This window comes from Homarus americanus, unplaced genomic scaffold (genome assembly GCF_018991925.1).
Source record: "Homarus americanus isolate GMGI-L3 unplaced genomic scaffold, GMGI_Hamer_2.0 scaffold47725, whole genome shotgun sequence".
NCBI lineage: Eukaryota > Metazoa > Arthropoda > Malacostraca > Decapoda > Nephropidae > Homarus > Homarus americanus.
Genome location: NW_024728745.1, coordinates 15,256 through 159,434, shown reverse-complemented (window position 1 = coordinate 159,434; position 144,179 = coordinate 15,256). Strand labels below are relative to the sequence as shown.

General features: G+C 42.2%; 1 protein-coding gene across 1 annotated transcript; it reads left to right on the top strand.

The window, feature by feature from the left end:
• Positions 1-62,234: 62,234 nt before the first annotated feature.
• On the top strand, positions 62,235-128,447 carry LOC121866215. The gene is made up of 8 exons (XM_042365822.1): positions 62,235-62,292; positions 67,087-67,192; positions 89,288-90,172; positions 90,433-90,485; positions 118,318-118,427; positions 127,547-127,645; positions 127,841-127,994; positions 128,326-128,447. The coding sequence occupies exons 1-7, from the start codon at positions 62,275-62,277 to the stop codon at positions 127,953-127,955; spliced, it is 1,386 nt and encodes a 461-aa protein (XP_042221756.1). The 5' UTR covers positions 62,235-62,274; the 3' UTR covers positions 127,956-127,994; positions 128,326-128,447.
• The last annotated feature ends 15,732 nt before the right edge of the window (positions 128,448-144,179 follow it).

Genomic DNA, 144,179 nt, shown 5'->3' with positions numbered 1-144,179 from the left:
AAATGTAATCTGGCAGACTGGTGTACAGCTGTTCAGAAGAGTTGTAAGAATCCACCCTGGGAAGAACTAGAAGTAGAGTTAGACATAGTGCCTCTCACAATGAAGAAATTATTACATTAACCAGGACAGTTAAGGGCTTTATATGGGAATAAGATTAGTAATTTGCCTAAAATAAACACATTGCATGTATATTGTGACGGTTCAGTTACAGTATGTCAAATGGGAGGGCAGGGTGTGGGATCCTTATAAGACAGTACACAGAACAAGGAAATGATGACATCAAAATTGGACTTCGGTTGAGCAGTTTTATATCATCAACACAAGCTGAGTTATATGCAATGTTAGTAGGATTGGAAAATGTTGTAAATATGTATAAAGATGCATATTTTGTTGTTGATAGTAGGGCAGCTTTGGATTCTTTGAACAGTGGGAGTCCAGTCTTTGAACACAATATTGGTTCATTTAGAAAATTAGTAAATACAATAAGGAAAAATGGCCATAATGTTCAATTTGTATGGGTCCCTTAACATGCAGGCATTTGTCTTAATGAAGCAGTAGATATAATAGCAAAAAGAGCCACGGAAAAGGCCGAGATCAACATAATATGTACTAAAACCTTGAAACAATTAAGGAGCAAATTACGGAAAATATAATCAATAGAAGATAATTTCGAAAGGAATGAAAAAATGAGAAAAGTGAAACAATGAAACATTACCATCATGTTCTCATGAACACAAAATTTACATATGGGAAAGATTGGAGTAGGTGGAAAGATTCAGTGTGTATGAGGTTAAGATTAGGATATAAATATTATTGGGAACTTGGAGCTGAGAGAAGTGAATAGGATAAAGAATGTAGAGTTTGTAGAATATCCAGATCCCATACCCTGCCACATTATATACTGGAATGCCCATTGCTTAATGTATATAGAAATGCCCAGATAAATAATGTCCCCAAGCAAATAGAGTGGATGTTTAAAAATAGGAAAATAGATGAAATATTAAAGAAATATAGAAATTTTGCATCTAGAATATAACTATGTACTATAACTGATTATATATGAAATATTAGGGACTTATGTGAGTCCTGAGAGGGACATTCCTGGACTGGGGTGGGGATGACTTTTGTCACTTCATCCTTTTGAGATGTATTAATGTTTTTTTGTATCTCAATAAACGTATCAATCAATCAATCAGGGGCCTGGCCCGCCTGGGTGAACGTTAAGCCAATTCAACATATACACGCCTTGTTCCTCATTATGACACGAACTGACTCACCATCGTCTCCTCGCGTAGTACACAACAACATTAATTCTTATCACTCCCCATAATTACTTTCACTACTCTTAGCACTCCTATGATTACCGCTGTTCAGCGGTAAAACTGCTCATATAGGTAGATGCTGCCTTTACAGTTAGATGCTGCCTTTACATGTAGATACTGCACGTACATGTAGATGCTGCACGTACAGGTAAGCGCTGCCCGTAAGGGAAGATATTGGAAGCATAATGTGTTGTCTAATGGTAGACCCTGCTGCTATATGGCATCACGAAAATTGTGACCAAGTCCCAGGTTGCTGATCTAAATTTCTGCCTCATTTACACACAATTGCAGTGTCTCAACTGTCTCTCTTACTATTGACAACACCACAAATAAACCGAACTCATTCGTGATCTGTTTTATTCATTCTATTTTATTCTCCTATGTCAGTTGATATTAATACTGAAGCGGGGCCTTCTCGGATGGGTCCCACTGGTCGGGAAGGTTGTGGACCCCAGGGCCGACCTGATCATCATCAAGCTACTGGGGCCTCAACTGACGCCACCGCGGTTACTGGAGGATCGGCTTTTTTCACAATTCAATTTTCCAACATTCGCGGCCTGAGATCCACCTTTCTTTCTGTGGAGCACCATCTATTAACCTCTTCCCCCGACCTCTTACTATTTTCCGAACTTCAACTGACCAAACAGCTTCACCCAAACCTTTTCAAGTCTCTAACTACAACCTTTATATCTACTTCCGTTCTAAGGGAGGTATATGCGCCTACTGCAACACACGTACACCTATAGCCCGACTCACGGATCTTGAATCTCCTCTTTATGATGTCATTTGGCTCAAAATATCTCTAACTACTGTGACTATTTTTCTTTGTTCCCTATACTGTTCTCCCAACTCTACCAACTATTTCAAACTCTTTCACTATCTCACTTCTTGCCATGAGTCGTTGCAATCCACACACCCCAACACCGAGATCCTCTACCTAGGGGATTTCAATGTACATCACAGAGAGTGGCTTGGCTCTGCGAGGGATGACCCAGGTGGAGCTGAGGCACTCTCTTTTTCCTTACTTAATGATTTGGAACAAATAATCAAACGCCCTACACGCGTTCCTCATCGACACGATCAACTTGCTAACATTCTTGCTCTTTCTTTTACCTCTAACCCCTTACACTATTCATACTTAATTTTTGCCCCTTTAGGGTCTTCTGATCACAACCTTATTTATATTAAATCAAACTGGGCACGACCACCTCCCCCACCCCCCTCTAAACGTCAACTATGGCACTATCGGAGGGCAAGCTGGCAATCCTTGCGAGAATTCTTCACCGACTTTCCTTGGGATGAATGTTGCTTTTCCACTCGGGATGCCTCGGTATGTGCTGACAGCATTGCTTGGGTTATACATGGCGGTATGAGTGCATTTATCCCATCTTCTACCATCACTTTCACATTACAATCATGGTTTGATCGCTCCTGCTCTCTTGCTTGCAGGGTGAGAGATAGGGCATATCGAGCTATGAAACTATCTCCTTCTCCTATTATCCACACCTCTTTCATTACTTCTAGGAATCGTTGTGAGGCTATTCTTCGTAGAGCCAAGCGGAATTTTATTAAAAGAGAGACCGCTCTCCTGACTAATTCTTCCTCTAGTAAATCTTTCTGGTTCTTAACTAAAAACATCTGTAACAACTTCTGCACGCCTTCTTTTCCTCCCCTCTTCCGTCCCAATAACTTTATAGCCAACTCTCCCCCTGACAAAGCCAACCTCTTTGGCACCTTATTCTCCTCTAATTCCACCTTAGGCGATTCTCACTCAATCCCTCCTACCCCTGCACCTCCTACTGAACCTATGCACTTTCCTATAATCTCCACTCGCAGGGTTGCTGGTGTGTTATCCAGGTTGGATGTGAGTAAGGCGCATGGACCGGACGGAATACCCCCTCGTGTTCTGGGGGAGTGTGCTGAAGCCCTGGCCCCTGTGCTTGCTCGCCTCTTTCGCCTTTGCCTCAAAACCTAAACTTTCCCTTCTTCTTGGAAGCATGCCTTGGTTCAGCCCATCCCGAAGAAGGGTGACCATTCTAATCCCTCTAACTATCGCCCCATAGCCCTAACTTCATCCCTCTCTAAGATTTTCGAAACTATCTTGAACTCCCATTTTCTCCGTCACCTTGAACGCCTTTCTCTTTTGTCGGATCTCCAGTATGGCTTTCGCCAGGCAAGATCTACAGGTGATCTGCTCTCCTATTGCACCCATCTTTGGTCATCCTCTCTTTGGGATTATGGGGAAACTTGTGTCGTGGCCCTCGACATCTCCAATGCATTTGACAGGGTATGGCACAAGTCTTTGCTATCTAAACTTCCCTCTTTTAGTTTCTCTCCCCACTTTGTTTTCTCATCTCTAGCTTCCTTGAGAACCGATCCATGGCAGTTGTTGTCGAGGGTTCGTTTTCTCACTCTTTCTCTACCAGTAGTGGCGTCCCACAGGGTTCTGTTCTTTCACCAACTCTCTTCCTTCTTTTTATCCATGAATTACTTCACACTACAACTAATTCTATCTATTCTTACGCTGATGATTCTACTCTTCACTCTTCCTCACATTTTCCCCTTCCTCCTAACTCTCAAACTAGATCTGTTTCTAGAACTGATATCATTACTTCTATCAACGCGGATCTGTGCAGCATCTCTGAATGGGGAGGTACAAACTTGGTTAAGTTCAATAGAAATAAAACTCAATATTCACCAATTACACTTTATAAATTAGACGATCTCCCACCAATTACATTTCAGGACGCTATCATCCTCCCAAATTCTGAAATAAATATGTTAGGCCTCACCATTTCCTCCAATATGTCCTTGAAATCACACATCCTTTGTATAACTAAAGCTGCCTCCCGAAAGTTGGGAATGCTGTACAGATGCCGCAGCTACTTCACTCCTGAGCAGTTGCTCCAAGTATATAATGGATTCATTCGTCCTAACTTGGAGTACTGCTCTCATATCTGGGGTGGCTCTTCTTCTGTCCAACTATTAGATAGGGTGGAATCAAAGGCATTTCGTCTATTAACTCTCCTCCTTTAGTCGACAATCTCTCTTCCCTTTCTCTTTGCCGCAATGTTGCTTCACTCTCTCTCTTTTACAGATACTTTAACGGGCAGTGTTCGGTGGATTTGGCATCCTGTGTACCGCCGGCAAGGCCGTGGGTTCGTAACACACGTCTTGCCCGCGGTGCCCACCGTTTCTCTGTGGATGTTGGTCACACGAGAATTACCCGTTATAGTACCTCCTTCTTTCCTCACACAGCCAAACTGTGGAACGCTCTGCCTTCTTCTGTGTTTCCATGCTCTTACAATCTGTCTCACTTTAAAATGCTGGTTTTCCGGCATCTTCGTGGCGTAGATTAATACAGTATAACCTTTTTTTCTATATTTATAATTTCTTTCCGTTCTTTTTTTTTCGCCCCCCAGGCTCCGTTGTGAGTCGTTTGACATGTGCCCGGGTGGGCTAATTCCCGTAAAAAAAAAATGCTACCAGTACAGGTAGATGCTTTTGGTATCTCCAGCAGTGATCAGCACCACATTCCGGCCACATCACCAAACAAGGCCACCGGACACACACCACACAAGCTGCCCACCTCACTCTTGTATGATCACATATAGTCAGTCCTGCCTTGGCTTAATACCATGTCCAAACGCAGGTTAGTGATGTGTGTGGGAAGGTCCAGAAGCAGCCTGATGGTGGTGTGTGTGTAGGAAGGATGTGGGTAGGTTCTGCTGCAGGTTGGTGTCGGTGGTGGTGTGTTTAGGTAGGTCCAGGAACAGGCTGATGATGGTGATATGTATGAGTAGGTCGAGGCGGAGGTTGGTGGTGGTATGTGTTGGTAGGTCAAAAACAGGCTGATGATTATGTGGTAGTGGGTTTGGGCAGGTTAACCTACCCCCATGACCCCACCACACACACATGACCACCCTGCCTCTGTCAATACTAATTAATTATAATAGTATCACGACTTAGGACGGTGGAACAGCCATTGCTAATTGGAAAGATAGGAGTTCTGGCATTGTTACAGTATTATATAGACGATGTTCCAACGTTGTTACACTGTTATACTGTATAGAATGTGTGTGTGTGTGATGAATGTTTTATACCCATTTAGTCTCCGCAACAGCACGGACTCTTGTAAAATTAACTTACAAGGCAATTTTGAACGGAATTACAAGATACTCGGCACACGTATCGGGCAGGGGTGGGTGATGTCTGTGTCACCATGATTCCCCCCCAACTGGTTTTGGTCCTAAATGTTGTGTCAAGTTCAGGTGCCTCCTAACCATGGCCCGAATACAGATGTAAGATGCATCTTCACATCTCCAATTAAAGAGAGAGAATTTATCTTACGATCCTATGTGAATCCTTTCCTTCAGCGCCCCGCGGCTCTCACCCAACATTCCACTCTATCAACCATTATAATTGCCCATAATTTTCATATTAGCTTCACTGTATATAATGAAATTTAAAGGTTTAATGACGGTAGAGCGATTATATAGAAGGTGTGTAATGACGTAATGACAGACGGTGCGGGGTCGTGTTGACAGCCCAGGTATTGTTGCTAGTCTCCTGCTAGGGCTGGTCTTGGCTGCCTTGATGGCTCTTTGACCCCGGGCTTCGTGGCCACCTGACGTATTGGTCGACCCTTGTGCCTGCTACACCCACTGCCTGGGTGTACGAGGGAGTGAGTGCGTTTGTGTGTGTGTGTGTGTGTGTGTGTGTGGGCATTTGCGTGTAGTTATAAGTGTTAGGTGTTTTCTTGAAGGGAAGGAGAATCATTGTGTAACGGCCGAGAACATTAATGTAGAGATCCGAGCTACAAGCCTGACAGGCGTCCGTAAAGGCTTGGACATTGGGATATAAATCTCTTGCCAGCCTAATCAGGATCTTATAAAAAGGAAAGTCAAGAACCATGGGTTTCCAAGGGGTAACAAACAACCGTTAGAGATTGACATCTCTTTACTACGAAAATAATCACAATAATTGACACCACTCACACAAATATAAAATAAAACAAAAACAATTACAGGAGTCAAACAATTACGAGTGTCAAACAATGCACATTTTTAAGTCTCAAGTCATTCTCCTCTTCAGTCACAACATACCCATGCCAGGTGGATTTTATTTATACACATATAGGTATCATAGGTATTCTGTTCATGTAAGGAGAAGGGAAACTTTATAAGTATTTTATTCAATATTTATAAATAGTCTTACAGACTGCAAAACACTTTATTTAAATTTAAATGTGCTACCTGTTCTGCAGTAATTAATTACATTAAATTGAATAGCTATGCTACCTTTATTGTCTAACAGTCATATTTACTTTTTACATATTTTTTGTCATTTCAAAGCAGCATATGTAAGAACCATTTAGAGATAACATGAATATCATTAAATTAATAAGGCATACTGTACATGCAAAATGTAAGCATACTCATGACAACCAGAAGCAGCCACAATCAAAGCATAACATGAACAACTGCACAACAATTACTAATACACATTCTTAAATACCCCAAATAAAAAAAAGACATTCATGTAGCTACCAAACAGGGAGGTACAGTCACTCATAAAAGAAACGGGCCCCCCTGGGTGACAGGTCTTGTAACTGGATGCAGTTCAGTTCTGGTAACAGTGTACCTGATGTTGGGATGCGGGTGGGGTGATGTGTTGGGGGAGGGGTGGATCACTGCCTTCTGCAGGAATCACTACCTCGGGTAATGTCTCGTTTCATGAACAACTAAACAAGGTGAATACAATACCATAATTATGTTACCTTTACGTTTTCTGATAATTTCGGGCCTATCAACACCTCCCTTAGCCCCATGTGCTCTCTGTTGGAGTCTTCCTCTAGGTTTGTTCATTCTGCAATAAATATCGAACAAATATTTAGCTATTTTCCGACATTTTTGTCTGTATACGACCACGCAGGTTTATAATGTGACCGAACTTATATGAATAACATACAGGGTATCCTTACCTCGCGATGTTTGAGACCACATTGCCCCTATGGACAATTCTGCCTTCCCTTACGACAAAAAGAGGCCCTTCCTCGACACGCCCACTCAAACCATGGTCGAATAAATATATGGAAGGCCTTTTTTTTTGCAGAATAAGTTTTGTTTGGATATAAAGTGTAGGAATAACGCGATGAATAAGGTTAATTTAGCGATGATAGTAGGATCTTAGAATATAATACCCAAAGGTAACATAATTATGGTGTTGTATTCACCTCGTATTAGTTGTTCATGAAACGAGACATGACCCGAGGCAGTGATTCGTGCAAAAGGCAGTGATCCACCTCCCCCCCACACCCCTACGTCAGGTAAACTGTTACCAGAACTGAACTGCTTCCAGTTACAAGACCTCTTACCCAAGGGGGCCCGTTTCTCTTATGAGTGACTGTACTATCGCCTGGGAAGATATTGGAAGCATAATGTGTTGTCTAATGGTAGACCCTCCTGCCATATGGCATCACGAAAATTGTGACCAAGTCCCAGGTTGCTGATCTATCTTTCTGCCACATCTACGCACAATTGCAGGTCTCAATTGTCTCTCTTACTATTGACAACACAACATATATAACCGTAGTCAGTCTTGACTTGTTCTATTATTTCTATTCTTTTATTCTCTTATGATACCAGTTGACAATAATATTGAAGCGGGGCCTTCTCGGATGGGTCCCACTGATCGGGACGGTTGTGGACCCCAGGGCCGACCTGATCACCATCAAGCTACTGAGGCCTCAACTGACGTGACCGCGGTTGCTGGAGGATCGGCTTATTTTACACTTCATTTTTCCAACATTCGCGGCCCGAGATCCAATTTTCCTTCTGTGGAGGACTATCTATTAACCTCTTCCTCCGACCTCTTACTACTATCTGAACTTCAACTGACCAAAGCAGCTTCACGCAAACCTTTTCAAGTCTCCAACTACAACCTTTATACCTCTTTCCGTTCTAAGGGAGGTGTCTGTGCCTACTGCAACACACGTACACCTATAGCTCGACTCACGGATCTTGAATCTTCGCTTTGTGATGTCATCGGGCTCAAAATATGTTTACCAACTTTGACTATTTTCCTTTGTTTCCTATACTGTTGTCCAACTCTACCAAGTATTTAGAATTCTCTTAGCATCTCACTTCTTGCCATGAGTCGTTGCTATCCACACAAACCACCACCGAGATCCTCTACCCAGGGGATTTCAATGTATATCACAGAGAGTGGCTTGGCTCTGCAAGGGATGACCCAGGTGGAGCTGAGGCACTCTCTTTTTCCTTATTTAATTATCTGGAACAAATATTTAAACACCCTACACGTGTTCCTGATCGACACGACCAACTTACTAACATTCTTGATCTTTGTTTTACCTCTAACCCCTCACACTATTCATATTCAATTTCTGGCTCCTTGGGGTCTTCTGATCACAATCTTATTTTTATTAAATCAAACTGGGCACGACCACTCCCCCACCCCCCTCTAAAGGCCAACTATGGCACTATCGGAGGGCAAACTGGCAATCCTTGCGAGAATTCCTCTCCGACTTTCCCTGGGATGAATGTTGCTTTTCCACCGGGACAACTCGATATGTGCTGACAGATTTTCTGGCGTTATACAGGGTGGTATGAGTGAATTTATCCCATCTTGTACCCAAACTTTTACTTTACAATCATGGTTTGATCGCTCCTGTTTTCTTGCAAGTAGGGAGAGAGATAGGGCATATCAAGCTATGAAACTATCTCCTTCTCTTATTTCCCACTCCTCTTTCATTACTTCTAGGAATCGCTGTAAGGCTATTCTTCGTAGAGCCAAGCGGAATTTTATAAAAAGAAAGACCACTGTCCTGACTAATTCTTCTTCTAGTAAATCCTACTGGTCCTTAACCAAAATCATCTGTAATAACTTCTGCACCCCCTCTTTTCCTCCTCTTTTCCAATCTGATAACTCTATAGCCAACTCTTTCCTGAAAAAGCCAATCTCTTTGGCACCTTATTCTCCTCTAACTCCACCTTAGACGATTCCAACTCTATCCCTACTACTCCTGCTCCTCCCACTGAACCTATGCACTTTCCTATAATCTCCACTCGTAGGGTTGCTGGTGTGTTATCCAGGTTGGATGTGAGTAAGGCGCGTGGACCGGTCGGAATACCCCCTCGTGTTCTGAGGGAGTCTGCTGAAGTTATGGCCCCTGTGCTTGCTCTCCTCTTTCACCTTTGCCTCAATCCAAATTTTACCTTCTTCTTGGAAGCCCATCCCGAAGAAGGGTGACCATTCCAATCCCTCTAGCTATCGCCCAATTGCTCTAACTTCATCCCTCTCTATGATTTTCGAAACTATCTGGAACTCTCATTTTCTCCGTCACTTTTAACGTCATTCTTTTTTTGTCGGATCACCAGTATGGCTTTCGCCAGGCGAGATTTACTGGTGATCTGTTCTCCTACTGCACCCATCTTTGGTCATCCTCTCTTAGGGATTATGGGGAAATTTTCGTCGTGACCCTTGACATCTCCATTTTTTTTTTAGTTTTACAACTATATTGACAAAGCTTGGAGTACAGTTTGCCTATTCTGAGTATTTCAGTCAGGTCTTGATACTGAGGGTGGTATCACTACTCACTGCCACGCAGGACAGAGGTTCATACACGAAGAAATACATCATATTCATTAACAGTATATATATACTGTATGTAATATTCAGAAATTTCAGAGTAATTTCAAACACCGCGCAATTGGCGATACTGAGCTTTCAAGGTCGTCGGAGGGAAGAGAGCGCTCCCTGCACATAGCGAGAGGTTGTGGAACTAGGCCTAAGTGATATTAAATGTAATTTGCCGAATTAATAATGATGCCATTCATGAAGTTAAGGGACTATTATTGAATTTGAAATTATTATAGATCGTTTATCAGTCTGAATAATGTCACGGGTGTCCCAAGGAGTTATTCGTTAGGCGGAAAATATGTCACGTAGGCCTAAGCTAGCGCCTTGGAGAGACGCGACGCTGGCTGGTCCTCAGTCACGTGAAAGCCATTGGACCTACAGGACATCCCTGCGCGTCCGTCCACAGAAATAGTCACGTGGCCTAGTCACCTGTGTTGCACTATTGCAGTATAACAAGTAAGTCTCATTCGATCTCAGACAGGGTTAGATAGGGCAGTGGTAAAGTTAACAAGAGCTAACAGTGAGTTCATTTCAGGGTTTCCGTCAGAACCCACTTGACTGCGAGAAATTGACTGCGAGAGTGATGACCGCGAGAGATTGACTGCCGTTTGAGACTGCCGTTGATGATTTAGGGTGGCGATTGTCGCCATTGGACCGATCAGTGTAGGCCTGTCACTGTTTAGCGGGGTATCAAAGGATCTCTTGAGGGAATCTAGCAGTCTGGGTGCCCAGCTGACGACGGGACAATCGTTGGGGTCATCAGCTCTCCTCTACCTCGGCTCACAACACCACATGTCTCGAGCAGCTTAGTGAAACCCTCTTGCTAACGGGAAGCTAAAGCTTCTCTCAACTGTACAAGGTCTGATTGGCTCACTCCCTTCTGCTTTATGGATGTACCTGGGGGTAAAGTGAAGCTAGCTGAGTGATACAGGGCCGCACACTGGGGCCAAGAGTCAGTGGAGTTAGAGGTACACTTTCCAAGGTTTAGAAAGGCTGATTTGGGCCTTAAACTACGGGTGCCTGTTGGTTGTGCCTTAAACGACTACGGAGTGCAGGTGGAATCTGTGTGTGTGTCAGGTTAGGAAGCATGGTTCACGGGTATTGGTGGACCCAGTAACAAACCAATAATAGTGACAATATATTTGGGTGTAGTTAATACTATTTTTTCAGTTACTAATGTATGCTGTGTGCATTTAAAATTTCTTTATAGTTTCAATCTCAGATATATAACCTTTGTTCCCCAGAGTAGTGGTTAAGTTTTTTTTAGGAGGTGTGCATCTGTTGGTGTAACATTATTATATTGAGTGCCCTTAAGGCCTATTCATTGTAGAGTATTTAATTTCTTATTTTTTAATACCATTTCCTCAGTGACTGATATTATTTTGTTGAAAACCCTTAAGGCCTGCATCTGTTGGTGTAACATAATTATATTGAGTGCCCTTTAGGCCTATTCATGGTGGAATTAATAATTTCTTATTTTTATACCACTTCCGCAGTGGTGGATATTATTCTGTGAAAACCCTTAAGGCCTGTTTCATGTGTGCAAGCAACATTTCTTAATACTTTAAATTTATTGTTGCCTGAGTTTCTAATAATTTCAATATCATGTATAACTTTTATTCCTCAGAGTAGTGTTTTAAGTTCAAGTTAAGAGGTGCGCATATTGGTGCACCATTATTTGATTGTGTTTGTAGTTGGAGGGAATATAAGTGTCTAAAATTTACAGTGTGCCTCATTCATCCCAGTCACAGACGCTATTGTAGTGGATGTCTCCCCTACAAACTAACTGCACAGCAGCCCACCACCTGCTATCACATTCCAATGTGCCGCCTTCCCTAGCAACCAACCAGATGTTACCGTATCTTAGCAACGAAACTATTCACCGGCTACTTCTCGGGTTTTCCCACCATGACTCATAGCGGCTGCTGCGGGGTATATAAGCTCTGTCTCTCCCTTGAGATTCAGTCAGACCATTCTTCTTGAACTAGCAACACCTCCTCCTCCGCCGCTGCCTGGCTGCCCCTCGCATCTCGCCTGCCTGGCGGTCCTCGCTCCCGCCAGCGAGCATGTCCTTCTCTGAGCTTCCTCACCAACCAACTCTCATTCTGACCATATTTCTTGAACAAGCAACATCTCCTCCAGCAAGCTCCACGCTGTTAACAATTCATTCAACCAGGAGGCCAGCAACAGGCAACACCTTCTCTAACGAAGCTCCTGCACATCTACCTCCTTCAACACGATACTCCCGAACGTCTGCTACTGAGCTGCTCCCCACCACACGGCATCTCCAGCACCAGACTGTCTATCATATAACTTATATATATATATATATTATACAAGAAAACCACATTAGAGTTTCCTTCCATCCTGAGTGCTAGACAACTTTAATATCTCGATACCCCTACAATGGTGACTCCCGGAGTTTAGCACTCACACAGGATGGAGGAGACACTGATCACGCTCCCACTCTTCAAGCAGACACCGGCTCCTCTTCCTGCCTCACGCACCACATTCTGACGACCCCAGCACACCCGTCCTGCCTCACGCCGACCCAGCAGTACCTGCCGTGAGGGAAGCACACAACATCCATCGCCTCCACACCCCCTCTTTTCTCCCTCAGGTACTCCCTGCTAATGTCCTGCACCCTGCTGCTGTCGTGGACCCAGCTGCTGTCACGAGCCCTAATCCGCTTCTGCTGACCCAGCCCCTGCTCCTGATCCAGGCCCACACACACCCCAGCAGGCGCATCTGACGACCCTGTACCTGTCGTGAGGGAAGAACATTCATCGCCTCCACACACCCTTTTTCTCCCTTCTCCCACAGATCGTGTGTATCTAGACAGTTGTATTTCAGCGATCGGCTCATCACGCCATCGCCGTTGTCTCACATGAGGCATGCACCGCCCGGTCTTCCTCACATGTGCTAAGCAACTCTACAAACAACAAGTCTCCTACACCGCCTGGAGGGGAGGGGGAGTATTGTAGTGGATGTCTCCCCTACAAACTAACTGCGCAGCAGCCCACCACCTGCTATCACATTCCAATGTGCCGCCTTCCCTAGCAACCAACCAGATGTTACCGTATCTTAGCAACGAAACTATTCACCGGCTACTTCTCGGGTTTTCCCACCATGACTCATAGCGGCTGCTGCGGGGTATATAAGCTCTGTCTCTCCCTTGAGATTCAGTCAGACCATTCTTCTTGAACTAGCAACACCTCCTCCTCCGCCGCTGCCTGGCTGCCCCTCGCATCTCCTCGCCTGCCTGGCGGTCCTCGCTCCCGCCAGCGAGCATGTCCTTCTCTGAGCTTCCTCACCAACCAACTCTCATTCTGACCATATTTCTTGAACAAGCAACATCTCCTCCAGCAAGCTCCACGCTGTTAACAATTCATTCAACCAGGAGGCCAGCAACAGGCAACACCTTCTCTAACGAAGCTCCTGCACATCTACCTCCTTCAACACGATACTCCCGAACGTCTTCTACTGAGCTGCTCCCCACCACACGGCATCTCCAGCACCAGACTGTCTATCATATAACTTATATATATATATATATTATACAAGAAAACCACATTAGAGTTTCCTTCCATCCTGAGTGCTAGACAACATTAATATCTCGATACCCCTACACTATCCTTCCACAGGTCACGGACAAGTCATTTTGTTTAGTTGATTTAGGTGTTCTTGTGCTGGTTCGGGATTTTTCTCACTAAGGGGCGCTTCCACTGCAAATTACCATCTAACAATCTTTAATAAACCCCAAGTCAAGTGAGGAAAATAAAGTCCAGTAAATTCCGACCGGTTATATATATATATATATATATATATATATATATATATATATATATATATATATATATATATATATATATATATATATATATATATAATCATATAATCAACGACCTCACCAGCCAGGACTCGAACCCTGGACCTAATGCATGGGACCAGGGAACGCTACCGACCATACCACAAGAGCACTAAAAGCAGTTCTGGACTATGTGATATTTCACACAAAGGCTGTTCATCGAGCTGATGGCGCCGTGAACCTCTCATTGGGAACTGCTTATATTGACTGGGACAACATTGTAGGTGACTATGAATCTGAAGCCTTCCTAGATGCAGTACTGGACAATTTTTTGAAACAACTAAATACAGAACCTACTAGAGGTGACAATATATTAGACCTAGTATTAACAAATAAAGAAAATATTATCAGAGATATCACAGTAGGGGAAGAACCAGGTAACAGTGATCACAGAGAAATCAGGTTCACCCTAAATTGGGAAACAAAAAACAATGACAATATGGTCAAAGTCCCAAACTTTCGGTTGGCGGATTATCAGGGGTTAAGAAGGTACCTAGGTGAGGTCACCTGGGAACAGTCACGTCAGTCCCCAGTAAGAAGGGGTGAGGTCATAGATGACACAACAATTGATCATGACTATAATATATTCACTAGTATACTACATAAAGCACAAGAACAAGATATATCATACAGAAAAAATCGGTCAAATAAGAATCAGCCAAGGTGGATGACCAGAAAATTTAAACATGACATAGGAATAAAGAAGGGAATTTATAAGAAATTAAAGGGAGGGGAGAAGCAGCTCAGAAATAGGTATAATGAACTATCTAGGAATGTTAAGAAAAATGCAAGGAAAGCAAAGAGAGACTATGAAATCAAAATGGCAAGAGAATCCAAGGCGAATCCCAAGGGATATTTCCAGGTATATAGAACAAAAGTCAAGGACAAAGTTGGGCCTTTAAAGTCAGGGAGGGGAGAATTGATAAATGGCAGTGAAGAAATAAGCAAAGCATTGAACAGCTACTTCTTATCAGTTTTCACAGAAGAAATTTGCGAGGAAATTCCAGAGGTGGAACTGATATTTAGGGGAAAGGAAGAAGAGAAATTAAAGAATAGCACTATCAGAAAAGAGTATGTTCTTAAGAGGATAAATATACTAAAGAAGACAAAATCCCCAGGGCCGGATGAAATTTTCCCTCGAGTCTTGAAAGAGTGTAGGGAACAGATTAGTGGACCCCTCGTAAATTTATTGACAAAATCATTAGACACCCGAGTTGTGCCAGACTTGTGGAAACAGGCAAATGTAGTACCCATATTCAAAAAGGGAGACAGAGCATCAGCGTCAAATTTCTGGCCAATCAGTTTGATGTCAGTAGTGGGGAAATTTCTTGAATCAATTATAGCAGATAGCATCCGATCGCATCTAGAGAAAAACAAATTAATCTACGACTCTCAACATGGGTTTACAAAGGGAAAATCTTGTCTAACAAATCTGCTGACGTTTTTTTTGGAAAGTCTTCGAGGTAGTAGATAATGACGAAAATTACGATGTTATTTACTTAGACTTTAGCAAAGCATTTGGCAGAGTACCGCATCAGAGGCTTCTGAGAAAAATTAAGGCTCATGGTATCGAGGGGAAAGTTTTAAATTGGATAAAACCATGGCTCACTGATAGAACGCTGAGGGTCAGCGTAGATGGTGTTAAATCTGAGTGGGGCCGTGTAACCAGTGGGGTTCCCCAGGGGTCAGTACTAGGCCCACTCTTGTTCATAATCTACATAAACGATCTAGATACTGGGATCAGCAGTGACATAAGCAAGTTTGCGGATGACACCAAAATAGGGCGGCATATTAATTCAGGGCAGGATGCAAATGCATTACAGGAGGATCTAAATAAACTGCAGGGGTGGTCTGAAAAATGGCAAATGAAATTCAACACCAGCAAGTGCAGCGTACTTAATATTGAAAGAACAAATACTGACAATGTATACAGCCTTAACAACATCAACCTAGAGAAGTCGACTTGTGAAAGAGACCTAGGCGTACTTGTAAGCCCGGACCTACGGCCTAGAAAACAGTGCGGTAATGTTCGAAATAAGGCAAACAGAGTATTGGGTTTTATATCTAGAAGTGTAAGTAATAAGAGTGGAGAGGTCTTCTTGCAACTATATCTTGCGCTAGTCAGGCCGCACCTCGATTATGCGGTTCAGTTCAGGTGCCCTTATTATAGAATGGATATCAATTCACTAGAGTCGGTGCAGCGAAGAATGACGAAAATGATTCCGGGACTTAGAAACATTCCATATCAGGATAGGTTAAAGAAACTTAACTTGCATTCCCTAGAAAGACGAAGAGTGCGGGGAGATATGATAGAAGTATTTAAGTGGGTGAAAGGAATCAATAAAGGGGATATTGTTAAAGTTCTTATAATATCCGAGCAGGATAGAACTCGGAGCAACGGATTTAAGTCGGATAAGTTTAGGTTTAGGAGGGAGATAGGAAGGAAATGGTTCACAAATAGGGTGGTGGACGAGTGGAACAAGCTTAGCAACTTTGTAGTAAGTGCTGGAACGCTGGAAAGTTTCAAAAGGAGGGTAATGTAATGTTTGGTTAGATTGGTGAGGTCTCCTAACAATGCTTCTGCTGCTTGCTTTCATATTAACTAAGGTTAGGTTAGGTTTAAGTTAGAAATAACCACTTTTCAACACATTTGCACAAAGTAGGACAGTGTCCACTATAAAACACAGTTAAATTGCGGCTTTTTTATAATCGTTTTCTATGAAAAAAGGTCCGCGGGTCAGTCGTCAATAATTACCAAGGTTAGGTAGGTTAGATAAGGTTATACAAGGTTAGGTAAGGTTAGGTCAGGCTTTAATAGGTTCTGTGTATTGTCATAACATTTTCTTACTTAATATCATCCAAACAAGTTATCCTGAAAATTTGGTGCAATTCCATAAAGTCCTTCCTGTGCTAACTGTCTCCTGTAACGTTACCATATTGTGTACTTTTGAAAATGAGCTTTGATTCATGAGTTTTACTCACATCTTCTCTGCTTGCTTTTCAAAATATGCTTTAAACTTGTGGAACGCCTACTAAATATATCTACTTACCTTTTCTTGTCCTTTGAGAAGTAATGAAACCTCAGTTCTTTATTGTTGTTTTTATTTGTGCTGCACACAACACACCGGTGAAGCCCTTTCATTCTCACCATGTTTGTGTCACTGACATGTCAGTCGTCATGTCCAGTGGTCAAGTCAAAACAAACAGCCGACGCAACTTTTCCCACCATTTAATCAGTGCCATCTAGCTGATACCCTGAGCAAGAAGAAAACAGCAGCCCAGCACGAACTTTGCAATCTAAAGAACGACTGGTTTAAAAATAAAGCATGTAAAACACAAAAACTTGCAGATTAGCACAAAATGCGCGAATTTTTCAATTCCACTAAAACATCTTATGGGCCAAACACTCATGTCACAGCCCCCCCTCCTCTCATCCGACGGTAACTACTAAATTAAAGATGAAAAAGGCATCCTTCAATGCTGGAAAGAGCACGACCATTCACTGTTCAACCAAAACACCGATGTGGATGTCCTGACTACCCAGCAGGTCCCTCAGCATCCAGAGCTGACCCACCTTGGCTATCCTCCATCCCTGGATGAGGTAGCCGAGCTGTATAAAGCAGGAGGACCTCTGCTTACCAGCCGTCTCCATTCTCGCCTGGAGAATATATGGGAAAAGGAGGTATTCCTCCAAGATCTTAAAGATGCCTCAATCTTCAATATTTTAAAAACAAGGGAGACCTGTCAAACTGTGGCAACTACTGTGGGATTTCGCTGCTGTCCGTAGCTGGCAAGATTATCGCCCCTGGCAAGATTATCGCTTGAGTCCTCCTATGCAGACATCTTCCTGAGGAGGAAAACTTCCTCCAAGATTCTCAATGTGGCTTTAAACCATCACGTGGCACACTGAAATGATCTTTGTTGCCTGCCAGATACAGGTCAAGAGGGAAGCCCTCTGGCGGACCCTTAGCCGTTTTGGCTGCCCACCAAAATTCATCGCCATTATGAAGAACTCCACGATGGCATGAACGGCAGTGTCCTGCACAATGGCACCCAGTCTGAGTTTTCCCCATCGAAACGGGGTTAAAACATGGATGTGTACTGGCACCAACTCTCTTTTCCATTTTCTTGGCTGCCTTCCTTACTCGTGCCAGTGCCAATTTAGCCGGCGGGGTGGACATCTAGTACCGGATGAAGGTTCTTTTCAACATAAGACTGAAGGAGACTTACAGGAGATCCTGAGCACCGATGCAGATGGGTATGAATGTACGTAAGACTCAGATTCTCTTTCAGCCTGCCCCTGGTTCAGCCACACCTCCACCATCCATCCAGCTCAACGGTATTGCCCTCTCTAATGTTATCCACTTGCGGTATCTCGGCTCACACCTGTCCACCACTGCGGACATCGATGAAGAGATTCAACGTCGGATAAGATGTGCATCTCAAGCCTTTGGCAGACTCCATACCCGTGTCTTCAGCTGTAGGGAGCTGAAATTATCTACAAAGTTGCATGTATATCGAGCAGTGGTCCTCCCCACCCTGTTTTTTGGCAGCGAGACATGGGTCACATACTGGAAGCACCTCAAGGCACTTGAAAACTTTTACCAACGTAGTCTACGTTCCATCCTCCGAGTTCGCTGGGAAGACAAGAGAACAAATGCCAGTATTCTCGCTGACACCAACTGTAGAACCATCGAGGCTACCATTATCCATGAACAACTATGCTGGATTGGCCATGTTACCAACATGGACGACAGTAGACTGCCAAAGCAGCTACTTTACAGTCACCTAACGAATATGAAACGTAACACTGGCGTACAACTGAAAAGGTGTAAGGATAGTCTTAAGAGAAACCAGAAAAAGTGCCAAATCGACTCTCTCATGTGGGAGACAATTATTCCACACCGTCACACTTGAAGGAGCACTACACAAGGTGTCAGTACTTTCGAGTTGGCTCTACTGCAGCAAAGTAGTAGTAGCAGTAGCCATCTAGTGACCAGGCTCACACACTAAGGGGACCTACATTAATTAGCTTTGAGACGTACTTCCTCCTATGTATTTTCCTTGATCTCTGTGTTTGTGTTGACGTGTGTTTGTGTGACATATTTCTGTACACATCTACACACAGTCACACATGCGCCTCTGATCTCAAATATCACGTGTCCATCCCGACCACCTGGAGTCACCCTATACCCTGCTAGCCAATGTTAAAACGCAACATAGTACTCTCTTGCCCTGTGGTATGAGAGTGCAGGAATGCAATGTTTTTGATATGGTTATTGTTTTCGTTGTGTTGTTATTGCTTTACTATATCTTTGTGTTCCATCAGTTGAGGTTTTAAGCACGTTCTTTATGCTATCTTGAACACCGAAGATAATAACTAAGGAAAGAAAAAAATATCCTTTCACTTTCATGATGTGGAAGTTGTTTTGCGTAAGTGTATATTTCAACACTTAAAGTGTTAACCCGTGTTGTTAGGTCAGGAGATACACCAGAGGACGCGTGCTAGAAGATATGAGAGATAAAAGTTCACTGGGTTGATAAGGTATGTTGATGTTGATTTATTATTTATCACTGCTCCTCACTAAGATCCTGTATAACAGAAACTCGCGTGAGCGTTTCTACGTTACAGTATCTTACACACTTCCCCTAACATTCCCATTACCCTTTAAGTTAACGAAAAGGTGGTGTAGTTAAAGAAGTCAACAGACAATAAATAAACAGAAATATCGACCAAAAGGGAATTCTTTGTCGAAAATTGCCAGAAGTGACAGACCATGTCGAGCCGATAACAGCTATCTACAGAGACCAAAGACAATAACAGCACTGACCTTCATTTTGGACTGGTTTTCACCTGAAACAAGAGACCATTTCCAGAGGAAATAACATGTTTATTGTTGGCATTGTTGTGTGTCATAAGGGATGAAGATAAGGGTGGATATATCAATGGGTAAAATTAAGGATGGAAAAGCCAGAAGGCAAAGACTGAGAAGGATGAATTATGTTAAAATTTGTCCTCCTGTAAAACATCTGTAAGGATAAGTAGAAGGCCTTAGAGCATGTCATGTATCTCTTTTCTTGTTTGTCTTGTCAATTGTGACAAAATAATATAAACTCCTTCACTTCCCGAGAGGAACAGAATAATCTGTTGTTGTTGTGTTATGTTATTCGTGTATATAAAAGTTCACTGTCATTCGTAAGAACATGACTGGTGTTCTGCCCAATGCACTACCCACTACGTACCCAACACAGGCCAGGTAAATGATACCTTGTATGTAAATTAGATCGTTTCAACATACTTATTTTTAAACAACACTAAACCGGACTTTCTTTTTTCTTATTTTTAGTTGTTTGTTCTGATTCGTATTATGAGGATTTCAGTGCATGTTTTAATTGAGATTATTTTATTGATACAGGAACTAATGTAATTGTTAGTAGGTGATGCTTGGAAGTGATGCGAAGCGACGAAAGTAAACCAGATACTGTAAATACTGTACTTGGGGGTTTCATGGAAGGGAACACCATAGCAGAAGACACATCTATACAACAGTAACAATGAATGAATAACAGTAAATGAAGAGGAAGAGATAGAAAGAGGGTTCGAGTTTTAAGAGAGATTTAAGGCAAGATATTTGGATCCTAACAAGATGAAGAACCTCAGCTCATTTCACCTGCTGATTAAACACTCTTACCCCTAGCCTAACCTAACCAGTTCTACCCAACTTAACCTAAACCAATTTAACGTAACCTAATCTAAACTAATCCAGCCTAACGTAGTGATATCGGCGGGGAGGGGGCAGCACCATAAGTCAGGTGGACGTCAGGTGCGTGTCAGGTTGGGCAATGGTTTCTCGGTTCTTGGTCGGCTTGATTGGGTGTGGTGTTTTCTTGGTGTTGTTTGCTTGTTGTGGGGGCCTTGTTAGCTTGAAGTTGACGATCTTCTTTTCCTCCTCTTTTTGCTATCTTGGACCGTCCATTCGCTAGTGTCTAGGTCCTGTTCTTCTTCGTGTCCTGGTTGCTCGTAGATGTGGAGGAAGCCGGAGGAGGTGATGGTGATGAGGTGTCCTGCCCCTGGGGTCTCGCGGTCTTCTTGTCTCTTGGTAAGTTTGTCTTTTCTTGGGCCTTCTTTTCTTGATTTTTCTTTTCTTCTTGTTTCTTGGTTTCTTGTTTTTTTCTTGTCTTGGGCGTGTATTGCAAGGAGGGCCTCCTTGTAACTCAGTTTCTTGTCGAGTCGAACCTTGGCTATCCTGCATTCCTCCTTCCATTTGGGGCAGGTCCAATCGGCAGAGGAGTGTGGGCCGCCGCAGGCAGCGCAATTTTTCTCGGCGTTGGGACAGGAGGTGTAGCCGGAGGTACCACACAGGGAGCATACATCCTCCTGCGCCTTGCACTTGTTGACGGTGTGTCCGTAGTTCTGGCATTTGAAGCAACGCTTGGGTCGGCAGTAGGGCGTGACTTGGACGGTTTCCCAGGCCAGCTGGACTTCCTGGGGCAGAGTTTCGCGGTGTCCGACCAGAGCCGTCGATTTGGACAGCTTCTTGACACAGTGGAGCTGATCCAGGAGTAGTTTGTCAATCTCGTCTCGGTTCAGGTGTTCAATTTCGGCGTGGGAGATCACCCCCAGCTTCAAGTTGTTATACTGGTGGAATGTCGGTTTAACTGGGATGCCGCTGATGGCGGTGTACTCCGACAGCTGTGCGGGTTGGCCATAGTCGGCGAAAAGATCTTTAGGTCTCCATACAACTTCAGGCGTATTACTTGTCTCACCCCCTTGATTCCTTCAGAGTTAAAAAACTCTTTGAGAACTAGGAAGTTGAATTTTTTCGGGCAGGTTTCTCAGCCGGGCGCAGCCGGATCACCTTGGAGTCATCTATGTACATGACCATGGTCTTGTGAGGAGGAGTGTATCGAAAAAAGTGAAAAAAACTATCGACCCTTAATATCAAACCGAACTTTTATCACCCTCATTACGGTACGTACCGTAATTTCGCACCTTACCGTACCGTACTGCATGCTTTGCCTTGAAGAATCCGAATTTCTTAAGCATATTATTCGCAAGCGTTTTAAAGATTATTCTAGATTTTTAATTTATTGATGTTTTCTTCTTTTTTGTGGGGGAATTTAAAATAATTTCGAGGGATATTTCTCTCTCTAATATTCGTGGATTCCCTTTATTTTAGGGGGAGTATTTTTCAGGGTCTTTACGCTCACTTATTACCTTCACCTCTCCTCTCACTCAGTGCTCTCATTTCTCTCCTCACTCACTACTCTCACCTGTCTCCTCACCCACTACCTTTACCTCTCCCCTCACTCACTGCTCTCTCTTCTCCCCTCTCTCACTACTCCCACCTGTCTCCTCGCCCACTACCTTGATAATAATAATGGTTGCCCCTCGTATAACAAGGATGGCAGGCCCAAGGACCACGTAGGCGTGAATTTATTTGCCGTATAGAAGCTGTCACCATCACAACAACCACACCCTGAGTTAACGAGTTGCATGACCCAGTGTAAAGGAATAGTCCGAGAGGACCGAACAACTCGCCAACTGCACTGGCTAACATTTACCCTGGAACACGATCCGCAAATCGATTAACACCCAGGTTCACAATTACTGCTGGGTAATCAAAGGCAAATCACCAATATGGCTTTCGCCAGGCGAGATCTACTGGTGATCTGCTCTCCTACTGCACCCATCTTTGGTCATTCTCTCTTAGGAATTATGGGGAAACTTTCGTCGTGGGCCCTCGACTTCTCCAAACCATTTGACAGGGTATGGCAAAAATCTTTCCTTTCTAAAATTCCCTCATATGGTTTCTCTCCCTCACTTTGTTCTCTAATTTCTAGCTTCCTTGAGAACCGATTCATGGCAGTTGTTGTCGAGAGATCGATCTCTCGCTCATTCTCTGCCAAATAGTGGTGTCCCACAGGGTTCTCTTCTTTCACCCACTCTCTTCCTACTTTATATCAATGATTTACTTCACACTACGACTAATTCTATCCATTCTTATGCCGATTATTCTACTCTTCACTCTTCCTCAGATTTTCCCCTTCCCCATAATTCTCAAACTAGATCTATTTCTAGAGCTGATATCATTACATCAATTAATGCGGATATGTGCAGCATCTCCGAATAGGGAGGTAGAAACTTGGTTAAATTCAATGGTAATAAAACACAGAATTTATCAATTACACTTTCCAAATTAGATGATCTCCCACCAATCACATTTCAGGACGCAATCATTCTGCCAAATTCTAAAATATATATGCGAGGCCTCACCATTTCCTCTAATATGTCATGGAAACCACACACCCTCAACATTGTTAAACCTGCCTCCCGAAAGCTGGGAATGCTGTACAGATGCCATAGCTACTTCACTCCTGAACAGTTGCTTCAAGTTTATAAGGAATTCATTCGTCCTAACTTGGAGTACTGCTCTCATATCTGGGGTGGCTCTTCTTCCATCCAATTGTTAGATAGGGTGGAATCAAAGACATTTCGTGTTATCAACTCAACTCATTTAGTTGATAATCTTTCTTCCCTTTCTCTTCGCCGCAATGTTGCTTCACTCTCTCTCTCTTTTACAGGTACTTTAACGGGCAATGTTCGGTGAATTTGGCATCCTGTGTACCGCTGGCAAAGACCGTGGGCTCGTAACACTCGCCTTGCCCGCGATGCCCACCGTTCCTATGTGGATGTCGGTCACACTAGAATAACCCGTTATAGTACATCCTTCTTTCCTCACACAGCCAAACTGTGGAATACTCTGCCTTCTTCTGTGTTTCCATACTTAAACAATCTGTCTCACTTCAAAAAGCTGGTAGTCCGGCATCTTCTTGGTGTAGATTGATAGTCTTTTTCTCTTCAATTTTTATTTTCTTTTTACTCTTATATTTTCACCCGCTAGGCTCCGTTGTGGGTCGATGACCTGTGCCTGGGTGGGCTATTCCTCGTAAAAAAAAAAAAGGCGTAAAGAAATTTGCTCATAGTTTCACCCTGCCCGAGAATCAAACCCGGGTCCGCTCGCTTGCGAGGCGAGCATGCTGACCATTACACCACAGGTCGCCACTACCGTCAGCTCTCCCCTCACTCATTACTCTAACTTCTCCCCTCACTCACTACCCTCACCTGTCTTCCCACCCACTACCTTCATCTCACCCCTCATTCACAACTCTCACTTCTCCCCTCACCCACTACTCTCACCTGTCTCCTCACCTACTACCCTTAACTCTTTCCTCACTCTCTACTTTCACCTGTCCCCTCACCCACTATCACCCACTACCTTCAACTCTCCCCTCACTCACTACTCTCACCTTTCCCTTCACTCACTACTCTCACCTATCCCTGTACTCACTACCTTCATCTCTCCCCTCACTCACTCCTCTCACCTATCTCCTCGCCCACTACCTTAATAATAATAATGGTTGCCCCTCGTGTAACAAGGATGGCCGGCCCAAGGGCCATATAGGCGTGAATTTGTTTAAGGTGTAGAAGCTGTCGGCAACGCAACAACCACACCCTAAGTTAACGAGTTGCATGACCCAGTGTCAAGGAATAGTCCGAGAGGACCGAACAACTCGCCAACTGCACTGGCTAACATTTACCCTGGAACACGATCCGCAAATCTATTAACACCCAGGTTCCCAAATACTGCTGGATAGACAGAGGCAAATCACCAGTATGGCTTTCGCCAGGCGAGATCTACTGGTGATCTTCTCTCCTACTGCACCCATCTTTGGTAATCCTCTTTTGGGGATTATGAGGAAACTTTCACCGTGGCCCTCGACATCCCCAAAGCATTTGACATGGTATTACACAAGTCCTTGCTTTCTAAACTTCCCTCTTTTGGTTTCTCTCCCCCACTTTGTTCTTTAATTTCTAGCTTCCTTGATAACCGATCCATGGCAGTTGTTATCGAGGGATCGATCTCTCGCTCTTTTTCTATCAATTGTGGTGTCCCACAGGGTTCAGTTCTTTCACCCACTCTCTTCCTACTTTTTATCAATGATTTACTTCACACTACGACTAATTCCATCCATTCTTATGCTGATGATTCTACTCTTCACTTGTCTTCACAGTCTTCTCTTCCCCCTAATCCTCAAACTACAGTAGATCTGTTTCTAGAGCTGATATCATTTCATCTATCAATGCGGATCTGTGCAGCTTCTCCGGAGGGGGAGGTAGAAACTTGGTTAAATTCAATAGTAATAAAACACAGTGTTTACCAATTGCACTTTCTAAATTAGATGATCTCCCACCAATCACATTTCAGGACGCAATCATTCTGCCAAATTCTAAAATATATATGATGGGCCTCACCATTTTTCTCTAATGTGTCATGGAAGCCACACATCCTCAACATTGCTAAAGCTGCCTCCCGAAAACTGGGAATGCTGTACAGATGCCGCAGCTACTTCACTCCTGAGCAGTTGCTTCAAGTTTATAAGGGATTCATTCGTTCTAACTTAGAGTGCTGTTCTCATATCTGGGATGGCTCTTCTTCCATCCAACTGTTAGATAGGGTGGAATCAAAGGCATTTAGTCTTATTAACTCTCCTCCTTTAGTCGACAATCTCTCTTCCCTTTCTCTTCGCCGCAATGTTGCTTCACTCTCTCTTTTACAGGAACTTTAACGGGCAATGTTCGGTGGATTTGGCATCCAGTGTACCGCCGGCAAGACCGTGGGCTCGTAACACTCGTCTTGCCCACAGTGCCCACCGTTTCTGTGTGTCGGTCACACTAGAATAACCCTTTATAATGCATCCTTCTTTCCTCACACAGCCAAACTGTGGATATGCTCTGCCTTCTTCTATGTTTCCATACTCATAGAATCTGTCTCACTTCAAAAAGCTGGTAGTCCGGCATCTTCTTGGTGTAGATTGATAGTCTTTTTCTCTTCAATTTTTATTTTCTTTTTACTCTTATATTTTCACCCGCTAGGCTCCGTTGTGGGTCGATGACCTGTGCCTGGGTGGGCTATTGCTCGTCAAAAAAAAAAATGGGGTAAAGAAACTTGCCCATAATTTCACCCTGCCCGAGAATCAAACCCGGGTTCGCTCACTTGCGAGGCGAACAAGCTAACCATTACACCACAGGTCGCCACTACCTTCAGCTCTCCCCCCACTCACTACTCTAACTTCCTCCCTTACTCCCTACCCTCACCTGTCTCCTCACCCACTACTTTCACCTCTCCCCTCACTCACTACTCTCACTTCTCCCCTCACTCACTACTCTCACCTGTCTCGCCACCTTTCCCTTCACTCACTACTCTGATCTCTCCTCTCACTCACTACTCTCACTTGTCTCCTCTCTCACTACTCTCACCTCTCCCCTCACTCACTACTCTCACTTGTCTCCTCTCCCACTAGCCTCAACTCTCCCCTCACTCACTACTCTCACCTCTCCCCTCACCCCAGCCTCAACTCTCCCTCCTCACTACTCTCACTTGTCTCCTCTCCCCAACTCTCACCTCTCCCCTCACTCACTACTCTCACTTCTCCCCTCCTCCTTACTCTCACCTGTCTCGCCACCTTTCCCTTCCTCACTACTCTGATCTCCTCACCTCACCACCTCACTGTCCTCTCTCACCACTCACCTCACCACTACCTCACTTGTCTCACCCACCACTCCTCACCTCCTCACTCACCACCTCACCCTCCTCCTCACTCACCAGCCCCCAACCTCCCCTCCTCACTACCTCACTTGTCTCCTCTCCCACTAGCCTCAACCTCCCCCACTCACCACCTCACCTCTCCCCCCCACTCACCACACCTCACCTCTCCCTCATCACTACTCTCACCTCTCCTCCTCACTCACTCACTCACTTGTCTCCCATCCCACTACTCTCACTCTCCCCTCACTCACCACTCTCACTTGTCTCCCTCCCACCACTCTCACCCTCTCCTCTCACTCACCACTCTACTTCTGTCTCTTCTCCCACCACTCACCTCACCACTACTCTCACCTCTCCCTTCACCCACTAGCCCTCAATCCTCACTCACTACTCTCACCTCTCCCTTCACCCACTAGCCTCAACTCTCCCCTCACTCACTACTCTCACCTCTCCCTTCACCCACTAGCCTCAACTCTCCCCTCACTCACTACTCTCACCTCTCCCTTCACCCACTAGCCTCAACTCTCCCCTCACTCACTACTCTCACCTCTCCCCTCACTCGCTACTTTCACCTCTCTCACTACCCTCAACTTGTGTTGGTAATTTTTTATAGATATACTGTATAGCATACACAAATATATATATATATATATATATATATATATATATATATATATATATATATATATATATATATATATATATATATATATATATATATATATATATATATATATATATATTTGTTCTGGAACTAATAAGTGGCTGGGCTGAAGTAAACACTTTGCTGGTTTTGCTTTATTGTAGAAAAATATGGTTTCACAGGTAGTGAGTTCAGTTGAGAGTATATCGTACCTTCTCTGCTAAGGTAAGTGTCTTAGTGCACTTATAGTAAAACACTTAAGTGAGGTGTTCACTGGGTAACAAGTGAGATGCAAGGAGGAGCGGGAGAGCTATTTTCAAAATCAGCTTGACCTCGCTCAACCTCTGATGAAGTTGCAGACCTCAGCATGTATGACATGAACACCTACTGAGTCATGGTTGAATAATTTAGTGAATAACTAATGATTCATTATTGAATAACTTTGTGAATAATTGGGTATTATACATTTAAGTATTATACATTTGGGTGAATACTTATAGAATACAAATGGTGCTGATACACGGTTGAAATCCTAGGTGTACATAACCTTGTTACAAGAGAGTGTGCTTTAGCTACACTCTTTCTTCGTGTATATGCCTTTGCAATTCCTTCCGAAAAGCCTTCTTAGAAACTATTGTGTTCCTAGAAGAAATCTTCCTATAACAAATTATCATAACAATCAAGGAACTGATAAATATGATGGTAGGTATAATGAAATCAGGTAGGATTATACCGGAAGATAAATATAAAGGAAGAGAATCCTGTAAGTCAGGAAACTGTGTCTTATTAATATAAGATAGAAGTTTAAGCTTATCAAAAACAATATGAAAATTACTTAAACTTATATGTAGGGGAAATGGTATGTGAACCAGATCAGAAGTAATGTTTGTGATAAATGCATGATGATGGCGAGTAGGCAAGGTTGTGATTGCATTACTGCTAATTTCATAATAGTCCGGTGCTATATGATAACCTTCTACCACTAAATGTTTGCCTACATCCTGACATATAAGTATCACACTGGTTTGATTTGGGAAAAAAAATATTGCACATTATTGACATTTGTGTGAAACACTAACCTATGTGGTATTGGAGTGTATACACATTGTTGTAAGTCTGTAGAGGCATTAGTTTGTACTATAACTAATTCACATGTAGCCTCTGCAGCCCGTGTGAAAGCGAAAGCCTATGCAGGACAAACATGCAAGTGTAAATATGTTGACTTACAATGATTTATGGCTTAATGCTTAGTCACAGCAAATAATGAAAAATCATCTGATACTACTATAAGTTCAGTTTGTTTGTACAGAATTAATAGTCCCTCACTCACTTTCAATGGAAATGGTTCCAAATACCAAGCATAAATGTTTTGGGGTGATTTTAGTGGAATGTGTATTAGTGTTTCCCTGTGTGTTAATGATGCTTCTAATAAGGGGAAATTTTTAAGGCCTGGCCTGTAGGATATAAATCCCTTGCCAGCCTAATCAGGATCTTATAAAAAGGAAAGTCAAGAACCATGGGTTTCCAAGGGGTAACAAACAACCGTTAGAGATCGACATCTCTTTACTTAGAAAATAATCACAAAAAGTTAACTCGGACACCACTCACACAAATATTAAATAAACAGCACTGGAGTCAAACATTTACTTTAAACAAAACGATTAATAAAACAGAGAACAGGTATTTCCTACTGCTGCAGATGAATCTTCCTTCTAGCCAGCCCTGTAGAATGTTCTGGTAACGCGGTGATCCGCTCTCAGGGGAAAGGTCCAGGGCAGCTTCCTCACTTGTCACCGGCGTTGGTGGGCGATGTCTTGCCACACAAGAGAGACGCCAGGGCACGGACGGTGGATAGGGCGTGGAGGAAGTTGCGATCACGTGGCAGCTGTGGCAGTAGCTGGAGTAGGTGTCCGAAGATGACAGCCGAATAGTGAAAGACTGGGGAATCAGCCCACGACCCCAGGAACCTCAGATGAGTACATAACCAGAGTTGGAATCGAACAGCTTGGTGAAGTAACAGTTGTGGTGACGGCTGGATCGTGTCTGGCGAACGACAAGGCAGCAGCGACCTTCTCACTTCCGTCTCCCCCCCCCCCCCTTAGTGGGGCCGCTAACAAGCAAACGAGCGGCGGACAACCTACCCGCTCGTTGCAGCCGTTACAGTAATAATATTCCACTTCATGCTCCTGAAAGAGAGGAGTTAGATGATATTTGGTTTTAGCTATATGTAAAGCGGCAATTAGTTAACCAACTGACAACAACTGTGCATCACCACGACCTAACCCTGCATTTACTAGATCAGCTATGAGCCTATTGTTGGATTCTTTGAAAACCCTACAAAATTTAACAGACCACGTTTTTTACGCTGCTGAGAATGTACATTTTTCCGGATGTCTTCAGCAGATATAGGAAGCTTTCCCTCGAAGTGATTTACTCTCTTGAGTAGACTATCCATACGGTCGTGTTGAAGAGAGGTGTTCTTACAGAGTGTTGTAGATATTGTAGATTTTTGTTCGAGATCTTGCAAAGTTTACATAGCTGTTTCAATGTGGACAGCTTTTGACCTCAGAAGCACTGGCATGTACATTATGTCATGGAGCCTGTACTTGATAGTTACAACGTCTTGTACTGCCAGTATTTTGCCTAGTGGGGCAACTAAAGCTCCGTGTTTGACAACGTCTGCTGGGGATGCGGCTATTGCTACCGCGTTCCAGACCAACAGGATAATTAACGATTTTTGTTTGCTGATCGATATGTTTTTGACGATATGTTTTGTCTATCAGTATATTTTGTTGAGCAACTGTTGTAATTGAAGTAGGATGTACTTGACTGACATTAGGAATCCCTTGTAAGTCTCTACTGACTTTTTTCATTCTATCTACTTGTATTATATGTGACATTTGTCGTTGGCTCTAATCACGTACGGACCTGTGAATTTAGGCGAGAGTTTTGATGTGCGTGTCGGCGCCTTTATCATTACTTTGTCTCCTATTTCTAGTGTTATAGGCTTAGCTTTTTTATGTTGCTTGCAGATCATTTCAGCACCCGAGGCTGCTAAGTGTTTTCGTACTTTTCCATGGATGCTTGTGAAAACATTGTTTTGCTTCTTGGCATAGTCATCCATGTTGTACACAGGTTCTGGGGTTCCTGCTAGTAGATCATATGGCAAGCGTTTATCGGTACCGTAAATTATGTAGTATGGCGATTTGTCTGTAAAGCTAGTTATAGATCCATTGATGGACGCTGCAACCTTTGGAAGCCAGTCCTCCCACGAACTATTCATTGGAAACACCACATGTCAGAGAATCTCAAGAATTTTTCTATTTGAACGCTCGACCAACCCATTTGAAGATGGATGGTAGGCGGTTGTGAAGGTTTGTGTAATGTCATATTGTTGACATATTGCAGTTAAAAGTTGATTCTTAAATTCTGCCCCGTTATCCGAGAGTATCACTCTAGGTGTAAAAAAGGACAGATTCGATGAGTGACTAATGCATGAGCCACTGACTCGGCCGACTTGTTCTGCAATGGTGCTAGTACCACAAATCTAGAGAAGTGGTTAATGCAGACAAGTACGTAACTAGAGCCTTGCTGGCTTTTTGGTAGTTGCAATAAATCGATGTCAACTGTATCCCATGGACGTTCCGACGTTGGGTATTCTAAGATTGGAGCGGGATCCATCGTTGTTCCCTTGTGTTTTGCACAAGATAAATATTTAGCAATGTGATGTTCGATGTCGGTCCTCATAGTTTTCCAATAATATTTTTGCCTAACTTCTGTTAGACATCTGTCTCGCCTGGATGCCCAGCTTGGGGTGCATCATGGAAGAGGGTGAGAATGTATTCCTTTAATGATGTAGGAATAACAATTTGAGAGAATGACTCTTGTTGTGTTTATTCTGAGCGATATCGTACGTCGTGCAGCAGCTCAAACTGTGAGAGGGGTAGAGGTAATTTGGGCAAATTTACCCCATCCTCCGATTCTAAGGAATATATAACCTTGGACCATAGTGGATCCTGTAACTGTTCTGCCTTTAACTGTGACAGGGTGAACGTAGGTAGTGGCGTGACAGGAGCTATGTATCTAGATAGCGAATCAACCACCACGTTCGCATGGCCAGGCAAATACTTGAAGTCGGGTGCGAACTCCTGTATGGTTAGATACCAGCGCACTAAATGCCCTGATAAGTTCTTCCCAGTAAATAGTTCTGTCACGGCTACATGATCTGTGTGGACTGTGATCGGATATCCCAAAATGAGATCCCGAAAATGCTTGAGAGCCCATACTACAGCTAATGCTTCTAAGTGAGGAGCTGAATAGCGTGTTTCTGCATCGTTGAGGGTGCGACTGGCGTTTGCCATTACCCGCCATTTTCCTTGATGATCAGTTTGTATGAGCACTGCCCCTAAACCTAGGCCTGAGGCATCAGTACACATGGTAATTGGTTTTGTGTAGACCGGAAAGGCTAACACTGGAGCGTTCGTTAAGGCGCTCTTGAGGACATTAAAACTGTCCTCTTGTTCGTTATTCCATGTAAACTCCACATCCTTTTTGATGAGTTTAGTGAGTGGTGATGCTAATTTGGCATAAACTTCAATGAAAGAACGGTAGTATCCTAATACTCCTAGGAAACTACAAAGTTGATCTACATTTTTGGGACACGGGAATTGCTTCACCACGTTTACCTTGCAATCTACTGTGTGTACACCATTGCCATCTACTACGTGTCTTGAAAATTGGATTTTGGATTTGAGAAATTCACATTTGGAAAGTTTCACTTTCAATCCAGCTAGATGTAGCTTTGTGAAGAATTCTCATAGTTTCTTTAAATGGCTTTGTAAATCTTTGCTTACTATGATAAGATCATCTATATAGGCATTGACTGTGTTACCTATAATTCCAGCAAACAAGGTGTTTATCATTCTTTGGAATGTTATCGGCGCATTTCTTAGGCCAAATGGCATTCTTAAGAATTCGAAATGTCCCATAGGTGTACTGAATGCAGTTATTTCGCGGGAATCCTCAGGTATGGGAATCTGCCAGTACCCGCTAAGTAAATCCAAGTTACTGAAGACTGAGTTGTCTTTTCCTAGTGACTGTAATAAGTCAGTTAGGACAGGCATTGGGAACCTGTCTGGTACAGTTACCTGGTTGACTCGTCGAAAATCTATGACTGGTCTCCATCCTCCATCTTTCTTGCGAACTGAAAATAAAGGTGAGTTCCATGGTGATGAGGAAGGTTGGATTACTTTTTGGTCCACCGTGTCTTGTGCTGTCCGCTGGACTACCGCCCTTCTGCTGTGGGGTAGCCTATATTCTGGGTTAGTGTCCAGCTTGAGTGGAATATGATGGTTTGTCAACGTTGAACTTGGCAAGTAATTCTAAAAGATCACTTTTGCCTTGAGGATGTTCGACTACTTTCACGTGTGGTGCTATTAACGCTACTTTATCTACAATATGTGATTTTTTGTTCGATTCCCCTTGTGTTATACTACCTATTGGTAATTCTATTGGCTCTTCGGCAACCGCTTTGTCGTAAACAAGGAAATTACCTAAACAACGTCCCTTTCTTAAGGTTATGGGTCCCCCAGTTCTATTGAGAACGAGGACATATGTGAGACTATCTAATCTAACAGTGCTTAGGGTAGACTCAAGTGATAAACATTCACTCAGACACACAACATCTGTTCCTTCACTCACATTTGGCAAACGTACTCTGACTCTAGTTAGTTCCTGGCTATGAAACCGTTGTACACCAGTTAACACAGCAGGCGTTAGAGTCCAGTTCTGGCCGTTTTCATCAGAAATATCCTTTGAGCTTCTAGTTGGAGTTTCAGAGAGTGACTCCATAACTAATTGCTGCTGTGCTAAAGACTCCCCCCACGCCTGTCAAGACAGTTATTACACGAACACCTGAAGTAAGCAATGGATGTGAAGTTTGCATTGCGTGATATGTTTTACAATTATGAATGATTGTTTGATCCCGTGGCTGAACGTTAATGTTGTCCTGCCTTAGAGTGGTCAGACCAAGTAACCCATCCGCTGGCAAAGAAAATACCTTGACTATGTAGAAATCCGCCAGAAACGCTTTACTGGACCTAGAAAAACGGATTGATAGTGTTATTACCCCCGCTATGTCTAATTGGATTCCTGACACACCGGACAGAGGAATGTCTGTAGGTCTTATTGGCCACTTATTTGGAGGATATAGCCGCTGGAGTTCATTGAACGACTTTAATGAGATAACATTGGCACAGGCCCCCGTATCTTTATCTAGGGATAACTGATTGTTACCTATCCTCGCTGGTCCAGTCAACACTTCCACTTTGTTTAATGCGGCGATTAATGAGCCTGTGATAGAAGCGTTGTTTTCTTGAACTGTTGACGCTATCCTAGATCGTGTTGCTGGACGCGCTCCTCTTTCCCCGAAGGCTGTGTACTTGTCTCCCGTCGATTTTCAATTTCTTGCCTCATACGCTTTACATTTCTACAATCTTCTGTGTTGTGGTATGGAATATTTTCCTTGGGTTCCGCAATTTCGTCTACGTATTCTACAAGTTGAATTTTTTTTTTAAATCTTTCTTTTGGGCTTTCGTGCGGAAGGGTTAATTTGAAGACAAGATAAACTGAAGGAATTCAATAATCCTGTAGAAATTTACTTTAGACAAGTTGTCATTGTTATCGAACCAATCTCAGGAATCCATGTAAGGTTTGAGATCTATCTTAGTGAGTCCTGCACAAATCTGGGCGTCTCGTGCGTCATGTGCGAGCAGAGTGTCACCTGTCTGCTCTGTCATCTTAAAAATCCAAGTAAGCAGACCTCCTTTGGAGCCTGACTCAAAAAAGGAAATGAACTGTTTCCTTAACGTTTGATAATCATCCGTTTCTTCGTCAGTGGCTGAAGCATAGATACCTTTAGCTGCCCGACTAACGGTTTTGATTAGGCTTCGAACGAATGAAATTTTATCTCTGTCATTAGTGATATCGTTATTTTTCATTACATCTTCGCATTTACGCCAAAGTGCTAAACTAGTATAATCTGGATCCTCGGCAGTAAACTCTTGTACCTTAATGTTATTTGGAAGGATCTTTACCGTTTGACAGACCGATGCAGTCTGGGGGTTAGTTGAACCACCTGTTGCCATCTTTGTTGTGTTAGATAAAGCACTACCGTTAGTAACAGGTGAAGGTAATGGGTAAATGTTACCTGACCTTTTGTCTACTGTGTAAATCCTCAAACTGAGGATACCCAAAATTTTTGGAAGAGGGTCCAGATATAGGAATATTTATCACTTCACTCACTGTATAAAACGCAATGCGTTGCCCACTCACGGAGTAATGCAAAAATATTTATAATGAGTTATGGAAATGAAAAGAAAAACAAATATTAGTTATTGAAAAGTACTAAAATGGCCGCTTTGGATCGTTGTGTCGTGGGGGAAGAGGAAGGGAGTGTGGGGAAAGACGACCTCCTTGCCACTCTGTTAAGGCAGCTGGGGCAGTTGAGGAGTGAGATTGACACTCTAAAGGGGGAAAATGAAGCCCTCAGGACGGTGAATCGGCTGCTTGTCCAATTAACCAGTCCGTTCACACATATTTATATTTGGGTTTTAAGTAACGAAACCCAAACGGTAGTTCCTTTGTTTTATTATAAAAGGTTGTATATATAATTCCTGAGTGTATATCAACCGTAAGTCTCACTGTCTAGGAGTGAATGAGAAAGGGACGGCTTATGTATGATAAACGTTAAGTCACGTCCTTACGATATGAGTTGAGGTGAGCTACTGAAGCTTAGGGGCATCGCAGTGCGTGCTTACAGAAATGCTGAGCTATGGGTCTCGCCCTCTTGGGTGAGTTGCCCGCTCACGTGTCCATCTCATGTCTTACTCATAGACAGTGGAAAGTTACAGGGTGGTGAATCTGAATATAATATCAGATGTATTGACCCATTTATATAATACGTTCTGTTGATGAGACAGGGGCCTATTACATCGCTCGGTCACCTACCAGCCGAGCTCCGTGAGGCCTAAATAACTCACAGAGTACAGTACATCCTAGACAACCCTAACCATGTTATAAACAGATATGTAGACACTAAGCTGGGGAAATTACTGTAGGGGTATTCTCTACTACAGGGGACCTAGACTTTTGTGTCGTACGGGTTAGTATATTATGAACAATGTTGAATTTGGATGATACTGCTCGGTAATAACAGAACAGGAACATAATTGCCAGAATTAACAGAATAGAGGGAATCGTAAGACTTGGTAGTGCAAATTCCCGTGACAGGTAAAATGGCAAGTTATTATTCAAATCAGCAAAATGTGTCTCGTTCAAGAAAGCTAACACTTTTAATTTCTCTGATACTATTTGAATATCCTTGATAGTGAAATTCATTATAGGAAGTGGAATTAAAGCAGACTTGAGTTTTCGATTTAACGCAAAATGCTGATGAGTAGGCAAGGTCCGTAATGTACTACAAGTGATTTCACAGTAATCAGGAGCCTTGTAATGCCCTTTCACAACTAGCTGCTTAACACCATTTTGGCATTTTAAAAATACAGTAGTGAGATTTGGAAAGAACAAATACTGCACATTGTGAAGGTGAGCGTGGAACACAGTCTTTAGACTAACTGGCCTATAACTGCATTGCGCTAACGCTGTGCGTACATTTGGTTGTATGACTGCCAATTCACATATTCCCTCTGCAGCAGGAATAAATGCAAACGTGTAGGCTGGACATACGTGTAGGGGTAGATAAGACGACTTACACCGTGACAGTACCTCAGAATCCTCTATTGATAACAATGAATATTCTTCATCTACTAAGAAAAGTTCTTTAGGCCTATCTAGGGTATACAGTGTGTCGTTCACAAACCAGGGGAAGGGTTCTGAATGCCATGCATTAAACTCATGTTGCCCTCGCATAGTAGGGTGTGTCATACGGAGGCGAATTTTTTTTTTTTGAGTTTGAAAAATCGGCCCATGGTATTAATGATGTAGTTCTATGTGCAGAATCGTGTGATATCTTCAGATTTGAAAAGTTTTCATTTTTTGCTAGGTAAATTTTAACTTGAAATCTTATGAAAATTCAGTATTCCCACCCTTTTACCAACACCACTAAATAGCATTTATACAGAAAACCAGAATAGTTTCTTGACTACTCGACCCGGTGTTGCTGCACACCATAGAGAACATGTCTTTCTTGCTTCTGTTTCTACTCATCACCTCCCTGCTGACCACCTGAGCTCGGATGTAGCCTTCCCTCCTCTCCTGGCTGTACACCTGACTGCTGGCCTCGCTCACTTGCTGTACACAACGCTCTATACTCTGGGTGTGCGAGGGCCAGGCAGGGACATGCATGGGGTTGTCCAGGAAAGCTCTGACTTGAACATTGGTGAGGCTGCAGGTAAGAGGGGGCTCACTGCCAACCTGGATGTTATCCAGATCTATGAGATCAGTGAGGGTCTTGGCACCTAGATTGACTTCAGGAGTCTTCCTGACCCTGAAGGAATCGTCACCAACTGATTCGTCATGCCCAGATCCTCTCATAAGTCTCATATCCAAGATCTTTTTGACTGCCACTCTTCTCTCCTCCTCATCCTTACTTCAGAGCATTGTCTGCAGAACTGCCTCGGGATGAGCATACCAGGAAGATCTCCTCACAGTCTGCCCCACAATCTGAACAACCTTCCTTGGCTGACTCCTCAGGAGCTCAAGCTGGAAGAGAACATGCCTCGGACCTTCGGAGAACGATGACTTGACCTTGGTGTTGAACCAATTTGGCAAGTAGACACTCACGATGAATTGGACAATAAGTCTCAGGTTGTGAAGCTGGTTCCCTTTCAGTTTATGATGAGCGACCCAAATTCTGCAGAACCTGAGAGCCGTTGTGAGCCACTTAGAATGTGAGACTGGACCTATCTGCAGGTAAGCAAGTCTATCAGGCATGACCCCAGTTTTGATGGCACTGCAAATCATGTAACCATAGTACTGGTCAGTACTCAGGTCGTCAATGACAGTATGTGCAAGCTCAACGAGTGGAGGGCCAACTGTGATTTTTTCAAAGCTCGGATTTATTTCTAACTCAGTGGCAGAGTCCAGCATCTTGCCAAGAGGACCAGACCATCTGTTGTTTGAAAGAGTCTTGCCATCCAGCTCCTGGATCAGATGTCTGAGTGGCAACTCGTTGGTGTGGAGGTCACAAACAATCCAGACCAGCTTCCTCCCAATCTTCCGCTCTATCCACTGTATGACCCCCCCTTGCCACCCTGTGTTCGTGTTGGTGCTGTCCCCTCCAATGGCCTGCAGGGTCTGGTCTACGTTCCTTTCTCTGAGCCAGTTCACAATGTTATCTGCCATTATCTCAGCTGGTTTCCTGATGTCATCTTTCTCTGGAGTGAAATGCCACAAATACTTCCCTCCTGGTTCACTGCAGCAGTAGTGTTCCTCCTTCACCATGGCAGGGAACAACTTGTCAGAATCTCCAACTTTCATGAACACTTTAGTGTCATCCCTTCTCCCATCAAAGAACAAACAATTGATTCCATTTTCTCTTATCCCCTTATCAAACTCCTCTTCTAGGTTACTGACAAGTTTCTCCTGAGCTCTCCTTACTTTGTTATGATCTATCACCAGGTGAACATCATCAGGTGTTATCAAACCACCGTCAATCCAGGCAGCTGTTGCTATCTCTGCAGTTTCTCTGAGACCAGTGTGGTGTCGCATGCTGGCCAGAGCTATGCTCGGGATATCTTTCCTATTTCGAATCTTATGCCTGGAAGGTTTGGGATCATTATTTTCTGGGTTAGGGACAAAGTCACCATTCTCCTGGTCAGCACTCGGATCAGCCATGGGGAAGTCATTAAACTCTGAATCAGCTTGACTCCAATCATCGGCCTTTTTTACCTCACCCTGGGCCTTCTCAAGTCTCTTTTCCTCGGCAACTCTTCTCCTCTTCTGTCTCTCTGTGGCAGCCTCCTGTCTCTTGGACTCCGGAATATCTTGGCTAGAAATCATGAGAGCCCCTATACTGCAAGTCTTCTCTCTCTGTGCTTTGACAAATGCCAGTTCGATCACAGGAATCTTCAGTTCACGCTTGCAAATACAGGAGATGTGGGCCTCGGATTTACAGTCACGATCGCATCCAAACTCAGGACAGAGAACAATTGGGCACTTGCAAGTAATTATGTCAAATAACTGGTCCAGTTGCTTGGCAAAGCTGTCCTTAACTGCAAGTTTTCCTCTCCCAAGAGAGATATCTCTTGCCTTTTCCCAACTGGCTCGCAGTCTCTCACTAATCTTCTTCTGACTTGTTATGACTGGAGGCTTGAACTGAGCGTTAGCCAGAGTGTACTGTGCCAAGACAGCTTTGGTCATATCACTGGCAATGCCTTTGTTTGTGTAAGTTCTTTGGTTCTTTTCACTGATTTGCCTGATTAAAACACCGTATCTCAAAGCATCTCTCAATGTAGGCAACTCCGACTTCAGGAGCTCTCTCCCAGACCCAAGATAGTGACTGAGATGGCTGTATTTTTGGTTCCTCGTCCTGACACAAGCAGCCATCGCAAATATTATCAACTTATAAATGCATCAGAATCTGAAACAGAAAAAAATATTGTTAGTTGGGTTGTTAAAGAATGAAGTCAGAAAGCAATGTAATGCACTAATGCAGCTGTACGTTAGATTTTCGATAAATTTCACGCTAAAATTTACCTAGCAAAAGGTTGCAAAATATTGAAACTGAAATTATTTTCTGTTTATATACACTAAAATCTACCAAAAAAGTGATGGGCCATTAGTTTTAGCTGATCTTCCCTCCTATGACACACCCTACTCGCATAGGAATGTGGATCAGAATTGCGTTGTGCGTGAGGGTTGACTCCAACAGTGGGTAATAATATTGAACCTCATTGTCATTGAAAATCGGAGTTAAATGATACTGCAACTTGGCTATTTTTAAAGCTTCAAGAAGCGTCTGCACAGGCACAAGCTTCGCGTCCACACGTCCTATCCCGGCATCTACAATGCTGTCTATTAGTTCATTTTTAGAGGTTACAATTTTATGAACTGAAATTTCAGCAGCATGCAAATATTCTGTGAAGTAAAGGAGCCATTCTAACGTCGGGATTGCTTTCTGTAACCTAGTAACAATCCTCGAAAATTGGTTAGACTCCATTATGATTGCGTTAACCTTTGATTCTAGAGCAGTAATCGCGTGAAAGGTTTGAGAAATAACACGATTCTGTTGAGATACAGCTTGAACGACAACGTCCATGAAACTATTGTCGAATTCATCGAAGCTGTGCTGAGACCATGAAGAATGTCCAATGCTGATTGTAGTTGGCCGTCGACGTTTTCCATCTGACGCGAAAGTACGAGTTAACTTCTACTCGCAGAACGTAGTTTCATACAATAGTCATTTGGGACATTTTGCTTCTGAACAGTCTGTAAGGATGCATCAATCACATTATCATCAACTGGAGGTAAGACATTTATCTGGGTCTTCTTCAGACGATCCGCGTGCACGACATCTGCGATCTGTGCATTAGGCTTCCATATTTTGAATTTGTTGCCTGCTTCTTTTGAGATTATGCGGAATGGACCAGAAAATTTCGCCGAAAGTTTGGAGTTCCTTTCAGGTTCCTGTAACATAACAGCGTCCCCAACGTTCAGTGCGATAAGTTTAGCATGTTTATGTTGTTTGATGATCATTTCGGCGCGTGACGCCGCTAGCTGTGATCGTACTTGGTTATGAATTTCTGTAAAGACATGAATTTGTTTTGCCGCAAAATCATCCGCATTATATACCGGGTATGGCGCCTCTGTAAGGATGTCGTAAGGCAGACGTTTATCTGTACCATAGACAATATAGTAGGGTGTTTTGCCCGTAGAGCTATTAACTGACCCATTTATCGACGCTGCAACCTGCGGTAACCAATCCTCCCATGCGTATTGAAACCCACTAACAATTGGACGCAGTATTTCTAGGATTTTACGATTGGTTCTTTCAACAAGGCCATTAGCCTGTGGATGATAAGCTGTCACAAAAGTTTGTTTAATTCCATATTGTGCACATATATGCTCTATTAGCTCATTCTTGAACCCTGTTCTATTGTCAGAGAGTAGAACTTTAGGCGTAGTATATGGACATATGAGATTCATCACTAATGCATAGGCTACTGCTTCGGCCGTTTTGCTTTTTAGTGGGACCAAGACCACGAACCTGGAAAAATGATCCACACACACTAGACGTATCCTGATCCCTGATGACTCATTGGGAGTTGTAACACATCAACAGCGACTGTGTCAAACGGACGGTCTGGTGTAGGATATTGTAGAATCGGGGCTGGTGATCCTGTTGATCCTTTATGTTGAGCACATGCCAAACAATTAGCTATGTGTAATTCTATGTCTTTCTTCATAGTGTTCCAGAAATACTTTTTTCGTAAATCCGCTAAGCATTTATCACGACCTTGGTGACCTGCTTGTGGGACATCGTGGAACAATGTCATTACTGCTTTGCGCAACGTGTCATGTACGACTATTTGAGACACATTACCCTCAGGAGATTTTCTCGTCCTATGGAGTATGTTATGTCGTAATTCAAACTGACTTAAGGGAAGAAATAACTTGGGGAGTTTAACATCCGCGCCCGATTCGAGAGCAAAAATAACAGCTGACCAATATGGGTCGCGTCGTTGCTCATCTTCCAGCTGCGAAAGAGTGAATGCTAATACAGGCATAACTGGTGCTATATTTCTTGATAGAGCGTCGGCGACAACATTCGCCCTCCCAGGTAAATACCTAAATTCGGGGTCAAACTCTTGAATTGTCAGATACCCGCGTGCTAATCTGCCTGATAAGTTTCTGCCATGGAACAGTTCGGTGACTGCCGCATGATCAGTAAAAACAGTTATCTTGTAGCCAAAGATAATGTCCTTGAACTTCTTAAGTGCCCACACAACGGCTAACGTTTCTAAATGCGTCGCCGAATAACGTGTTTCAGCATCGATTAGTTTGCGACTTGCAAATGCTATCACTCTAAACTTCCCACGCGTGTCCTCTTGCATGAGCACTGCTCCGACCCCAATTCCGGGAGCGTCAGTACAGAGAGTGAAAGGTTGAGTGTAGTCTGGGAATGCTAGAACCGGGGCATTGGTTAGCGCTGTCTTCAATGCCGTAAAACTTTCCTCGTGTTCAGCATCCCATATAAACACTGCATCTTTTTTGAGCAACCTCGTTAGGGGCGATGCTAATGTTGCATAGTCCTTGATAAAGGAACGATAATAACCAGATAATCCGAGAAGGCTACGCACATGATCATTTGAGGTAGGACGCGGGAACTGAGATACAGCTTTTACGTTATCATTAACTGTGTGTATGCCCTCACCGTCGACTACATGACCAAGGAAATGGATTCTGGATTTTAAAAACTCGCACTTTGAGAGTTTTATTTTGAGGCCTGCTGTGGAAAGTTTGGCCAAAACTTCACGCAGTTTTATCAGATGGGAATCGACGTCCTTACTGACTACTATTAGATCATCCAAATAAGCGCAGACTGTGTTACCAATTAGTCCGGCAAACAGGGTGTTGATCATTCTTTGAAATGTTAGTGGGGCATTTCTGAGACCAAATGGCATTCGTAGAAACTCAAAGTGGCCTAGAGGCGTGCTAAATGCCGTGATTTCTCGTGATTTTTCATCGAGTGGTATTTGCCAATACCCACTAAGCAAATCTAAGTTGCTAAATACCGCATTATCCTTGCCTAAGGATTGCAATATGTCACTCAAGATAGGCATTGGGTACCTATCAGGGATTGTTTGATCATTTACGCGCCTGAAATCTATGACAGGGCGCCATCCACCATCCTTTTTCGGGACGAGGAATAATGGGCTATTAAAGGGGGATTTTGAGTGTCTAATGACATTCTCATCTAACATACCCTGTACCATATCTTGCACTACAGCGCGCTGGCTATGAGGTAGTCTATAAGCTGGTACGTAAATAGGGTTGGTTCCTTCCTTTAACGCTATATGATGGGATGTTAAATCTGTCTGACCTAGCGTTTCCCCTGGCAAGGCTACTATATTTCTGTAGTCGGCAAGCAGCTCTAAAAGGCGTGTCTTGCCCTGTGGATGATCGATCACCTTAACATGTGGCGCTATTTGATCTATCCTGGCCAGTCGAGTCTGTTGGCAATTCGCAACAATACCTCGAATTGGGAATTTATTTGGTTGCACTTCGACATTGTTGTGATATCTGGAAAATCACACAAATAACATCCTTTCTTTAATTTCTTGATTATGTGAAATTGCTGCCGCAATCCCGTAGACTTGTGTGTGTGTGTGTCTCACAGCAGACACAGCTGATTCCAAGGTCCGGTGACTGGGTCAATGTTCACAAAAAATCCTGAGTACAGCAAACCGCCGCTAATGGTCACACAACGTCATCCACAACACCATACCTCAGAATGCAGAGACCATCTCTCAGACCGGATGTGTCATCATCATCACTAGGGTGGGTGCTGGGTGCTGGTAACTGGGGGTTGTTCACGCCATACGAAAGAATTTTGTTGACAGGATGTTGATTGATGAGTAGTCTCAACAACTGCAGTCACGTCCTGTCACACCCTGGGCAGTGAACGAATCATTTGCAGAAACTAATGTTCACTTCAGCTCACAGGATTGTTGCGTTGGTGAATTCCTCATTCTGGTAATGGAGAGTACTCTTCAAAATTGCAGGTACTATCTTCCAACTCTTGCTGCTGTAATCACGCTGGGAAGGTGTGTGGTTGAGGTCGAGATGTATCTCTGACGCATGATCCGCCTTCCTCTTAATAGGATTGGTAGACAACACTTTCGTCCTAGCGGTGAGCATAGGTTCAGAATGACTCATTGCTGTGTAGGAAACACCTTTAAACGTAACACTATTATTACGTGGATGAACATCTATCATGTTCTTTCGAAGAGTTGGTAGACCAAGTAACCCGTCAGCTGGCAAATTGAACTGCTGAACTATATAAAAGTCCGCGTAGAAGGGAGAACCAAGTCTTGAGAATCTGAGTGGTAACGTCACCATTCCTTTGATGCTCAGCTGAGTACCTGAAACTCCTTCGAGCTCAGCGTTACTAGGCCTCCATTTGAATTTGCGGTGAGGGAATTTACGTTGTAACTCGTGATATGATGTCAAGGCCAATACATTAGCGCAAGCACCTGTGTCTATATCAAGAGCCGATCTGGTATTATCCACTCTCACCGGCACTGACAACACTTCCACTTTGCTAAGCGCCGCTATTAATGAGGCCGCTATAGAAGTGCTGTGAGGAGGGGTGGGAATTACCCTATCTATCCCTCTCCATGCTGTAGTGTGCGCTGATCTTCCCCAGATGACTTGTCCTGGGGACGTTTCTGCTTGCGCCTATACGACACCTCCGTTTCACTTAGGTCCACTCCCCTAGCCTTTATTAGTATATCGCACTCATGTGAACTACGAGTTAGATGTAAGATAGATGATTAGTGGGTCCCATATTTTTTACCTGAATTAACATGACTAGTTACGTCGCCCTTTCTTTTAAGCTCCTTTGTGTGTGTGGTGGTGTTGGTGTGCGGATTAGTGGATGTCATGTTTATGACATGACCTCATGCTTAGTAAGGTCACCCCGTGTACTTAAGCCTCTCTCAGTCCATGTAATGCAGTTACCTCTGAAGATGTCTTGAATAAAGACGAAAGCTAAGATGCTCCATTGTTTCCCTTTTACCTGTGTGATTTTATCAATATATATATATATATATATATATATATATATATATATATATATATATATATATATATATATATATATATATATATATATATATATATATATACTTGCTTGTAAGTAGAGAACGTGCTTTCTAAATGTGTATATTTAATTTTACCTCTTCTCATTTGTGCACGTAGTTTATATTTTATATTGACTACATGTGAAGACCTTTTGATGTTCACTTGTGTTTGTGTAGATTAAAAAATTATGATTGTTTGTGATCTACCTGAGTGGAGAGTCCGTAGAGCTTCGCACTGGCTTTGACGTCAGCACTTGATGACGTCCTTCTCAGGGAGGGGTGACGTCACGTCTTACGGCGATCCATAAGACCGTAAGAACATAAGAAAATAAGGAGTCCGCCATAGGCCGGTTGGCCTATTGATGGCAGCTCCTGTCGAGAGTTACTACCACTCTCTATCATCCATGAATCTATCTACCCTCCTTTTGAAACTTTCCAGCGTTCCAGCACTTACTACAAAGTTGCTAAGCTTGTTCCACTCGTTCACCACCCTATTTGTGAACCATTTCCTTCCTATCTCCCTCCTAAACCTAAACTTATCCGACTTAAATCCGTTGCTCCGAGTCCTATCCTGCTCGGATATTATAAGAACTTTATCTATATCCCGTTTATTGATTCCTTTCACCCACTTAAATACTTCTATCATATCTCCCCGCACTCTTCGTCTTTCTAGGGAATGCAAGTTTAGTTTCTTTAACCTATCTTGGTATGGAAGGTTTCTAAGCCCCGGAATCATTTTCGTCATTCTTCGCTGCACCGACTCCAGTGAATTGATACCCATTCTATAATAAGGGCACCAGAACTGAACCGCATAATCGAGGTGCGGCCTGACTAGCGCAAGATATAGTTGCAAGAAGACCTCTCCACTCTTATTACTTACACTTCTAGATATAAAACCCAATACTCTGTTTGCCTTATTTCGAACATTAACGCACTGTTTTCTAGGTCGTAGGTCCGGGCTTACAAGTACCCCTAGGTCTCTTTCACAAGTCGACTTCTCTAGGTTGATGTTGTTAAGGCTGTATACATTGACAGTATTTGTTCTTCCAATATTAAGTACGCTGCACTTGCTGGTGTTGAATTTCATTTGCCATTTTTCAGACCACCCCTGCAGTTTATTTAAATCCTCCTGTAGTGCATTTGCATCCTGCCCTGAATTAATCTGCCGCCCTATTTTGGTGTCATCCGCAAACTTGCTTATGTCACTGCTGATCCCAGTATCTTGATCGTTTATGTAGATTATGAACAAGAGTGGGCCGAGTACTGACCCCTAGGGAACCCCACTGGTTACACAGCCCCACTCAGATTTAACACCATCTACACTGACCCTTTGCGTTCTATCGGTGAGCCATGATATTATCCAATTTAAGACTTTCCCCTCGATACCATGAGCCTTAACTTTTTTCAGAAGCCTCTGGTGCGGTACTCTGTCAAATGCTTTGCTAAAGTCTAGGTATATAACATCGTAATTTTCGTCATTATCTACTACCTCGAAGACTTTCCTAAAAACCGTCAGCAGATTTGTTAGACAAGATTTTCCCTTTGTAAACCCATGTTGAGAGTCGTAGATTAATTTGCTTTTCTCTAAATGCGATCGGATGCTATCTGCTATAATTGATTCAAGAAATTTCCCCACTATGACGTCAAACTGATCGGCCGGTAATTTGCGCTGATGCTCTGTCTCCCTTTTTGAATATGGGTACTACATTTGCCTGTTTCCACAAGTCTGGCACAACTCCCGTGTCTAATGATGGGGCTGACCTTCTTGCGGCGATCAGCTGGGGGCTGACTTGGATCTTGCAGCGATCAGCTGGGGGCTGACTTGGATCTTGCAGCGATCAACTGGGGTGCTGATCTCTGTGTTGGTGCGATCAGCCTGGGGCTGTTCACTGTGTTGGTGCGATCAGTCTGGGGGCTGTCCACTGTGTTGGTGCGATCAGCCTGGGGGCTGACCTGGGCTGTCCTCTGTTGCACACAGACGAGTCTTGATTGCTTAAACAAGAGATTGTTTGATTGTCTGGAACCACTCTGACAACCTTCCTAAACTCCGGTGATGTAGTGTTAGCTGGTAGTCATCTCTGCCCACACTCGGGTCGGCTCGGCTGCTCTCGGCTCCGGTCGGGGTAACCTTCAGTAGTATGTGTCACTGAGGGTTTGACTGCTAAGTTGGCAATCTTTTATAATGTTTTTTGTTACCACTGTGTCTCTATGTATACGTTCTGCAAGTGTTTATAGCCTGTAACCGCCATCCGGGCGGCTAAAGGATTAATGAGACTTGTCATGTTAAACTCGGACATTATAATTTGGTCAAACTTGTTGAATACAATTCATTTTAGTATTTCAAATAAATCATACATAGGCACTCCTACATAAATGTTTACTCCAATATATATTTACATAACAATCATGGCTATGTAATTAGTCTAATCTTAACACTTACAATGAGTACTTAATTTGCATATTTCTATATTGACACAATGATAAATGATGCAATGGACAGAGTCTACCTGTGTACACAATAAGTACTAGTTAAACTTACGTGTTGAAAGTCTAGAGAGAAACCAGGTTAGGTGTTGCTTCTAAGATATGGGTGGCTACACTGAAATGCCAGCCCGATCGCCTGGCCCACCCTGGCTGGTTGGCGAGGGCTGAGTCAGGTGATTATAATTATACCTAAACAAACTCCCTTCACACACTCCAACCTCCTTCTGGGCCTCTCATCTCCACCATCTCCGTACTCTACATACTGTATACTGGCAGGCACACCCAATAAACATGACATGACTAACCGCCTAACATAATGTTTGTTTATGTGTCATCCAACTCATTGCTGCTTGTTGTAACATAGCCAGTCCACTTAATTTTCTTGTAATTGCTTGTTTGTTGGTGATTCACTTAAAGTGCCACTTAAGTCAGTGGAATCGCTTGTTTCCTTTGTTTCTGAGTGTCTGACCGATTCTTTTTTATAGTTTTAATCTGTCTCACTGCTCGCCACCAGTGTTGGTCCTTTTTTTTATATAGATATATATAGCACACAATTATATATATATATATATATATATATATATATATATATATATATATATATATATATATATATATATATATATATATATATATATATATTAGTTCTGGAACTAATAAGTGGCTGGGCTGAAGTAAACACTTTGCTGGTTTTGCTTTATTGTAGAAAAATATAGTTTCACAGGTACTGAGTTCAGTTGAGAGTATATTGTACCTTCTTTGCTATGGGAAGTGTATTAGTGCACTCATAGTAAAACACTTAAGTGAGGTGTTCACTGGGTAACAAGTGATATAAGTCTGCCCGCTCTCTCCTGCTCAGGCTTGAGAGTCAAGGAGCGGGCGAGGTATTTGCTAAATCAGCTTGACCTTGCTCAACCTCTGATGAAGTTACAGACCTCAGCATGTACCTGTTGTAAATCGAAAGTTGCGAATTCGTATTCAGGGAAAGTTGTTGGAGCTTCCAATAACTTGATGACAAAAACCATTGACTCTTCAGGCTTCTACGCCCTTGACTAAAAAAACCTATGACCCTTCAGGCTTTTACGCCCTTAACTCATGAGACATAAGGCAAGCATGAACTTAGCATGCTTCCCTGTTGGGCACTGTAAACGCTTCTGCACTTCACCTTACACAGGATGTAGGGGGTGCCCCCCCCCCCCAAAAAAAAAAAACATGAGCAACTACTGAGTCATGGTTGAATAACTTAGTGAATAACTACTGAGCCATTGTTGAATAACTTAGTGAATAATTTGGTATTATACATTTGGGTGAATATTTATATAATACAAATGGTGCTGTTACAAACTCTCCCCTCACTCATTATTCTCACCTTTCCCTTCACTCAGTACCTTCACCTCTCTCCTCACTTATTACTCTCACCTCTTCCCTTACCTCTCCCTTCACCCACTACTCTCACCTCTCCGAGGAGAGTCCGGTGTAGGTGCTTTAATTTTGGTCGATTGTTAAGATATTCCTGTCATCAATTAAGGATCATACGTACATCGATTCTAGCCCCATAACCCCTTTTTACCCTTTTAAAGTTTTCAACCCTTTACACATTTTCTCATATTTGTCTAAAATTTCAAGGTATAATATCTTCATTACTTCTTTCTATTTCGCCTTGAAATTTATAGTATTGTCATTGAATACTCCAGAGCGATATGTTTGTTTTTGTATTTAGTTTTATGAATAAAAAAATTCAAGTTTGGTTGAAATTTTTGTCAAAATATCGAGATTAGATATTCAACCCAAAATAAATCTTACAAGATAGAAAAAAATGGACACTGGAGTTATGTTGAGGAAGGGTTCTTCCTGTGCTGAGTGTTTGTTTCGTTGAAATCGGTCAATAATTGGCAAAGAAAGTCCAGTCTGAGTGTTGGAAAAGTTCATTTTGAGATACAGGCCGATAAAGTTTCTCAACCTTTCTCCCTGAGTAAGTGCTCATTCTGAGCCGATTTTACATATAATATCTTGTTTTGTTGTGTATTTTTGCATCCCCAACTGAATTCCAGTTATATTCTTTACGTGAGAGGGGTACGGGTGGAAGGCTGGAGCTGGGCTGCATCAGGTGCCCCCCTAAGACAGCTGTTACAGTCGCTATTTTAGCGAATATTTTCTTCTTTCATCCTTTTGGATTTAGCAGTGTTCTTGGCACGTGATCTCTTTAGTTGTCTTTTATGTTTTGAATCACATACCATCCTGATATTCGAGGAGAAAAGCCAGGTACAGCAGTACAAGTGAGGTAAGATGTGCGGTGCAGCGGAGTACTCACCTCTTCTTACTAAGGTCCGAGCCATACTGATGACATGTGCCTCTAGCCTTCTACTACCAGTGACCAGTGTTGCCAACTCGGATTTTCAAATGTCGCTAGGCTGGTACCTAAAAGTAGCTAAATGTCGCTAAATCTTCCATGGAAAGTCGCTAGCTATTATTCCCAAGTTTCTTGAATGGTAAAATTGTCTGTCTTTCTGCACTAAACGGCTCTTCTGCTTTCTTGTGTTTTTTAGTGTTTTTGTGTTTTTCAATGTCGCACAACTTAGCAGACAAAGTACACTTGCAAAATTTACAAAATCCTTTTTTATTATCTCCTGGCACCTCCAGAAGCCAATTTTTGTATCTGTCATCTCTGAGCCATTCCTTCCTAAATCGCTGCGAATACTGTGGCTTACCCATTTTCTATTGGGACTATGAAGGGTTCAAATTAATAAACAGCATGCAAACAAGCGGAAACTTTCCTTGATGGTTTTTGGCAAAGCGGGTGAACAGTGTCGGGGCAACTGTATGGAGTCTATGGGTCACCCATGGTGGACGCGGATGACAAGTTTGGAACCACGCAGGCTTGATAGAATTAATTCTATAAGATGTTTTGCTAATATTCTTTAAAATTTAGCGTATTAATGAAATTCATATTGCATATCTGACAAAAAGGTAAGTTACCCAGGTGCTACAAAGGCGAAGGTAATAGACAAATAAATGACGACACGGCAACATTAGCCATGGACGGGCTGACATCAAGTGATCAGGAAATAGACGTGTCCCTCCTTCCGTACCACGACCCGTTCAAATGTATTAAACTTTTCTTATTATTTATTATCCCTGTAACCCCGTTGCTATATATTATGGCTCGAAATTAGGAAAACTGAGTTTTCATGGACAGTCCAAAAGTATCCAGAAAGTCGCTAGATTTCTGTGGATATCTCTAGATTTGCGACAAGTCGCAAATCGCTCTAAAATGTCGCTGGAACAAAACTAAAAGCTCTAGATCTAGCTACAAAGTCGCTAAGTTGGCAACTCTGCCAGTGACTACCACCGCCCCTATACTTGCCACATGTTGCCAGAAATGAATTTCTAAAGTCATTTTTGTGCTATTTATTCCAAATTTTCGGGAAAAATATTTTACCACGACCATTCATATGTCTACCCAAGGAAGGTTAGGGGCGGGGGGAGGGGGGAACTATACATAACTGTATAAATATTCCGAATATTTTATTTATTTTTCGTCGATCTTCTTTCTTCTAAGCTGGACGCTCTCCTTCACCCACTACCCTCACCTCTCCCCTCACTCACTGCCCCGATCCTTACCTCACCCACTACTCCCTTCCTTTCCCTCACATATTATCCTCTTCCTACCTCACCCACTACACCTTCATACCTTACCCATTATCCCCTCCTTTTCCCTCACCCACAACACCTTCCCCCTACCTCACCCACTACCCTTTTCCTCGCTTACTTTCCCTTCTCTTTATCCTCGCGTCCTCTTCCGACCCCCCCCCCTAACCCCCTTCTAGGCCAGCTCACCATGAAGTAACTGAGGTAATCAATGTGACACCATTACCTCTAAGGGCTGTTCGGAAAACCCCTAAGTGGTCGAGATACACAGCTATGTTCGGTGTGAGTCAGTGACAGGAGAACCAATCAACCATTCCTCCTTCCACCTTTTCCTCCCTCCTCCTCCATCTCCTCCACCACCCCCTCCTCTTTCCTTCTCCCCCCGCCTTCCTTTTCCTCCCTTCTTCCGTTTCATTTCTCCTTTCTCTACCCTCCTCCTCCTCCCTGTCCCTGCTACATCTTCGTGCCTCCTCGTCCCTAGTCGCCCCCAGTATCTCTTCCTCTACCTTCTTCCCTCCTTTATCCTTATTTTCTCCTCCTCCTTAATCCCTCTTATTTCCTTGTGCGAGGTTCAGTTTTGGTCACCGTACTACAGCATGGATATCGAATCCCTAGAAAGCATTCAGAGGAGGATGATAAGACTAATCCCGGGCATTAGGAACCATGGGCACAGAGACAGATTAGAGCATCTGAATCTGCACTCACTCGAGAGACGTAGAGTGAGGGGCGATATGATCGAGATGTATAAATGGAAGTCAGTGTTAAACGAAGGTGATATAACAAAGGTACTTAAACTATCCAACCAGGAGCGAACCCAGAGCACTGGTTTTAAATTAGACAAATTTAGATTTAGGCGTAAGATAGGCAAACATTGGTTTGGAAATAGAGTAAGTGGATGAATGGAACAAGTTACCGAACATCATAATTTACTCGAACACCCTGGATAGCTTCAAATATAGGTTGGATGGATATATGAGCGATAGTGGTTGGGAGTAAACGGGACTACCCAGTATGGGCCAATAGGCCCGCTGCAGTTCCCTCCATTCTTATGTTCTAATGTTCCTCCCTCCCCCTTAGTGTTTCCTCCTCCGTAGTCTCTCTTCCTTCCTAGCTCCTCCTATTCTCTCGTGCGCCCGTTGTCCCTCGTCCCTCTTCATCTTAATTCCTTCCTCTTCCATTGTCCATCCTTCCCTCATACTCACTCTCTCTCCTCCCTCACTCATCTTCTTTCCTCCTCCTCCTCCTCCTCCTTCCTCTTCCTCCCTCCCCCTCTCTCCTTTCTCTCTCCTCCTTCTTTATCTCCCTCCTCTTTCTTTATCTCCCCCCTACCCTTTCTCACTTGAGCTATTTTAGGACACCTCTCTGGGTTCACTGCTGCCCAGGATGTAAATTTAGACTGGATTTATCGGGTCATGATGTTGTGTTTGAACTTCTGGACGCGCGATTTTTTTCTCACTCGGGAAACCTCAGAATGTGAACGTGAAACTCCGAGTTTTAGCGAGAACGTAAGATTTTGAAAGGATGTCCAATTTTAAACGTGAACGTCTCATTATATTTGTGAATGTCTGATTTTGAGCGTGAGGTTAGAGTAGGGTAAGACAGTTAAGTTTAGGTTTGATTGGATTAGGTTAGGTCAGCTTAGGGGTAGGTTGGGTTAAAGTAGGATGGAGAAGTTTAGGTTAGGTTAAGTTAGATGAGAATAGGTCGGGATAGGTTAGTTCAGGTTAGTTTAGGTCAGATTAATTTAGGTTATATTAGCTCAGGTTAAGTTAGTTTAGATCAGGTTAAGTTAGTTTTGGCCAGTTTAATTTAGAATTGGTTAGTTTAGGCCACATTAGATTATGTCAGATTACATTAGATCGGGTTAGGCTAGGGCAGGCTAGGTTAGGTTGGGTTGGATTAGGGTAGGTTAGTGTAGATTAGGTTCGGTTGTGGTAGTTTACGTTAAGAGAAGTGAACCACTGCATTAGTACAGAGAGCCAATTAGTATGTCACTTAGCCTGCTGTGGACACTACTGTGACTGAGTCTTCAACAGTCGTGGCGACCCGAGTGACCTGAGAGACGGGTAATCTACATCGACAAACTTAAGCAATTTCTATACTTAATCACCTTTTATAAAGCTCTCTCTGAATCTTTGTCCATGCCTCAGAAATGTAATTTAATATTAGTATATGATCTGTAACTGAGACCTACTGGCTGTATAATGAATTTTGTAGTGTACTTAATGTATTTTACTCTCGAGTGTTTTGAATGTTCTGTGTATCAATTATACTATTATTTTTGTAGAATAAACGGTTGAGTGCTGTAATCATGTGATAATTAAGGTAAAGGTGTGTGTGTGTGTGTGTGTGTGTGTGTGTGTGTGTGTGTTCAGCATGCTCGCCTCGCAAGTGATTGGTCCCGGTTTGATCCCGGGCAGGGTGAAACTATGAGCAAGTTTCTTTACGCCAGATGCTTATTATGGAGTCATGGTTAGCCAGTGTCAGTTGGCGAGTCGTCTGGTCTTCTTGGACTATTCCTTTACACTGGGTCATGCAACTCGTTAACTCAGGGCGTGGTTGTTGTAAGAAGAACTTGTTTAACATGTCACTAAAAAACTGTTTAGTACCAGAATCCTTGAGGATAGCGAATGTGATACCGATTTTCAAGAAGAGAGATAGATCACTATTTTCAAACTACCGTCCAATTAATCTGACATCAGCTGTAGGCAAATTACTCAATTCGAAATCACCCCGAGAAACACTAATTGATCAATGATCCTCAGCATGGCTTCACAAGTGGGCGCTATGTTTGACAAATCTATTATCGTTTTTTTTAAACTGTTGTTCGAATCAGTGGAAGACGGACACGATTTTGATGTGGTTTACCTCGACTTTAGCAAAGCCTTCAACAGGGTTCCCCATGGAAGACTAATACGTAAAGTGGAGGCACATGGAATCGGAGATGTTCTAAACTGGATTAGGACGTGGTTACAGGACAGGAAACAGAGTCGTCATTAAATCCGATTGGGGTAACGTCACTAGTGGAGTACCCCAAGGCTCAGTACTTGAACCATTACTATTTATTATATACATAAACGACATAAATATAGGCGTAGACAGCAACATCAGTATATTTTGTGACGACGCTAAAATAGGGCGTGTAATTAAATCTGACGAGAACTCCGCAAAACTGCAGGAAAATGTAAACAAAGTTTTCTCATGGTCTGAAAAATGGCAGATGAAATTTAATGTGGACGAATGTAAAGTGCTTAACCGAGGAGATGTAAACAGAGAAACCTTGATATAAACCTTGATATAAAGAAATCCGACTGTGAGAAAGATTTAGGGGTAACGAAAGTAGGAATCTTAAAGCTAGACAACAATGCGTATTTGCTCGAAACATGACCAACAAGATGTTTGGGTTCATACAAAGGATTGTTAGTTACAAAACTATTGAGGTTATCTTAAAAGGATATCTTGACGAAAGCATCTGAATTTGCACTCCCTCGAGAGACGTAGAGTGAGTGCAATAGAGAAAGGCAATATGATCGAGGTGTACAAATGGAAGTCAGAGTTAAACAAAGGTGATATAACAAAGGTACTTAAGCTATTCAACCAGGAGCGAACTCGTCGCAATGGTTTTAAATGAGACAAATTTAGATTTAGGCATGTGATAAGTAAACACTTGCTTAGAAATAGAGAAGTGAATGAGTGGAACAAGTTACCGAACATCATTAACTCGAACACACTGGAAATCTTCAAATATAGATTGGACGGATATATGAGCGATAGGGGTTGGGTGTTAACGGGGATACCCGGTATGGACCAATAGGGGTCCGGACAAAGCCCCGAGGACAAAAGCCTCTCCCCCGGACAAAACCCCTTCAGTTAAATTACAAAGTAGGACAAAAGCCCTCAGTTAAAATGCGAAATAGGTTAGGTTAGGTTCATAAACTGTAAACTGTAAATAATAAAGAAAAAATAATGATATAAAAATTCTTATTATTATTTGTCCTAAGGAGCTTTTTTTCCTACACTCGGTCCAATAGGCCAGCTGGTGTTTCCTCCATTCGTATGTTCTTATCTTCTGGCGAGAACTTACTGATATTCTGGTGGGGAAGAGGGATGGAAGGGAGTGAGTTGGTGTATGGGCCTGCATTACAGTTACCTGGGTCGCTGGAGCAGCACCCGATAGGTCTTGATCCTTTGGTGGTCAAGGGTGGTGTTGTAAGGGTCTTGTTTCCTTACTTCAGATTTATTCTATTTATTCTTCTTCTCAGTACTTATATTCTTCTACTTTTAGTCTTTCTCTATAAGTATCTATCTTATATTTCTTTACTTATATTTTCAAAGTCAATATTCTTTTCTTAACTTCATTTCTTTTTTCATATATATTATTGTATTTTCTGAATTTTATGACCTTACTTTCTCTCAATTATATCCTGTTTTAGTTATATTCTAAACCATGGATTAGTCTGGGAAACCATGTCATTCTTATTATAACACTTGTTAAACTTACAACGGTAGCCTGCCACCACCCAGACTTTTATTAGAATATGCCATATCTCATTGAACTGTTAGGTAGGGTGCTAGCGAGCTTCTAGGCACGTGAGTTATAATAGTTATTTTCTGAGAACCAATGGGTAGAAGAAATAGAGCGGTGATATTTGTAGTTTACTTATCCAATATTTATTAACATATGGAGTGAACAAGATGTTAATTATGTACACTCAGACAAGACGGGACCACTGAGGTCTTACTTTACACCCAGCAAAAGAGATCTTCATTACTCATTGCAGCATTGAACAACTGTTATATTATTTCATTGTCAATACAGGTGATTATATGACGCACTCGACAAGATCCAAAATTAAGGTATTATTAAACACATCCTGTTAGTTCGGACTGAACAACATGGCACTTTAACTAGCATTCAGTGGTAGTACACCTAGTTGGTGGACTCAACTCCTATAACAACGTACCACTAGTAACACCAACATTCATGGGTTCAACGCTCAACCTGGGATAACTATATTTCTGCTAATTATCCCCAATCATAGACACCAATACTGTTCAATACATATAACCAAGGTCAATGGAACGGACAAGACTGAGTCTACTGGTCGTTGTGACACAGACAGCCGAAGCTCGTTCGCTAGTCATGCCCTGGGGTAGACTCGGTGCAGTATCTTCACAGGGTTCCCTGGGTAGTCCTGTTCTCGGATTCTAATCTCGCCATATTAAAGACATCCTTCAAGGACCATCTTCCCATAGGCGGCTACCGAACCTCTGTAGTGGTGCCAACACAGACAGTGCCTGGAGATGCGTTGAGGCAGAGTCACTAGCGTATAAATGTCTAACTCAAATACTCATAACTATACGTCTGGCAGCAATACAGACGACACTTACCTTATTTGAATTACTTGGCACATGATTATTTCACTATGTTAAAACATGAACACTGACATTCACAAAATCGACTAAGTTAAACTGACTTAACATGGCGGCGGGAAACAATCGTTCACATACCTGGAAATGCGTTGAGGAAGAGTCACGAGCGTGTGAGTCTTCCTTGTGCATTCATATATATGTGAGCCTGAGGTAGTTCCGGCCTACGCATACATACCAGAAAGGCTAATTTCACCAACGACAGAAATTCTATTCAACTCGGTCGCTGTACACTCAACTATGAAAATCAGTGTCATGGATCAGGTGAATTTCTTATGTCTACTTTTATAATCTAATCAGAGATTGAGTTTGTCAGGAAAAACTGAAATGGGCGTTAAACACGCACTAACAACTCTACTTACTGGAAAACCATAAACCACAGCCAAGAAATTCTTCCTTGGGGGAGCCGTTAGGTCTTACTTTTACTTTTATCCTCTTCGCCACTGATCGGCTTGTTAGCCGCTTGGGCGATCGGTCACGTCTCTTTTCCTTTATATTCTTCACCAAAAGGTCGGCTAGCTAGCCGCCCGGGCGATCGGTCACGTCTCTGTCACGCACTGTTGGCAAATACTGGGCATGCACCGGCTCCTGAATGTACCTGAACCTGCTCCAGTGTTGGTCAAGTCTTCTCTTGAAAGAGCTCACACTCGGTGCCGTCACAACACTCTCTGGTAGATTGTTCCAAGAGTTTACAACCCTCACTCCGAAAAAGTTTGCCCTCACGGTTTTCTGGACTTGCGGCTTCTTCAATCTTGAGCTGTGACCCCTTGTGGGGCGAGCGTCCGCCAGCTCCAAGTAAGGACACTCAACTGAGTAGTGCCCCCTGAGATGCTTATAAACCTCAACTAGGTCCCCCCTTGCCCGTCTGTAGTATAAGCTAGGCAAGTTCAGGCGCTCCAATCTCTCAGGGTAGCTGAGATGCCGAAGTGCAGGCACCAGTTTGGTGGCCCTCCTTTGAACATTTTCAACCAACTGACAGTCCCTAGCATATCTCGGGGACCAGATGGGGTGACAGTACTCCAGATGGGGAAGCACTTCACTCCTGAAGATCGTCACGAGGGACGGACCGTCTAGATATCTGAACGACCTTCTTATAAGACCCAATAATTTATTTGCCTGATTTACCTTCTTCTCACAATGGCCCGAGAACTTCAGCTCATTGTCAACATACACACCTAGGTCCTTCTCACACACAGTCTCAACTAGTACATTTTCTTCATCCCGTTGGGACATATGGTACGCCTCCTTACCGTTGGTACGCCCCAGGTGCATCCTCTTACACTTCGTGACATTGAATCTCAGCAGCCATTCCTTCGACCATTCCTGGAGCCCACAGAGGTCCTTCTGCAGCTCTTCACAGTCCGCTTGGTTCTTAATTTCCCGAAATAACTTGGCGTCATCGGCAAACATTTGTATGGAGGAGTGTACAACGTCAGGCATATCATTTATGAAACAAACAAACAACAGCGGGCCCAATACACTACCCTGCGGTACCCCACTTGTTACAGGTACAGATGACGATTTCGTGCCATTAATCACCACACATTGCTTGCGGTCATGTAGAAAGTCTTCTATCCACGCTAGGACATTTCCCCGAATTCCGTACCCTTCCAGTTTGATTTTCAGCCTTTCGTGGGGTACACTGTCGAAAGCCTTGGCAAAATCTAGGTAAATATTGTCGATATTACCACCCCGTTCTAGAATATGGGTCCAAATATCCAATACCTTGAGCAATTGTGTCAAGCAAGAGCGCCCCGGCATAAAACCGTGTTGGCAATCTTTTACAAGGTTGTTTCGTAGTAGATGTTCCATCGCTGCATCTCTGATAATACTCTCAAGTACTTTACATATTATGCTGGTCAGGCTCACCGGTCTATAGTTGTTCGTGGAGTGCCTATCGCCCTTCTTGAAGATAGGACTCACATAAGCCACTTTCCATTCACTGGGGACCATTTGTTCATCCAGGCATTTACAAAACAGAATCTTCAGGGGCTCTGCAAGCTCGTTGCACAGCTCCCTTAGCACTCTAGGATGCACCATGTCAGGTCCAGGACTCTTATGGACCTTTAGCCTGGACAGTTTATTTCTAATACCCTCTTCTGTGAACACAATGTGGGTCAGTGCTGTGTCGAACCGTCTGTCCTCAAACGCAGGAAGGTTAGTTGCATCCTCTCTTGTGAACACTGAGGAAAAGAAGCTGTTCAATGCCTCAGCTTTATCCTGGTCAGAATCTGCGTAACTACCATCTTCAAGCCTCAGGTCTGATACTCCTACTCGCGTTTTCAATTTCGACTTTGCATAGCGGTAAAACGCCTTTGGGTTTGACTTGACCTCGCGTGCAACCAGCCTTTGGAACTCCTTTTCAGCCCTCCTACACTCTATCTTTGCTTGGTTTCTGGCTCTTGCATACATCCTCCTGTCTTGCTCATCGTTTGACCCAACCCACGTCTTGAATTTCTGGGTTTTCTTCTTAATTTTGTCGACCGCCGCATGGTTCATGTGTAGGGATCCCCTCGTATTCCTAGAAGCACTGGGTTTGGTCTTGGGTATATATTTATCGATCAAATGGGTCATTTTACTAGTTATGATATTCAGCGTAGTGTCTGCGTTCTTGTACCTTAATAAGTCAGGCCAGTTGATACCCCTCATCTCTTCCCTCATCCCATTGTAATTTCCCTTGTAATATTTGCACCTTGGCCTGGCCTTATCTTGAACTAGGTAACAGTTAAATCTGAATGACAACACTGTATGGTGACTGGTGCCAACTGGGGCAAGGTGTTCCAGTTTGGCCACCATACCCTCCTCGTTTGTTATGATGAGGTCAAGTGGCTTGGGTGTTTGCTCCCCTCTGTAATGTGTCGGGTCTCTCACATGTTGGAACAGAAAATTATCTCTCAGAGTTTCTACAAAAAGAGTAGCAGGATTATTCAAGTCATTCGGGGTTGACTCGTTTCTCCAGTCGATGTCGCCATAGTTAAAGTCCCCCATGATAAGGAGGTGGCTGGGGTTGAGCATCGCCGCATTGTTTATTAAGGTTCTTAAGTTCCTTTGATTTAGTGGGCCACAGTTCGGGGATCTGTAGATACACCCGACGATAAGTAAGTCCCCTCCCTTTAATTTAATTTTACACCACTTGGACTCTTCAAAAACATCCTCTCCCTGTACCCTCGCCTGGCTGGCTCTAAGGTCTTGCCTAGCGTAGATAACCACACCCCTCCTGCAGGATTCTTGAGTTAGGTTCGTAAATGAGTCATATCCAGCAATACTGAACTCACATTCCTCTGGGTCGATTCTCCTGTTCTTGTACAACAGTTCTACAACTCCTACAATATCTGGTTGGTGTACTCTTAGTAGTGTTTCAAACTCCTCCCTCTTATCAAGGAACGTGTCAGTATTAGTGTACATGACATTCAAGCCAGAATTTGTTCTCGGTAACGTCTCTGCTCTTAGTAATAAACCCGCTCCACCCACATTCTCAGAAGCTGCAGCATTTGCTAAGTACACTGTATTTTGCAGGGTGTGGTTAAAAATGTCATTGTTTACACGGCGCTCGTTCCCTCCTGTCCGGTAGGCTGAGCTGGTGCCGCCTCCCGGGTGGGGGGTTGAGTGGGTGGAGGGTGCACTGCTGCCCCCTGGCCCTGTGTCGGCACACTTGTTTCCACTACCCTCCCCCTGAGTATAACCCATGTGCACCTGTCCCCGTTCCTCCTCGACTCCTCCCTCTTCTGCTTCAAGTCCAGCAGGAGCTTCTTGTGCTGTTCCCTCTGCATTACCGTGCGGTCTGGGTGAATAAATACATCCCGAAATGCCTCGCTCCTTGCTAAGTTTTTTGCCTGCCGGATAACTTGCCATTTCTCCTCCTCACTCCCTAGTGTGATCCTGAGGGGGCGAGGCTTAGCCCCCTGCTTTTGTCCCAGTCTCCTCACATCCTGAGGGGTTGCTGGAATCTTCAGAACCTCTGTGCAAATATTTTGAAACAGCACCTTGTCGTGTGTTTCCTTACTCACAGTTCCCTCTGCCTGGCTCTCTGGGACTCCAAAAACTATTACATTGTTCCTGCGCTGGAGCCGTTCCTGGTGTTCCTCCTCTCCCCTAACAGTCGGTGCGTTAATTTTCATTTCTTCGACACACTTTTTCAGAGTCCCAATCTGCTGTAGAACCTGTACTGATTCTGCATTACTCTCCGTCCCCCCCCCGTGGCCCTCCTAATACGTCAGCATAACTCCTCTTAGCAACCACCTCCATTCGATTAGCTACTTCCTCAGTCTTAGCAAGGATCTCTTTCTCAACTTGCTCCAGTTTGTCAACCAGCAGGGCTCCTGCTTCATCTATTTTCGTCCCTAGAGAACTCGTTCCCTTATGGATTGCAATCGCTTCATTCACCTTGACTATGCAGCCAGGGCAATACCAGCAACAGCCATCAAGCTTTACGGCAGTTAGTAACTTCCTAAACGTTGCATTAGTTAGGCCTGTATCCTCCATATCCGACGTCTCCCTGCAGTAATCACATACCAAACTCATGGTTGTTGTTGTTGTGGGGGGGGGGGGGGTGCAGACTGTGTATAAATCTACACCTATTTCAAAAAAATAAAGAGAGAAAAAGTACTTAGCTACTCTCTGTTGCCTATAGAGTTGTCGTCTGCGACTGCGTACACTGTATCTCCCTGTGAATGGTGTATTGTAGGCACAGTTTCAGTCCTTGAGAAAGCACACAATCAACATAAAATTTAAAGTCTCTGTGGCACCTATGACACGACTTGGTTTCAGCTGGCACGGTGCCTTTCCAGCTTGCTTGCTAGTGAGCGCTCACTTTAAGTTATTTACAACTTCAGCGGTCACTGATGACACTATGAACTATCACTGTGTACACTGTATCTCCCTGTGAGTGGTGTATTATAAACACAGATTCAGTCCTTGGGAAAGCACACAAACAAAATAAAATTTAAAGTCTCTGTGGCACCTATGACACGAATAGGCTGGCAGTTGTCCTTACCAGCTCGATTGCCAATATGTATTCACTTTAAGTTATTATAGTCTCTTCTGCATTCACTGATGACAACTATGAACTGATTTAACTGAAGGCACAGTATTACACTCCCTGGTTGGCCTTTATCACAGCCGTGACCACAACACCCTAAAAAATAAAATAAAATAAAAGCTTTGTCATGTGGCAGTGATTGTGTGGTTATAGGCCTGTGACCCTGGCTGTACCTCCAACTCGGTGGAAATTGAGTTTTCAAAAATACAATCGTGTCTAGCATGAAAAGTCCGACCTCGATTTACACTTTCACCTCACTAAGACGATCTTGACGAACTTATGTAATCACTGTCCAATTTCTGCCGCTCTACATCGAAGGCCCGAATGCCGAACACGCTTTGTAACAGAGACGCAACACGACCCGCCCGCCCGCCACTGATAGCTCGTCTTGTTGATTTTGAGTTTGACAGAATCTTTTCAGGAGATTAATGACTTTCTTAAATAGACAACTGACACTAACTAAACTACAAACATCAGATTCTCTGATGTTTGGGCGTCAAAATAATCTAATTTCAGTAGCACTTGGAAACTCATGGCTATCCCCAAGGACGATATAAGGATATGCCACTCATACTGACAGAATTAACACTCACTTACTTGACAAATTTTACCAACAATAAAGACAGATGAAGCTTTCAACATCACTCACAGTGGATTTTAGATGTTCCAACTGTAATCAGACATATGCAACTACTGTACAGTTGCAATTTCAAATTCTGTGTCATTATACCAAGGAATAACGAAGTCTCGGGTGTACGCTAAGATTGAGAGAAAATGGAGGACTCAGACATCCTGAAGTGATGAGAAAACGCACGCCTCAGATGGGGGACTTAAATAAAGAAAGCATAGCTACATGTTTTGTGGGCTATTGAGCGTAATATCATGAATCGTCTGATTTTACGTTAACTGACGTGTACGACCATGGTCATTACAGTGTGTGTGTGTGTGTGTGTGAGGGTCGGGGAAAGCATGTCATTGATTTAAATCATGTCATAAATGTTAATAGGGTTATAAATGTCATCATGAAATCACGTGTAACAGAAATCAAATTCAAGAGAAAAAATTACATAAAAATACCAATGAATGCAGTTAGAGTTAAGTTCTTATGTAGCACTGTATTTAATTCAGATATGGACAAATTCAGCTAAAATAAAACTACTGCGTTAAGACCAAAATTTACGTGTATTTTGAAGCATGCTCTTACAGATATAAATGAATTTTTAGCAGATACAGCTATACTTCAGAAAATTTGTTAAAACAGGAGTAAAAAATGTATGTATTGTAACATGAAAATATTAATAGTATTGACATTTACGTCACTTAAAGTGTCCAAAATTGTTGATTTAATTCATGATTTAAATCAATGTTTCAAATAATTTTATTTAAATGATACCAACCGTAGTATTTGTGTATGTGGGGCGGGGGGTTACATGCCTTCAGATTAATGTGGGAGTTTTGTGATGATATTTCTTATTGGCTGCTGGTGATGGCTTATTTATTTATGTGTTGTAAGAGCGCTCCTGCACACACACACACACACACACACACACACACACACACACACACACACACTCCTTTTAATGTAAAGGGAAAAAAGCATGGCGCTGTTATGTTTTGTTTTAAATGTGTTCGTTATGTTGTTCCTGCTTCTGTTGTGTTTGTCTGTGTGTATGTTTCACTGCTCGCTTCTGCTTTTTTCAGTATTTTGGGTCGGGTTCAGGCGACGGCAGGAGCGATGTACCGATCATGGAAGATTATCTACCGGTGAGTTGATGATCACTTTATGTGTAATGATGCTATACAACACTACTGTTTGGTCATTCTACACCGCGCTAACCCACACTAACCCACCCTCAGTCACCCTACATTATTATGTCTACACTAACCCACTATTAACCCACACTAACCCACCCTCAGTCACCCTACATTATTATGTCCACACTAACCTACTGTTAACCCACACTAACCCCCTGTTAACCAACAATAACCCACCCTCAGTCACCCTACACTCTTATATCTACACTAACCCACTGTTAACCAACACTAACCCACCCTCAGTCACCCTACACTATATTAAGCCCACACTGATCCACTGTTAACCAACACTAATCCACTGTTAACCCACACTAGCCCACCCACAGTCACTCTACAATATCATGTCCACATTAACCCACTGTTAGCCCACACTAACCCACCCTACACTACATTATGTCCTCGCTAACTCACTGTTAACCCACACTCACTCACTGTTAACCCACACTAACTCACTGTTAACCCACACTAACTCACTGTTAACCCTCACTAATTCACTATTAACACACTAACTCACTGTTAACCCACACTAACTCACTGTTAACCCACACCAACTCACTTTTAACCAAACTAACTCACTGTTACCCACACTAACTCACTTTTAACCCACACTAACCGACTGTTAACCCACACTAACTCACTGTTGACCCACACCAACTCACTTTTAACCACACTAACTCACTGTTAACCCACACTAACTCACACTAACTCACACTAACTCACTGTTAACCCACACTAACTCACTGTTAACCACACTAGCTCACTGTTAACCCACATTAACTCACTGTGAACCTACACTAACGCACTGTTAACCCACACTAATTCACTGTTAACCCACACTAACTCACTGTTAACACACACTAACTCACTGTTAACCCACATTAACTCACTGTTAATCCACACCAACTCTCTCTTAACCCACACTCATTCACTGTTAACCCACACCACCTCACTGTTAACCCACACTAATTCTCTGTTAACATATTAACTCACTGTTAACCCACACTAACTCACTGTTAACCCACAATACATTTCTGTTAAGCCACACTAACAGACTGTTAAGCCACACCATCTTACTGTTAAACTTACACTAATTCACGCTAAGCTGCACTGGCGTATGCAAACCAACATTCACTTTACGCCACGCTAAACTACACTCACACTAATCCAGACAATCCAACACTTTCTCCATCAAACTCACTATAATTCACACTAAACAAAGATAACTCACACTAAACAAAGATAACTCACACTGACACTTAGATAACTCACACTGACACTCAGATAACTCACACAGACACTCAGAACACTCACACTGGCACTAAGATAACTCACACTGACACTTAGATAACTCACACTGTCACTCAGATAACTTACGCTGACACTCAGATAACTTACGCTGATACTCAGATATCTCACAATGACACTCAGATAACTCACACTGACGCTCAGAAATCTCACACTGACACTCAGATAACTCACACTGACACTCAGATAACTCACACTGACACTCAGATAACTCACACTGACACTCAGATAACTCACACTGACACTCGAATAACTCATACTGACACTCAGATAACTCACACTGACTCTCAGATAACTCACACTGACACTCAGGTAACTCACACTGATACTCAGATAACTCACACTGAAACTCAGATATCTCACACTGACACTCAGATAACTCACACTGACACTCAGATAACTCACACTGACTCTCAGATAACTCACACTAACTCTCAGATAACTCACACTGACGCTTAGATAACTCACACTGACGCTTAGATGACTACACTGACGCTCAGATAACTCACACAGACACTCAGATAACTCACACTGACACTTAGATAACTCCCACTGTCACTCAGATAACTCACAGACAATCAGATAACTTACGCTGACACTCAGATATCTCATAATGTCACTCAGATAACTCACACTGACGCTCAGATATCTCACACTGACACTCAGATAACTCACACTGACGCTCAGATAACTCACACTGACACTCAGATAACTCACAGTGACACTCAGATAACTCACACTGACACTCAGATAACTCACACTAACCCTCAGATAACTCACATTGACACTCATAACTCACACTGACTCAGATAACTCACACTCAGATAACTCACACTGACGCTTAGATAACTCACGCTGACTCAGATAACTCACACTGACGCTCACTCACACTGATAACTCACACTATCAGATAACTCACACAGACACTCAGATAACTCACACTGACACTCGATAACTCACACTGACACTCAGATAACTCACACTGACTCCTCAGATAACCTCACACTCAACTCTCAGATAACTCACACTTCGACGCTTTAGATAAATCTGGCTACACTGACGATCGCCAGATGAGACTCATACACTGACGCTCAGATAACTCACACAGACACTCAGATAACTCACACTGACACTTAGATAACTCACACTGTCACTCAGATAACTCACAGACAATCAGATAACTTACGCTGACACTCAGATATCTCATAATGTCACTCAGATAACTTACACTGACGCTCAGATATCTCACACTGTCACTCAGATAACTCACACTGACGCTCAGATAACTCACACTGACACTCAGATAACTCACAGTGACACTCAGATAACTCACACTGACACTCAGATAACTCACGCTAACCCTCAGATAACTCACATTGACACTCAGATAACTCACACTGACTCAGATAACTCACACTGACTCTCAGATAACTCACACTGACGCTTAGATAACTCACGCTGACTCAGATAACTCACACTGACACTCAGATAACTCACTATGACACTCAGATAACTCACACTGACACTCGGATAACTCACACTGACACTCAGATAACTCACACCACACTCAGATAACTCACACTGACACTCAGATAACTCACACTGACACTCAGATAACTCACACTGACTCTCAGATAACTCACACTGACTCTCAGATAACTCACACTGACGCTTAGATAACTCACACTAACGCTCAGATAACTCACACTTACACTCAGATAACTCACACTGACATTCAGATAACTCACACTGACTCAGATAACTCACACTGACTCTCAGATAACTGACACTGACGCTCGGATAACTCACACTGACACTCAGATAACTCACACTGACTCAGATAACTCACACTGACTCTCAGATAACTCACACTGACGCTCGGATAACTCACATTCAGACATAACTCACACTGACTCAGATGACTCACACCGACGCTCGGATAACTCACACTGACACTTAACTCACACTGACGCTGGATAACTCACACTGACACCAGATAACTCACACTGACTCTCAGATAACCTCACACTGACGCTCGGATAACTCACACTCAACCCACACTCAACCCTCACCAACCCACACTCAACTCACTAACCCACACACTTACCAACATTAACCTACACTAACCCTCACTAACTCACACTAACCCACATAACCCTTACTAACCCACACTAATCCACTTAACCCTCACTAACCCACACTAACCCTCACTAACCCACACTAACCCACGCTAGCCCTCGCTTAACCCACACCAACCCTCACAAACCCACACTAACCCACAGTAACCTGCATTAACCTACACTAATCCTCACTAACCCACACTAACCCACATAACCCTTACTAACCCACTCTAATCCACTTAGCCCTCACTAACCCACACTAACCCATGATGATGATGATAATGATGCTGCTAATGATTATGATATTAATGGTCAAGATGATGATGATAACGTTAATGATGATCATGATTACTATGGCAATGATGATTATGATGAAACTAAAGGCGGTGGCACACTGGGCACTTTTCCGCCCAACATGTTGGGCCAACACTGTCCGGCCAGCAAAACAAAGAGACATTTGCATCACACTGGGATATTTTTGTCGGCGCGTCTGCCCAACGCAACGAAAATAACAACAAGGCGTCTAGACGAGGTTCGCCATGGATCCTGTTACTCCAGTTGAGGCCTTGCAGGATTGTGCTACAGTTCTTAATTTGCTGAAGCAAGTAAAGCGTCTGCAAATGCTAAAACAAAAAAAAAAGACAGTGGATGCGTTGTGAAGCTTCTTTACAAGTGGCGGCGGCTGGCAGGTCAAAGAGCACCCTGAATACTGATTTAATAATACTAAAGAAGTTTTAAAGTGACGAATAAATAAAAACATGTCACCGTTTTATTAGTTATGTTTTAAATTATTATTGGTTTATGATTTATTTCAATTTCTGCTTAAATATTCAACACCCAATATGAAGCTCATTTGAGAACTAACCCTACCATCAAAGCTCGCCGTCAAACCATTGTCCATTTTTCGCAACATCCGAAATCATGCTGGGCCGTCAGGCCAGCGGCCAGCAAAAGCGGCCAACATGTTGGGAGGAAAGTGCTCAGTGTGCCGCCGCCTTAACGATAATGGTAATGGTGGTAACAATGATAGTGATGACAAAGGTAATGTTGATGATTAAATATGAAAATGATAATGATAATTACACCAAAAATGATGACGGTGATAACAACAAAGAGTGATGATAACAGTGATGATTATGAGAGTAACAATAATAAGAAGAATAGATGGTGGTGATATGCTATTGATGATAATGATGACGATGCTAATTTGATAATGACAATGGTGATGTTGATAATGTTGACATTGATGATGATAATGAGTGATGATAATGATAATGATATTGTTTGTTATAATGTTGATGATGATCACTATTTACAGGTTGATATGGAGGACGATGACGATTCCTCCTTACCAAGGCTGGAGGGCTCTGGAGTGGAGCTTGGAGCGCCACCACCACCCCTCCCCCCACCCCCACCCATGCACGGTAAGTCCTTCCCCACCACCACCACTCTCCCCTCCCCCATACGTGCACAGTAAGGCCTCCGCCACCATCACCCCTCCCCCACCATCACCACCCATCCCCCATCATTACCCATCACCCCTCCCCCACCATTACCATCCCCATCTCCCTCCCCACCATCACCACCTCCCTACCCCATCCCCCATCCCCACACATGGACGGTAAGACCTCCCACCTCTCTCCACCCCTCACCCACCATCAACTCTCCTCTCCCCCACCATCACCCTTTTTCCCTTCCCCACATGCACACCTCCCCCACCCTCCTCCCACTATCACACCCCACCCCCACATGCACGGTATGTCCTCCCCACCATCACCCTCACATGCACGGTATGGCCTCCCCCACCATCACCCCTCCCCCACTATCACCCCATTGTCACAGATAGAGTATTAGAAGAGGAAAATGAGAAATAGGAAGAATAGGAGGAGGGGGACGTGGAAAAAAGATGAATCACAATAGGAGGGGAAGGAGGATGAGAAAGATGAAAATTAGGAAGTTTAGTTTAACAACATTTATACCCAAAGGAGACAATAGTACTGTATAGGTCATATTCAATAGTGTTATATTCTACGGTATTTGAGGATTAGTCAGATTTAGGATTGGCTGTAAGAATGAAGTCCCTAAGGACTCCTTATTCAATGTAGTAATAACATAGTTCATGATACAAGTCAGGTGGAGTGAAGTCTTGAAAACTGTCACATTCTATTATATAATGTTCAGATGCATGCTTTAAAGGTTTATCACAAAGTTAACATGCTGAGTGTTCCGGTATGGGTACACTCTTACTATCTAGTAGGACGAATATAGTAAGAGTAGGAGGAAGAATAGGAGAAAGAGAAGGAGGAGGCAAAGAATTTGGAAGTGTAGGAGGAGGAGGAGGAGGAGGTATTTTTCTTTGCACGTAAGAACGAAAATGACTGTGGCTTTTATACGCTCTCTCTCTCTCTCTCTCTCTCTCTCTCTCTCTCTCTCTCTCTCTCTCTCTCTCTCTAAGCTTTGGTACCAATGTAAGTAATTAACAATAAGATACAACCGTTCGCTTGTGTACTTCACTGTTCTTCACTGCTCTTCCACTACTGTTCACGGTTATTCACTACTGCTCACTGTTATTCACTGTTTCTCCACTGTTACTGACTGAATTTCCATTGTTATTCACGGTCCTTCCACTGTTCTTCACTACTGTACTGTTCACTGTTATTCACTTCCCTTCCACTGTTATTCATTACTATGCACTATTATTTACTTCCCTTCCACTGTTATTCACCTCCACTTTTATTCAATACTTCACGGTTATTCACTTCCAGCTATTCACTATTGTTCACTGCTATTCACTTTTTTTTACTTTTTTTCATTGTTTTTCTTCATCTTTCACTTCCTTTCACATTTTGGGGGGACTTCAATCTTTCGTCATATTTCAAAGTTATATATTTGATTGATTATTCATTATTTCTTCATCGTTTGTCTCTTATTTTCACTGTTATTCATGTTTCTTCACTTATTCTTCCCTGTTATTCACGGTTTTTCACTGTTCTTTACTGTTCTCTATTCTTCCATTGTCTCTTTGTTGCTTTCTATTTCTCCGTTGTCTGCTATTTCTCCGTTGTCTTCCATTTTCTCCATCGTCTTCCATTGTTTCTTCGTTGACTTACATTTGTTCCGTTGTCTTCCATTTCTCCATTGTCTTCCATTTCTCCGTTGTCTTCCATTATTCTACATTGCCTTCTTCTCCGTTGTCTTCCATTATTATACCTATTATGTTTCTTTTCTATTTCTCCGTTGTCTGCTATTTCTCCGTTGTCTTCCATTTTCTCCATCGTCTTCCATTGTTTCTTCGTTGACTTACATTTGTTCCGTTGTCTTCCATTTCTCCATTGTCTTCCATTTCTCCGTTGTCTTCCATTATTCTACATTGCCTTCCATTGTTTCTCCATTGTCTTCCATTTTCTACGTTGTCTTTCACTGTACGTTTCTTATTTTCAATTTGTGCTTTTTGCTCCTATCTGTTGTACACTGTTTTTCACTATTCACTATAAATCAGTCTTTCACTATCTTCTGAACTCATTGTATTTCACTCTCTCACTGTTCTTCTCTTTTTTCACTGTTTCTCTCTTCACAGTCACTTTCTCAGTTCTTCAATCTTTTAATATTTTTCACCATCTTAACTACCCCTTTTTGCACTTTACTTCCACGGAAATTCATAATATATCGAAAGTATTTTGCATTATACCACTGAGTCTTAACTTTTGACACCATCTCATTGTAAATCGACATTCCATCAGATTACTCGACAAACTTGCAGATATTACACCGACAGATCACCAACAAGCATAGTCTACCGTAGGTATGAATATGGGTATCGGCGGTATTCGAACCCATAAAGCTCTCAAACAGTCTTCTAGCAGTACGGTATTCCGTTTTCGATAATGTTACCGTGTATATATTAGTATATCAGTGTTATCAATATTTGCCCTATTGATTCACTGTTATGAAGCATGTCCTTTTTTATGAAACTGATTAGAATGATAATTTTTTTCGAGTTTTGAACTCTGTTCAAAATAAACTGAAATGTAGTGGGAGTAAAGTGCAAAAAGGTATTTTTTTTCACTTCAATTGTTCTTCACTGTCTATCATCACTCATTCACATCTTTCACTGTTCATCACTATTCTTTTTCTCTGTTCGCTGTTCTTTGTTTCAACTTCCGGAATGTTGATTGTTAATGCAGATTCTACTAACGACTATAGGCCTCATAGTTCTATCTCTTGGGGAGAGCGTGTGTGTGTGTGTGTGTGTATAGTTGTCGTGCCAAAGCTGGTTAATGAGTGCTCAGTGTACATGGTTAGTGTGTGTTTACTGTTCGTTGCCATTGTGTGCCTAGTAAGTGTACACACAAAAACGTAGCTTCACAATAGTGTGTTAGTAATGGCACAATGGGCGAAGAATTTTGATAACACTTCCGAGACAAAAAGAGCCGCAGAAGTTTGTCCCAACCCACTTGCATGATATGAGGCGAGTGATCTGGTGACAATGTATAGGGAAGAGTTGACAAATATGCTTTAATTGGCGAGTTATTTAGGAATCGTGATCGAAGATTGACTAAGAATATATTTCTTGTATATAACATAAATAGTTTAAATGTTCAAAATGTAAGAAATGGTGTTATTGAGAAATATATTGTAGGGTTTCGTGATATAATGTTGTCTAGCACTCAGGATGGATGGAAACTCTAAGGTGGTTTTCTTATATAATATAAGTTATATGGTAGACAGTCTGGTGCTGGAGGTGCCGTGTGGTGAGGAGCTGCTCAGTAGACACGTTCGGTGAGTAGCGTGTTGAAGGAGGTAGATGTGCAGGAGCTTCGTTAGAGAAGATGTTGCCTGTTGCTGGCCTCCAGGTTGAATGAGAACGGGACAGCGAGGAGCTTGCTTGGAGGAGGTGTTGCGTGTTCAGGAACCGAGAGCAGAATGAGAGAGCTGGTTGGTGAGGACGCTCAGAGAAGGACAGCTGGTGGGTCGCCATGCTCGCCGGCGGGAGCGAAGACCGCCAGGCAGGCGGAGGAGAAGCGAGGGCCGCCAGGCAGCGGCGGAGGAGGAGGTGTTGCGTGTTCAAGAAGAGAGGCCAGAATGAATCTCAATGGAGAGACAGAGCTTATATACACAGCAGCCGTGAGTCACCCGTGGGAAACCCCGGTCTTTTGACTCAGTTGCTAGGATACTGTGGCATCTGGTGACGCCCCCCCTGGGCCGCTAGTTTGGTTGCTAGGGAAGACGTAGCAGGTGGCATGCGGCTACGCAGTTGTAGGGGAGACGTCCACTACAATATCACATTATTTGATGATGGAAATATCAAGCATGAACCAACCTACAGCAATGTCATATTTCTTAATAACATTATATTCCTGCATTTTACACATGAACTATTTAATTTATAACCAAGAAATGTATTCTTGGGCAATCGCTGATCATTAATCTTAGATAACTAGTAATCTAAAGCATATCTGTCAACGCTTTCCCATACAGTGTTACCAGATTATTTGCCTCATTTCATGCAATTGGATTGGGGCAAACTTCTGCTGTTGACTGTACAGTGTGTGTGTATGAGGGGGGGAGGGGGGGGCAACTGTATTTTCGTATACGTGACAAGTCTATGCTAGTGTATGTGGTAAGTGTGAGTTTGTGTACATGGCAAATAAGTGTTCGTGTACGTGGCAAATGTGTGTTCGCTTACATTACATGTATGTGTTACGGCAATATTCCTAGTCCTTTGCATCTTTCATCACCACGATGTAAATATTATTATCGCAATGGTATAAAATATTTGTAAGGGAGGTATTCGTAGTCACATCTACCGCCATCAAATGGAGTGGCTTAGCAAACGCAAGCTAAATATACTAACATGTAAGTCACTTACTCTATTTCCCTGAACCCAATGAATTGTTCTCCAAGTAATTTTTTGTTTCCTATGGGGGATAACTTGTTTCGTGACTGCTTTAGGGTTTATCATATTCAAATTTTTCCTTGTAAAATTCCGTTTTTATTGTTGTTGTTGCCTACAGTCGAGTAGGCACACCTGTTAGTGTGAACTAAGTTGTTGTCAGAGACGCGATGATTCTCTCATAGCCATTTGGGGGGGTGGGGAGGGATTAGCCCACCAGGGCACAGGTCACCGATCCACAATAGGGCCTTGGGGACGAAAGAAAAAATTCATTGAACCATGAATAAATAGAGAAATGGAGAAACAAAAACAAATCAAGAGTGAGAAACGATATATATATATATATATATATATATATATATATATATATATATATATATATATATATATATATATATATATATATATATATATATATATATATATATACTTCATATAAATCACAATGGAAACGTGGATAAGATAAATCTTGATAAAATCACACAGGAAAAAGAAACAATGGAGTACCTTAGCTTTCGTCTTTATTCAGACATCTTAGAGCAACTGGATTACATTTGCTTCTCTGTCCAAGTAATGTCTTGAATGACGAAAGCTAAGGTGTTCCATTGTTCCATTCCGTATTTTATCAATATATATATATATATATATATATATATATATATATATATATATATATATATATATATATATATATATATATATATATATATATATATATATATATATATATATATATATTGGTCACAATTTTTGTGATGCCATATGGTTCCAATATCTTCCAGGCAGCATTAAGGGGCAGGAAGACATCTTTAGAGCTAGATCGACAGATTTTGAAGCCAATGATCAAACTGCAAGAGAAATGTCACACGACTTGGGACAGGAGAGACTGAATAGTACATTCAATACAAATTTTAAGTTTTAGATAGTGCCCAAAAAGTCTACAAGGCGATGATCAAATTATACAAATAAATAGTTTAGACTATTTTTAATTCAACAATCGATTTTTCAGTTATAATTCAGTATTTTCTGGCTCAAACTTCATATTCAGTTAAACTTTAGGTACCACAGTTTTTTTTTTTAATATGATGTGTAGAATTATATTTAGGATTCAACCAACCCGACCTATGAAAATGAAGTCTGACAAATTTAACATTTATCTACAATAAAACACATACTGTATAACCACATTTTGATGACAATACTCTGCATAATAAAAACGTAATATTACTTGAGTTATATATATATATATATATATATGCGGGGACTAGCCGACCCGGGCAAGGATCATTTACCAGTACTTGGACCCAGGCACAGGTCATGACCAACAACTGGGTCTGGGAGGGGCGAAAAAAAATACATTGAACTATAAATAAATACAGAAATGAAGAAAATAAAACAAATCAAGAGTGAGAAACGATATATATGTTGTGTTGTCAAATTAAGAAAACAATTGAGACCCTGCAATTGTGTGTAAATGAGGCAAATAGTCAGTCACATCAGCAACCTGTGGGGGGCTGGTGGTAGAGTGGTACCGCTCTTGCCTTCGCAAGCGAGATGTCATGGGTTCGATTCCCGGGCCGGTGGAAGTTATTTGGACGTACTTCCTAGCCCCCATTAGTCCCTGTTCACCTAGCAGTAAAGTAGGTACCTGGTGTAAATCGAAAGTTGCGAATTCATATTCAGGGACAAGTTGTTGGAGCTTCCAATAACTTGATGACATAAACCATTGACTCTTCAGGCTTCTACGCCCTTGACTCTTCAGGTTTCTACGCCCTTAATTCATGAGACATAAAGGCAAGCATGAACTTAGCATGCTTCCCTGTTGGGCACTGTAAACGCTTCTGCGCTTCACCTTGCACAAGGCTGTAGGGGAGTGCCCAATAAAAAAAAAAAAAAAAATCAGCAACCTGGGAATTGGTCACAATATTTGTGATGCCATATGGCAGCAGGTCTACCGTTAGACAACACATTATGCTTCCAATACTTTCCCAGGCGGTAGTACCTACCCGTTTAATAACTACCTACCCGGTACCTACTATGTAAATATAATGAGGTGAAATGGCCCCACCATTGAAAGCAGGGTATCCCAGGACTCACCTTACCTCACTAAAAGAGAAATTTACGTTAGTCTACTAAGTTCCTGCAAGGTTAAATAAAACTAATATTGTTACACTGATTTAATGAACAAACAAATATCTTTCACACAAGAATAAATTCCACAGTGTTGATATATCCACTCACCACATCTCAATACTCTCACGGCCACACATTCACACAACCCAATCATGCGTTGGTCTAAAAAAAAACCCTGGCTATGGTGCACTCACAATATTGCTAATAAAGTAATTAAGATTACTTTCTTTCTTTACAATCTTTAATTCTGCTATGCACTGGTTGGCGTACCTTGTTATTAACAATACACAGCTCTGGGGGCGCCGGTGGGTAGAACGGTATCGATCTTGCCTCGCATGCGAGATGTCACGGGTTCGATTCCTAGGCCGGTGGAAAGTTGTTCGGTCACACTTCCCAGCCTCCCTTGGTCCCTGTTCACCTAGCAGCAAAGTAGGTATCTGCTGTAAATCGAAAGTTGCGAATTCGTATTCAGGGACAAGTTGTTGGAGCTTCCAATAACTTGCTTAGACATAAAAAAAGAACCATTGACTCTTCAGGCCTCTACGCCCTTGACTCTTCAGGCTTGTACGCCCTTAACTCATGAGACATAAAGGCGCATGAACTTAGCGTGCATCCCTGTTGGGCGCTGTAAAACGCTTCTGCGCTTCACCTTACACAAGGATGTAGGGGGTGCCCAATAAAAAAATAAATAAATAAAAATACACAGCTCTACAGGACAACAATAACTATTGACACAGCTACACTCATTGTAGTTAGTCATATTATCAGTTCATTGCACGCACAGGTTTAGAAACAGCTATCTTATGTACTACTATACCCTGATTGGTATTTCTTGGGATAAAGATTCGCTTTTGGTCGAACATGGAAAATCATATTTCTATTTATGGAGGGAGAAATAGAAAAAATACCTTATTCTATACCTTTCCGGCACAAATTTATATTTTTCGAGTATTCTAATCAACAATGCCTCCCCATTTACCAACAATATTGGTTGTTCAAAGTGGGCAGTGTGTGATGTTTATGTAATGCAAACGAGCGCGAGTGAGTGAACCACTGTGTGGCGTAAATGAACGTGTGCTGTCCGCCAGTGGCGTGATTGATGTGTGCATGAGTGCTGCCACCTGGCGGTGTGAATGAAGTTGGATTCCGAGTAGTTAGATGACATAGCACGAGGTTTCGTGATCATGTGTATTACCCTGTGGACTGTGAGACAGATTGTTTCCTGCTGCACCACTGTACAGACCTCTTTCCCAGTAAACTGCATCTGTGAAGACTGTGTTTCTTTGAGCAGTCAGGAACTAAGTAGAACTTGATCATGGCACAGTACTCGTTTATCGCGGCTTGTTTCTACGTATTCAAGATGGAGAAGCAACTGGAACAGCAGACGGTGCTCCTGATGAAGCAGGCAGAGATAGCTAAACAAACCCAGGAAGAATCCCAGCGTAGGGAAGAACGCATGAGCCAAATCCTGGAGCGTGTGGTCTCTCAGCAGGCGCCAAATCACCACGATTATAAGTGGCGACGCCGCCGCCAGCAGTGGTGCGCGCCAAGTTTCCCGTCGACGCTGCACCCGCCCCTCACTTGCTCCCACCCGAGCAGAGAGCTGTCTGTGCTGGACGACGTGTTGACACAAATGCTTCGCTACGGAATTGGTGTAGCTGACGACGCAGAATTGAAGCTTGTCCTCGATGCTATGGAGGCACATCTTCTGGGACAACGTAACGTCATCGTGGACTGGAGGGACTTCTACTCAGAGTTCAAGAACTGGGTGAAACGTTTTACGACTTCCTGTGTGCTATGAAAGAAATAGCAAATTTCTGTGACTTTTGTGAGTCTTTTATAGACAATCGCCTTAGAGACATGGATTGTTGTCAGTACTCGTGATGAGGAAGCATTGAAACGTATGCTTGAGGAAAAAGACCTGAAATTGCAAAATGCCATCAACATATGCCGAGCTTTAGAATATGCTAATGCGAGCAGTGCAGTGATTCGAGTCTCAGTGAGTCATACGTTGGCCGAAGTGTCTCGGTACAAGCAAAACCGGAGTGCCAGTGCAAAAGTTAAGGCCGGTTTATGCTTTAGATGTGACAAGGACTGTCGTAGGGACACGCAAGAGTGCAAGGTTGTGAATAAAAACTGTTTGAACTGTGGCAAACGAGGCCATTTTGCTGTTGTCAGAAACCAACTCGAGTCTCGCGTGACAATGCTTCGAAGCATCCTCCGAAGCAGTTCTCCAAACGAGGCCCAGGGGCTAAGCATGATGATAGAGCCATTCACCAGCTCCTGGAGGGGGTTTACACCAACAGTGTCAGTGTGTCCGGGCCACAGGTGGTAGTCCACGCAACCCACCCAGCAGGCCGCGAAACCATCGTTTGGACACCCGGGGCCGAGGCGATGGTCATGGGGCTCGACATAGTTAAGTCCCTGGGTATTTCTCAGTCCATCCTGAGCCCCCAGACAGTGCAGATCTCTTCATCGTGGGTCACCTTCCTCTCACCTACTTTGGAACCTTCCCGTCACACCTGGAGCTGGGAAGCAAACGCACCAAGACGGTAGTGTCAGTCATCAAGGAAGTGAAGGGAGCCCTATTAAGCTGGTACGATTCATTGCCCTTGGTATCCTGCCAGAGGATTTTCCTGCTCCGATCCAGTCGGTTAAGCTGCCCAGGTGGCCGTACGAACATGACCCCACACCAGCACAGCACGCAGAGCACGCCGCCACTATAGTTGAACCTTCCCGATGGTCTTCTGTGCTTCACAGACGCTGCATGAAATGGATGGAGGCCCCCATGAGTATTCAGCTCATCGACGATGCTTGTTCATTCACTGTGACGGTGCCCTGTACGATTCCCTACAGCTGGTGGGCAGATATCAAAGCACAGCTGGATGACCTGCTTGGTAAGGACATCATCGTCGGGGTGGACTACCCGACAGCCTGGTGCCACCTTTTCGTCCCGTTCGAGAAGAAACCATCTGGAGTGAGGCTGTGTATAGACCCCGCGCGCCTTAATCGTCATGTCAGAAGGCCAACATACCATGTGCGGTCCCCTCGTGACGCCGTAGCTTCCATAGGATCGGAAGCAGGTTGGATCACCACCATGGATGCCAAAATGGGGTACTTCCAGGTAAAGATTGTGGACGAGGACCAGGGCCAGGACCTCATGTGCTTCATAATGCCCTGAGGCCGCTTCAAGTTTAAGCGTGCTCTCATGGGGCTGGTTTCGTCCGGCGATGAGTGCAATCGACGTGGCCACCAAGCTCTCGGGGACATCCTCGGACGATAAAAATCGTGGGCGACATCTGACACCTCGTACAACCACCATCTCATCCATGTTATCACCATCATACAACGTTGTGACCGGTTTGGCATCACCCCGAATGCTGAAAAGTTCATGTTTGGAAGGAACAAGGTTGATTTCTGTGGCTACACCATCTCGCCCCAAGGTTACACCACAGACATTCGGAAGGACAAGGCAATCGCAAACTTCCCTAGGCCACAGAACATCATGGACCCAAGGTCATTCATGGGCCTTACAAATCAACTGGGTGGTTTCTCCTCGGCGATATCAAATGCCGTGCAGCCCCTGAAGCCCAGGAATGAATGGCACTGGTCCTCGCAGCATGATGTAGCCTTCGAAAAGGTGAAAGGATGTTTGGTAGCGCCACCTGTCCTGGCAAATTTAGACCCGTCGTTACCAGCTACACTGTAGACCGACGCATCCAGGATGCATGGATTCGGCTTCATTCTCCTACAGAGACACAGCGAGTTGTGGAAGCTCTTCCAGTGCGGATCAAGATTCCTCACTGACACAGAGTCATGGTATGCTGTCATTGAATTGGAACCGGCCGCCATTCTCTGGGGAGTCAGAAAATGCGGTACCTACCTCACAGGCCTCCCTCACTTTGATTTGGTGGTTGATCATCGCCCCTTGGTTCCAATCCTAAACACGAAGTTGCTCAGCGAAATTGAGAATCCTCGCCTGCAGCGCATACGTGAAAAACTTTGTGCTGGCAGAAGGGCACTTCTCATTGTGCTCCTGACGTGCTGTCCCGTGCGCCAATTCAAGATCCTGCAGACAATGGCAGCGCATCCCCTCCACGCCGCTGTGGTGTCTGCCCTCAATGCTGTCTGTGAGTAGGGCAGCAATTTGGCACCTCTCAAGGACCAGACCTTGGAGAAGGTGCGTGCTGCTACGACAAGGAATGCAGAGTACACTGCCCTGAGCACTGCCACGAGTTGGAACCACTCTTACGGTCATACTGGGCCGTCTGTAGCCTACTGGGCCTGGACGACGACCTCATTGTGTACGGACCGAGGCTGTTTATACCCTGCAGCCTTCGACAAGAGAATGTCACACTTGCATGACGGTCATCAAGGGGTGGAGCGCACCAAACTCGGGCTCGGCAGACTACCTACTGGCCAGGGATTGACCAGGACATCAAAAATGTCGTCTCTAGTTGTTCACGATGCCGTCCCCTCCCCCCTAAGCACCAGAATAAGCCCTTGTGGCAGGAAGACTACCCGCCAAGTAGAGTGTTCGAGTCAATTTCAGCTGATTACATTCGTGTGGCTAGTCGTGCCTATCTGGTGTATGTCGACCGTATGTCCGGGTGGCCATATGTGTCATCGTGTCCATGGACAGTGTCAGAGACTCATCTTGTCAGTGTCATGTGGTCTGCCTTCGCAAACACGGGCGTGCCCGTAGTTCTGAGGACCGATGGAGGTCCCCAGTTCACGAATTCTGCGTTATGCCACTTCCTGGCTCAGTGGGGGGTGGAGCACCGGGTGACTTCGCCGTACAACCCTCGGGCCATCGGACATGCAGAAGCTGCAGTCAAGACGGTGAAGAAGCTGATAATGTCGATAACACGGAAGAGACACCTGGACGAGGTTGAATTTGCCCATGGACTGTGGGGGCTGAGAAACATGCCTCATGCTGACGGGAGGTCACCAGCGCAAGTACTTTTTGGTCACCCCATGAGGTCGACAGTACCTGCACACCATCGCTCGTTTGCTCCAGAGTGGCAACGCACGGCTGATGAATGTGACTCCAGGGCTGAGCACCTCAGAAGAAAGGTGAAATCACGGCATGACTCCACGGCGCGACATCTCCCCCGGCTGCACCTTGGCGCCTACGTCTACGTGCAGGACCACGTGAGCAGTCGATGGGACAGCGTAGGTGTTGTCGTGGGTATAGGATCTCGTCGAAACTACCTTATCAAAATGGGTAGTGGCCGCACCTTGTGGAGGAACAGGAAGTTCCTCTGTCCCCATCGTCCGTTGGTGCAAGAGATCGTCTTGGAATCTACATCCGAGGCGAGGGCTCCACCGGAACCAGACAGCATCCAGAGTCCTGCGCTACGCCCACCGTTGGGAGTAGGTTCAGAGGACCATCCAGGCCTAAAGCTCCCGCTACGCCATAGTGGCCGACAGCGGCGAGCGCCACAGCGACTGGAGGTGCGATGGGACTCTCAGACTTACTGGGATGAGATGAAAAGATGAATTCAGACATAGTGGATCCTGAAGTCGACCCCAATGTCTTGGGAGAGGTGCATGGTGTTTATGTAACGAGAACGAGCGCGAGCGAGTGAACCACTGTATGGCGTGAATGAGCGTGTGCACGAGTGCTGCCCTCTAGTGGCGTGATTGACGTGTGAATGATCGTGTGTACGAGCGCTATCCTCTAGTGGCGTGATTGACGTGATTGACGTGTGCATGAGTTCTGCCACCTGGCGGTGTGAATGAAGTTGGATGTCCGAGTAGTTAGGTGACATAGCACGAGGTTTCGTGATCATGTGTATTGCCCTGTGAGACAGATTGTTTCCTGCTGCATCACTGGTGTGTGGATTAGAGGATGTCATGTTTTTTGGCCTGACCTCATGTTTTGTAAGGTCACCCTGTGTACATAAGCTCTCTCTCAGTCTTTGTAATTCAGTTGCCTTTGAAGATGTCTTGAATAAAGACGAAAGCTAAGGTTCAACATTGTTTCCCTTTTCCCTGTGTGATTTTATCAAGACATAATATAAATGCAATTCGTACCTAATTGGGAGGTCTGCATAAGCTACACTGTCTCCCACCTATCATTCCCTAGGACAGGAAGGACCAACCTCTTAGCCACATGGTGGCTCAGAAACAGGAGAGAAAGCCGGAGACTGATATGTCTCTACCGGCCAGAGTCTGGCGAAGGACGAGTATCCTGACTGTCCTCATGTAAGGTCTGTGTGGAACAAGACGGAGATCCAGGAGTGGTGAACGCAGCCGCTCTGCCCATCGGCACATGCCAGACGAACATTATTAAATTTACAAGCTTACTTATTCTGCAAGGCAAGGTTTTAAAATGGGAGAAGGTCAGGATATTCATGGGAGTGCAATAGGTAATTAAATATGAGCTAAAATACACTGTATAACAATGAGTACACAAGCTAAAACAAATGGGCATAAAACAAAATGGCTACCTGACAACTCGAGTTAACTGGCCCGTAAGCTCATCCCCTCGTTTAAAGCTATAAATATCTGATTGGTTCATAGAAAATGTTCGTGTAGCTGTCCATCTATTCAAACTAAATGTGTTCACAATTGGTAATCAGATCTGTTATTCTCTAAAATACTGTTCAGTATTTGGACTCGAAATTCAAATGATTTCAAGGCATTAGCACTTCAGTGAGGATGTTAGATATTTTTTAATATTTATCATAAAAGGTCGAAGTCAAAGATGAATAAAGTCGCTTTCGAATCAAGTCTTTTCATTATTGTTTTTTCACCAAATAAAGCAAACAGAAACAAATGATACCAAACATATAACACAATAGGTAATGTGCGACAGTTTGTATGGCTGAATATATACCAAATCATTTATATAACTGATAAAACTCGATATAAATTCACGCAGTCCGGGATGGGGGGTAAAATGCTTAGAGAACAGCTACTGGACTTTGTGGCCACGTCGACGAGTCTGACAGATCAGCTGGACACTTTGGCTCCTACTACCAGTACGGTAGAGCTCTCTTTATAATACTTGGACACACAAATTAACTATGCCTCGTCCATCATTGGCCGAGATTTTCGTTCATTTGCACCAAATTTCTTGATACTTCATGATAGAGGATGAAAATATTAAACCTCAACGTCGCTTCTTAATACGTCGTAGGCTCGTAGCATATATTACTCAAATCATGTCACAATGCAGCATCAAAGATGGGGAGATGCCAAGTTAGTTATAAAAACTATATAATAATCTGCTCCTGGGTGTGAGAAATGTTTTTGTCCTGTCTCTGGTTTCCTCCTGTACTAACACTGGATAGACCAACCGCCCGAATGGCTAGTAAGCTGATAATTAAGTGGCGAAAATTTTATGAAAAAAAGGAGGGAATTGCTGGCCGCTGTCGTCAGTGTTCTGACTCACGCTCTACCGTATACAGTACTGTACAATGAATTATTTTTAAAATTCCCATGTCACTGTTCGTTCGAGTATCTTGCTGCGGTAACATTACTTTAAACGATTTTTATAAATAATGTTATATATCTCTTGCTTAAACCTCAACCCATCGTATAATATTATTGTGTATATTTATTGCAAACAAGTCATCACAATGGGAGGGGCTTACAACGGACAAATACGACAGTTCCAAAACTTTGCGACATAATGCATATATCGTCTCTATTAAGGAATACATCAGTACAATGACAGGACTGTTCAACAAATAGAGGAAGAGACTAAGAATATAGCCCTTAGTGTACATGACAAGTGTGTGTTCATTTCATGTACATGACAAGTATGTGTTCGTGAACATGACAAGTGTGTGTTTGTGTACAGTACATGACAAGTGTTTGTTCGTATATATGACAAGTGTGTTTCCATGTATGCGACAAGTGTATGTTAGTGTACAGTACATGGCAAGGGTGTGTTTGTGCACATGGCAAGTATGTGTTAATGTACAGTCGGTAAAATCTATCTGTACTTAGGCGGTTGATGAATTTTAGAATGAACACTATGTCTCTTGTTGCCTTGGTAGGGTTGTCAAAATCCTTCGTTTGTTGTGTCATTATCTAACACACCTTTGTAAGGATAGTTTTTTGAGCAACTGTACAAGGCAAGTGTGTGTCAGTGTATGTGGCAAGTGTTTGTTAATGTACATGGCAAATGTGTGGTAGTGTATGGGGAAAGAGTGTTAGTGTGCATGGCAAGTGTGTGTTAGTGACCATGGCAAGTGTTTGTTAGTGTACATGGCAAGTGTGTGTTAGTGCACATGGCAAGTGTTTGTTAGTGTACATGATAAGTGTGTGTTAGTGCACATGGCAAGTGTTTGTTAGTGTACAAGGCAAGTGTTTGTTAGCGTACATGGCAATTGTGTGTTAGTGTATGTGTTTAGTGTGTATATCAAATTAGTGTAATTAGTGTACGTGACTGATATGTGTTTAGGATACATGGCTGGTGTGTGTTAGTGTTTGTAGCTAGTGTGTGTGTGTGTGTGTAGTGTGTGCACAGGATGGTGTAATGCGTCTAGTGTGGCAGCATTAAGTTAGTGTTAATTTGCAGGCACTGCTTGCTTCCTCTCGTTTTCAGCTACTGTTACTGGCTAGCGCTCGTGGCGAACAGGGAAGGAACTGCGTAAGTCTTCCCCTGCCAGTACACAGGCTCTTCACCATCAATGCTCCTGCTCTGGCTGTTTGTGGCAAAACACGGTAACTGGGTGCCTCGTGGGCCCAGGCTAGACCAGCAGGGGATCTCTGAGTAGTAGTGAGCTCCAGGGGGACGGTACACAAGCCCACTGGCACGTGGACATGTCCTAGCGCCTACCAACCACTGCCCCGCTACCTTGCGGATTAACCTTAGTAGGTATAAAGCTACGGGAGTAAACCCCAAACGAAAAATCTATGGTGGAGCCCCTCTTATAGAACTCCAGTATGACCCCAATGGCAGTATAGGAAGAAGAGGTGACCAACATTGGAACCCAACTACTACACAGGCGAATGAAGGATATGCAAGAGGGACAGACTACTAAGGAGAAATCCCACAAACTGGGCTATCGGCAATCCATTGCAACTCTCCCTCTCCCCAGTTATTGCAACACTTACACCACTGGATCAGGAAAAGGGAGAGCCAAGATGTGTGGTTGCAGCCTGAGCTCCTACCTCACCACATAAATCAACTCACGTGCAGCCATCATCCAGTTCATAATAATTCTCATCGCCATCAAAACCTCTATTCCCCCAAAGGTCCCATGGTTACTGACGGGTGGCGACAGGGACAGGCACATATGACTGCCGGGAGTCTCAAATCACAACTTTTCACATGGGCAGCATAAATAAGATGGTCGTTTATGCACTGGGATCTAGGCAGCAGTGCAATCCTGTCCTGTTTGCGCGACTGAGCAGCCCTTTCGAGGAGCTACTCTGCTCAGCCCACATGGGGAGGGGGCTAGAAAAGGTGTCCTAAACATAGCCTGCCTAAAGAACCAACCTGACTGGGCAATCACACTCAGTAAGGTCTCCCTTATGCGATCGAAAAAACAATCATAATCACAGATCAAAACAAATCAAAATATACAACCTCCTATGGTCGCTGCATGGAATGTCAGAACCCTTCTGAATACTGGCACAAATGAGCGTCCTGAAAGAAGTACCACCCTTGTGGTAAAAAAGCTGGCTAGGTATAACATCGACGTAACAGCCATTAGTGAGTCCCAGCTCACAGAACGGGGGTCTGGCTATACCTTCTTCTGGAAGGGTAAGCCTGCTGCGGAGAGAAAACGCATTTACGGAGTTGGCTGTGCCATCTACCAATGCATCGTACATAGGCAAACTGATATGCCTGTTGGGATCAACGAGCACCTCATGGCGCTCCGAGTCCCACTGAATCACCCACGTCATGCCTTCTTTATCAGTCCATATGCCCTAACACTGGATGCAGAGAATGACTTCAAGGAGGCCTTTTATGTCGATCTTGACCGATTACTAACCTCTATCCCCAGAGAAGATAAGATTGTGCTCCTCGGTGACTTCAATGCCAGAGTTGGCAGAGATGCTGTTATATGGCAGGAAATCATAGGGATAAATGGACTAGGAAAGTGTAATCCCAACGGCCTACTCCTCCTCAGCAAGTGTGCTGCACACAACCTGATTATCACCAATATCACCAATATCACCAATACCACGTTTAGACAGGCCGACAAGTAACACCCACGATCCAAACATTGGCATCTCATCGACTACATTATTGTAAGAGAAAGAGATCGCTGAGATGTCCTCATCACCCGAGCTGTGCGTGGCTCAGACCACTGTAACACTGATCATCGGTTCATCAGAGCCAAACTCTCACTTCACTTTGCCCCAAACGGGCAAAGGCAACAATCATCTAGAAGAGGTTTTAACACTGAGCATCTGGAGGATACAGTGGTAGCACATACTTTCATAGAGCAGCTCGAACATGGGCTGACAAACAACCCAACTCCCAATGCCGAATGAGGTATTCTCGCCACTGTCATGACAAGAACCTGCAGAATAACCCTCGGCCAGATCGAAAGAATACACCAGGACTGGTTTGATGAAAATGACCCGGAAATCAACATACTCGTTGATGTTGAATGTACTGCTTTAACTGACTGTCAGAACAACGCTCATTCTCAGATCAAAGCTGATACCTTCCACAAGAAGAAAGCTGCAGCCCAGCGGGAACTTTGCAATCTGAAGAACGACTGGTTTAAAAATAAAGCATGTGAAACACAAAAACTTGCAGATCAACACGAAATGTGGGAATTTTTCAATTCCACTGAAATATTTTAAGGGCCAATCACTCATGGCGCAGCCCCCTCCGCTCATCCAATGGTAACTCCCTAATTCAAGACAAAAAAGGCACCCTTCAGCACTGGAAAGAGCATTACCATTGTCTGCTCAACCGAAAGATCAATGTGGATGTTCTGACTACCCAGCAAGTTTCTTAGCATCCAGAGCTAACCCACCTCAGCTATCCTCTTTCCGTGGATCTAGTAGCTAATGCCAGCAAAGAGATAAAAAATAACAAAGCCTCAGGGCCTGATAGAATCCCAACCGAGGTGTACAAAGCAAGAGGACCTCTGCTTACCAGCCATCTCCACTCTCTCCTGGAGAATATAGGGGAAAATGAGGAAATCCTCCAAGCTCTTAAAGACGCATCCATCGTCAATACCCTGTATTTATAAGAATAAGGGAGACCGGTCAGACTGTGACAACTACCACGGGATCTCGCTGCTGTGCGTAGCTGGCAAGATTGTTGCCCGAGTCCTCCTAAACAGACTTCTTCCTCAAGCGGAAAATTTCCTCCCACAATCTCAATGTGTCTTTAGACCATCACATGGCACCACTAAAATGATGTTTGCTGTCCACCAGACACAGGAAAAGTGCAGAGAACAGCATAGTGACATGTGCAATTGTGCATGGCCTTCCTTGACCTATCCAAGACCTTCGACTCAGTCAACAGGGCAGCCGTTTTGGCTGCCCACCAAAACTCCTCGCCATTGTGAGGCAACTCCAAGATGGCATGAACGGCAGTGTCCTGTACAATGGCACCCAGTCTGAGTTATTTCCCATCCAAACGGGGGTAAAACAAGGATGTGTACTGACACCAACTTTCTTTTCCAGTTTTTGGCTACCTTCCTTACTCGTGCCAGTGCGAATTTAGCCGGCAGGGTGGACATCAAGTACTGGATGAAGGGTCTTTTCATCATTAGACGACTCCAGGCAAGAACAAAGTTATCGGCAGCTTCCATTACTGAACTTCAGTATGCAGACGACCTCACACTCATCGCTCACACTGAACGTAACCTACAGGAGATCCTGAACACATACGCAGATGCGTATGCACACTTCGTCCTTGAGATGAATGTACATAAGACTCAGATTCTCTTTCAGCCTTCCCTTGGTTCAGCAACAACTACACCATCCATCCAGCTTAACGGTACTACCTTATCTAATGTTACCCACTTTTAGTATCTCGGCTCCCACCTGTCCACCACTGCGGACATCGGTGAAGAGATTCAACATCGGATCAGATGTGCATCTCAAGCCTTTGGCAAGCTCCGTACCCGTGTCTTCAGCTGTAAGGAACTGAAATTATCTACAAACTTGCACGTATATTGAGCAGTGATCCTCCCCACCCTGCTATATGGAAGCATGATATGGGTCACATACAGGAGGCACCTCAAGGTATTTGAAAACTTTCACCAAGGTAGTCTACGCTCCATCCTCCGAGTTCACTGGGAAGACAAGAGAACAAATGCCAGTATTCTCGCTGACACCAACTGTAGGAGCATCGAGGCTACCATTATCCATGAACTACCTTGGACTGGCCGTGTTACTCGCCTGTATGACAGCACACTACCAAAGAAGCTATTTTACATTCACCTAGCGAATAGTAAACGAAATGCTGGGGGGCAACTGAAAAGGTATGAGAATAGTCTTAAGACAAATCTGAAAAAGTGCCAAATCGACCACCTCACCTGGGAGACGATCACTACACACCTTAATGCTTGGAGGAGCACCACACAATAAGGTGTCAATACTTTCTAGTTAGCCCAAACTGCATACTGGGGCAAACAAGAGCCAACGCCAGAAAGACGCTGCCGCCGCCCCTTCTGCACTAGATGTAGCCCTCCACACGTGCATCATCTGTGGACGACCTTGCCGGTCCTGTATAGGCCTCTCGAGTCACCTCATAGCTCACGAACGAAGGTGACATCCTCCATAACGCATATCATTGTATCATAGCTGGATGATCGTCATACTCGATTCCGAGTGACAGCAAAGTATTAGCAGTAGGTAGTGTGTGTGTTTAGTGTCCGTGGCTAGTGTGTTTTAGTGTATTTGGTTAGTACGTGTTTAAATGGCGTACAAAAGGAGGAGGGTGAATTTAGTATTTTTTAATTAGTGTAGATATGTAATGTGTGTGTCTGGTTAGTGTGTGTGTGTGTGTGTGTGTGTGTGTGTGTATGGTTTGTGTGTGTATGGTTTGTGTGCGTGAGGTTAATGCACGTGGTTTGTGTGTGTGTAGTTAATATACAAGATAATTGTGTGTGGTTGATGTACGTGGTTAATGTGTATGTATGGTTACTCTACGTAATTAGGTTGTAGCCTATATCATTACAAATATACATCTGTGTTTAGTAAGTAGTAAGGACTTTTTGTACGTGTGTAGTTTATATATATATATATATATATATATATATATATATATATATATATATATATATATATATATATATATATATATATATATATATATATATATGCGCAAATAAATTACTGTAGGTGCGCGTGATCCATATACAGGCTGCACAGGGTATACGCTGATAACCACATCGGTAACATGAAACCATCAAGTTCCCAAGCGCTTTGATGTAATTCACATCTTCAGAGGTGAGTACAGATGAAAGCGCCTGGAACTTCGTGTTTTCTTGTTTCCCTGTGGTTATCAGCATATATATATATATATATATATATATATATATATATATATATATATATATATATATATATATATATATATATATATATATATATATATATATATATATATATATATATATATATATATATATATATATATATGTCTTTTCAAGACATCTTCAGAGCTAAGGTACTCCATTGTTTCTCTTTTTTGTGTGATTTTAAAAGATTTATATTATCCACGTTTCCATTGTGGATCTACATGAAATATATATATATATATATATATATATATATATATATATATATATATATATATATATATATATATATATATATATATATATATATATATATATATATATATATATATATATATATATATATATATATTTATTTATTTATTATTTTTTTTTTTGTCAATGATAGTCACTTTAGTAGAAATAAAATAAACAGACTTTGATAGGTAATAAATTACTTTCTTTAAATTTAACACAGTTATTTTATAATCTGAAGGAAGTGTCAAGAGATAATAATATATATATATATACAGTGACTGTAATATGTTTCTTATAAGTCAAGAACCGTGTCTCATTTTCCTCTTGCTCTCCATTACCCCACTAGGAACCAAGCGGCGGAAAGGTAGGACCCACCAACTTAGTCTTTACTTTCACTGTCCTGACGGTGTGTGACCCACTATGATGTTAAGAGAATGAGGGGTCGCTATGATGAGGTCTTCCCTCACTTGATCTCGATGTATCTTATTTTCTATCAATCTCCTTTATTTTTTCTAAGACTAATAAGTGAATTATCATGTCACACATGATCTTGATGTTGTAGATAGTTTGTACTTAGATGATAAGAACTCTCCATGGGATAACAGCCTAGCAAGTGACCCATTCCTGGTGGGTGTAGTGGAGCCTGGGAGGTGGATTACTGCTGGCCGACCATCAGCCTTGGTGTTCTGTCTCACGCCGCTGCTTCTGCTTCTTACTACCGACTGTAAAGTTGAACTATGTGTATAGTTTGCTTCTTATTGAACACGCACTCTGCATAATGCGAAAAAGCTTGATTGATTGATTGATTGTGCGGCCAAAGGCACGGCCAAGATAAACAGAGCATGAAGGCTGTTGACATCCTTCTCTATATGCCATGTTCACACTCTCTTGTTATGATATGTTAGAGCAAGTTTAAACCTCTGCCTTTCAACCTTTCTCCCCCACATTGCTCTTCTTCCACACTGTCCTCTCTCACATCATCCTTGTCCAGACTATCATGATGACCCCTCCCACTACACTTTCGACACCACCACCACTATACACACCCCATAATACGCAGCAGGAAAATAACGCCGCCTTTCACACACATACACACACACACACACACACACACACACACACACACACACACACACACACACACACACACATACACACCTCACACCATCGATATATTCCGGCAGAAGAAACTTGAAGACCTCCCTCAGGTGGCCAGTCAGCACCACGCCTCTACACTTACATTACCACAAACGGCTTAGAGGAAGGTCGCTAGCCCTTGATCGTCGCCACTTACCCACCATCTTATAAGCTGGTCATAACCAAGTGCTACCTTAGAAGTGTGTCTAACCGTTTGTAAAAACACACACAGGCGATGTTATTGTAACGCTCTAGCCAGTAATGATGTAGTTATAGTGACTGTAGTCTAATGCAGCAATATCAGTAACCCTCTATCTGTTGATGGTATACTCTTAGCATTCATTAACCAAACTAATAACTAGATTTTTATACTACCTATGTCTGTGTTAAGGACTGAGATCCATGTCAGGAAAATTTATTTTCATAAGGTGTTTCTACATGCTAGAATTGTGTTGTGCTCAACTATAGCTATATTATCTAGGGAATCATATTGCTGTGTTTATACTTTAATTTAACTTTTTTTATTGTTTAGTATCATTAATTCTGCTTGTTAATTAGCAGCAGAATTTTGAATTCCACCTTGTGATCCAAGAAGCTTCCTAGAGTTTAACACTATAATAGTAATAAACAAGATTTATCTGTGGTGTCGGGGACATCAGGCTGCGACACAGACCATTGTCAGGACGTGGGCGTGTGGGCGTGCAGCGGCGTGGAGTGGACCCACGCCATCTTCCCCAACCTACTGGGTCAGGGCCCGCGCGAGGCCGAGCCTGTCGCCTCCAAATTCTGGCACCAACTTCACACCATCGCCTGCAGTCACGAATTTCGCTTTGTAGTGTGTGGGGTGCTGGCACCACCATGCGCCCCTGGGCTGACCAAACCTCTACCGCCTTGTAGAGAGGTGTGTGACTCTGCCATGAAGCAGTGTCTCCCAATAATGGAAAAGTACTACCTGTTTTGGCCTGAAGACACGTTCACTTGTCAAGAACTGCCTTATAGTCACCAGGAGCCCTGCCTCAGGTACCACCAAGGACAGGTTGTCTTCCCACCGGGGGTCAACACTGACTGCTCCCACCAAGACTACAGCTATGAAGACTACGACTATGAGGGTTACGACCAGCTGCCTGCCCTCACTCTGTACGAGGACCACTTCATCGGAGGCTTAGAAGACGACGTAGATGCTGACCTTGGCTTCATATCTTCGAGGGAACTCGAAACATATGAATTGAATTATGAGACGTTTGACATGCCCCCCGTTACAAACATGTCATCTACACCTTCGTCTACCACACCGAGGGCAACACTAACAACAACCCCTTTCACTACCACCTCGAAAACACTAACACTCCCTTCAACTACCACATCAAGAACACTAACAACCTCCACCATGGCCACCCCATCAACCACCCTCCTCCCTGACAGCACCACCCCAAGGATCAGATTTGCACCCACTCCCACCTCCACCCTAGCCCTTCTCTCGAGGTCTTCAGTTGTCTCCACCGACTATGGCACTAGTTACCTCCATGGAGACGATATTGTCAATGGTTAGTTGAGTAAGAGCTGATTGTTTTGTTGACAAAGCTGTTAGACAGACATATTTGTTTTTAGTTCATAGGACTGGGTTATTTAGTAGTTATGAGGCGGCTAAATTTTATGTTGATTAATTCCTCCATTCGCTAATACTACTTTTAAGTTCAAATTTAATTGCAATATTAAACCAAAAGAAAACTTTGTTACAACGTTTTTTGGATTTTTATTGTTTATGTGTCATACTTAACTCGTCATGCTTCCTCTTTACTCACAGACGAGTTATATCTTCCTGGACCTAAGGGGGAGAAGGGAGCGCGAGGACCCAGGGTAAGTACTTTGACCCAGGGTAATTACTGTGTTCTAGGGTGAGTACCTTGACCCCGGGTGTTTACTGTGTTCAAGTGTGAGTACCTTGACCGAGGGTGATTACTGTGTTCTAGGGTGAGTACCTTGACCCCGGGTGAGTACTGTTTTCTAGGGTAAGTACCTTGACCCAGGGTGATTACTGTGTTCAAGGGTGAATACCTTGACCCAGGGTGATTACTGTGATCTAGGGTGAGTACCTTGACCCCGGGTGAGTACTGTTTACTAGGGTAAGTACCTTGACCCAGGGTGAGTACTGTGTTCTAGGATGAGTACCATGATCCAGGTGACTACCATAACTCAGGGTGTATACTGTTTTATAATTTGAGTACCAAAATTATATAGCTGAACCTTAGGTTATATACAGGATATGCCTTTCAATATAACTACTGTAGGCCTATAAACTGACACACAATACCCCACAACTCGAATCTTGATCACTGCTAGGAGAAGATAACATATTTTCTGAACTGCTTGCATCATTATACCTATGTATTGATTTATTCGTGAAGTGAAGGCGATAAAAATTTAATATCATATATTTGCGCGAGAAACAACATCCGTTAGAGTTTGTAGACTTGAGGTATTCTCAGCCACACAGCCACACTGTCTGTCGGCTTGGATACTGCAACCACAATGAAGGCGTAAAAATATGTATGTCTATTTATTAGCAAAACGATGAGGATAACAAAAAGTAGGAGAAAAAGACTGAAAAAAATATTAGAATATTAATTAGGGGAGAATATCTGAGCACACTGAACACACAGAAGCAAATAACTTAAAATAGGAATAATAGAAAAACGTGGTAGTCAAGCACACAAATCTATTAGTCCTTAAATATTGGAGTGAGCATTAGTAGACTACCTGTATAGGCATTTATTGTAAGGCTTTTTCGATGCACGTATTAGCTAACGCGTTAACTATTCTGTATGCAGAGATGCTGCTTTTGATTTGCGCGCATGACACATTCAGAGGGAAAACTAACACCTCGAACAGGCGTTAGCCTTATGCAGCGCCCACTCTGCCCAAATAGCAATGAGCAATCAGCGATTTCTCCCACTGAAAATACGCTTATCATGGCCGCTTATGGAGAATATTTTGATTAATATTGAAAAGTTGAGAGCATGTAAGGCAATAAAAAAATGTGATATAATTATAAAAATAAATCTATAAACGGTAGTATGTTGGATAAGACCTAAAACAACGCGTATGGAGTGAAAAAATGAAAAGAATTGCGCTTACTTGAAATCAGTTTTGGCTCCTCCCATTTTTAAGTGGGCGCTGTCCGATTTCATTAGCCTTTGGTGACTTTCGTGTAACAATATTGATAATTACTCAAATATGATTAAAACTTTAATATCATTACTCATAAGATACTATAAATAATGGTGAAAAATTTATTACAGTTCTGTAAGCGCAAAAATTAAGACATAACGAACCTGAAATTCGTCGTGTTGCGTGTGTTCTGACCTCACAGTTGTGTTCTGACCTCACTAGAGGAAAGGTCACGGCAGGCTTAGCTCCCGGGGATTAATTGTCAGTAATAGCTAGTACTACTTGCTAACAGGGCTATGCCCTTCTGAGGGCCGAGTTAGAGAGGGCCAAGGAAGAAATCTTGAAATTAAAGGAAGTGATAATGAGGATGAAGAAAGAAACAAGACAAGGAAAGCCCATGTCTTACAAAAACTCAGGCGAATGGAAGGTTGTGAGGAGAGGGACGACCAAACTGGTGGTGAAAAAACACACCAAGGATACGACAACAACAGCTAAGTGTACCTCTTTCAGCCTTTGATAGACGAATTGGACTTAAGCATATTCAGTGACAAGGAAGGTACGAAAACCTTAATTGTTGCCGATTCCCAGGTATGGTACCTGGATCGAGCTTTTTGTGCTAAAAATAAAAATAGGATGAGGGTTTGTTTGCCTTAGTGCAGGAGGCAATGATATTTGCCTGTGTAGGAGGGAGGAGCTCCTTGATAAGTTCAAGACAGCTATAGAACATATTAGGGTGAAGGGAGGGATCCCTATCATTTGTGGTGTCCTGCCTAGGAGAATTGGCAATGAATGGTTGTCAAGGGCAGTTGGTGTCAACGGCCGTCTTGACAGTTATTGCAAGTCAATATTATTCCCATTCGTTGACAACTGGGATAACTTTTGCCGCAGAAGGGACCTTTGTGCTAAGGATGGGGTACATCTGTCTAGGGCTGGGGTGACAACCTGGCTGGCTCTATCAAGAGGGCAGTTCAAAAGATGTCGAAGTCCTTAAACTGCTAGGGGAACATATGAGCAAGGGGGTGGAGAAGACTGCAGTGGGAGTGGGGAAACAAAGTGAAAGGTTACAGAGAAATAGTGCTCGGAATTATGACAAAACTAAATTAGGCAGGGAGTTAAAACCTAAACACCTCAAAGAGAGGACTCACAACACGACCAATTTAAATGTCTACTACGCAAACAGTAGGCGTATGAGAAACAAAATGGATGAAATCAGGGCGTTGGCATGTACGGAAAATTTCACCGAAACATGGATAAACTTAGACTCACGTGAGTTGCCTGTCGAATACCAAATTGCAGGTTACAAATTATTCCATACAGATAGACAGATTAGGAAAAGAGGCTGAGTAGTAATCTATGTCAGAGATAATCTGAAGTGTGAAATAAATAAGGAAATAGAAACTGAGCGGAATATAAAAACAATTTGGATAGAATTAATCGAACGTAGAGAAAAATTAATCACAGGAGTAATATTTAGACCTCCTAATCTTATAAAGTTAATGAGCAACTTATTTGGGATGAAATACGCAGGGCTTCCACACATATTAAAGGCTTTATAGTAGGCGACTTTAACTTTAGTCAAATAGATTGGATTGACCTTACGGGTAACTCAGAATCAGAGGATTTTCTTGAAACTGTTCAGGACTGTTTCCCAAGTCAACATATAACCGAACCCACCCAGGGTAATAATATACTCGATTTAGTTCTGTCAAACAGAGAAAGCCTCATTAGTAATGTCGAGGTAGGGAACGAACTTGCTAACAGCGATCACACAGAAATAAGAAATTTCAGGGCAGCTGCAAGGAAAATTCCACTAAAGTCCCAGATTTCAGAAGGACAAACTTTGATAGTTTGAAGAGGCAGCTAAGAGAAGGGGTATCACACTTGAGGGTGAATTACATGACCTCACATGAGGTGACCTCACACAATGTACCCACAAAGGGCGACTTCACCTTACCTGGATACCTGAAAGTTGAGGATGACCTGATCACGAGATCTGAGGTTGAGGAGTTCCACAAAAATTTAAATAATGAGTTACTTAATGCACAAAGGCAGATCATACCACACAGAAAACTCAGATCAAACAACAATAACCCTAAATGGATAAATAAAATAATTCAAGAATATTACTAGACAAAGGAAGGCTATAGGTAGGAGAATAAATCGTGGTGAAGTTTACCTCCTAGATTATTATAAGGTATTGGCCAATCGGGTTAAGACCGAGATAAGAAAAGCAAAGAGGAATAATGAACTGAAGGTAGCAAGGGAGGCGAAGTCAAACCCCAAGGGATTCAATCAAATGTATCAAAATTAAACAAGAGAAGAGATTGGACCAATACAGTCAGATACCGGAGAGCTAACTGATAACGACTGAGAAATGAGCAATTATCTGAATGAATATTTTTCAACAGTTTTCGCCACCGAAAATTTAAACATGATACCCGAGGCACCGACTATATACAGAGTTAGTGAAGAAAATAAATTAAGCGAGATAGTAGGGACTAATAACGATGTTAGTAAGCAAATAGACATACTGAAGCCAAATAAATCACCAGGTCCCGATGAGATATTTGCCAGAGTATTAAAGGAATGTAAGGTATGGCTTAGTATGCCCTTAGGAAAGTTGTTTAACAAGTCCTTAAAAACGGTTGTAGAACCAGAATCCTGGAGGATAGCGAATGTAATACCGATTTTCAAGAAGGGAAGTCTTCGCGGTAGTAGATAATGACGAAAATTACGATGTTATTTACTTAGACTTTAGCAAAGCATTTGACAGAGTACCGCATCAGAGGCTTCTGAGAAAAGTTAAGGCTCATGGTATCGAGGGGAAAGTTTTAAATTGGATAAAATCATGGCTCACCGATAGAACGCAGAGGGTCAGCGTGATGGTGTTAAATCTGAGTGGGGCTATGTAACCAGTGGAGTTCCCCAGGGGTCAGTACTAGGCCCACTCTTGTTCAAAATCTACATAAGCGATCTAGATACTGGGATCAGCAGTGACATAAGCAAGTTTGCGGAGGACACCAAAATAGGGCAGCAAATTAATTCAGAACAGGATGCAAATGCACTAGAGGAGGATTTAAATAAACTGCAGGGGTGGTCTGAAAAATGGTAAATGAAATTCAACACCAGCAAGTGCAGCGTACTTAATATTGGAAGAACAAATACTGGCAATGTATGCAGCCTTAGCAACATCAATCTAGAGAAGTCGACTTGTGAAAGAGACTTAGGGGTACTTGTAAGCCCGGACCTACGGCCTAGAAAACAGTGCGTTAATGTTCGAAATAAGGCAAACAGAGTATTGGGTTTTATATCTAGAAGTGTAAGTAATAAGAGTGCAGAGGTCTTGTTGCAACTATATCTTGCGCTAGTCAGGCCGCACCTCGAATATGCGGTTCAGTTCTGGTGCCCTTATTATAGAATGGATATCAATTCACTGGAGTCGGTGCAGCGAAGAATGGCGAAAATGATTCCGGGACTTAGAAACCTACCATATCAAGATAGGTTAAAGAATCTAAACTTGCATTCCCTAGAAAGACGAAGAGTGCGGGAAGATATGATAGAAGTATTTAAGTGGGTGAAAGGAATCAATAAAGGGGATATAGATAAAGTTCTTATAATATCCGAGCAGGATAGGACTCGTCGCAATGGATTTAAGTTGGATAAGTTTAGGTTTAGGAGGAAGATAGGAAGAAACTGGTTCACAAATAGGGTGGTGGACGAGTGGAGCAAGCTTAGCAACTTTGTAGTAAGTGCTGGAACGCTGGAAAGTTTTAGGAGGCTAGATAGATTCATGGATGATAGAGAGTGGTAGTAACTCTCGACAGGAGCTGCCATGCACAGGCCAACCGGCCTATTGCAGACTTCTTATTTTCTTATGTTCTTATGTTCTTATCACTATCCTCTAACTACCGTCCAATCAGTCTAACATCAATTGTAGGGAAATTACTGACAGCAATCATTTCAAACTCTTTTCGAAATCACCTGGAGCAGCACAAGTTGATCAATGATTCCCAACATGGCTTCACAAGCGAGCAGTCATGTTTAACTAATCTATTAACCTTCTTTTCAGCTGTTTTCGGATCAGTGGATGAGGGGCACAAATATGATGTGGTATATCTCAACTTTAGCAAAGCCTTCGACAGAGTCCCCCACGAAAGACGAATAAGAAAAGTGGAGGCTCATGGCATTAAAGAAGATATTCTAAAATGGATTAGGTCATGGTTACAGGACAGGAACAATCGAGTGAGCATTAACGGCACTAAATCAGATGGGAGCAACGTCACTAGTGGAGTACCTCAAGGCTCAGTACTTGGACCATTATTATTTATTATATACATAAACGACATAGATATCGGCGTAGACAGCAACATAAGTAAATTTGCTGATGACATTAAAATAGGGCGTGTAATTAAATCTGACGAGGACTTTGTAAAACTACAGGAAGATCTAAAAAAAAAAATTTCGAGTAGTCTGACAAATGGCAGATGAAATTCAATGTGGACACATGTCAAGTAATCAGTTTAGGAGATGTAAACAGGGAATCCAGATGCCAGATGAACAACGTTGTTATAGGGAAATCTGACTGCGAGAAAGGTTTAGGAGTAATTATGAGTAGGAATCTTAAGCCAAGTAAACAATGTGTATTTACTAAAATAAGATTAGTAGAGTACTTGGATTTATACAAAGGAGTGTTAATTACAAGACCAGCGAGGTCATCCTAAAACTATACATTTCGCTTGTGAGACCTCACTTGGATTACGCAGTTTAATTCTGTTCACCGTATTACAGAATGGATATAGAATCCTTAGAAAGAATTCAGAGGAGAATGAAGAGACTAATCCCGGTATTAGGAACCTTGAGTACAGAGACAGGTTAAAGCATCTTAATTTGCACTCCCTCGAGAGACGTAAAGTGAGGGGCGATATGATTCAATTGTTTAAATGGAAGTCAGGGCTAAACGAAGGGGACATTACAAAGGTACTCAAACTAATCAACCAGGAGCCAACTCGTAACAATGATTTTAAATTCGACGAATTTAGATTTAGGCGCGAAATAGGTAAACATTGGTTTGGAAATTGAGTAGTGGACGAGTGGAACAAGTTACAAATATAATCATTAACTCGAATACGCTGGATAGTTTCAAACATAGGTTGGATGGACATATGAGCAATAGGGGTTGGGTGTAAAGGGAACTGCCCAGAATGGGCCAATAGGCCCACTGCAGTTTCCTCCATTCTTATGTTCTTATGTGTATATTATATGCGAACACCTGTAAACAACACAATGTAGCCGCGAGATGAGAGAACATACATTACGTAGTGGAGCACCTTTCCTGTATAAAAAATGGATCAAGCCGCCATGGCTATTGTTGACTGATTGACTTTTTTTCCATTTTGTCTTTCTTTCCATATTGTTTCTATATATTTTCTTCACTATTCCTTTCTGTATTGTGTCCAAATAACAGTTCTCCTAATTTTATTGTTTTCTGAAGACTGTGTTGTACAACAGTTATTGCCAAGACGCGGTAAAAATTTCGTATTTTTAATGACAGACCAGGAAAGCTAACGCGTTAGCTATTCCATGCATCATAAGACGTGTTACAAAAAATGCCTTATCTCCACTAACCCCTTCACTTTCAGCGCCACCCCCAAAAAAAAAGAAACAGCTGGGTGGGCTCGCTGTGCTCTCCATGTTCATGTTCCCCCACCCACAACTTCTTAGACCCCCCCACCCCCCTCTTATGATATTCCTGGATCCGCCCCTGATTGTATCTTCCATGTCTTTAAAATTACATTACACTTTTACTGTTTTATGTCCTATTGTAAATTGATCAGTACAGTAAGGAACAAATAATTTATAAATATATATTATAAATTACTTACAAGAAATCTTCGTTGTCAGTCTGAAACTTTATCCCCTGTGGATTATAGCACTAATAATAGTTATTCATCTAACATGCAGAATATACCATTTTCTTCGACTGTAATATTGTACATAGAAAATAGCACACGGTCAAATATAGATGTGTTTTTTATTTTATTTTCATGTTTAGTAGTGTCCTTGAAGTCCTGGAGCCAGTGGGTTTGGTGTTGGGTATACATCTATCAATCAATTACATCAATATTGTCTATGATATTCAGAGGAGTATCCACAATCTTATTTCACAACAAATCAGGCCAGTGAATACACCTCATTTCCTCCCTTATCCTGCCATAATTGCCAGTGTAATATTTGAACTTTCGCCTGGTCTCACCATGCATCAAGTAACAGTTCAATTTAATGGACGACATCACGTGATGGCTAGTGCCAACGGGGGCTAAATGTTCCAACATGGCCACCATACCCTCCTCGTTAACCCCTTTATAGACAATCGGATATTTAACATGCTGGAATAAGAAATTGTCTCCCAGAGTTTCTACAAATAGAGTTGCAGGATTGTTATTGTCATTTGGTGTAATTTAATTTATCCAGTCAATTTCGCCATAGTTGAAGTCCCCATATACTGTAATAAGGAGACACCTGGATTTGAGCACTGTTGCGTTGGCTTTTATGGCTCTTAAACCCCTTGGTTTAATAAACTGCATTTCGGGGATATATAAGTACATCGAATAATGAGTATGTCTCTTCCCTTCAGTTTAATTTTACATTATTTCGATTCTTCAAAACAAGCCTCCCGCTGTCCCCTCACTCTGAGGTCCTGTCTAGCATAAATAACCACACGCCTCTTTCAAGCTATTTGCGAGAAGTTCGTAAGTAATCTCCATCTAAATTTAACTCACAATCCTTCAGGTTGGTCCTTTTACTCTTATACAACAATTCCACAATATCCGGTTGATAGGCCTTGAGTTTCACTCTCTGATCTCTTGCCGAGGAAAGTGTCAATATGTGTGTTCATGACTTTCAAGCCAGAAATAGAACTCGATGATGTCGCTGAAATTGGAAGTGGATCGGGCCTCCTTTCATTCCCAGCAGGTGCTTCATTTACTATATTCATTGTAAAGTGGATTCTAGATAATGCAAATTCGCATTCTTAAATTCACAGGTAACTCTATTACTACCTCTCTTTTTTTTACGGTCGAATATTCATAGTTTATGGCGAGCGCCAACTGCCACAGTTTATTTTTATAAGAAACCATATAAAGTTTTGGAAATGTCATTTCAGTACTTTAATTTGCCTTGGAAATAAAGGAAATATTTTGTAAATATTACCTCAATGCTCCAATGCAACTTAGAAATAAATGAAATATTATATAAAACTATAAAATAAGATTTTTTCTTATAATAATAAGTGAATTGTTTGTGGTGGTAGGCTGGTAGACCCTCCCTCCCGTTCCCATGCAGAGCACACACAAGACAGCCTATCAAAGAAAAATGGAAAATCCAAACCAGTCTCGCCAAATTCACAGTGATACCCTTATGCAGAAGAAAAACCCATCCATTAGTAATCAATAATGCCCAGATAGAATACAAATGCAAAGGCACCTTTCTGGGCCTGAATATATCCACGACAGGCAACTCCCATTATGTCCACACCAGGAAGGAAAAGGCAAAACGAGAACTGAAAACCTATATGTAGTGCTTTAACGTACTTTATGTTCCTTAGAAAATAAACCCTCACCTGGTTACATCACTTATCCTACTGTTATTTACTTACCCAGCAGTACCTCTTCACATCATGAATACCACCCAATTATTAGAACTACAGGTGGTCCAGAACAAAGCCCTGAGATCGTCACAGGTGATAGATACCCCTTCACCAGAACCACAGCCATGATACACAGAGACCTGGGAATAAGGGCCGTATTCTCGGTCGTCATGCCTGATGGTGTGCCCGGCCATTGAACACCATACGCATATTGGGGTGAGGTCATTCAAGAACATGCTTCGGGAAATATGATGAATCGGGATCGCAATATACCGGGCAGGACTACCAATATTTCCAAATCAGCTATATGACCCACTGTTACCACAACCCAGGTGTGGAGTACTGCAATAAGTAACCAAAACTGAAAAAAAAACATCATAATATCAAATGAACATAATAGTGTTAAAAGGATATCTATAATATAGAAATTATTATTCTTTGGTGTTTATGAGGTTTTAAAATTACATTTCACTGGCTGTTGGCCACACTGGATAGCCGACAATTGGCGAACCAGGGGCGGATCCATGGTGGGTCCCTTGGAGTCCAGACCCCCCCTCTTTTCATCAGAAAATTCCAACTGACAATCTTTGAATTATATGGAAACAAAAGTTCCTGGGCCAAAGAGACTCATTTCTTTCAGTTTTGAATATATTCTTTCTCAATATATCAAAATTTGTAGTGTGAAAAAGGTTTTTATATTCATCGAGGCTGTTATGAGGCGGTTACCCCTTCCCGATGAAATGTTCCAATGATCGTGATAGCAAACCTGATCCACTGGGACTGTGGCGTCTCCGAAAGACCTCACCCATCACTGTTCTCGATTGATAGTGATGTAACGACTGAGAATACGGCCTTTAGACCCATCAACCAGAAGCTGCACATTCTATCTGGCAGTGTGGCAAAAAAAAAGGAACGTTCGAAGCAAGAACTCCTGCAAAGACTCCCACCAGACAAGGACAACAACCAAAAATGGTTTCCAAAGCGTTACCAAACCTCAAGAAGTTCATTACCATTCACAATCTATACGGCCAGCCAATAGACAACTTCCCTAGACCAGCATCTAACAGTAGGGTCAGCGGAATATTAAATATGACCTCAAAACACCCATATATGGGATAGGTTAGGCTGTCTTGTGCATGTACTGACAGAGCAACCAGCCAACCAGAATCCAACTCTAAGAAAACCATAATAACTAGATCAGAGCATAACCCTAAAGGCGGCGGCACACTGGCCCGGGCACTTTCCTCCAAACGTGTTTGGCAAACATGGTGCGGCCAGCAAAACAAAGAGACGTTTTGCGTCACACTGGGGTGTTTTGTTGACGCATCTGTCCAATGCAATAAAAACAGCAACAAAGCCTCTTGACGAGGTTTGCCATGGATTCCGTTATTACAGTTGAGTCCTTGCAGGATTGTGCTTATAGTCCTTCAATTGCTGAAGCAAGTGAGGCGTCTACAAAAGCGAAAGAAAATACAAATGGGTGCGTTATGAAGTTTCCTTAAAATTGGCAGCAGCTGGCTGGTCAAAGAAGACCATGAATAATGATTTAATAATACTGAAGAATTTTTAAAGTGGTGAATAAATAGAAATATGTCACCGTTTATGTTATATTTTAAATTATCATTGTTTCATGATTTATTACTTGACATTATATGAAGCTCATTTCAGTACTAATCTGGCCAACAAAGATTCCCGGCAAATCGTTGTCCATTTCTAGCAACAACCGAAATCCTGCTACTTGCTGGGCATTTTGTCCAAAGGCCAGCAAAATGGGCAACTTGTTTGGAGGAAAGTGCTTAGTGTGTAGCCACCTTAACCAACTAGTATTAGTTTAGCTGACCAGTAGCAAAGCAGTCATTCGACCTCCTTCTATCTCCTAAATTTCTTCAGTTTCTGAACTATTTACTCCCTTTTCCCAACTCAAATCTTCTTTCACTCATTTTTCTGAAAAAAAGAGAAAAGAAAACCACCGACCTCACTAACACAACATTGCGCAATTTCACCATAATTCCTTGGTGGCTCTAAAGTCCTTCCTAGCACAGGTAACCACTCCCTTCTTGCAAGTTCCCTGAGAAATGTTCGTAAATGAGTCATATCCATCTACAGTATATTGAACTCAGAGTCTTCCGGGCCGATTCTCCTGTTCTTGTCCAACAGTTCTACAACTCCTACTATATCCGGTTGATGACTCTTAAGTAGGGTTGCAAGCTCTACTCTTATCAAAGAAAGTGTTGGTATTAGTGTAAATGACTTTTGGTAATTATTGATGAGCACCACCGCTGATTTTTCATAGAAAACGAATTTAAAAACACTGCAATTTCACTGTGTTTTCTAGTGGACACTGTCGTAATTTTGGAAAATGTGTTAAAAAGTGTTTATTTAAAAGTTCAGCCTAACCTAACCTAACCTAACTTAACTTAACACTTGCCATGGGTAAACTTACCTTGTCTGGGACAAGGGGACGCAGTGAACCACAGCATTGTGGAAGTGGTGAATGATTATGCCATAGTATCGGTTTTTCCATTACACTGGAATATACACTGAGTAGTAAACACAGGGATTCCCACAGTCTGGGCAGTCTCTTTTGGAGGGAAGGGTGAGATTTCAATTGACAGAGCAGAGAGTGGGAGAGCCCAAGTAGCACAGCATACGATTGGCTGTGTACTGCCGCCTCATTGCCAAGAAAGACAAAAAGCATCTTAAGATGCACGGAATAGCTAACGCATTAGCTTTCTCGGACTGTCATTAAAAAATACAAGTTTGTACTGCGTCTTGGGAATAACTGTTGTACAACATAGTCTTCAGAAAACAATAAAATTAGGAGAACTGTTATTTGGACACAATACAGAGAGAAATAGTGAAGAAAATATATAGAAAATTATGGAACGAAAAAAAAGGAAAAAAAACAATCAAATCAACAATAAATAAGATTTAAAAAAAAATTGAGCCAGTTATAAAGGTAATTTCTCCCGGACTCTGAAACCACACTATCCAAAGACCATCTGTCTCTCACGGCTAAGTGTTCTCATATTTATTCATGAAATACGACGAATTTCAGGTTCGTTTAAGTCTTAATGTTTGCACTTACAGAACTTTAATCAACTTGTCCGCCCTTATTTAAAGTATTTAATAAGTAATGATATTGTTACGACCCCCTTCTTTTCACATCCTCCCCAGCTTCCAGAGCAACAGATATCTCACAAGAGTTGTCGAATTACCACAGGCTATCCCACCAGTCTCCGTTAATTCCCCGACGATAGGTATTTGTGAACACACAAACAACAGGCAGGTAGATTTCCACCAGGTCACAGAAAAACTCTTGTGCACTGTAGTCTTCTTTAATAAACAGTAATTCTTCACAACACTGTTAACAGGGTAATGTCTTCACAGCTTAACTCCGCACTTCAAATACATAGTCAGCACACTACCAGTTTACAATTCCTTAGTCTTCTCACTTTATATTAGACTTTATATTCCACATTACTTGCACAACAATTGTCTTCAGTTGTTCTGCTAGGCTTATTATCCTTTACACTAGGAACAGGGGCGAGCAATTAACTGCCCCTATGATGATGATGATAATGAAGTAAAGTGGCAAATGACTTTGCCCTGGGAGAGGAGAGGAGAGAGAGAAGGAAAACATAGAAACGAGAAGTAAAGTAGTAGGGGGTGATAGCAGGTGGGCTGTCCACTTGGCTGAGACGAGTTGATATGTTGGGGTGGTGGCCACACACAGCAGACGCCTGCCCGCTCGAGGGAGGCAGGTGGATGGGGGAGGGGGAGCTAAGCTAGCTAGGCATTCATTAGTGTAATGGGTGTTAATTCATGTTTGTTAGATGGTGGTGTTATTTGTTCACATATATGTGTAAAGTGGGGCCTTGTTCTCCTATGTCAGCATGGAGGCTCTTAGGCCACCAGCTGTGTGTTTTAGTAGTTACTTCTTCTTTTAACTGGGAGAATATTGGGTCCTCCAACTCTTCAAGTTTGCTCCAGATTCTCTGTGCTTGGCTGTGTGTACGTGTGTTCAGTGGTTCGATATTGCATAATTCGTGAAGTTCTTGTATTTTGGTGGTGTATGGCGGGAGTTGCTTTGATTCTCTAATGATAGCTTTGTTTTGTACTGATTGAAGTTTAAGTTGGCTGGTTTTGCTGATCGTGCTGAGTGGTATTGGTGGATACTCCAGGTGGGGGCGGACAAGTGCTTTGAATAGGTGTAGTTGAATTTTGGTGTCCATTTTGCTAAATCTTCGTAGTTTTGTGAGTTGTGACTGGGCAAGCGTTTTGCGTTGTGTTATGTGTTTTGCTATGCCTGTTCTTATTATTGTGAGTCCCAGAATTTTGCCTTCGTTGGAGTATTGTATAGGTACGTTGTTGACTGTGATTGATGCTGGGTTTATTTTGGCAATGTGTATGATCTTTAGTTTCTGTGTATTGGTTTGTGCTTTCCACTTTTTTTCATATTCGTTGATTCCCTCGATGACGCGGGCTGTTTTTCGTGCCATCATCTGTTTGCCCTTGCCTGGATGTCGGATGATTTAGGTGACGTCATCAGCATAAGCTATGTATTCTCCGTGTGTAGGAGGTGGAATGTCTGCCGTGTATATTGTGTAGAGTGTTGGCGAGAGGTTACTTCCCTGTGGTACTCCGCTGAATAACTTGATGCTTGGGCCTATGTGGTTACCATTGATAATTTTGGCCTCTCTGTTGTCAAGGAAGTTATAAAGAAAGGAAGTAAAGTTGTTGGGAAGTTCTTGGGTGGTAATTTTGTATTTGAGCCCTAAATGCCAGACCTTGTCGAATGCTTTTGCTACGTCCCTTAATACTATGTTACATTGATCTCTTTTGTGCAATGCGTTTGCTATGTTTTTGTAAATTGGGGGTAAGGCTGTATGGGTTCTTCTGTGTTTTCTAAATCCGTGCTGCCTGGGGTTGTATTTCTCTTCAAGTTCGAGGTGTATTCTCAGTCGGTGGTTAATGATTTTTTTCTAGGACTTTTCCCGGTGTTCTAGAAGAGAGATTGGTCTTTAATTTGATACTTGAGTGGGGGATTTACCTTGTTTTGGTATAAGTCTGATACTTGCTGTTTTAAATTTCCTTGGGAAATAGCCAGAGGCAAGTGATGCATTAAAAATGTTTCTTAGTTGGAGTATCATGTTGACTGGTAGATGCTGGAGTATGGGTTTGTTTATTTTACTGATGCCCGGGGCCTTGTTCTTGAAACTGTTTATTGTTTTGTGTATTTCCTCTGCGGTGATTGGTTTGATCAGTGTGGAAAAATCGTCAAGAGTATTTAATCATCAAGAGTGTTTATGTCTATGGGGGCGCCGTAGGTAGAGTGGTACCGCTCTTGCTTTGCAAGCAAGATGTCACGGGTTCGTTTCCCGGTTCGTTTCCCGGGCCGGCGGAAAGTTGTTTGGACACTCATGCTAGCCCCCTTGGTCCCTGTTCACCTAACAGTAAGTAGGTACCTGTTGTAAATCGAAAAGTTGCGAATTCGATTTCAGGGAAAGTCGTTGGAGCTTCTATTACTTGTATCTAACACAATCCGGAGGAGTGGTGACCCAAGGATCACACACCCAACACAGACAAGAACCCAATTCGTGCGCTCTGCTCTAGTAAAACATATATAACGCATGTCGTGTAAAGCCACTACAATTCCCTTCCTAACCCCCTGCTTCTTCCTCTGTCATCTTCCCACTCTGACTTTCGCTACCAACAACTTTTGGAGCTTCTATTACTTGTATATGTCTATGTTGGGACTTGGTTGCCAGATGTGGGTTGTGTGTGTCATGTGATTGGTTACTTGTCGTTCGGTGTTCATACAGAAGTTCAGATTGTCTTCCTGGCTTATTTGAAATATTTTGCTCCAATATTTCCTGAAGGCAGCCCGCGCCAGATTTATACGATTCGTCAAATGCCTAGAACATTCTAGCGATGTCCAGACGCGGGAGGTCGGCTCGAGACCCGTCTGGAGAATTCTACGTAAGAACATAAGAACATAAGAAAATAAGGAGTCTGCAATAGGCCGGTTGGCCTGTGCATGGCAGCTCCTGTCGAGAGTTACTACCACACTCTATCATCCATGAATCTATCTAGCCTCCTTTTGAAACTTTCCAGAGTTCCCGCACTTACTACAAAGTTGCTAAGCTTGTTCCACTCGTCCACCACCCTATTTGTGAACCAATTTCTTCCTATCTCCCTCCTAAACCTAAACTTATCCAACTTGAATCCGTTGCTCCGAGTCCTATCCTGCTCGGATATTGTAAGAACTTTATCTATATCCCCTTTATTGATTCCTTTCACCCACTTAAATACTTCTATCATATCTCCCCGCACTCTTCGTCTTTCTAGGGAATGCAAGTTAAGTTTCTTTAACCTATCCTGATATGGAAGGTTTCTAAGTCCCGGAATCATTTTTGTCATTCTTCGCTGCACCGACTCTAGTGAATTTATATCCATTTTATAATAGGGGCACCAGAACTGAACCATAATCGAGTGCGGCCTGACTAGCGCAAAGATATAGTTGCAATAAGACCTCTGCACTCTTGTTACTTACTTCCTAGATATAAGAGCAGCCATATTTTGTTGAAACATTAACGCACTGTTTTAGGCCAGCAGGGTCCGGGCTTACAAAGTACCCCTAAGTCTCTTTCACAAGTCGACTTCTCTAGGTTGATGTTGTTAAGGCTGTATACATTATAAGTATTTGTTCTTCCAATATTAAGTACGCTGCACTTGCTGGTGTTGAATTTCATTTGCCATTTTTCAGACCACCCCTGCAGTTTATTTGGATCCTCCTGTAATGCATTTGCATCCTGCCCTGAATTTATATGCCGCCCTATTTTGGTGTCATCCGCACTTGTAGCAGCTGTCACACACAGTCATCTATAATCAGACAGAGTGGGCTTAGTACTGACCCTGGGGAACCCCACTAATACACGGCCCACTCAGATTTAACACCATCTACGCTGACCCTCTGCGTTCTATCGGTGAGCCATGATTTTATCAATTTAAAACCCCTCGATTCCATAGCCTTAATTTTTCTCAGAAGCCTCTGATGCGGTACTCTGTCAAATGCTGCTAAAGTCTAAGTAAATAACATCGTAATTTTCGTCATTATCTACTACCTCAAGACTTTTAACTAGACAAGATTTTCCTTTGTAAACCCATGTTGAGAGTCGTAGATTAATTTGCTTTTCTCTAGATGCGATCGGATGCTATCTGCTATAATTGATTCAAAAATTTCCCCACGACTGACGTCAAACTGATCGGCCGGTAATTTGACGCTGATGCTCTGTCTCCCTTTTTTGAATATGGGTATTTGCCTGTTTCCACAAGTCTGGCACAACTCCAGTGTCTAATGTTTTGTAAATAAGTTAACGAGGGTCCGCTAATCTGTTCCTACTCTTTCAAGACTCGGAAAATTCATCCAGCCCTGGGGATTTTTGTTTCTTTAGTTTATTTTCTTCTTAAGAACGTCCTCTTTTCTGATAGTGATATTCTTTAATTTCTCTTCTTCCTTTCCCTTAAATATCAGTTCCACCTCTGGAATTTCATCGCAAATTTCTTCTGTGAAAACTGATAAGAAGTAGCTGTTCAATGCTTTGCTTATTTCTTCACTGCCATTTATCAATTCTAGAATGATCTAGGCTTACAATAAGAGGTAAATCAGAACACAAATGATGCAATACATTCTAGAATATTCTTACATAATTAATACATCAATATCATCAATATATACAAGAAATTTTAATTAAATTTACCAAAAATAACTGCTGCATGGGACAGAAACAATTATAACACCTAGTTTACACGATTATAATACGAAATTATGCCTCGGTATAACAATATTAAGGTTTCAATCATATTTGAGTAATTATACATATTGTTACACAAAACCACCAACAGCTAATGAAATCGGACAGCACCTACTTATAAAAGGGCAGAGCCAAAACAGGTTTCAACTAGACGCAATCCTTTTCAATTATTTCACGCCGTACGCTTTGTTTTAGGTCCTATCCAATATATTACCGTATATAGAATTATATTTATTATTATATCACAGATTTCATTGCCTTACATGCTAACTCTTCAATATTAATCAAAATATTCTCCATAAAAATTATCTTATCAGAACTCACTGATGAAAATAGAGAAATAATATAAACTTCAAAACAAATAATATGTCAACAGTGTAGTTGTCAATATTACCTGACTTTTAAGCTGGAATTTTCCTCAGTAACGTCTCTGATCTTGATAGAACGCAGAGGGTCAGCGTAGATGGTGTTATATCTGAGGGGGGCCGTGTAACCAGTGGGGTTCCCCGGGGGTCAGTACTAGGCCCACTCTTGTTCATAATCTACATAAATGATCTAGATACTGGGATCAGCAGTGACATAAGCAAGTTTGCGGATGACACCAAAATAGGGCGGCATATAAATTCAGGGCAGGATGCAAATGCATTACAGGAGGATCTAAATAAACTGCAGGGGTGGTGAGAAAATAGATGAAATCTCAACACCAGCAAGTGCAGCGTTCTTAATATTGGAAGAACAAATACTGTCAATGTATACTTAACAACATCAACCTAGAGAGTCGACTTGTGAAAGAGAACCTCCGGGGTACTTGTAAGCCCGGACCTACGGCCTAGAAAACAGTGCGTTAATGTTCGAAATAAGGCAAACAGAGTATTGGGTTTTATATCTAGAAGTGTAAGTAACAAGAGTGCAGAGGTCTTGCTGCAACTTTATCTTGTGCTAGTCAGGCCGCACCTCGATTATGCGGTTCAGTTCTGGTGTCCTTATTATAGAATGGATATCAATTCACTAGAGACGGTTCAGCGTAGAATGACGAAAATGATTCGGGACTTAGAAACTTCCATATCAGGATAGGTGAAACTAAACTTGCATTCCTAGAGGCTGAAAGTTTAAGAGTTTAGGAAAGAGTTCACAAATGTTTCAAAAAGACTGGATAGCTTCATGGATGATAGAGATGGTAGTAACTCGGCAGGAGCTGCCATCTTCATTCTCAGCAGTTGCCTCATTTACGAAACTCATTGTAATTTGTGGGGTGTGACTGAAAACGTTGTTGTTGTTGTGAGACCATTGGGGTCTTTTTGCTACCACAGATGCATCCACATGAATTTTTTTTTTACTATTTCTTGTACAAATTTCGATTAAAAAAAATATATATTTTTTAAATTCTGTAGGAGCAATTTTTTTCTGTAACCTGAAATTACAGTCTAAATTTCAAAATCACATAAGGACGAAATTCCGTAATCTGAAATTGCTTAACCCAAAAGATGTCTATACTAAAACCTGTGGAGCCTTTGTCCCCTAGTTCCAGTATAATATAATTTAAAAGTCACTTTGCTGCCCTGCTGTTCTTGACCTCATTGGCAACCTCGCTCTCCCATTGTTGCTGTCTGAAGAAATTCGCTTTTCTTCTTTTCACGTTATTCTATTGTTTATCACCTTTCCTCAGCAAATTGTTAATATCATTACCTGACTACCGACCGCTGCGGTGCTTTTGTAAAGATTAGTAGGGTCATTACCAATACTTGACCTCTGTGGACTTGTTCTCACCCTCCTCTGTATATATATATATAACTTGTTCTGCACTTCTATTTTAGTCTGTACTCACCACTGAAGATGGGAATTACACGAAAGCGCTTGGGAACTTCGTGATTTCCTTTTCCTTGTGGTTATCAGCATATACCTGGATCACGCGCACCTACAGTGATATATATATATATATATATATATATATATATATATATATATATATATAACAAAGAAGTATGTCTGTTTGTTTGTGCGTGTGTTTTTGTTTGTATGTCCACACGAGAATCTCGGAAACTACTTTACCGATCTGTAGTGATGATGGAAGGTGTTATATGTAGTGATGATGATGGGTGGTGTTATATGTAATGATGAAGGATGATGTTATATGTAGTGATGATGGATGGTGTTATATGTAGTGATGATGGGTGGTGTTATATGTAGTGATGATGCATGGTGTTATATGTAGTGATGATGGATGATGTTATATGTAGTGATGGTGGGTGGTGTTATATGTAGTGATGATGATGGATGATGTTATATGTAGTGATGATGATGGATGGTGTTATATGTAATGATGAAGGATGATGTTATATGTAGTGATGATGGATGGTGTTATATGTAGTGATGATGATGGATGGTGTTATATGTAATGATGAAGGATGATGTTATATGTAGTGATGATGGATGGTGTTATATGTAGTGATAATGGATGTTGTTATATGTAGTGATGATGGGTGGTGTTATATACTTAAAGTGATGATGGATTGATTGTTATATATGATGATGGATGTTTGTTATGTAGTGATGATGGGTGGTGTTATATGTCATTGATGATGGGTGGTGTTATATGCTGATGATGATGGGTGGTATTTATATGTAGTGATAGTGGTGGTGTTATATATAATGATGAAGGATGATGTTATATGCCAGTGATGATGGATGTTTTGACCTACACTTAGTGATGATGGGTGGTGTATATGTATTGATGATGGATGGTGTGTACATATAGTGATGGATGTTTATATGTAGTGATGGTGGTGGTGTTATATATCGTGATGATGGGTGTGAATTGTATATATATGATGATGCGTTGTGGTGTTATATATACGGTGTGGATGAATTGTTATATGTAATGATGATATTTATATGTAGTGATGATGGATGGTGTTATGTATGAAGTGATGATGGTGGATGAGGTGTTATATGTAATGATGAAGGATGATGTACAGTGATGATGGGTGGTGTTATATGTAGTGATGATGGATGATGTTATATGTAGTGATGATGGATGTTGTTGTATGTAGTGATGATGGATGGTATTATATGTAGTGATGATGGATAGTGTTATATGTAGTGATGATGGGTGGTGTTATATGTAGTGATGATGAATGGTGTTATATGTAGTGATGATGGATGTTGTTATCTGTAGTGATGATGGGTGGTGTTATATGTCGTGATGATGGATGGTGTTATATGTAGTGATGATGGGTGGTGTTATATGTAGTGATGATGGATGGTGTTATATATAGTGATGATGGATGTTGTTATATGTAGTGATGATGGGTGGTGTTATATGTCGTGATGATGGGTGGTGTTATATGTAGTGATGATGGTGTTCATGTCCTTGATGATGGGTGGTGTTATATGATGGATGATGTTATATGTAGTGATGATGGATATTGTTATATGTAGTGATGATAGGTGGTGTAATATGTAGTGATGATGGATGGTGTTATATGTAGTGATGATGGATGGTGTTATATGTAGTGATGATAGATGATGTTCTATGTAGTGATGATGGATGATGTTATATGTAGTGATGATGGGTGGTGTTATATGTAGTGATGATTAGACAATAAAATAATAACAGTTTAATGCTAAAAAAATATACTTTGCTGTACCGTTGTAGTGAAAAACATAGTGGAACTTACATACACCGTAAATGAACTATTGAAAGAAGAAGAAGTTTTGGGGACTGAACAGTGAGACAATGTGGAGCCTCCAGGAGGGTGGCGTCCTACCGTTGTCTCGCGGATGAGCCGCCCGGAGGGTGGCGATTCTGCTAGTTTACAATAAAAACATACAGTATGTAGTGATTCAAGAAACTAGTAACACAGTTTATAGTAAAAAATTATGAAAAGTACAAACAATAATAACAATTGGATGTAAGTTCATACAGCATATAATCATATAACCTCTTCAGTCTCTACCATAATAAGGTATCATTCCTCACATACAGTAGCTTAGCTTCAAAATTTAACATCAAGGATATAATATAGTACAGCACTTTAATTGTCCATCGCTTATGTTAAGAAGGTCCAAAGGATCCTGGTACTTCCTTTCAGATCATAACGCTAAACACAAACAAACACAGCTATTTGCAAGTCCATATTTAACTGAGCAGATTTTAGCCTTTGATATTATTTTCCATTGAAATACTGTAGTACTGTACAGTAGATGAAATATGAAATTTATTTTCTGCAGTATTTTATGAGGTTTATCATAGCGTGGAAGGCATATATACCTGTACTGTTTATGCACTCAGGAAATATAAATGCTATGTTTGAGATTTATTCCTTTACAAGAGCTCCAAAGTCCTAGATACAATATGGGATGTCACAAGGTGGCAGATAGTTTGTTTTGGGTATTGCTACAGAGAGGGCTTGCAACCTCATTGGTCGACTTAGAGAGTCAACTGGGCAACACAATTGTTGTAAATCCTTTTGAGTATCTGGTCCCGGGTATGTATTTTTTTATCGTCAGTCTCAGCACTGTACAGTATATCTAAGCTGTACGTATTCTAGTTAAATATTTTCTATTTTGCTTTATTTTTAAAGTCTAAACTAGAATACAAATATCTTTCCCTATCATTTTGCTGATGAATAAAAAATACATACACTGGTCTGGGGTACCAGGTAAAACAAAACGATATTTATACTTCTTTTGTAAATTTTATTTGATGATGATGAGTAATATGATATTACTGTTAGGTATATTTACTGGTGTTGGTTGGGTTTGCTTATATTAGACTTTAAAATTTGGCACTTGCCATGTTCATTGTGTTACAAATTATACACTGAAATTCTGAACTCTTTATTAAACATAAATAAATAAGATAATTCTCTTGATTTATTATCTTATTGATAGGATGCATGTCCGAGTATTATGAATACAATACTGTACTTGCAATGATTTAATACATAGAGTTTTCCTCATATCATCTGACTTTTTTCTTATTGGAACCATAGGATCCTGGATCTGCTATGTATTAGTTGAAGGTTTACATTATAAATCATCATGAAATTAACCTAACTTGCCTTAAAATGCCGTCAAAATACTTCACCCAGTATTCACCCCAGACCCCCTGGCTATTGCCTAATGCTTTTGGCACCTAGCCCCCACCCCCCGCCCTTTCCTCATATCCACAAACTTAGGTACAGTACTGTATATGCACCAAGATTGGTGCTTGGATCCTCCCCTACCCACGCAGGTACAGTATTTTCTCGATTTAACAAACTAATTTGAGCCATCCCTGTTCGTTATATCATTTCCACTAAAACGAGCTTTACATTATGTTCGTTTGATTTGCCAAACTATTTCGCTAAATCGAGTGTGGTTCCATTAAATTCTGCGCCAAACGCACCACACGTCCCAGAGCATGTCGGGTTTGCATACATCTGCTCAGTCTGTGTCCTGCTGCCACCATGTGTGTTGTTCACTGCTACCTTTCGGTCAACTAACTACACTGGAGCACCTTAGTTTTCGTTTTTATTCAAGACATCTTCAGAGGCAACTGAATTTACAGGGACAGAATGTCAGGTCACCCTTTCTTGGGTGGGGGATTAGTGGGTCTCATGTCCTGAAGATGTCTTGAATAAACACAAAAGCTAAAGTATTTTTAGGGAAATTGTGATAATTATAAGTAAAATTTAGCAAATTTATATCCCTTTAACGCTACGTCGCATAACATTTTAAAATATGGAGTGAGAAAGCAGAAAGGTGTGGGTGATTAGAGAGATGGAGTGGAAAGGAGTGGTAAAATGCACCATGTTGCCAAGCACTCCTCAACTGCTGATGTTTATCTCACCACCAGGCAGAAATGCAACAAGACCCTCACTGGCTGCTTGTTGTCTTAATTCTCATGTGAGTGTGTGGGCGTGTGTGTGTGTCAGGAACACACCTCAACATTACATATACACACCCTCAACACCACCAACACATACCCTCTAATACCACCAACACACACCCTCCAACACCACCAACACATACCTTCCAGCACCACCAAAACACACCCTCCAGCACCACCAACACACACCTTCCAACACCACCAACACACAGCCTCCAACACCTTCCCAACCCACACACCCTCCAACACCACCACACACCTAACACCACCAACACCCTCAACACCACCGCCCTACACTACCACACCCTCAACACCACCAACCACCCTCCAACACCAACCACCTCCAACACCACCAACACACACCCTCCAACACCACCAACACACACCCTCCACACACACAACACACCCTCCAACCCACCAACAAACACCTCCAACACCAACACACCCTCAACACCACCCCACCCTCCAACACCACCAATACCCTCCAACACCACCAACACACACCCTCCAACACCCAGCACCCTCCAACACCACCAACACACACCTCCAACACCACCAACACACACCTCCAACACCAACACACCCTCCAACACCACCAAAACACATTTCCAACACCATCAACACACTCCTTCTCCAACAAACACACCAACACAACACCTCCAACACCACCAACACCCTCCCCTACCAACACACCCTCTACAAACCACACCTCCCACACCCGCAGCACCTACACCCTCCAACACCAACCTCCAGCACCACCAACACACCTTCTGCAACAAACACATCCCACGCACACACCTCCAACACCACCAGCACACCCTCCAGCACCACCAACACACACCTCCAACACCAACCTGAGCCCTCAACAGCCCACCAACACCACCAACAAACACACAGCACCACCAACACACACCCTCCAACACCACCAACACCCTCCAGCACCACCAACACCACCCTCCAACACCTCAACCAGACCTCCCAACACCACCAACACACACCCTCCAACACACCACACCTTCCCAGCACCTCCTCAACACCACCAACACACACCCTCACGAAACACCACCACACCTTCAACACCACCAACCTCGACACACCACACACCCACACACCCACACCAACACCACCTTCAACACCACCCACACCCTCCAACACCAACACATTCAGCACACCTCCCATCCAGCACCACCAACACACACCTCCGACACCAAACACACCCTCAACACCACCAACACACCCTCAACACCACCAACACCTCCAACACCACCTCAACACCAAACACATTCCAACACCACCAACACACACACCTCCATTACAACACCCTCCAACACCACCAACACGCCTCTTCTGACACACCCTCACACCACCCAACACCCACCCTTACAACACACACCTTCCAACACCACCAATACACCCTCAACCTACCAACAACACGCTTCAGCACCAACACCTCCAACACCCACCCAGCACCACACCTCCAGCACCACCAACACCCAGCACCACCAGCCACCTCCAGCACCACCAACACACACCTTCCCACCACCAGCACACACACCTCAACACCACCAACACGCCCACTCCAACACCACCAACAACACACCTCCAACACCACCAACACACCTTCCAACACCACACCAACCCATATTTCCAACACCACCAACACACCAGCTACACCCACACACTCAACCACCACCAACACACCTTCCCAACCAACAACACACCTCCAACACCACCAACACCACCTTCCAACACCAACTCAGCAGCCCACACACCTTCCCAACACCTGCACACACCCTCAACACCACCAACACACACCCTCAACACCAACACACCCAACACCATCAACACACCCCAACACCTGCCACACCACCTTCCAACACAACCTGCACCCAACACCCACCTTCCAACACCGACAGCCCAACACCAACACCCTCCAACTCAACACACCCAGCAACCACCAACACACCCATCAACTTCTGCAACACACATCAACACCACCAGCACCTTCCAACACCACCAACCCCTCAACCACCAGCACCAACACCACAACACCTCCAACACACCTTCCCAACACCTTCCAACACCACACCCCTCCAACACCACAACACCTCAACACCACCAACACACACCCTCCAACACCACCAACACACACACCCTTCTTGCAACACCAACACACCACAACACACACCCCAACACCATCAACACCATCCAAACACACCTCATCCAACCACACAGCCACTTCGCAAACACCTTGCAACCCAACACACCTTCCAACACCACCAACACACACCCTCCAACACCACCAACCACCTTCCAACACCGCCAACACACACCTCAACACCTCAACACCACCAACACACACCAGCAGCACCCAACACACACCCTTTCCGCAACACCACCAACACACAGCCAACACCACCAACACACCTTCCAACTGCAACACCCTCAACACAACACACACCCCAACACCAGCCACACAACCACCACCCTCCCTCCACACCAACACCACCTTACACATCCAACAACACAACCAACTTCCAACACCACCAACACACACCCTCAGCACCACAACACCCTCAACACCACCAACACACACCTCCCACCAACACACAACTACTTCCAACAACACACACACTCCCACACCATAACACACAACACCAACACACACACCTCCAACACCACCAACACACACCTTTCAACACCACCAACACAAACCTTCACCCCAACACCACCAACACACACCTTCTGACACCACCAACACACACCTTCAACACCCCAACACACACCTCAACACCACCAACACACCTTCAACACCAGCCCCCTCAACACCAACCACTCCCAACACACACCACCTCCAACACCACCATCTACCACCTCCCAACACCAACACACACTCCCTTCCAACACCACCAACACACACCTTCCAACTACCCACACCAACACACACCTTCAACACCACCAACACACACCTTCCATCGCCAACACACCTTCCAACACCCCCAACACCCTTCACACCTCAACACCACCAACACACCCTCCGCCAACTTCCCAACACCAACACCCTCAACACCACCAACCTTCCCCAACACCGCCATTGCAACCCCAACACCATAACACCCCAACACCACCAACACACCTTCACACCAACACACCCTCAACACCCCAACACACACCTTCCAACACCACCAACACACCTTTCCAACACCGCCAACACCTCCAACACCACCAACACACCCTCCCTACCAACACACCTCAACCTACACTACCAACACACACCTCAACACAACACACCTCAACACCACCAACACACACCTTCGCCACCAAACACCTCAACACCACCAACACACACCTTCCAACACCGCCAGCACACCTTCCAACACCAACACACCCTCCAACACCACCAACACACACCCTCCAACACCACCAACACACACCTTCTCCAGCAACCACCCAACACCGCCAACACACCCTCCAACACCACCAACACACCCTCCAACACCACCAACACCCCTCCAACACCAACACACCCTCCAACACCACCAACACACACCCTCCAACACAACACACACCCTCCAACATTTATTATTATATATTCTCGAATGACCAACATCTTATGGTGTATGTTTTATCATTGATCATATAAAATATTAAATACTACTACAGAAAAAAAATACAATATATAATCAATAATTTGATAAGTCGAATAATAAGGTAAAAATAAATATTTTACTGTATATGAAGGGTACTGGTAATTAATAAGCTCAAATTATTACAGTAACATATCTTTACTAATTAAAAGACAACAAATAAACAATATTTTGTCAAGTTACAGTAAGAATGACAGAGGCAGGGTCGGGTGGGGACAAACCTATGGAGGATGAGCAGTCAGTTTCTCCTCTCGGGTCTCCATCCCTCCTCCACCACCAGTCTCTCTATGTACAGAACAAAACAAAAGAAATTTATTTGAAATCCTGACCACTGGGGGGTTAGTTTTACAGACTTTCCTGTGAATAAACCATAATTTTGAGCAACATATTACTGTATTCACTTTATACTCAGATGTACTAAGCTAAAGGACTACAATTTTTATCTCTTGTGCAAACTATGAGATGTTTATAAATAAATTAATCATTATCTTGCAAGTTTGCAATGCAAGTTATATTGTGCTAAGTCAAGTCTGTGACAATTTTTAATAGAAAAACTTTAAACCTGAAACCACCTTCATTCTATAAAATCCTTATCTCCTGCTGGCTGGGAGGAGGGGGGAGGCGGAGGTAGAGTGTTGACAGTCAGGAGGGAGATTACAGTAGTTGTCAGTGGAGGGGGGGGGTCAGGGACTCATGATTATAAAGACAGGAATTTGTTTTTCACTCATAAAATGGCACTGACTTGACTTGTGAATAATTTGCATTGCTGGAATTGCAAGATGATGATTAATTTTAATATAAACATCCCATAGTTTCCATTAGACATAAAATTTGAAATTAACAGTCTTATATGTACAGGTTGTGATAATTTATATGGTTGTTCAGCAGTTGTGGTTGCAGTTGCGAAGCTTTATCACTGGTGTGTAATGTCTCCCACATGCCCTGGTTTATTAATTGATCAATTGTCTAAGTGTAAAAGTAACCAAATTAAGCCTTCATATATCAACTAATTTTAAAATAGAAATTATGAAGTAAAATGTTTTAAGATAATGGTTTAGTAGTGCTGTTAATATGTGTGTTGTGTGTCTTGGCATGTCACCTCACCACCTGACTCGTCACCTTACCACTTGAACTAGTTCACTAAATCAAACGAAAAATAACGGAAAAAATGCCTTCCACTAAATCAAGAGTTCATTATATCGGATTTCGTTAAATCGAGAGTATACTGTATTGACCCGAAGCTGCAATGGTAAAAGATACATTCCTGCACCACTGGCACCCATGAATAAGTTAAAATAACTCAATATATCAGCAAGTAAAATTTATTATACAAGTAGAAATATGAATATAATATCCATTGGTGTAGGGCCCCCATGTATTTACCATCTAGTACACACACACACACACTGTTCCTTCTTAAATAATTGGATAAACCAGTTTATCCTTTAGCTTTTCCAGAAGTAGTATCTACATAAATTCTTAAGTAATAAATATTGAACTCTGATGAGCATGTAAAAACTAAGTTATGTATCTGTGTCAGGGCCCCCCTGGAGAGTCGACAGGCCCCAAGGTCCTCCAGGGCCCCCTGGAGCAACTGGATCTGCCCTCAACTTGCTTGATTTTGGCTCTGGTGCCGGCGAAGACTTCATCGTAAGTACCAGTTTATTTATTTATTATTATTTTTTTTTTTTTACTGTATCCACATTTGACCCTTGCTATTCGAGGGGTTTAGGTTCCATTTACTCCGCAACATGTCAAAATCTGTAATCCGTAAATAGTATTAGCAACCATAGTATTGTATGTTATAGATACCGAGTCTCATAAACACACCTGTACCGTGTTAGCAATAAGCACTGGGAGGCTTTAGTCAACTTAATGCAACATCAGTATCCATAGCTCTGGCATTAACAGAATAAACAGGAGTTACAAATTAAGAATAACTAAGCTTCAAGTAACAAAATTGGCTTAACACATATAAACATAACATAATATAACATAAGAAATATAAGAGAACTTCAAACGATGTAATCTAGAGCACTTAACCAACTAAGCATAACACATCATTCACCCCTGCCTTTAAAACAACCCATCAACATACAATTACAGTGCATAATCGCCCAGATAGGACGGCATATGTCTGGAACACAATAAGCCTTCTGGGCGTCGATTTCCCTAGTGGTCCGTCATTTACAGCTGCTCGTCCCTCTCAGCTACCAGGTGTTCATTGAGATATTCATCTAAACTTTGTATAGGAACACATTCATTGCTGGCCTCGTCTTAATGTTGCTCTGCATCTGATTCAACACCTTTGGGCGCGAGATGGCGCAGAGACACTGTGGTTTCCCCTCCACCTGGAAATCAGACGCTCGCATATTGTGGATTAACATCAAGTAATTCACCTCGTCCACCAACAGATCATATTTACTGTAACGTACTTGGCACTTGAGATACAGTCTTTTCAGTCGTTAACCAGCTAGGTATTGCCCTCCCACTGGCCGATCTCCCTTGGTAGCCAAACATCCGTTCGTGCGGAGTGGTATTTGTGGTAGTTGACAGCAGTTATCGAATGCAGTTGGCATCCATGAAGACATCTTCCCAATGAGTAGGAGGTAGATTTCTGGATTTCAGCGCAAGTGTCCGTTCCCCAGATGATGCCATTATGTATCCTTGACCAATACCTGTAGGGGTTGTAGGGGTTGGTCCACTAGTGCTGTTGCAAAAGCTTCGAGCACGACATGAACAACGCTCCACGATCGGAATGAATATAGGTTGGCAAACCAAAAATCGAGAATAATGAGCAGAGACATTTTATCACAGTGTTTGTCGACAGATCAGAGCATGGGAAGGTGAATGGGAACCTTGAATATTCACCAATTATAGTAAGTAAATATAGATTTCTTGTCTTAGAAGGAAGAGGTACCTTGAAATTCACATTCAGCCTGAGTTTGATCTGAAGAATCACGATTTAAGTTCCAGACATGTATGGCAAGTGTCAGTCATCGCCCTTATCACTGATAGAGAATGGTAGATTTCTGCTCCGTACAAAGCTGCATCATCCTTGTAACGCCCAGATGACATAAATTATTGTGAAGAGTCTGCAGATCATCTGTAGCAGAGATCGAACTGCATACACATGAGAACATATCCACAGTGCCATTTTCTTTGCCAGAATGATAGACAATGTCGTAACTGAAGCATGATAGGTCAATTCGCCATCTTGTGATCTTCTCATTCTTGACTTTGCTCGAACTTTTGGAGTTGAACATGAAGGCGACTGACCTCTGATCCGTGACCAAACGGTGCCCAATTAAGTAGTGTCTCCATTTTCTCAATGCCTCCACTATGGCGTAGGCCTCCTTTTTGACAGAAGAGAGCTTCTGCTCCGAAGCAATGAGTGTCCTTGAGAAGAAAGCCACAGATCGACCAGACTGACTCAATAAAGCAGCTTCAGCGTACTCCGGCCGCCAGTTTCCACAATGAATGGTATCTAATATACTATAGCGCTATCCGAATGTATGTCTGTCTGTGCAGCCGAAATGGCACAATCGCTTTTCATCAAACTTGGTGGAAAAATCGCAAAAAATTCGTAGAGTGGAACAAACCTGGTCCCATGTCGATGGTTTCTTTAGGAAACCATTAATAAACCATTTTATTTTCGATGGAAAACGCACCCTAATTAACCATGCAAGTCTACGGACTTGCCGTACCCTCATTCGCTGTATGCTGTCAGCCGGATACAATACAGTACAATACCATACAATACAGTACAATACCATACCATATACAATACACAACGAACTATAAATATTCGTAATAAAACATAATTATATAGACAGACTTGATACAAAATATCCGTAAACATTAGCTATTGGAAATGTGATTAAATGTTATTAATATGAAATATATCGTTATTGGTGGTACTCTAATGGTCACTAATCCTGTTGATTAGGTGAGGTTAATCTGGGTTTATTGGGATTAAAGTAAGGTGTGGGTTTATTCTACCTGTGTTAGTCTCAGGTACGACCCATTAGTAACAATCACGACCATGATTATAACAACCAGGACCATGATTATAACAACCAGGACATGATTATAACAACCAGGACCATGATTATAACAACCAGGACCATGATTATAACAACCGACCACCAGTTATAACAACCGACCATGATTATATAACCGACCGCGAGTTAACAACCGACCATGATTATAACAACCCGACCACGGTTATTACCAGCACGACGCGATTATAACAACCACGATGCAGTTATGCTTAACCACGACCGTGTTATAACCCACGACTATGATTATAATAACCACGACCATGATTATAACCAACGCGGACATGATTATAACAACCACGACCATGATTATAACCAGGACCATGATTATAACCGACCATGATTACCACGACCATTTATAACAACCACGACCATGATTATAACAACCACGACATGATTATAACAACCGACGCATGATTATAAAACCGACCATGATTATACAACCACGACAATGACATAACAACCACGACCATGATTATAACAACCACGACCATGATTATAACTAGCGACCATGATTAACAACCACGACTATGATTATAATAACCACGACCATGATTATAACAACCACGACCATGATTATAACAACCACGACCATGATTTTAACAACCCGACCATGATTATAACAACCACGACCATGATTATAGCAACCACGACCATGATTATAACAACGACCATGATTATAACAACCGACAATGATTATAACAACCACATCAGTGATTATAACAACCACGACCATGATTATAACAACCACGACAATGCTTATAACAACCGACTATGATCATAACCACGACCATGATTATGACAACCACGACCATGATTATAACAACCACGACCACGATTATAACTAGCGACCATGATTATAACAACCACGACTATGATTATAATAACACGACCATGATTATAACAACCACAACCATGATTATACAACCGACCCATGATTATAACAACCACGACTGACATAACCACGACCATGATTATAACAACCACGACAATGCTATAACAACCACGACTATGATCATAACCGACCATGATTATAACAACCACGACCATGATTATAACAACCACGACTATGATCTAACCGACCCATGATTATGACAACCACGACTATGATTATAACAACCACGATCATGATTATAACAACCGCGACCATGATTATAATAACCACAGCCAAGATTATAACAACCACGACTATGATCATAACCACGACCATGATTATGACAACCACGACCATGATTATAACAACCGACCGCCAATTATAACAACCACGACCATGATTATAACAACCACGACTATGATCATAACCACGACCATGATTATGACAACCACGACCATGATTATAACAACCACGATCATGATTATAACAACCACGACCATGATTATAATAACCACAGCCATGATTATAACAACCACGACCATGATTATAACAACCACGACCATGATTATAATAACCACGACCATGATTACAACCAGGGCCGGATTTACCTACTTGTGGGCCCCAGGCCAAACTCATCAGTGGTCCCCCAAATTTATAGAAATGTTTGCATGTTTCAATATATATATATATATATATATATATATATATATATATATATATATATATATATATATATATATATATATATATTTCATTAGCTAGCACACAGACTTCTACCAATCAACACCTCAACCCGCCAGAATTCGAACCCACGGCCTGACTGTGACCGGGGAACGCTAACCGCGGGACCACCAGGATAAACGGTCCTAGACTTTGTTATATTTCACACAAAGCCTGTTCAACGAGCTTATGGCGCCGTGAACCTCTATTGGGGACTACACGTATCACGTAGGTGGTCAGAGTAACGTTTTACCAAATCCGGCTTCGAAACACGAGGATCCATATATAACAAAGTCTAGGACTGCTTTTAGCATCCTGGTGGTCCAGCGGTTAGCGTTCCAGTCACAGTCATGGGCTAGTGGGCCGTGGGTTCTATGTAATTTGTCTCTCATGAGCTGGTAATCTCCATAGTATTCCCCCTCATCTTCTTATATATATATATATATATATATATATATATATATATATATATATATATATATATATATATATATATATATATATATATATATATATATTATTACAGGGAAAAACACTTTTATTTGAGTTGCAGGCTGCACTTTTCAGGCATCGTTTGTATGGCTGTAACAAACACCTGTGCAAAATTTCAATATTTACCCTGCCGCATCATGAACTACTTTTGTCAACTTTTAGTGTATACCAAAAATTAGGTGTCATTTAATGTTTTCAGGATAATGATAAATTTTACATGGGTGACATCGATTTAATTCACATGTTATTTTACAGGTACACCGTATAGAAAATCATTACAAGTTCATATTGAAATTCTTTTTTGTGCGGAACCTTGGCATCATTTTCTAGACAATAATCTTTGCCTATATATCCATCTCTCGTTCGTATCCCGTCACTTCAGTGCAAGCTTCAGTCATCCCTTTTATGCCTCTCTCGACCGCCTGAGTGCTGTTTGGCCCACTTGGGCACCACTAATGGTGTCTCAGAATGTCATTAACCTGTAGATTTGACAGAGAAAGCAGTAACAAGGAGGCTCAGTCTTGAGTTCATTCACTCAGATAATCATGGAATGATAGTTTTTTGCTTGCCACTTTGGTTTTCAGGAGTCACCACCTTTCTCATGTTTGCTACAGAGCACGTCATCCTCATTCCCATCTCCATCTTCCCTCCTCATCAGTATGGATTTGACAAATTCTCGTCAACAGCAGCATCAGAATCTTCCTCCTCTCTTCAGATCTGCCAAGTGCATTCTTCCTTTTGCTCATTCTCCTCTCTAATTTTTCTTATCATTGGGGCGGCTTTTTTCTCTGCTGATCATGTCTCATCTGCACACATACCAGAAGGATGATCTGTGTGACAGCGCGCATTTCTCTGAACCTTCTTCACTATCGTCTCCTCCTCACTATTCAGGTGTTTCATATATAGCAGGGACTGGAATACGTTCCTTGGCCGTGTGTTACTGTCAGGGTATATCTTGATGTAAAACCACATTGGAGCACTGAACTTTATTATTGTAATGACAATTCTTTTCAACTCATGGCTGGTCTTGATGTTTGCTCCGCGCCACAGCCTGAGGATTCTACTCCATAAAGGTGTTCCACGCCAGTGACACCAGGAGGACCTGGCTCAATAGCAGCCAAGTCATCTTCAACAACACCTGTGTGCTCCTTTACAAATCTATACAGGCTACAGTCCCAGGACAGATCTTTCTCCACTTCATCATTAAGCTTACAGAAATCAGGGGAAACGGCTGGCTGGAAGGCGACAACTGGAAGCTCAGACAAAGACTCCTTGATCTGCTTTCCAATGGGACCACGCCAATGCTCAGGACCACTTGGTTTTACCATCGCATAATTGATAAAAAGCTGCGCGGAAAGGTGGCTCATTTCCATCAAGCTGACATATGAAATAATGGAGCGGGGTGACCAAGTAACATTTCAAGATGATAGACCAGCTCCATTTTCTGATCCTACATTTACATTGGTTCCATCTATACTTACACACAATGGGCTGCTGGGTTAGATTTTCTCCACCAGAAACTCGTGAATAGTTTTGGCAATCTGCTTTCCGTGTCAGTCTTGAGGTCACATGTGAGATATTCATTGCCAGGCTCAACCATGATGACATAATGATCTTTCACCATCATCCTCGAACTCCATTTCTCAGTCTTCTCATTCTTTATCATCCACAGTGGCAGTCTTCTTACCATCAAAATAGAGTGACGTCAAATTATCTCGTATGCATCTCAATTTCTTGCCTCTTAAATCCCAGTATTTTTGTCTCGCATCCCGCAGCTTATGTGGTCCAATAACCTGTCTTGTCATCCTTTGTGAAATAATGCCATAGTCAATTAATTGCTTCAATGTAATAGCAGCTCCAACATAATCATTAATCAAGTATCGGTCTGGCGGCAACTTTTAGGTCTCCTACATTACAGTGCCCCAATGCTAACATTGAGAAATGAAATGAGAAAAGGCTGATAATCAATATAGACATAGCACCATACTCATCTGCAACAAGACAACTTAAATGAAATAAGAGATATGAAAAAAAAGTTGATAAACACTGAACAGAACATTGCACCGCCACAGCGGCTGTTTGGCTAGTACTGTAGGTAAATTTAAAAATTTCAGTAGAAAATGCGGCAGACTAAACCTCGACATATCAGCTTCAAATTTGGCATGGAGTCTTAGATATGTATAAGGAACAATGCCTGAAGAGTGCAGCTTTGAGCAAAATTTCACTGCCCCCTAATATATATATATATATATATATATATATATATATATATCTTGATAAAATCACACGGGAAAAGGGAAACAACGGAGCACCTTAGCTTTCGTCTATATTCAAGACATCTTCAGAGGCAACTGGATTACGTGGATAGAGAGAGGCTTAAATATACAGGGTGACCTTATAAACATGAGGTCAGGTCATAGTGATGTCATCCACTAATCCCCACACCAACACACACATAGAGGAGCTTAAGAGAAGGGGATGACGTGACTAGTCAGGTCAGGTCAAAAATAAGGGACCCACTAAATAACTTTCATACATCTAGATCAAAGGTTTTCAAAGCATTTTTACCCTTAGGCCACTGACAAATAAATTTATGTAACAATCTACCAGAGAGTGTTGTGACGGCACCGAGTGTGAGCTCTTTCAAGAGAAGACTTGACCAACACTGGAGCGGGTTCAGGTACATTCAGGAGCCGGTGCATGCCCAGTATTTGCCAACAGTGCGTGACAGAGACGTGACCGATCGCCCGGGCGGCTAGCGAGCCGACCTTTTGGTGAAGAATATAAAGGAAAAGAGACGTGACCGATCGCCCAAGGGGCTAACAAGCCGATCAGTGGCGAAGAGGATAAAAGTAAAAGTAAAAGTGAACTGACCATCACTAAGGTTTATTGATTTTAATTCTTTAATCAAACTAGCTTCAACCAGAAGTCTTTCTGTGACACAAGATGATTTAAATACTTCTAAGCTTCTTTCCCTGTATATTTAAGCCTCTCTCTGTCCATGTAATCCAGTTGCCTCTGAAGATGTCTTGAATAATGACGAAAGCTAAGGTGCTCCGTTGTTTCCCTTTTCCCGTGTGATTTTATCAAGATTTATCTTATCCACGTTTTCATTGTGGATCTACATGGTATATGTGTATGTGTATATATATATATATATATATATATATATATATATATATATATATATATATATATATATATATAGGTATATATGTGTAGATTACACGAACGCGCTTGGGAACTTCTGTGCTTTTTCTCAGGTTATCAGTATATACCAGATTCCACGCACCTATGATTTATTTGCACATATATATATGGGTTCGAACTTGGGCAGAATGAGGTGTTGATTATATGTAGAAGTCTATGTGCTTTATATATATATATATATATATATATATATATATATATATATATATATATATATATATATATATATATATATATATATATATATATATATATATATAAATATATGCTGATAACCACAAGGAAAGAAGAAAACACGAAGTTCCCAAGCGCTTTCGTGTAATTCACATCTTCAGGGGTGAGTACAGACTAAAGAGAAACACAAACCAAGGTGTATATATACAGAGGAGGGTGAGTCCAGGTCCACAATGGTCAGGTATTAGGTAATGACCCTACTAATCTGACCATATACATAGATCACGCGCACCTACAGTGATTTACTTGCATATATATATATATATATATATATATATATATATATATATATATATATATATATATATATATATATATATATATATATATATATATATATATATATATATATATATATAAGATAGTGATTAATTTGGGTATAAACATTATATTGTTTGCGCAAGAGATATTTTAGTCTAGTGTAGTACAATTGAGTACAAAGTGTGTACAGTAATGTTGCTCAAAATTATGGCATTTTCACATTTAATTTATATTTAATATTTGTTTAATTTAAGTTTCTAGCAGTCCATGGTACTTTAGAGACACAGGAGGTGTATAATTAGTGGGTCAGAGGTGTATTGTTGAATTACCTGACCTCGGCAAAATGGATAATCAATCACTACAGCTTATCCATCCACATTACTTTCAGTATATCCATCACCCCACCCCTTTATTTTCTTGGTCTTCCCTTTTCCTCCTACCATCAACTTCTGAATAATACATTCTTTACCACAACATTGTCACAGTACAGTATGATATATCTATATCACATAATCTTTTGGCTTACACTTCTTTCACACCTTAACCTAACCTAATCATACCTACATCTTATTTCATACTGTACAGTATTCCTTGTTCTCTGCATCTTACTTAGCTCACATGTTCTCAAGTCATTATTCGTACCACTTCTAATTTGCTCCTTCCACTTGCACCTAAAGACCATGCCTCACACCCGTGGGTGTGTAAACAGAAACAAATACAATAAAAATATACTCTTCAATATTCACTGTGACTGAAAAACCATAAGCTTTCTATTTGGTTCACACAATATTGGATTCTATTTTTATCTCCCAAGAAGTATTGTTCACAGCTGTAGATAGAAAACTTTTGTTATAATTATCTACATCATTCACTCAGAGGGAAAAATTATAATGAAGCTCCTCCTCTCCCTGCACCAGCCTGAGTCTGACTTTAGTGGTGGTCGTCGAATTCTTCCTGTTGGACGTGGTGAATGCCTTTGCAATGAAACCATGCTGGTGGCTGCTGTCCTCAAACAGGTTCGTGACCACTAAGACTGCCCAGCATACACACAAATAAGTTGTGTAACTATAAAATAGTGTTTGTGGAAAAGCATACTAAAATATTTAATAAAAGGAAAGTCTTAGAGTGGCATAAGCCTCCTTTTAAAAATTAAACATGAAATTTTCATGCATTACGCTCATGAGAGAGATTTTTTTCTTTTTCTGTACTAGATACCACGAGGACCCCCTGGTCCTGGAGGGGTCCCCGGCCGGAATGGAATGTCTGGTAGTCCAGGAACACCGGGTCGGCCCGGACCCCCAGGGGAGCGAGGAGCCCACGGGGTGAAAGGAGATAAAGGGGACAGAGGATATCCAGGTCGCCATGGTGGGTATTGCTGCTGTAGTTTATGTTAAGAATACTTTAACTAGCTACAGACACAGTACAGTACAATGATTGATATAGTACTCTACCTACATTAAATGAAAAACATTTTTCAAGTTCTTTTACATGAATATTATTTGCATTTTCGTTTGTATTGAAAAGTTACTTTGCATTTAAGGTCAACAAATTATGATATCTTTAAACTCTAATAGATAAGGTTAATTTTAATTGCAACTGCTTCAGCACATGCAAGAGATTCTGATAATTGCAGTAGGAAAATTCCCAAAGACGCAGGAAGAAAGTTTACAACTAAAAAGTATTGTTTGTGATACAGGTCCTGAGGGTATTCAAGGAGACAAGGGAGAGTCTGGTATTGATGGCAACCCAGGCAGACAAGGAGAGAGAGGACCACAGGGACCCCCAGGAACACCTGGTTTGGGCAACGCTGGCTTTGACGTAAGACCTTCACCAGTGTGTGTTGTGCTTTATGACAATCAAGATGTCTAAAAAACAAACTGCTGAATTCCTCATGAAGTTTAAATATAATACTGTATACGTATGTCTATCACCAAATATACGTGTGCTGTGCCGGATATTAGAATTCATGCATGCAGTGCTATAACCCTCCTTCCACTGATGCACCAGACTCAGGCATAATTAGAGTTTAGATTGAAACACTGTACACTTATCACAAACCCCCAAGATGTGGGTCCAAATCTTTGTCATGGGTACGTATATTTGTGTGCATGCAAAACCCTCACACAAGTGTTTCATTCTGATGAGAAGACTAATCAGAAGATGAACATGTCTATGATGTATATATTCACTTTTTTTACTCTGTTGTTTCTTGGAGGAACTCACAAACATTACTTACCCCATAGTGATGACTGTTTCAATTACTTCCCAAAATTTGATGTATACTATGATTCCTTCTTCCCTGGTGCAGCCACTGTGGAAGCCTCGTTCCATGTTTAAGGTAAAAAAATCACTGCCATTATGAAGTTTTTTTATAACTGTTAAATCATGACTACTTACATTGATTATGTTAATTCAAGAATATTGTTATACAAACAATATGCATCATAAAAAAAGATGAAATTATTGATTACCTGGTTTATGATCTTGGGATAAAATTCAGCTCAGTAAAAATATTCCCTCTTGCCTGTTTTTGTTTTGTTTCAATGTATGTATTCCTTATCCCACTGTTATATTAATTGTTTGCATGAAGTTTGATTGATTGTCACATTTTGGATTTTTCCTTCTAGGTCTACCATGGTGGCCATAAGTCTTGGCATTAATTATAAAAACATTTTTGTCATTATTGATTAATTTAATTAGTTATTATAGATCACAGTAATGTTTAGTGTAACAGAGTACTGTACAGGGTATACCGTATACAGTAATTACTGTTTAATTTTATATATATTGCATTATGATTATATTCATTTATTGCTCCTCTCTTTTCATTGGAAATCCAGGACATAATATGGATGTTTGTCCTTAGGTTGATGGTGGGATGGGAGTGGCCCCAGCCCGGCCAGGAACTCCGGGATCCCCAGGGGAGAAAGGTGAGCCTGGTGCTGCTGGCATCCGGGGACCCAGAGGTTATCCTGGTAACAAGGGTGAGAAAGGCAACACTGGAAGCGATGGACAAATAGGAGAAAAGGTGAGTTAGTAACATTTAACAGAAATATTACATTCTTTGGTAGACTTGAAGTGTTGCACTTAGTTATTTCTGTACAATATTGCTGGTACCATCGTTTTGTACAGGGGTTTACAAAGCTATTAGAAAATTATGTGATTTCAGAAGTGAAAACAATAAATTAAAAAAATTACATTATATAGAGATTGCAAGTCTGCATTCTTTAACAACAAAAGGGTATTGGTTTTCATTGTAAAATTATTATCAGTAACATAAATCACTGTCAGAATATAATACATAACTTTGTCTGACTTTGTCAACTCCTGTACAGTGCAGTATAACCAACCAGAATCTAATGGTTGAAAAACCAGGCACCACATCAATGGTGACTAGATTAATTTGAATAATTTGTTCAAATACCTTCTCATCATAACCATAGCCATAAAAGGGTGTTTTGGAGGTACAGATACTCTTGATATAACGGAATCTCATATAACAAACTGGCGATTTAGCGGAAGGATTTTTTCCGTAATTTTTTGCTCGATTTAGTGAACTAGTTCGCTAATTCGAGATTAAACCCGTTAATATACTCCCACCTGTGGAGACACATTAGTCACATGATATAATACATAGAAACATTAGAAACATTATTCATGATTTACCTTAAACTAGGGGGTTCGGTGATTGTTTTAAATTCTTTCTATTATTTCCAAACTTTTTCCAGTTGATAGCCGCACTCTTTTAACTTTCTCCCCCACACCATTTCCTTTCTGAGACTTCTGAGAGACTTTTGACATGATGTCTATGTGCAGTAGTTAGTTGGCCAAGAAGTAGATCAAGAGGTAGCAGTGAACAACACACACGGGGGGGTAGCAGAACACAGACTGAGCTGATGTAAATGAACCCCATATCCCAAGCAGCGGCATTTAATGGAATCACACTCAATTTAGTGAACTAGTAGATAGTAGGCAGCTATCAAACAGGGAGGTACTACCGCCTGGGAAAATATTGGAAGCATAATGTGTTGTCTAATGGTAGACTCTGCTGCCATATGTGACCAAGTCCAAGGTTGCTGATCTGACTTTCTACCTCATTTACACACAATTGCAGGGTCTCACACCGCACTTATACCGTTTCTCACTTAATTTTTGTATCCTTTATTAATTATATTTTTTTTATTATTATTATTATTATTATTATTATTATTATTATTATTACAGTGATATCTCCATTAGCCGGAACAATTGGTGCAGAGCACCTCCGGGAATGAGAGATTTCCGGGGTAATGAGACGACTCTCAAAGACGGAAAAAATTCCTCATCCCTGGAATTTTCTGGAATTTTCTGGGTAACTGAAAAATGTTCTTGGAAGTTCCATCAATTGACTGAAAAAAAATCCCTCATTCCTGTAGTCTACCAGTTCAAGGAAATTTTTTATTTTAATCTTCAGAAAATGCGCCTGATTTTTATCTTTCAAACCCAGAAAAAAACTCCCCCATCCCCGGAATTCTCTGAATTTTCCTGAAAATGTGCCCCTCGGAAAATTTTTCCCAAAGCTGCAATTTTCCGGAAATTTCCGGCTTTGGGAATGATTTTCCAAGAAAATTTCAATTCTGGCTATCGGAGAGTTCCGATAGCCTTGATCTGTGACCCCTCGTGGGGTGGGCGTCTACCAGCTCCAGGTATAGACACTCGACTGAGTAGTACTCTCAGAGATGTTTATAAACTTCACTTAGGTTACCCCATACCTCTTTGTGGTATCAGTTAGGCCAGTGATCAACCTTTTGTAGGCTCTGAGCCACATTTGACATTGTAAATACAGAGGAGGGTGCCAAAACTTACGATCTACTTTCAAGAAAAAATTGCATATGTACTGTACAGTTATTTACAGTTTTTCACTAGTCTAACTATTACCAATTACTTACATTTTACATTTATTCATTGATCATGCATTCTTAATATATATATATATATATATATATATATATATATATATATATATATATATATATATATATATATATATATATATATATATATATATATATATATATATATATATATATACACACACACACACACACACACACACACACACACACACACACACACACACACACACACACACACACACACACACACACATACACACACACACACACACACACACACACACACACACACACACACACACACACAGTGCATCCTCGTATAACGTCATCCCGCTTAACGTTGTTTCGGTACTAGGTTGTTAAACTTTAGAGACCAAAAATTCGTTTAACGTCCCAGGGATCCGATACTACGTCGTTTTGCGTCATCACAGACTACTTTCTATGGCGCATCACCCACTCTTGTCTGGCCGCGCTACGCTCTCTCGTCTCGGCACGCTGCCCTCACTCGTGGAACGTGACAGCGTCCCCAAGTGACGCCAAGCCAGTCTCTGTTACGACTTGATATCACTCGTGAGTGCTTCAGTTCTTTTGCACTAAAACTGTACTGTAACCATTCGAAATGGCTTCCAAGTGCTACTGATCCTAGTGTAATGAAGAGGCAACGTAAGACCATTACCCTTGCTACGAAAATGGATGTATTAAGCCAATTTCAAAAAGGGGAATGCCCTGTGGACATAGCCGCTGTGCTTGGTATAACCCTCACAACAGTGCGTACTATCTGGACCAATGCTGACAAGATTAAGGTTAGTGATGGAAGTGGTACTACTCTCAGTGCAACTCCCCAAGCTACAGTCTCCGAAATGGCAGTCGTTAGCAGGATGAAAATTGTCCAACATAATGTCCTACACTGGTCCCTTAATAGACGTAATGAACTGTCTAACTTATACTATCAATTAGACCCAGACATCATTCTGTTAAACAGTACGGGCATAAAGGACGAAAGTAAGCTGAAAATTTTTGGCTACACTTTATACCAGAGGAACATGACGGGTGAGCTGAACGATGGTGTCCCTGTTCTGGGAGTGCAGGTGGAGACAACTAGGGGACCTGTTATCATATGCACAATGTACCTACCTCCCAGACGTCCTTACTTACCCGAACAAGACCTAAACCAGTTGCTACGCCACAGAAAACCAACATACATCATAGGGGACTTAAATGCGCGCCACGCCATACTAGGACACGGTAATGAGAACAACGTCGGTGTGGCGCTGTATGACAACATCAGAAGGGGAAAACTGCAACACCTCGGGCCAGATTTCCCGACATTGATCAGACGTGCCAGTGCCACAACACCCGACATAATCCTCTCTAACAACGAGGCCGTCCTGAACAGGCACGTTACCGCCGGACCCATCAGTACCAGTGATCACCTGCCAGTCGTCGTGACGCTCTCATCCAATCCCATTATGATCCCCGCCAACATCAGGTCAAACCTCAAACGGGCAGACTGGGACTCCTTCAAGGAGTCTCTCAGTCTCAAGCAGGGGAGAAACCTGGAAGAAGCCAGCCCCAATGACATCGACGACGCGGTCGAACAATGGTATAAGGATGTGAAGACGGAGATGGACAACAACATCCCGACCACCAGTTACAGGACCATTCCCCATCCTCACACTAGTCACCAGCTGAGGCAGCTCAGTGTCCAGTACGCTCACGTGAGACAACTAGCCAGTATCCGCGGGTGGATGCAGGAGCTGAGAGACCGGTACCGAGAGCTACAGACGGACATATAGCACGAGAGCAAATGTCTACATGAACAAAATGGGCCGCCTTGGTGTGGGAGGCAGCCAACAATTACCGCGATTCTGCTGCCTTCTGGAAAGGGATCAAGCGACTGATGGGCTCCACCTCTAGCACAGTCCCTTACCTGCTCGACCAAAACAACGTAAAAATATTCGAGGAAGAAAACCAAGAACAACTACATCGGCGATATTTACGAAAGATCTTTACCATTAGTGAACAGGAGAATGAGGGCTTCGACAGGGAGTTTGAGGAGGACATTTTAGGTCAGTTGCAGGACCATTAGCACCTGCTCCAGCCGCTCCCACGGACTGACTTCACTAGACTGGTGGACGGAAGCTACCTGACGGAGCGCATAGTTCCTGCAGATGTGTCAGCCGTCATAAAAGGGTTTAAAAACAAATCACCTGGTCAAAGTCACATTAACAAGAAGATCCTGGCTCAACTCCCCGACAACATGATAGAGAGGCTTGCTCATATATGCAATGCCTGCCTCGCCTCTGGATACTTCCCCAAGCTGTTCAAAATCGCCGTTATTCGCCTCATACCAAAAGCAGGGAAGCCTCCAAACAAAGTCGAAAACTTTCGACCAATATCACTGCTAGAGGTACCTGCCAAAATCTTCGAAAAAATAGTCAACAAGCGATTGCGGATGTATCTGGAGGACGAAGACGTGCATAATCCCCGTCAGTTCGGCTTCCGCCAGTACAAAGGCACATCCACCGCCATAGCTCAGGCCTACGACCAGATCGCCAATGCCATGACTGGCCGCCTGCAGTGCAATATAGTACTGAGGGACGTCAGCAAGGCGTTTGACAAAGTTTGGCACGCAGGGCTGCAGTATAAGATCATACAACTGGGGCTACCCGAAAATTTGACGCGCCTGCTGTGCAACTTCATTATGGACCGCAGAGCCAAAATCAAGTTGCAAGAACATTTTGGAGAAGAATTCTCACTATCGAGCGGCGTGCATCAGGGCTCTTGTCTCTCACCAACCCTTTACACACTCTACACGGCTGACCTGCCACCCCCAATCGTCGGCAGCGAGTACATCATGTATGCCGACGATGTAACACAGATCGTCACCTGCCCAGGAAGGTCCACAGCAAGGATGGCGCGACTCACTGCTCGGGCAATAGAGGAGATCTCAGAGTATGAAAATAAATGGAAAATAAAAACAAACAAAACGAAATTTGAGGTCATACACATAGCCAATTTCAAGCCGGCCCCATTGATGATCGACGACGAAGAGATTGGGCACTCTAAACAAGGCAGGTTGCTCAGCCTCATCATTTCTCGGACGGGCATCATTCCCCACGTGAAGGACAGACTAAATAAAGCCAAAGTCGCCGCAGCCAAATTAAAACGTTTTAAATTGATGCCTGAGAAGATACAAGTTCACCTATACAAGGCGCTGGTGAGGCCTGTGTTGGAGTACCCATCTATACCACTCGTCACACTCGGGAAGACTAGACTACAACAACTACAGAGCTTCCAAAACAAGTGTTTGAGGTCAGCCAGTGGCCAAGCGCCACCCTACCAGGAGACAGTGGAAACCATCCACCTAAGAAATAAAACAGAGGCCCTCAACTTCAGGTTCCATCGCCTAGGGAAGAAGGTTTGGGACAAGCTCCTGGACGACCCTCACAGCCCAGACCACCTACGCGGGGAAGACATCAACGGAGGGAGACCCCACGCCTGGTGGCCCCGGAGTCTGCCCGCACTACAACAACCCAACCCGCGACCCATCTATGTCCGCCACAGTGATCCACCTTAGATTAAAACTTAGATGATATAAATTCACATTTAACAAGTCACAATCAAGTGAGTCCATAACGTAATACAGTATAAGATGTTAATAAACTTGTAATTGTAAAATCAATCTAGTCATTGTCTACTAAAATAACCATTGTGCAACCTCATTCTAAATCCTAGGTTAGCTTAGTTAGCCAACAAACTCTGTAATATGTAAAACAAGGGGTGTCGTCCCCCTCTGTTTAACTCATTAAACTTCTTTTCCAACCTTTCCCCCCACGACTATATGTTGTGACTTCTCCATCCCTCATGTCTGGCTGTGCCTTGAGCCCCAGCATGCCTTCCATCCTTTCCCCACCTTAACCTAAAAAAAAAAAAAAAAATAGTGACCGGTTGACATTGGCTTCTCTCTGCTTGTATTTTCCTTCAGTTGTTTGTAAGTGAACACTGGATATTTTGTAACATAGAAGAAAACGACAATGAACTAATGATACGAATAATAAAATTCTTGAAATGTTTGACGATTAGAATATAATGTCGCGTGGAATGTGGTTGAGTGATTATTTATTGGTAAAGTGATTTGTAAACTGCATTACTGTTTACTATGTTTTGACTTTGCATTAGTATTTGCTTGTCCAGAATGTCAGCTCAACCAGCAAAGAAACAAAGAAATTCAAATGATGGCAGCAGCAGCGGAGATTTTCAAGAATCGTGGCGTGAAAGATTTGGCATCATCAAAAAGGGTGATAAAGTATTATGTAGCTTATGTTCCAAAACAGTGGTGTGCAGGACTTCCTCCGTAAAGCGGCATTATGAAACTGTTCATGAATGGCTTTGCGATAAAAGTGAGTAAGAACAAAAAGAACACATTTCTCGAAAAACCAGGAACAAAAAAATGCAGTCGAATGTTTTGATGAAATTTGTTTCAGGTAGTTCCAACTTAGTTGCTGCTGGTTTTGAGATGTCAAAGATTATTGCTCAACATGGAAAACCACTCAGTGTTGGGGAGTATATTAAAGAATCATGGCTTTTTAATGGTTTTCCAGAAAAGGAAAAAATTATTCAGCGCATTAAGGATTTGCCAGTGAGTAGAAACACAATTAAAGAATATTAAAGATGGAAAAAAACATAGTAGAATAGCTAGCAAAAGATAATGGTTCATGTAAATTGCTTTCCATTTGTCTTGATGAGAGCACTAATGTTACATCATCAGCTAGGCTAGCCATTATTGCTCGATTTTGTAGGGGCGTTGAAATATGTGAAGAACTGGTTAACTTGGTAACTTGACCTGAACATACCACAGGGGCTGAAATGTATAAGGCACTAGTAAACGAACTGTCTAATCGACAAGTTGATCTTTCAAAAATAGTTTCCGTGACAACTGATGGTGCACCTAGCATGATTGGTAGAGAAGCAGGTTTTGTAAATTTGTTTGAAAAATATGTTGTGCAGTCACCCAAAAAAGTCCTGTTGCGAACCACGATTCAGACTCGTGAACCCGAAGCAGTAGACACTGATGCATTATTCTGTCCATAAATGCTTCGGATTCAAGACTCTGAATCTCGGGGTTCATGGTTCGCGACAGGACTTTTTTGGGTGACTGTACATCCACTGGTAGCCTTTAATTGTATTGTACACCAGGAGGCTTTGTGTGCAAATGCTGGCCTTAAAGAACTTCAAGAAGTTATGAAAATTGTAACCAAGGTTGTCAATTTTATTTCTGGGCATGCTTTGAAAAAAAAAGGCAATTTCAGAATTTACTGAGCGAGGTGAATTCAGTGTACACAGGACTACTTATGTACTGTACAATAATGTTCATTGGCTTAGTCGAGGTTGTGTTCTTAAACGATTTGTTGAGTGTTTTAATAAAATTCGTCTGTTTTTGAAGAATGAAAAATTTTCTTGTCACGAATTAACTGACGTTGTGTGGATTTGTAGATTGAATTTTTTTTTACAGATTTCTCCTCACATTTAAATGACTTGAACTTCAAATTACAGGGGTGTGGCAAAACACTTGATGTCATGTTTGATAACATAAAAGCCTTTGAAATCAAACTGAAAATTTTTAAACGTGATGTCGACAATGGCACTTTTAAATATTTCCCAAACCTAAAAAAACACATGACTTTATCTTGAAATTCATAAGAAAACAGACATTCGGAGCCTTCAAATGCATTTTCGAGCATCATTGATCCAACTACTGAACAATTTTCTTTAAAATTTACTAAGTTCAAGTGATTTGAATAAACTGTAAAATTCATAAACTGTGCAGGCATTGTAACGTTAGACAAACTGAATTTGGAAATGTTGCAGTGGATTGATTTGGATAATTTTAAGGTACAGTTGATTGATTTACAAAGCAGCTCAATTTGAAGGCAAAAATTTGTCGACTTAAGAGCTGAACCAGAAAATATTGAAAGAGATCGGTTAGTGACTGGATCAGCGCCGAAAATTGCAGTAAAGAGGTTCTGAAACTCTGGAATTCCATTCCTCACCCAATGTGGGTTTGTCCAATGCGCTTTCGACTACAGTATACGTGTTTAGATATATGTGACCATACAATTTGTCCAACACAGAAAACTTAAATATACTCAGGTTAACAACGTGCTGCACCCGCCCTCCTTTCTCTGCTCCGCCTCCACCATGCAGCAGTTTGAGATGCCTGCCAAGAAGCCACTGCTCATCTCTCAGTCTCGCTTATGCGCTTGTACTGCCAACATTGTACTAAAGCGGTTTTGGAACTTTTCTTGTTTTTGTGTTGCTTTGTGTGTTTGCCCTTGTAATATAGCCTCCAAATGCAGAGGTGATGGTAGTGATACCTGGACACAGTTTTTTGTGCTAAGATAAAAATAGGATGAGGGTGTTACACGTTTGCCAGGAGCTTGGGTGGGGGATATAGTTGATAGGGAAGACAATATCTTGTCTGGTAATAGGAACAAACCCATTATCTGCCTTAGTGCAGGAGGCAATGATATTGGCCGGTGTAGGAGTGAGGAGCTTCTTGATAAGTTCAAGACAGCTATAAAATGTATTAGGTCTAAGGGAGGGATCCCTATCATATGTGGTGTCCTGCCTAGAAGGAGAGTTGGCAATGAATGGTTATCAAGGTTGGTGTCAATGGACGTCTTGACAGGTATTGCAAGTCAATATCAGTCACATTCATTGACAACTGGGGCAACTTCTATGGCAGAAGGGACCTTTATGCTCGGGATGGGGTGCATCTGTCTAGGGATGGGGTGGCAACCCTGGCTGGGTCTCTGGAGAGGGCAGTTCAAAAGATGTCGAAATCCATAAACTGCTAGGGGAACATATGAGCACGGGGGTGGAGGAGACTGCAGTGGGAGCGGGAAACAAAGTGAAAGGTTATAGGGAAATAGTGCTAGGAATTATGACAAAACCAAATTAGGCAGGGAGTTAAAACGTAAACGTGACAAAGAGAGGACTCAGAACACGACTAACTTAATTGTCTACTATGGAAACAGTAGAAGTATGAGAAACAAAATGGATGATATTAGGGCCTTGCTATGTACCGAAAAAATCGATATAATAGCATTCACCGAAACATGGATAAACCTAGACTCACGTGAGTTACCTGTCGAATACCAAATTGCAGGTTACAAATTATTCCATACTGATAGGCAGATTAGGAAAGGAGGTGCAGTAGCAATCTATGTCAGGGATAATCTGAAGTGTGAAATAAATAAGGAAATCAAAACTGAGCGGAATACAGAAACAATTTGGATAGAATTAATCGACGGTAGGAAAAAATTAATCACAGGAGTAATGTATAGACCTCCTAATCTTGATAGAGTTAATGAGCGACTTATTTGGGACGAAATGCGCAGGGCTTCCATACATAGCAAAGTCTGTATAGTAGGCGACTTTAACTTTAGCCAAGTAGATTAGACTAACCTTACTGGTAACTCAGAATCAAAGGATTTTCTTGAAACGATCCAGGACTGTTTCCTAAGTCAACATATAACCGAACCCACCCGGGGTAGTAATATACTCGATTTAGTTCTGTCGAACAGAGAAAACCTCATTAGCCGTCTCGAGGTAGGGAACGAACTTCCAAACAGCGATCACAAAGAAATTAGATTCCAGTTAGATTTTCAGGGCAGACGTAAGGAAGTTTTCACTTAAAGTACCAGATTTCAGAAGGGCAAACTTTGACAGTTTAAAGAGGCAGCTGAGAGAAGGGGTGTCGCACTTGGGCGTGAACCTTACAGATGACACCGACCTGATAACGAGATCTGAGATAGCCGAGTTCCACGACAATTTAAATAATGAGTTACTTAATGCACAAATTCCCGGGCTTTAACCCGTCCAGCACTAATCCCATACTTATACGGGATGGGTGACCAGCCAAGAAAACGTTAATCCTGTAAAAGTATGTGGCTAGATTTAGCATTATCCTAAACTCATATTTGTGGTAGTAGAGAGGTGCACTTAGAGCTACATTATCACCCCCTCCTTGCCTACTGGTATACTCAGTGAGTCACGCTCACGCCAGCCATGCATGAGCATGTCACACCGCTATCGCTCCAGGTGGACCAAGGCGGAATACGTGCAACTCGCTGTCGAGTATGAGCCTACATCAGAGCTTACCCAAGATGATTTTTCTGAGTCAGAATACTTCATCTTCTTGTTGAAGTAGTGAGAAAGTGTTTCATACGTACTGGCAAAAACAACATGTAACACCTCAATCCAGCTCGTGACACACTCTCCGCCTCAGAGGTCGCCACTTTCCGCCTCAAAGGTCGCCACTTTCTTTCCACCTTACCACCAACACTTGACAAGAAGAAAGCACAGAAGCAGTGTCACGTCTACTACAACACGTCACGAAGAGCAAAGAAAAGGAAGGATACTCGTTACTGCTGTAATGAGTGTAAAGTAGCATCATGGTTCAAGGACTATCACTCTCTTCAGAATTATTAGTATAATAATATGATGTGAACCTGGCAACAATGACGAGCCCGGAAGGGCGAAAAACAACGTCATTCACTAAGTGACTTGAAAACAGAGGATATTAGTCACTAACGATCGACTGCCTTCCTAGATAGAAGACAAGCCGCGGTCGCCATTCTTGACCAGACCGTATAAAAAAATGCCCCAAACACAATATCTGAGAGATATGAACAACTTAAAAGTCACTCGATTTACTCAACGTGCTAAGATGTATAAATACCAAAAATAAAATCCTTGTAGCACTTAATATTTCAGCTATTACAACACAAATTAGCGTAGCTTTCCTTTTGCGTGTTTACAGCTGATTCACCAGGCAAGAAGATGACGGTAGCAATGCGTGTGATGGAGGGTGCGGGAGGGGGTTTTGAGAATTGCAAGTAAATGCCAGGTAGCGACGTGTCCTCCTAATATTACGTATTTAAGTAAGTATTAGATATTTTAATTGCCTGTATGTTGGCCTGGCGAGTTAATGCTAGGCATTTACATACCTAGGTATAAAGCTAGACGTTGCATTTTGGATTTAACAAAAATATTTATTTTCCTGTTGTTTGGGAGTCCAATAAAAAGGCCTGGGTGACTAGGGTGCTCTTTAATGATTCGTTGCAGCATCATTCTGTGCATGAGGTCAAGGAATATCTCATGAAGAAGAATTTTGACGATAAGGTGTTGCTATTGTTGGATAATGTCTCAAACCATGATGCAGAAAAGCTTCAGTTCACACATCTCTATGTGGAAGTTATGTTCTTGCCCCCTAATATCACTTCAATTCTGCAACCGATGAATCAAGGCGTCATCAAGACATTTAAGTCATATTACACGAGGTGCATATGAAACACTACTGGAATTCTGGAAGGCATTAAACATCAAAGACTGCCTTGACATTATAAAAAGTCTTGGGATGAAGTGAAGCCTTCCACCATGAATGCTTGCTGGCACCAACTTTGGCCTGAAATTGTTCACAATTTCAGGGGATTTCTGATAGTTGACAAGGAAATTGCAGAAATTGTGGAACTTGCAAAAGAAATTGGAGGTGAGGGTTTTGATAACATGCAGAAAGAGGAGGTAAATGTACTGTTGGACTCTCATTTTCAAGAACCAACATATGAGGAGCTTGAAGAGCATATAGCAGATTACAATAAAAGTGATGATGATCCGTTGGAGGGGGGGGGGGGCGTTAGCCCACCCGGGCACAGGTCATTTTATAATGACCCACATCAAGGCCGGGGGCAAAAATACAATGAAATAATTATAATAATAATAATAATAATAATAATACAGGTTGTACCTCTCTAGTCCGGCAACCTCGGGACCTGACCGGTGCCGGACCATGGAAATTGCCGTACCATGGAAATTCACCCTTTTCCTGGATAGATAGTGAATTGTGCTTATGCCTGGAAGCACTAGCACCACTTTCTCTGCGTCATGGTCTCTTTGAAGACATATTGAAGGGTTAAATGTCGTATAGTAGCTTCTCAAATTTCGCGAGTTTTTAATTCTTAACGTATTTTATTGAAACACACAAAAAAATAAATAAATAAAAATTTTGACGGCGGAAACTTGAATTTCGACGGGTTTGAACGGCCCGCCAACGTGCAGACGACGTGCATAATCGTGTAAACAGCGTCATTTCTCTTATGTACAAGAGATTCATTATTGTTTATTACTGAATGTCTTTTTTATCGAATTAATGTTTATGTGTGCAAAATGAGCAATAAATTCATTAATAATACGTAGAATATTAAAACACACGAGGAAATGACACAACATTGTTTTCGTTGATTACAAAACCAGTGACTGACTGGTTCTACATATAAAACTGAAGAAAATAAGACCTTGGTTGTAGCTGTAGTAAAATTAATATGGTTGTTTTAAGTAATGTTATTTAATGTTAATAAATGGAACAATAGAAGTAGCTAACGATAATGGTAAAGGAAAAAGAGATCGCATATGTAAGTGCGCATGCGCACACGTGAAAACATATCGTCATTACTTTACATAAGAATATGAAAGCAACACTTATTTACTGTTCATATATATTTTAATTAATGTTTCTGAATTTGTTTTTATTGAATTAATGTACGTGTGTGCAAAATTAACAATACAATTTATTAATAATATGTGGAATATTAGAGGAGACGAGACGGCTGCCGGCATTGTTTATGTTAAAGCTTACGAAACCAGTGACTGATTGGTTCTACATATAAAACTGAAGAAAATAAGACCCTGAGTTTAGCTGTAGTAAAATTAATGTAAAAAATGAATATGGTTGCTTGAAGTACCTGTAATGTTATTTAATGTTAATAAATGGAACAATATAAGTAGCTAACCATTAATGGTTAAAAAAAAAGTGAGACTGCTCGTATGTAAGTGCGCACATGTGAAAATTTATCGTCATTACTCTACATAAGAATATGAAAGCAACACTTATTTACTGCTCATATATATTGAAGGGTTAAATGTTGTACTCTGTATAGACAAGCAGAGAGAGAGAGCAGCCGAACTGCCGGATGTAAACAAACCTTAATTACCCGCGGGTTTTTTTTGTAAGGGGATTAGCCCACCCGGGAATAGGTCTCTGACCCACATTAGGGCCTGAGGGGCAAAAATTTAATACTCCTGTAATAATAATAATAATAATTCAGATAAGTAAAAAGAAAAAAAAAAAGCTGCCTATCTACCTATTGGACAAACTAAAATCGTTCCGGACCATGGGAGTTTCCGGACCACAGAATGCCGGACTAGAGAGGTACAACCTGTAGTAATAATAATAATAATAATAATAATGTGTTTCGACATAGATCCAATAATGGAGAGAAGTTTAAAGTTCAAAAGGGCCCTTGATGATTATTTGTGTGCCATGCAGAGAAATTTTGAAAGATTTGCATAGAAAAAGCAAACAGCAGAAAATAACAGACTTCTTCTCGAGGTTGTAGTCACCCCAACCATCAACATCGTCTGCTGAACCAGAACTCTATGAACCCCAACCATCAACATCATCTGCTGATCTGGAGCCTGAAGCCAATGATCCTGATGATCCACCAGCATAAGAAATAAAAATCAATTAATTTTTTCATCATTGTCGAAGTCTTCTTCATCAATCACACGTCATCAGAAGGCTTCATAACATCTACGATATCATTGTCATCACTTTTTCACTGTATACTGTATGTATAACCGAGTACGGCATACAAATAACATTTTTTGGTGGTAAAAACTGCTATACGTATAAGTGAGTACAGTATATGAGTCGCGTATATAAGAATAATGTGGTGTCCCTGTACTTCCCTGTTTGGAATACTGTCATCTTGTCTAGTCCCTGAGAAATGCTATGGACCATCAGTTGATTGAAAATGTCCAAAGGCCACAAGATTGGTGCCTGCACACCGGCACCCAGAGATATTAGAACACCTGTAGTTGTCTAGCGTATATTATAGGCACACAAGAGGTGACTTAATTGAATTCTATAAGCATCTCAAAGGACATTACTCAATAGAGTGTTCATATCTGGAACTAGTTGATGGCTGTCCTACTAGAGGTCACAGTCTCAGGTTGAAAAAACCGTAAGTTCAGAAAATTGTCAGAGGATTTTTTTTTTTTCAAATAAAAGTTGTGAACTATTGCAAATACCTGAAAGTGAATGTTGTGACAGCACCGAGTGAAGGCTCATTCAAGACCAGACTTGACCGACACTGTTGCAGGTACAGATACATTCTGGAGTCAGTACATGCCTAGTACTTGCTAACAATGCATAGCAGAGACATGTCCAACTGATCAAGTGGCTAACAGAACAATCAGTGATGAAGAAAACCATCATCATCATCATCATCAACCTTATTATTAATGTTTTACAACCATTCTTGTTGCTTGACATTGGTCACATGGATGTATTTCCATGGAGCAAACCATTACTGTATAAATATAGTTTTGATACAGCATAACACACAACTGTACATAGCTTGCTGCTCCTGAAAAAAAAGAGGACCATTGAGTCTTATTGTAATGACATCTATATTTGTATCATAAGATTTGATTGTAAAGTTAAAGACTAGGGTTGAATAATTTATGTTGAATATCCTGTCACCCTGCAGGGTTCCCCTGGCATAAGAGGCATCATGGGCGCCAAGGGTGA

What these genes read in the sequence shown, in the direction of transcription:
- LOC121866215 (XM_042365822.1), top strand. An exon ending in CCCACCCCCACCCATGCACG is followed by an intron (nt 67,193 to 89,287) that starts GTAAGTCCTTCC and finishes CGGGGACATCAG; the next exon opens with GCTGCGACACAGACCATTGT. An exon ending in TGGCTGCTGTCCTCAAACAG is followed by an intron (nt 127,646 to 127,840) that starts GTTCGTGACCAC and finishes TTTCTGTACTAG; the next exon opens with ATACCACGAGGACCCCCTGG.